This window comes from Zalophus californianus, chromosome 1, assembly GCF_009762305.2.
Source record: "Zalophus californianus isolate mZalCal1 chromosome 1, mZalCal1.pri.v2, whole genome shotgun sequence".
Classification (NCBI taxonomy): Eukaryota; Metazoa; Chordata; class Mammalia; order Carnivora; family Otariidae; genus Zalophus; species Zalophus californianus.
Window position 1 is genome coordinate 196,306,672 of NC_045595.1, and position 144,179 is coordinate 196,450,850.

The window sequence follows — 144,179 nt, forward strand, 5'->3', positions numbered from 1 at the left end:
TTAATCCACACAACATGATGTTGCACGTACTATCAGTATTCTTATTTTAAAGGTGAGAGAATGAAGATATACAGAGAAGTCTAACATCTTCCTCACGCTCATAACCCCTCAGCAGTGAAACTGCAATAAAACTTTGGCAGTGTTTCTCCAGTACCCATGTTCTAAATCACTGTGCTGTAACATACCAGCAGGAACGGGGAGAGTGTTGAAGCCCAAGTCCGTGCTGAAAACATCCTCCGAGATAACAGAGTATTCCCACTTTTAACTACCAGTGAGAGTTGACAAGATGAAAGCCCAGGTCTGTCTAATCACAAAGTCTAAGCTCTTTACTAACATCCTCAAATGAAAGTCAACAAAGCGATCTAAAGATGTATGTGATTTGAACCAGTTTGACTTCCATCCAAGCACATCTCTCTCAGGCTCCATTCAATTTGCTTATCGTTGTCGAAACTTCTGTTTCAATCCAATTGTTGCTTTCTTCCTGTCTATGTGGATATTGTGTTTGAAACTCTTTGCTTCTCATGTCCATGCTCGTTGGGACTTACACTTTATTTGCCCTTTCTCCAGTCCTCAGTCACTAGGCAGTCCACTCGCATACAGAAGCTTGTCTCTGAAGGGGCAACTCCAGGCAGAAACTGTTTCTTCTGAAGGAAGATGTAGTAAGAAAAAATAGTAATATATTTGCTTCTCTTTTCTTTCTTCAGTCTCTGTATTTGTGCAACTTCTCTTCATTTAAAACAAAAACAAAACTTTTTGGGCTTTCTGGAAGTTCTTCTTGTATGTAGCTTTCCCCATCATGTACACCCATACCACACATACACCATACTTTAACTCCACTTTTCCACATTTTTGCAAGTATTATCCTTTTAATGAAAACATGGTCATCTTATATCTCTGCTCTAAAACACTTCATGGTGCCCTGTTTTCTACAGGAGTAATTTAAAATCTTCATCGTGGGAAACTAGGACATCTCGAAATTCCTTGCATATATACGTTGAGGAATAATATTGTTTTAAGATTGTTGCTGACATTATTATTTACCTACCCAATAAGCATCCGTGTCCTTCGTCAATAGAATTCCTAGTCGACCCCAAATTACTGCAGGTAAATTGCTGTTCCTTTTCCCTTATGCCTCAGGGAAAGCTGAATCCAGTGGCTTCCTTGATGGTGGGGTAATCTCCAATATTTTGCCAGAGACGGTTGCAGGAGTGGACTACCGTCCTACTACCATAACTAGTGTCAGTGGGCTCAGAAACTTCAGGAAAAGTTTTCTCACTTTGAAGAAAGACTATAAGAGAGGTAGGATTTTCATTTTCTTCAGGCTAGGTTTGTGCCTGCAGATGTGACAACTGGAGTGAATGTAGCCATCTTGCTACCAGCCTCAGAATGAACTAACAGAAGGGAGGCAGGTAGAAGGATCTGGGTCCTTAGTGATGCTGATGAACTTCCAGCAGAACCACCACTGAAGTCTGTGCTGGCTTAGATCCCTTGTTTTATTATTGAGGACAACAGTTTGAGGCAAAATTCCTATTATTTGCGGGCAAAAATACACTAAACTGTATATAATATCTGAAAATGGTATATCCTGAATCTCTCATATTTCTGGTGTCCCTCAAATGAATCAATCAGTGGCATTCATTGCTTCTGGGAGAGCAGCAGATTTTTAAATAGATTTTTTTTCATGTTTAGCAGAAACATTAGTCTTAAAGCAGATATAGTTTTATTATGAAAGCTAGGCTGTTTTGGAGATTAATTTTAGCACAACAGTGCTATGATCCTGAATGATTTACAGCCTGAAGTGTATACCATAAACCCCATAGAGTGGGAAGCAATGGGGGAATATGTGAAAACTAGGTTTTCCTCCCACTAGGAAAAAAGATCCATGTTTGAACAACTCCAGAGGGGAAGAAATTTTACAGAAAATAAAAGAAGTAATTTATAAAACCCGAGTCCCTGAGAAGGGTGATAGAGACCAAACTCTAGACTACACTAAAGTCCAGGAATAAAATGGGGATGTTAGCGAGTAGAAAACATTACATTTACATCCAGAAGACTTATTTGGGGGTGACAGAACACCTAACAAAATGCCCAACCTCAATGTGAAGTAATAATATTTAATGAGTGATAGCCAGATCAGAAGTGAATACAAGAAGGCTTTCTGGTAGCCTCACACAGACCTGTGAACCTTGGCTGGACAGTCCAAAGGTCAGCAATGAAAAGACACCTGAGGAGTGCCTGGGTGGCTCAGTCGGTTAAGCATCTGCCTTTGGCTCAGTTCATGGTCCCAAGGTCCTGGGATTGAGCCTCTCATCGGGCTCTCTGCTCGGCAGGAAGCCTGCTTCTCCCTCTCCCACTCTCCCTGCTTGTGTTCCCTCTCTCGCTGTGTCTCTCTCTGTCAAATAAATAAATAAAATCTTAGAAAAAAAGAAAAGAAAAGAAACCTGATAATCCCACCGTCAGGTGGAAAAGGCTACGTGCACATGGTCACAGGGAGTGGAGGTCATGGCATGAGCACAGGTTTCAAAATCTGATTCCAGTATATGATGGTTCATAATGAAGAGGACAAAACTTGAAATTCAATTCAGCAGATGCCAGCAGAGGGTCAGAGATGGCTGAAGACAACTCTTCACTGGATGGACAGTCATACACTCTCCTCATCATCCCCAGTAACATGTGGAATTGTCCCTATTAATCGAGAACTTAGTATGTTCTGTACGAAGACCATCTGCAAAAGAAAAACAAATGAATGAACAAAAGAAAAACAAAGTGAATCCACTGAATCACTGAGGAGTGTTTTTGAAACTGTAGCATCTGCAATGGGCCCCTGCAATGCCATTAGATGTGGGTGTTTTGGAATCTGATCTCTGATTAGATTCTCCTCAACTACAGTTGATTACTCACTACTGGAAGATGGTCTTGGATCCTTCGCTGTGATGATAGCCAAGAATGCTCAGAAATTCACTGAGTCACTAATCATCCTTCAACCACCCTAGGTTAAGTGAGTCTGAACTGATTCGGGCTGAAAGCTTTGGTCCCTTCACCTTGAGCTGACTGGGAGAATAAGCAGCTTTTTAAAAAATACTTAAGCACAATTGAGAAATAGCACAAGTTCGTCAGGATGGCCATGATGGTCCTTCATAGAATAGGCTCATAATTTCATTAATAAAATGTGCCCTTAAAAACGTAGATACTGAATTGTTTTTCCAGACTAATAGTGTGTGCACAGGATGGGTAGGGTTGGGTCTCCCTAAACTGGAATTTCTAGAGCTAAAATTGTGTTGGAGTTGTGAATGAGGTTGGCTCATGTTTAGAGATACTGAGGAAAGAGCCCCCAACATCTTCGTTCTGGTGAGGGCCACTTCTCAACACAGGAACAGTTGAAACAAGAAAGCAATGTATCAAAAGTAGATGATAAGAAATAGAAAGTTGGGGATTCCAAGATTCCGAAGCTATTTCTGAAAAACATACTCTGCCACTGAGAGTGAGTAAATAAAACAAGGTAGAACATGTTGCTAAGATTCTAGCTTACTAAACTAAATGATAGGTGATTAGAAGAAATGTTTTTTAAGGGATGTTGATGATGATGAGTTTAGTTTTGAGCCTATAAAATTGAACATTTCCTCCTACATCACTCAGCATCCCATAGTTAAACAAATGTTACACTCATATTGAGAAAGTTGAAAAATTCAACGAACAGACCAATTACAATGCTGTGTTCAGAGAAGCTACAGAACATAAAGTACCCAGGGGAGTGGAGGACAGGAGTTGGGGAGCAAGCTTTAGTAAACAGTGATTCTCTTTCTTTTTACCTGGCCATGAAGTTGGTTATCACTAAGTGCTCAGATGGAGAAGAAGCAGCACAAGAAAACTCAAAACAGATATGTGTGTGTGTTTAGATGCACATGTATGTGTGTACAAATATTTGTACGTGTTCCCTATGGCCTGGAGCAGAATGAAAAATATTACACCTTATTACTGAAAGCAAAGAATCTAAGAAATCACTTGTTCCAGAACACTTTTATAAAGATTGTTATATACATCTTGCACAAAGCTCTAATCCTTAATGTTTCCTATGTCTATCCTCAAGAACTGATTTTTTTCACTCATATGTAAATTTCAATTTGTACAAGAAGGTGGAAAATTATACATGCGTGTGTGTGTGAGAGAGAGAGAGTTTGGGGGAGCATGAAGGTTTAAGGTTTTGGCTTCCTGATGTACAGTATAAAGTACACGCCTTATTCCTCTGAATAAGTGGTAAACCTTTCAATTACTCGACTTACTTTTTTGGCACCTAAGTCACCGATGTAGCTAAAGTTTAATTTTACCCAATTTGGTCAAACTAACTCAGAGTTCATAAACATCATTTGTTTATTTTGGCATAAATTCATCTGAATTATCTAAAGATTCATTTTAACTTCTAAACATCGGTATGATGACCAGTACTGACAATGTGAATGTTTTGAAGATGTTGTTTCTTTAAACACCTTGGAATAAAGTCCAAATTTATCTGTTAAAAATTACTGACTTGGCTCTACTCCCACTCCAAGGTGCACACTTCCATTTCACCCAGTGAACTATCTTTGTCACATTTTTAAGTAAATATCCTTGGTATGTGTCTTCTAATGACAGCCAAGAAGCAATGATATGCGAATGGCAATGAGTGCAGTCACAGATGAAACAAATGTGTGAAAGCATTCATGCAGAGGAAACATACAGGCACCTTATAAACTGCTTCAAGCAATTCTTTCCAAAGGACGAACAGAGAGATAAGGCAGCAAAATATCAGCAAAGAAATGTAAGAACATGTTAGGGTGGCTCTTACAGACCAGTTGTTTCACATTCTATGATTGAACTCGCTTAAAGACAGTTATTATGGACTGCGATTGGAATTTTCTTTTGGAATATAAATAAATGGATTGCTAACCTCCTGGAATTGATGTATTTTTCTTCTTATCATAGAATGAATGTGTGTATACAGCAGCCAAACTAGTCTGAAGGAAGTATTTTAAGATTTCAGTCCAGGTGACATTTGTAGATGGCCTGCCAGACCTTTGTCATATGCTATGGTGGAGCCTGTGCAGATGTGGATCATGGATGAGAAGAGTTTTAATCAGAAAGAACTCAGACCGCAGGAAGCTACAGTGTCCAGGATTGCCAAGGGTGAAGGCCAGCAGGAATGTAACTGATGGGCAGGAGAGACAGGAAAGTCCACAGCCTTATTAGCATTACACTGGGCAAACTCTGAAAGGAAGGGTAGGAAGGGGGTTATACCTGAGGTCATGATGAAGTAGCAGGTCAACTTTCTAGAAAATATGTATGAGAAAAACTATTTTCTTCCCAAAACCTGAAAAACTTAAGTCATGTTGACATTTAAAAAATTACATACACATATACACATCTATATGTGTACCTTTATGATGATTGGTATGATAACATTATTGATTTCACTTTAAGACCATAATAATACAAAAAAAAACCTTTAATTAATTGAGTATAAATTGTAAGGCAGACATTTTACATATATTTTCCCTAGGTTTAAAAAAACCCTTTATAGGTAACTCTTATTGTTTCTATATTACCGATGAGACTCTAGATCCAAACTCTAGACCCACAAATTTGCTCAACAACAAAAAAGTAGTAATTGGCACCACACCAATTCAAACTTGGAAAAAGAACAGACGTTTCCAAAAGTTTACGTTCTACCACAATACATCCCACCACCTTCATTTTCCCAATAACAGATATAGATGTAATCATGTATGATTTTGTCCAAATTATGTTGTATTATTTATCTCACAAGATCTTGTTGCCATCTGGATCATTTACATAACAGAAAAAAAATGAGACAATTGCACAAGGAAATGACAATAGCTCTGAATCAATGTGTCGATTCAGTGCTATGCTTTGGATGACCATGTAAAAGAAGGTCTGATGTCACTAACCAGTGAGAGGGAAATGGAGCACTAAGATGGAATTGTCACGGGAAGTTATAATCTTCAAATAATCAGTCCGAGCTTTTCCCTGTCTCATGTAAATATATTTAACTCTAAAACCAGCAAACCAAATAAAGAATGCTGCAATGTCTTTTAAGATAGGAGTAAAAATTGTGCTACAGATACGCTATTGAATTCCCCTGAAACCAAGCAGATATAGAGATGTGGATACAGATGATGCAGAGAGAAGGCTGTATATGAAGGACAACACGAAAACTCTAACACTCGGACCCACTGCAATCAGGTTGTTTTGGTGCCACTTTATTACCACCACTGGCATCCATGCAGTTTATGACATTAAGATCGGATCAGTAACAAGACTTGGAACAGAATCAACCCGCCAATGTCACATACTAATCATATATATGCTAATACTGACCATGTAACTCAGTAAACTCATTTGATAAGAAATACAAACAGCTTATTAGAAAGTGGAACTAACTAGGGTGCCTGAGTGGCTCAGCCAGTTAAGCGACTGCCTTCGGCTCAGGTCACGATCCCAGAGTCCTGGGATCGAGCCCCACGTCGGGCTGAGTACGCTTCTCCCTCTCCCTGTGCCACACACCCTGCTTGTGCTCTTTTGTGCTCTCTCCCTGTCAAATAAATAAATAAAATCTTAAAAAAATAAAAAGAAAGAAAGAAAGTTAACTAGGAAGACTAGAGCCAGAGTATTTCGCAGAAACATTCCAGATAGTCTGAAATACAATGTAAAACAATGCAGTGCATCTTTAGGCTGCCAAGACACTGTACGTAAAATGCATATGAGCTATTGTTAGATTAAAGTGACTTCTTTAACAAAATCTCTAAAAGCAATTCTATGTTTTGCAGTCTCCAGCTACATAACAGAGTGCGGGGAATGGGAACACAGTAGTCCTTCCTGCTCCAGAGGCTAGTGAAGCAGGTAGCCTACTTATTGTATACATTATATCCAAAGCAACACCCGGAACATATATACTTAAAATAAAATAATCTATACATTTTGTTATTTAATCAATTAATTGGAACTCTTAGAAATATAATTGTTATTATATATATTTATTTTATCAAATATAATATACATTTTATTGTATATTAAATAATACATATCAGCAGCATTAGCTTTACCTGGAAGCCTGCTTAAAGTGCAGAATTTCATTCCCCATCCAGACCTATTGAGTCAGAATCTATATCTTAAACAAGAGCTTCAGGTGAACCACATACATACTAAAGTTTGAGAGGCACTGGTCCATACTACATAATAGTGTGCATGTTTACCTTTCATGAAACTGTTTTTCTAACCTGTACTTCCTAAGTGAACTTGTGAGTAGAAAAATGTTTGTAGGATTTTAAAAAAATAAAAAAGAAGAAAAGTAAGGAGGTTCCTGCTTACTCATCTCCAAATTTTATAAAGAATGACAAGTTTTTGATCCACTTCTAAAAATATCCTTTATGGAAATATAATATTATGAATTAAATTTTATATATTACTTATTACTAATTTCTAAATAGTGGGGTTTTTTTTAAAGATTTATTTATTCATTCTAGAGAGAGAGAGAGCACAAGCAGGAGAGGCAGAGGGAGGAGAGAGAATCTCCAGCAGACTCCACACTGAGTGCGGGGCCCCACCCGGGCTCAATCCCACAACCCTGATATCACCACCTGAGCTGAAACCAAGAGTCAGAGGCTTAATGTGTCACCCAGGCACCCCCAAATATGATTTTAAATGGGACTATAACTTTGAGAATGCATGTGTTACTCAGATTAAGCATAAAAGAAAAAAAAAAACACGCAAGAGAAAGACAATATTTTTCTCCCTTACAAAGAAGATACCATTACTATTGAAGGGATGTAACTGGGCTAATATGTGCGATATTATGGAAAGATGTGCACAACCAATACTCAACTATTGGTTACCTATCAATCAAATAAATCAGAGTTTTCTTTATGGTGCAAGGGATGATTTGTATGGGGATATTTTCTCTAATAAAGCTGGAAATGATTATGCAAGACAACAAGGACTTGTCGATATCTAATTTTGCTCATCTAAATAAGACGTTGCATTTGTTGTTTAAGCTTTGAAACAACAAAATATCAGTTTGCAGAACTGAAAAAAGGCTCAGAGAGCAATAGAAGACATGAAATCATCATTCCATGTGTATTAAACAAATTTGCGCTGATACGGCCCTAAATTCTTGATACTCGTTCATATCCTAAAAGTAGTCTAAAAATTGGTTCATGATGAACATAAACATTATTGGTAAAACTTATGAAAATGGAAAATGTTCTTTTAAAATTGCATATCAGCATGTGAATTTTATTCCATTATTAGAAATACATTCCTTTTAAAATTACTTAGTTTAAAAACATCAAAAATATAATTGCAACCATTGCATTCTCTCCTATAATGTAAATTTGTGACATAATTTACTATATTTTCCCACTGTGTAAACTATACCAGAGAGGCTAAGAAGCATTTTTGTGCTCTTTTAGGCGATTTGGATAGTATATAGGAAATTAGCACTCATTAAACTGAATAATACACTTGGGACTTAGAAAGGTCAATATAGCTTTTAAAAATTCTAACTTGTGAGATTATGGCTTTAAAGGGGTCATGTTGCTTTAGCTACATATTATTATTTGCAAATAAAATCCTTATTGAGTGATAATAAAATGAAAATATGCTTGGATATAACTACCTCAAATTCTGGAAATAAGATGAGATATATGTTTAGGTAAATAAATGAAATAAAATAAATATAACGTTACTTTTTACAAAAACATATCTTTAAGTATGATGGAAGTAAATTGATTAACTCATTGCAGTGAGATGTTTATATACATTTAATGGAGAGAAATAATCCAGAGTCATTATCACGAGTCCTATTAGGAGCCTAATACTTCATACATTTCATGGGCTCAGAAACTTACTGAATATTCAAATTCCTAGAAATTTATATATACTCTCTACCACTCTGTGCTAAATGCTAATACATGTCTAGTTTATTTGTGATTTTAATCCTTACAAAAACTTTAATGCCAATTTTATCATCTCTATTTGATAACACAAGAAAATTTGCTTAGGAATGAAAAATTCCTTCTTTACGTCTCTACTTAATGTGATTTCACTGCTTTGCCCATTCTGGTGATTGATTTTGTATGGCAACTTGTCAGTTCTCAGACTTTTGGTCAAACATTATTCTGGGTGTGTCTGTCAGCGTATTTCTGGATGAGATCAACGTTTAAATCACTCAGTACACAAAGTAAAGCATATCACCCTCCTTAATGTGAGTGGGCCTCACCCAATCAAATGAAGACCTGAATGAAACAAAAAGACTAAGAGAACTTTACCTCTTGCCTGACAGGAACTGGCACATTGTTCTTTTCCCGCCTTCAGACTTGAACTGAAGCATCAATTCAATTCTTGGGTCCTGAACTTGTGGCTTTCAGAATGTAACTTCCAGCTCTCCTGGTTCTCAGGCCTTCAGACTCAGACTGACACAGCATTCACTGTGGCTCCTTTGGGTCTCCGGCTTGGTCAGTGGCAGATCTTGGGGCTTCTCAACCCCATAAATTATGTGAATGATATCTATATTACATGCAGCAGAGAGGGGTGACCTGATCTAGCCCTCACCCTCACAGCAATGCACCTGGCAGAAAGGAGTTGTAGGAGCATAAAAGTGCTGAATAGGCTATGAATGGATGCTCTTCCTCAGGCTTGTGATAAAATATGTGCTCATCATAAACACATAGAAAATATTCTGAGAACATTGTTCTATAGTTGGTTTTTTGTTTGTTTGTCTATGCCTAAGATTTTCATATCCACTTCACTTTAAATAGCACTTAAAGGATTACTGAAGGGTTAACACAGTGGATTTCAGCAAAGGAACAAATCAAATTCATTAACAATAGGATTCTGAGGATTAGGTTAATATTTATAAGTAACTACAAAAATATTTTTATCCTTTCCACTTGTTTTATTATTACAAATTTTCTGATTCCCTATTTTAAGGCAATTAATAGCTTTAGACTACATAACATAAGTTCAATAGCTAGAGGGAACTTATTTATGACATTTATTCACTATAGAAAGCATATACTGTTCAACAATGTAAGTTTTTGATGATTACATAAAATTCAAAAGGCAAACTATGGTCTTTTCAACAAATGGTACTGGAACACCTGGACATACATATGCAAAAACACATAAACGGTTTAAATAAAAAATGAACCTAGACAAAAACTTCATACATTTCACAAAAATATTTACACAAAATGGATAATACATGTAAAATTCCTAGAAGAAACAGAAGGAAATCTAGGTGTCCTTGAATTTGGTAATGACTTTTCAGATTCAGTGCCCAATCGTGATCCATGAAAGAAATAATGGATATATTGGATTTCATTAAAATTAAGATTATCTGGGGTGCCTGGGTGGCTCAGTCAGTTAAGCATCTGAGTCTTGGTTTCAGCTCAGGTCATGATCTCAGGGTTGTGAATTGGGCGCTGTGCTGGGTGTGGAGCTTGCTTAAGATTCTCTTTCTCCCTCTGCTCCTCCCCCAACTCATGCTCTCTTTCCCTCTTTCAAGTAAATAAATAGATTTTTTTAAATATTAAATTAAAATAAATTAAAAATATCTGATTTGCAAAAGATACTGTCAAGAGAATGAGAAGGCACAGACTAGAAGCAAATATTTTAAAAATGGCTTATCTGACAAACAACTATTATCCAAAATATCCAAGGAATCCTTAACACTCAACAATAAGAAAATGAAAAAATTAAAAAATAGGCAAAATATCTCAATGACATCTCACCAAAAAAAAAAAAAAAACCTACAGATGGAAAATAACATCACATGTCATTAGGGATTAAATTAAATTAGGGATTAAATTGAAACAACCATCACTACACACCTATAAGAATGACAAAAATGCAAAACACTGACAAATGATGGAAGGGACCTGGAACGATAGGAGCTCTGCTTTATCACTGGTGAGAATGCAAATTAGTATAGCCACTTTGGAAGAAAGTTTGACAATTTCTTAGAAAACTAAACATACTCTTTCATATGATCCAGCTATGCTTTTTGTACTTAGGCCAATCAGTTGAAACATGCCCAAACAAAAACCTGCACATGGATCTTTATAGCAGGTATACTCATCATCACCACATCTCAGGAACAACCAAGATGGCCTTCCATAAGTGAATGGATAAACACACTGTGGTACATTCATAGAAAGGAATATTGATCACACACAAAAAGAAATGAATGGTAAAGCCACATAAAGCAAGGGGAAACCTTGAAAACATGTGGTCAGGTGAAAGAAGCGTATCTGAAAAGGCTACCTGTGTTCTGATTTCAACTGTATGACATATTGGAAAAGTCAAAACTATGGAGAAAGTAAAAATATCAGTGTTTTCCAGGGGTTTGTGGGGAGGGAGGAAGAGATAAGTAGGGAGATCACCAGAGATTTTTAGGGTATCGAAACTACTCTGCATGATACTATCATGGTGGAGACATGTCATTTTTAAAACCCAGAAAATGTACAACACAAAGAGTGAATCCTAATGCAAACTATGGACTTTAATGACAATTTATTAGTATCAGCTCCTCAGCTGTAAGAAATGCAGCACACTAGTATGAGATACAAATTATAAGGGGAATAGGGGAAGGGTGAGGAGGTATACAGGAACTCCCTATACTCGCCAATCAAATTTTATTTAACCTAAAACTCTAAAAATCAGTATATAAATAAATAAAATAAAAACTCTATAATTTACATGTTTATGAATTTTTCTCAATAGACATTTTGTTTTCAAAATTAATCTGCCACAAGGGGTGTCTGGATGGCTCAGTCAGTTAAGCATCCTAATTTTGGCTCAGAGCTGTGAGATCTAGCTCCATGTGGGGCTCTGTGCTGGGCGTGGAGCCTGCTTGGGATTCTCCCCCCAACCCCCTGGCTTTCCTCTCTCTCTAAAAAAAAAAAAAAAAGAAAAGAAAAAAAATTTAAAAACTATACTGCCATAAGAGAGTAACCAGAATTAACCCTACATAAAAAATTATGTTTTTAATAGAGATAACATCACTTATTGAGCTATAAGATTGTCCTTATAACCCACTTAGAAGAACTAGTAGTTTTTTGTTATTTTCATGTTTTTTAATTGGAAGCTTCACGTACATTGCCTTATACTTTTGTCTCTGAAGTCTAGGGATAGAAAAGAGAAGTATAATACTAATCACTTAATTCTGAATTTCTATGTGATCACTATTTAATTAAAAATGCATTTATCCTTTCTGTATGAAAATTCCTGATCATGACTGACTTCTTATTATATAAAAAAAAAAATGCATGATGATTAAACTAATGCCCCCAAGTTTTTTTGCTAAAGTTTTTTTTTTTTTTTTAAGATTTTATTTATTTATTTGACAGAGAGAGACACAGCAAGAGAGGAAACACAAGCAGGGGGAGTGGGAGAAGGAGAAGCTGGCTTCCTGCCAAGCAGGGAGCCTGATGCGGGGCTCAATTCCAGGACCCTGGGACCATGACTTGAGCTGAAGGCAGATGCTTAACGACTGAGCCACCCAGGCGCCCCAAGTTATTTTTAAACATTTAGCTTGATTATGCATCTTGGCTAGGAAAATGAGAATCAATGTCACTTCCTGCAAGCCATGAAATTTAGAGTAAATAAACTTATTTCTGTGGATAGCTTACTTAACCTTTTCATCTCAACCAGACTTTATATTTAAAAATTTTAATATACATTATTTTTTAAAGTTGCCTTTTATTTTTTCCATTTTATAATTAAAGTAGCTCAATTACATTGCTATCTAAAACTGAACAGGAATTAATAGTTTAAACAAACATTTGTATGTATTTTTATATTATATATTATATTTTATTATATATTATATTATTATATATATTATTTTATGTATTTCATATGAATTTATTTATTTTAAGAAAATATGTAGTAATATATGTATAATGTTCTCCTGGAGACATGGATTTGATTTTAAATATATATTTTAAATATTTATTAATATGATGTATTGTATATTTATTTATTTAAAATTTAGATATAAAGTAATAGATTGAATTCCACACCTGATTTTTAATATATTAGCATCATTACTTTTAAGAAGTTTGCTATTACTTATAATTTTAAAATAATCCAGCTATGATGTATGTACATACATACACATGCATAAAAAATACATATCCATACAGAAACCATGGGAACCAATTGCAAGAAACAAGACACTACCGAGATCAGTTTGAAGTGTGTACTCAAAGCAGAGCAGAAACAAAACAGAGGGGGCACCTGGGTGGCTCAATCCCTTAAACCTCTGCCTTTGGCTCAGATCATGATCTCAGGGTCCTGGGTTCATTAAGCCCTATGTTGGGTTTCCTGCTTAGCAGGGAGTCTGCTTCTCCTTCTCCCTTTGCCGCAACACCCCCCATCCCGTGCCCCAGCCATGCTCTCTTGTGCTCTCTGTCTCTCAAATACATAAATAAAATCTTTTAAAAAAAAAAGAAACAAAACAGAGAAAATATAATTTAACACTTTCATAAGATAGGAAATGCAATTTAGCACTTTTAAAAGGTAATCTGTTAAACTTTGCTAAGGCAGTAACAAAGTCAAGATAAGATCATAATTGGGATAATTGGAATGGCAAAAATAGCCAACACGCATCATTTGAAATGTGACTTTGAAGATAATCCCATTAAGAATTAGTCTATTTCCTCACCAAGAGAAACTTGGCTGGCTTTGATACTTGCTTCACCAATATACGCCTGACATAAAGTGATAGTATACCAGTTTTGATCATAGTGATCAACCATTCTTACTGGCTTCTGCTTTCTCTTTTGAATTCTGTTGTTGCCATGTGAACAAGCTTGGTCTTGGTTATATGAACAAGTGAGATTGTCCAGCAGACAGCCAGAATATGCTCAGAAGCAGAGCCAACTAGAAGGCTTTCAGCTTAATGCAAACACATGAAAGAGCTGCTGTGATCAGAAGTACTAGCCATCGGAGACCAGTCTAAAGTTCAAACCTGAAGAATTGTGAAGTAAAAAAATATTTTCTATATTATGAATTAATTATTAGTTTGTTATACATCAATAACAGATATGAACAAAAATATAACAAAAATAGAGATATGAACAAAAGATACTGCAAGTGTAATGTATTGACATATTATTATATTTCTGAAATAATAAATTTTATTTTTTTAATTTTTTATTGTTATGTTAATCACCATACATTACATCATTAGTTTTTGATGTAGTGTTCCATGATTCATTGTTTGTGCATAACACCCAGTGCTCCACGCAGAACGTGCCCTCTTTAATACCCATCACCAGGCTAATCCATCCCCCTACACCCTCCCCTCTAGAACCCTCAGTTTGTTTTTCAGAGTCCATCATCTCTCATGGTTCGTCTCCCCCTCCAACTTACTCCCCTTCATTCTTCCCCTCCTGCTATCTTCTTCTTCTTTTTTTTTTCTTACCATATATTGCATTATTTGTTTCAGAAGTACAGATCTGTGATTCAACAGTCTTGCACAATTCACAGCGCTCACCATAGCACATACCCTCCCCAATGTCTATCACCCAGCCACCCCATCCCTCCCACCCCCCACCACTCCAGCAACACTCAGTTTTTTTCATGAGATTAAGAATTCCTCATATCAGTGAGGCCATATGATACATGTCTTTCTCTGATTGACTTATTTCACTCAGCATAACACCCTCCAGTTCCATCCACGTCATTGCAAATGGCAAGATCTCATTCCTTTTGATGGCTGCATAATATTCCATTGTGTATATATACCACTTCTTCTTTATCCATTCATCTGTCGATGGACATCTTGCCTCTTTCCACAGTTTGGCTATTGTGGACATTGTTGCTATAAACATTGGGGTACATGTACCCCTTCAGATCCTACATTTGTATCTTTGTGGTAAATACCCAGTAGTGCAATTGCTGGGTGGTATGGTAGCTCTATTTTCAACTGTTTGAGGAACCTCCATACTGTTTTCCAGAGTGGTTGCACCAACTTGCATTCCCACCAACAGTGTAGGAGGGTTCCCCTTTCTCCACATCCCCGCCAACATCTGTTGTTTCCTGACATTAATTTTAGCCATTCTGACTGGTGGAAGGTGGTATCTCATTGAGGTTTTGATTTGGATTTCCCTGATGCCAAGCGATGTTGAGCACTTTTTCATGTGTCTGTTGGCCATTTGGATGTCTTCTTTGGAAAAATGTCTGTTCGTATCTTCTGCCCATTTCTTGATTGGATTATTTGTTCTTTGGTTGTTGAGTCTGATAAGTTCTTTATAGATTTTGGATACTAGCCCTTTATCTGATATGTCATTTGCAAATATTTTCTCCCATTCTGTCAGTTGTCTTTTGGTTTTGTGGACTGTTTCTTTTGCTGTGCAAAAGCTTTTTGTCTTGATGAAATCCCAATAATTCATTTTTGCCCTTGCTTCCCTTGCCTTTGGCGATGTTTCTAGGAAGAAGTTGCTGCGGCTGAGGTCGAAGAGGTTGCTACCTGTGTTCTCCTTTAGGATTTTGATGGACTCCTGTCTCACATTTAGGTCTTTCAACCATTTGGAGTCTATTTTTGTGTGTGGTGTAAGGAAATGGTCTGGTTTCATTCTTCTGAATGTGGCTGTCCAATTTTCCCAACACCATTTGTTGAAGAGACTGTCTTTTTTCCATTGGACATTCTTTCCTGCTTTGTCAAAGATTAGTTGACCATAGAGTTAAGGGTCCATTTCTGGGCTCTCTATTCTGTTCCATTGATCTATTTGTCTGTTTTTGTGCCAGTACCATACTGTCTTGATGATGACAGCTTTGTAATAGAGCTGGAAGTCCAGAATTGTGATGCCGCCAGCTTTGCTTTTCTTTTTCAATATTCCTCTGGCTATTCGGGGTCTCTTCTGGTTCCATACAAATTTTAGGATTATTTGTTCCATTTCTTTGAAAAAAGTGGATGGTATTTTGATGGGGACGGCATTGAATGTGTAGACTGCTCTAGGTAGTATTGACATCTTCACAATGTTTGTTCTTCCAATCCATGAGCATGGAACATTTTTCCATTTCTTTGTGTCTTCTTCAATTTCTTTCATGAGTATTTTATAGTTTTCTGAGTACAGATCATTTGCCTCTTTGGTTAGATTTATTCCTAGGTATCTTATGGTTTTGGGTGCAATTGTAAATGGGATCGACTCCTTGATTTTTCTCTCTTCTGTCTTGTTGTTGTTGTATAGGAATGCCACTGATTTCTGTCCATTGATTTTATATCCTGCCACTTTACTGAATTCCTGTATGAGTTCTAGCAGTTTTGGGGTGGGGTCTTTTGGGTTTTCCACGTACAGTATCATATCATCAGCAAAGAGTGAGAGTTTGACTTCCTCTTTGCCGATTTGGATGCCTTTGATTTCTTTTTGTTGTCTAATTGCTGTGGCTAGGACTTCTAATAATATGGTGATAGTGGACATCCCTGCCACGTTCCTGACCTTAGGGGAAAAGCTCTCAGCTTTTCCCCATTGAGAAGGATATTCGCTGTAGGTTTTTCATAGATGGCTTTTATGATATTGATGTATGTACCCTCTATCCGTATACTCTGAAGAGTTTTGATGAAGAAAGGATGCTGTACTTTGTCAAATGCTTTTTCTGCATCTATTGAGAGGATCATATGATTCTTGTTCTTTCTTTTGTTAATGTATTGTATCACATTGATTGATTTGTGGATGTTGAACCAACCTTGCAGCCCAGGGATAAATCCCACTTGGTCATGGTGAATAATCCTTTTAATGTACTGTTGGATACTATTGGCTAGTATTTTGGTGAGAATTTTTGCATCCATGTTCATCAAGGATATTGGTCTGTAATTCTCCTTTTCGATGGGGCTTTGTCTGGTTTGGGGATCAAGGGAATGGTGGCCTCATAAAATGAGTTTGGAAGTTTTCCTTCCATTTCTATTTTTTAGAACAGTTTCAGGAGAATAGGTATTAATTCTTCTTTAAATGTTTGGTAGAATTCCCCTGGGAAGCCATCTGGCCCTGGGCTTTTGTTTGTTGGGAGATTTTTGATGACTGCTTCAATTTCCTTAGTGGTTATAGGTCTGTTCAGGTTTTCTATTTCTTCCTGGTTCAGTTTTGGTAGTTGATACATCTCTAAGAATGCATCCATTTCTTCCAGGTTATCTAATTTGCTGGCATATAGTTGCTCATAATATGTTCTTATAATTGCTTGTATGTCTTTGGTGTTGGTTGTGATCTCTCCTCTTTCATTCATGATTTTGTTGATTCGGGTCATTTCTCTTTTCTTTTTGATAAGTCTGGCCAAGGGTTTATCAATCTTGTTAATTCTTTCAAAGAGCCAGCTCCTAGTTTTGTTGATCTGTTCTACTGTTCTTTTGGTTTCTATTTCATTGATTTCTGCTCTGATCTTTATTATTTCTCTTCTCCTGCTGGGTTTAGGCTTTATTTGCTGTTTTTTCTCTAGCTCCTTTAGGTGTAGGGTTAGGTTGTGTATTTGAGATCTTTCTTGTTTCTTGAGAAAGGCTTGTATTGCTATATACTTTCCTCTTAGAACTGCCTTTGCTGTATCCCAAAGATTTTGAACAGTTGTGTTTTCATTTTCATTGGTTTCCATGAATTTTTTAATTCTTCTTTAATTTCCTGGTTGACCCATTCATTCTTTAGTAGGATGCTCTTTAGCCTCCATGTATTTGAGTTCTTTCCGACTTTCCTCTTGTGATTGAGTTCTAGTTTCAAAGCATTGTGGTCTGAAGATCAGGGTATAATCCCAGTCTTTTGGTACCGGTTGAGCCCTGATTTGTGACTAGGATGTGATCAATTCTGGAGAATGTTCCATGGGCACTAGAGAAGAATGTGTATTCCGTTGCTTTGGGTTGGAATGTTCTGAATATGTCTATGAAGTCCATTTGGTCCGGTGTTTCATTTAAAGTCTTTATTTCCTTGTTGATCTTTTGCTTAGATGATCTGTCCATTTCAGTCAGGGGGGTGTTAAAGTCCCCCACCATTATTGTATTGTTGTCAATGTGTTTCTTTGCTTTTGTTATTAATTGCCTTATATAATTGGCTGCTCCCATGTTAGGGGCATAGATATTTACAATTGTTAGATCTTCTTGTTGGATAGACCCTTTAAGTAGGATATAGTGTCCTTCTTCATCTCTTATTACAGTCTTTGTTTTAAAGTCTAATTTGTCTGATATAAGGATTGCCACCCCTGCTTTCTTTTGGTGTCCATTGGCATGGTAAATGGTTTTCCACCCCCTCACTTTCAATGTGGGGGTGTCTTGGGGTCTAAAATGAGTCTCTTGCAGACAGCATATTGATGGGTCTTGTTTTTGAATCCAATCTGATAGCCTCTGTCTTTTGATTGGGGCATTTAGCCCATTTACATTGAGGGTAACTATTGAAAGATATGAATTTAGTGCCATTGTATTGCCTGTAAGGTGACTGTTACCGTATATTGTCTGTGTTCCTTTCTGATCTATGCTGCTTTTAGGCTCTCTCTTTGCTTAGAGGACCCCTTTCAATACTTCTTGTAGGACTGGTTTTGTATTTGAAAATTCCTTTAGTTTTTGTTTGTCCTGGAAGCTTTTTATCTCTCCTTCTATTTTCAATGACAGCCTAGCTGGATATAGTATTCTTGGCTGCATATTTTTCTCGTTTAGTGCTCTGAAGATATCATGCCAGTCCTTTCTGGCCTGCCAGGTCTCTGTGGATAGGTCTGTTGCCAATCTAATGTTTCTACCATTGTAGGTTACAGATCTCTTCTCCAGAGCTGCTTTCAGGATTTTCTCTTCGTCTCTGAGACTTGTAAGTTTTACTATTAGATGTCAGGGTGTTGACCTATTTTTATTGATTTTGAGAGGGGTTCTCTGTGCCTCCTGGATTTTGATGCCTGTTTCCTTCCCCACATTAGGGCAGTTCTCTGCTATAATTTGCTCCAATATACCTTCTGCCCCTCTCTCTCTTTCTTCTTCTTCTGGGATCCCAATTATTCCAATGTTGTTTTGTCTTATCATATCACTTCTCTCTCGAATTCTGCCCTCGTGATCCATTAGTTATTTATCTCTCTTTTTCTCAGCCTCTTTATTTTCCATCATTTGGTCTTCTATATCGCTGATTCTCTTCTCTGCCTCATTTATCCTAGCAGTTAGTGCCCCCACCTTTGATTGCACCTAATTAATAGCCTTTTTGATTTCGACTTGGTTAGATTTTAGTTCTTTTATTTCTCCAGAAAGGGTGTCTCTAATAACTTCCATGCTTTTATCAAGCCCAGCTAGTATCTTTAAAGTCATGATTCTGAACTCTAGGCCCAACATCGTAGTAATGTCCGTATTGAATAGGTCCCTGGCAGACGGTACTACCTCTTGTTCTTTTTGCTGAGGTGATTTTTTTTTGTCTTGTTATTTTGTCCAGAGGAGAATAGATGAATGAGAGAACAAAATGCTAACAGGTTAACAACGTCCCCAGCAAATATACTCTATACAAATCAGAAAAGGCCTGAAACCAGGGGAAAAGAAAGGGAAAGAAAGAAAAAAGAAAGAGAAAAAAAAAAAGATAAAAACAAACAAAAACAGAACAAAACAAAAAAAACAGAATATGATCAAATATGATCAGGCTAGTGCATAGATCAGTGCCACACACTAGATTTTGTGCGTATTTTGGTCTGCTAGAAGAAAGTGCCTCCTAAAATTTTAAAGGAAGAAAGACTTATATATGTACAAAATAAGGGTTGATACAATGAAGGGATGGAAGATGACTGTAAAGATGAAAATTATAAAAGATTTTATAAAAGGAATTGATAAGAATTTGCTTGAAGAAGGAAAGAAGAAGATCTAAAAAAAAAAAGAAAAAAAAAAGGGAGAGAATATGATCAGGCAGGAGACTAGAACAAAGCCATATACTAGTGATTTAGGGTATATTTTGATCTGTTAGAAGAAACTGTATTACAAAATTTTAAAGAAAGAACAACTTATATATATATGCCAAAAATAAGGATAACTACTTTGAAGGGATAAAATATTACTCTAAAAATGAAAAATAAAAAAATGCTTTTTTTAAAAAAAGGGATTGATAAGATGTTGGTTGAAAAAGGGAAAAAAGAAAAATTCGAAAAAAAAGTTAAAAAAAATTAACTTTGAAAAACTAATGAATCATAGTAAAAAAGCCATGAATTCTAAGTGGAGTATTCCCCTAGCGCTGGAGTTCTCCCGTTCTCCTTGATCGATAAACTTGGTCTTGGCTTGCTGGCTGTTCGTGCTGATCTTCTGGGGGAGGGGCCTGTTGCCGTGGTTCCCAAATGTTTTGCCAGAGGCGGAATTGCCCTGCCCTTGTCGGTCTGGTCCGGGCTAAGCAAGCTGCTCAGGTTTGCTCTCAGGAGCTTTTGTTCCCTGCAAGCTCTCGGTGCAGCTTTGGAGGACCAGAGTGAAAATGGCGGCCTCCCAATCTCCTCCCGGAGGAGCCGAGAACTTGGGGTCCGGCTCCTCAGTGCGCCCCCCAGAGAAAAGCAGTCACTCCCGTGTCCCCGGTCTCCAGCCGCACTCCGTGCTCACCCGGCCTGTGACCGAGTGTTTCTATCTCTGGCACCCGACCCCGTGTGGAGTCTCCAAACCCAGCACACCCCTGCGGTGCACTCCCGCGCCGCTCCTCCCAGGGGAGGAAGGGAAGTCTCCCCGGATCTGCCGCTTGTTGGGTCCCTGCTGGAGGAGCAGTGGCCCAACTGGGCCGTGGATCACAGTTTATGGCAACCCCGAGCTGAGAGCCCGCGCCTCGGCTCCGTCTCTGCAGCTGGCTTCCCTGCTCTGATACCTGGGAGCTCTGCTGCACTCAGGTGCCCCCGGTCTTTCTGTGACCCTGAGGGTCCTGAGACCCCACTGTCCCGCGATGGTTCCACCCCCCGCTTAGCCACTGCAGCGACGTCCCTCAGCGGAGTCGACTTGTAAATGTTCCGATTTTGTGCTCCGCGGCTCTATCACTTGCCAGAAGTGGCCGACGGAGGCCCCCTCCCCCGCCGGCTATCCTCTCGAATATTGCCTCGGATTCACTTCTCCGCACGTCCTACCTTCCAGTAAGTGGTTGCTTCTCTGTTCAGAGAGTTGTTGCTACTCTCCTCTTCGATCTCCTGTTGAGTTCGTAGGTGTTCAGAATGGTTTGATCCCTATTCAGCTGAATTCCTGAGACCAGACGAAATCCAGGTCTCCTACTCCTCTGCCATCTTGCTCCGCCCTATAATAAACATTTTCTAAAATTCACCTAAACAGAAGATCCATGGGTAGACAGATGGAGAGATGCATCCCTGAAAGCATGGACAGACAGACAGATGGGTGGATGGTAGATTAGTGGATGAGGTAAATAGACAAGCAGGCAGAGATAGATAGATGATAGATTTGCAGTTGTTTTACATTAAAAAATACATACATATATACTTGAAAAATGAATCTAAAATATGTTTATTTGCTAAGGCATATATAGTTTATTTTAGAAAATGTAATTGTTTTCTAATGGAAGTATTAAAATAAAATTAATTGCATTTTTCAGTTCTGGGAGCTCCCTGGATAGGAATTTGCTGTCTCCTTTATCGTGTATCTTCTTTATATTTTTATATTTTGTTCAAGATTCGAGATGAATTTCTCAAACTTATCTTTACCTTTTCTTTTGTTTTGATATTATACTTTCATTTTCACAAGATTCTTCTTGTTTTCTGTTGCCTTTTCAGAGAAGCAATATCTTTTTGAAAATCTTTTAAGATATCTATATGTCCTTTTTCCTCCCACCCATCTGATCTGTTTCCTCTGAGGCTGTCTTTTCTTTTTGTCTGTTTTGCTCCTTTGCATCCCTTATAGGTCAGGTGACAGATAATTATACATAATTAGGATTTACTGAATAATATGATACTTCATATATATATACATATAAAACAATATAGGCACACATACATATACACATAAAAATACATGTAGTAAGTATGCTCACTAAAACAGTGTAATATATAAATGTGTGAGTTCAGTTAATCTGTATGTAAGGGCAGATTTCAAAATTTGACCTACTAAAATCAGAAATTCACACATACACAATTTTAATTGTGTTCATTTTGTTTAAAAGTTCTCACACTGGGAGGGGCAGCTGGGTGGCTCAGTCGGTTAAGTGTCTGACTCTTGATTTTGGCTCAGGTCATGATCTAAGGGTCATGAGATAGTGCCTGTGCATGGAGCCTGCTTAAGATTCTCTCTCTGCCCCTTCCCCTACACTCACCTCTCTCCCTCTCAAAAAAAAAAAAAAAAAGATAGTTCTCACATTTGGAATCTGCATTCAGAGGTGGCTACCATAGACCTTAGTAAGCCATATCCTAAATATGCACTAGAAATTTCATTAATTAGATTAATAGGTTTTAAAAATAATTATTCATTGTTAAAGTTAGCAATGTTTAATAAATACTTACTAGAAAGAACTGTCATGTTGCACAGTCATTGCATGAACAGGGAGCACCTTATATGAACACCTTGCATGAACTGGAATAAGGATCTAACAATCTTTGCATATTCAAAATTTACAAAATAATATTCCAGGTTGAAAGTCCCACTTAACCCCATTAATGGAGTATCTCAGCTGCACACTCAATAAAATGTTAACTTACCCTGCCAATAAAACTGTGTGGCATCCACCTCAGGAGAATTAAAGCAAATCATCACCTAATTATATGCCTTACCTCAGTGTAAAAGCTTAAGAATTATGTTTCTAAAAATGGGATAATTTTTAATATTATTTTGCCAGGGGAAAAAAAATCTGAATTAAATTTTATTAAGCCTTCGCTGAGAACCAAGAATTGTTGATCACTGGGTACCAACTAACACCGTGCTATAGAAAACAAAGTGATTAACTCCACAGTCGTGCCTGCCTTCTAGGAGATAAAAGATAAGTCAATGAAATGGAAAAAAAAAAAGCCTAAAAATCACAAGTCACATAATATTACAGATAAACATAAAAGACACATCAAACATGAAAGAACAAATAGAAACCAACACAGATTGTTCAGGTCTTTGAAGATAGGTCTTTGCAAGAACTAGGAAAGTGCCTGATGTAATTGAGTACTCCTTGAGCTTCCATTAGAGCCTGAGACAAATCACTTCTCCAGGCAGATGTGATGACCCCCATCAAATCAAGCACATGTAACTTCTGCGAGGAGCTTGGCAGGGGTAAGACTGACAGCAGGGTACCCATTTGTTATAGAATATTCTTTTTTTTTTTCTTATTTTACAAAACAAAACACCCTGAGAGATTATATCTTAAGCCCTTATTACATATTATTTTTATTATATGTTTATATCCAATTTGTGTTTGTCAGGCAGGGATAATGTTCAGATAGATCCCGGTTTGCATCAGAATGAAGAAGACTGCACACAAAGCAAGGGTGTGGGAGATAGGAGTAAATGTCAGCAAAAAGGACCAAGATCCTGAAAGATGAGGCTGGGATCATTAGAATCCAAGAATATTAGAGATAAATCATAATCATAATACCAAACTAATGAGGAATATTTACCATGTGCCCAAGGTTGCTATATATACTTCACGTATATTACCCATTTTATTTTCAAAATAATCCTTTAAGGTAAGTATTAGTTCCATTGTTTTTATTTTATAGATGAAGGAACCAAATCTTGAGGAAGTTAACATGTTCAAATTTACATAACAAGTAAATGGTGAGTCTGAGACTCAGTCTCAGGTATCCTAAATCTACTCTGCGCTGATGATCTATGAGTTCACATGTAGTATATTAGCTGGACTCTGTTGGCCTCTGTATTTTGACATCAACAGAAGAGAGTTTAGGATTCTACATAGAGCTCTGACCTGACCTCATAGAGTTGTTGTGTGTAGATCAAAGCAAATACAGGAGAAGAGCAGAGATACTCACTTTATTGTTTTTGTAAAAATATTTTTTTGAGTTGTTTGTAAATCCCATCCCATGTTTACCTTAAGAAATAAAACAAAACTGCAGTGATTTGGTGACCCATTGTTAAGTTTTTAATAAAATATGTAGTGCATTTAATTTAAAATATTTGAAATTCCAATTTACTTTTGTTTTCTGTCAATGTAAATTTTATTTGTACATTAAACATAAGCTAGAGAAATTCATTTTTAAGAACACTGATTATTGAAATTCTAATTCTATAAATCTTATAACTATGGAGTCCTTCTTAATATGATTTATTAGTAATTTTATTCGACAGAATTAAATTCTGAGGCATATTGAAAGCTGATTTTTCTCTTGTTTTTAATGTTTTAGAAAGCTGATTTTTTTAAATAGAAATTTTTGTTAGTGCAAAATAATCTGTTTTGACACCTATTTCTATTAAAATCTTTTGTTGTATTCAACCAATGAGATAATAAGGGATAATTTTATTGTATACATCCTAGTCATTTATTCACTCATTCATTTGAGAAAGGTTCATTAAATACCTATGATGAAAAAGATTTACTTAATTCTATTCCTTATTTAAGATTTGCAACATTGTTATATTACAGAATAGACTCTGAACCTGGTATTCATACCAGGCCTGTGTTTACCATCGTAAATCACATTCCTTAGCCTTATATAGATTTCCTTCCATCTGTTTTACTTGTGTAGATAATTTGTGAAATGGTATTAAAACTAACAATAATGATGATAACGTTTTTATTTTACCATCTCAAAAGCTTATTTTGATTTATGAATCATAAGAATAAAATAATTAGTATAATTCATGGGATAGGGAGCAGGTAATGTTAGAAAATTAAACTGCTTATAGCATTCTTTTGGATAACATTCTTTTCCAGCCCAGATCTGATGAACTCAGATCCACATCTTGCAGAACTCATCCAAATACACATTTCCCATCCTTAGGCCAAGTTAAAAAAAATTGGCAATTTATTTTATGCATTGCAAGATGTTGCCCACAAAAGAGATATTTAAGCCAGAATTTGATGTCTCCATGTATACTACACCTGTGGATTGAAGATTTATCTGATTTTTCATTCCATCAGGCCGCTACTGATAATGACTATTCATTCTGATTAAACACTCCCTCTAGTGTACTAAATATACTAAATCTATGGCTTTTTTATATTTTTTTAAGATTATTTATTTATTTGAGAGAGAGAGTACAAGCAGGGGGAGGGGTAAAGGGAGAGGGAGAACTAGACTCCCTGCTGAGCAGGGATCCTGATGTGGGGCTTGATGAGGGGCTTGATCCCAGGACCCTGAGATCATGACCTGAGCTGAAGGCAGACACTTAACCACCTGAGCCACCCAGGTGTCCCTAAATCTATTGCTTTTTAAAGTAAGTTATCACCATCCTAGGTTTAATAATATTTGTTTTCAAAGTTATCAAAGTAAGTTTAGCCTATCTAATAATTCAAAACAATTTTCCATAAAACATAACCATCTTCTATATATTGTCAAATGTACAAATCCAGAGAAGAAAAATTTTCAGTATGATAGAATTGGTAAATATTTAACTAAATTTCACTTTCTGTTGCTGTAAATGTATAGCATCAAATAATCATCAAAAACTTGTCAAAACCATATCAAAATATTAGAGTCATAAATAAAGGAAGAGCATATTTTTAAAGCTCAGAGCACCGGCCACAGCTTTCAGAGATATGAAGATTGCTTGGAACAAACTTTAGGTTTCTGAGGTCTCCTCCGGACCTTCTCCTCCAAGATATTTCTTGATCATTGTAGCTCAACAAACATCCAGTCCCCAACAGGAAATACTTTAACCTTCTCACTTTTTTCCATCATCATTTTATCTTACCCTTTCTTTCAAGGTTGCATTAGATATTTTACTGGATTGAGTTTGAGTTTTAGACAGTATATCAGTAGAACAGGATGGTTATTTCAAAGAGAAAGCAGCCACCTGGTGTGTGTTGAGTGGAGTGAAGGGGATTTAGTAGACTGATCCTAGCTAAACCCTTCAGTGGATTTTCATTGCTCTTGGCTAAAGATCAAAAGCTTTAATATTCTCTACCAGGTGCCATTTGGTCTGGCAAATGAAGACTTTTCTAGCTTCATCTGATAACTCTTTTCTTCTCAGTCCAGCTCTGTATTTTTGTAATATGCATGCTTTGAGAGGTTTCCATTGGGCTGGAATATTATTCAGTGCATGTTCTCTTTCTCCTCCATCATAGGCTCACAACATAGGCTCCACAACTTTTCTACACAGTAATCTAGGCAGCCTCTACCTATCATTCAGAAATGATTCAGATTAAACTTCCTGATCATCCAAAATCTGAAACTACATAAAGTGGTTAAAATATATTGGAATAACTAATAGTTGTTAAGAACTGTATAGGGATTTAAAATCTCAAACTTTCTTGGAACATCTGGAAAGAATGGCATGTTAATAGCTCTCTTCCCAATGCTCATTATAAAAACTAAATGAAATGATTGAAAGTAAACACACATAGGAAAATATTCATTAATATGGAGAGAATGATATCAGCAGCCAGAAACTATTTAAATATATGAAATTATAAAGATTAGATCTTTGCACACAGGGGAGAAGTGAGATAATGCACTAAGAAGCAAGTCAATAACACCTGGAAAAAAAAAGTGCAGTTTTTAAACACAAACCTAAAAAAAAATCCACTAGTATTCCCAAATTTGAAAGCTAGAAATAAGCACAAGCCATAAAAAGGGAGCGCCCTTCATATGAATTCTTTCATCAATGGCAGATTATCAATATCTGACATCTATAAGGGGGGAGGGAGTCAACCCACAGGCCACATAATAAAGAAAGTCTGTGGAGTTATGTGTTACTAGCAGTCACCAATGTACAGTACTCTTTTTTTCCTGGAGAACTGAATCCAGGAAGAGTACATTGACCTTCCCACTTGTTACAGTCAGGTGACACATTCCAGTCAATGGCCCTTCAATGAGTCACTTTGGCTAGAAGATTATAAGTCAGGTGTGACTTCTCTATTTTACTAGAATTTCCTAGACAGCTGTTATAGAGGCCCATGTTCCAAATAATACAGAAGTTGGGAGCATCAAAAACTAATTTTACCCTATTTGCAGAATAACAAATTAACTTGCTACAATGTCATCGATGCTAGCTGAACACCTGACACTTCTGGCCAGGGTCAGATGGCTTTATTTCTCACAGTGAACAGCAGGAGCTTCACGTTTATATTGGTTCTCGTTGCCTCAACTCCCATGGAGAATGACCCAGGAGACTGCGGCACTCAGTGAGTTCTGCCACAATTGAGGAACCCAGAGTTGAGGAAATCTCCACAGGGGCTGCTAGCAGATCTGCCCAACCTTTGTTCCAGAGACAGATGATAGTTCTATTATCATGGTCAGGAAATAAATCTGCCCTCTCTTCAGAAGGATGACATTATCTCTGTTCCAAGACTGTTTACTATTCAAATGTCCTTGAACATAGAATTCAGAATTAAAGTTGCTAATGCCCCTTCAGAAGACATGCAGAAACAAGTAATCCGTGGAGAATTGTGTCCCAACAGAGAATGTCTCTAACAGCCTGAGTATCAGAGCAAAAATGGAACTCCTGCCTGATACGTAACTTGATAAAGAAGTGAAACTTGGTTGTTTCAAGCTACTTGAAATGTGGGGGATGACTGACATTAGGGAGGGTATGTGCTACGGTGAGCACTGTGAATTGTGCAAGGCTGTTGAATCACAGACCTGTCTCTGAAACAAATAATGCAATATATGTTAACAAAAAAAAAAAGAAGAAGATAGCAGGAGGGGAAGAATGAAGGGTGGTAAATCGGAGGCGGAGACGAACCATGAGAGACGATGGACTCTGAAAAACAAACTGAGGGTTCTAGAGGGGAGGGGGGTGGGGGATGGGTTAGCCTGGTGATGGGTATTAAAGAGGGCACATTCTGCATGGAGCACTGGGTGTTATGCACAAACAATGAGTCATGGAACACTACATCAAAAACTAATGATGTAATGTATGGTGATTAACATAACAATCAAAAAATTTAAAGAAAAAAATGAATACTATACTATTAACTTGTCTAAACTAAAACAGACTGTAAGGGATGAGACTTTGTACCAATGTGGGATGTTGCTGATAATTTTGTTTCTCAAGGTCATCCACTCTGGATTTGTCTTCAGTCACTGCCCTCACTGTTGAACTTGCAAGCACACTGAATTCTAAGAACAGATAAAATCTTACTACTGTTCATGATCTAATTGTATATACTAATTACAGAATGATAGAATTTTAAAATCCTATTTATTTTGATTCTGTGTGGTCACCCACATTTAATAGAGGGATTCTGTTTCTACTACTTGTGCAATTATATAGGACTCCAGTTCTAGTACAAATGACTAAAAATAACAATCAGTCTAATACATAGGTTACTCTTTCAGAGCAATCCTAAAATTAAGATTGAGGCAAAGGTGCTGCTTGAACAAGGCTGACCGCTGAAGTATGCACATACCTCAAGAGATAATATGGCACACAGAGAGGTTCATCCACAGTTTCCTGTTCTGAAACTTCAAAAAATTTCAGCCAAGTGGTAATCTCTGTGTCACCTGGTGGAACTCCTTCTTACTTTCCACTAATTCAAAGAAATCTCTACAGTCAGTGTCTTGAAATTGGAAGGGAGCCTACTGTGAGGAAATTGGAAACTCATCTACTGGGTAGATAAATTGAAAACAAAATAATCCTAAACCCATGTTTCTTTTGATCTCATATTATGCCTGATGTTTACACCACAACTGGAAACTGGATATATGGCAAAAAGTCAGGAGATTGCCATGAAATCAAAGAATTCTTCTGGCAAGGAGATAGTGTTAGGTTGTAAAAGGTCACATATCCCGAGAGCTTAGTGGTTCCAAAATATTTATAGAGCCTGAAATTGCAATTTGGCTTATAATTTAAATATGGTGAAAAAATCACATCTCTGTAAGGATTCTAGGGTTCAATAGGAAATAGGAATAATGTGGCTTTGGAATATAGGGGAGGTTCAGTGAGGTGAGCCCCGGAGCCCATGACCAAGAAAGAATTCTTGAGACGTCTTTGGTGCAAAATGGTGGTTTATTAAAGCATGGAGACAGGACCCGTGGGCAGAAAGAGCTGCTGCACCAGGCATGTGAGCAGTGGCTGATTATATACTATGGGGTTGGGAGAAGTAAGAAAAAGGGAGGTTTCAAAAGGATTTTCATATGTTAAAGAAGGCTCGCTGGATACTGGAGGCCTTGCCATTGTCAAGTTAAGGTTGCTTTTCCCTCTAGCAAGGTATTAACATGAAGATAGTTGGGATCTTCCTGGAGGCACATTACACTCTGCCCACCTCAAGTATCTATCAATGAGCTGCAGGTTATAAAGACATTTCATTGTATCTTCATTTCCTTCTGGAAGCTAGGTTATTGATAGAAATGCTTTGTTTTTGTAGATTGCTAAGGCATTTGTAAACTGAGGGAGACTCATGTCTAACAGGATTGTGATCTCTATAAGTTAACTATTTGTTTTTCCTTTAGGGCAGCCAGGAGTGCCTGAGGAATGTCACATATATCCCATGTTGCGGGGGGTGGGGGGTGGGGTGGTTGTCAGCTTCTGCTTTGTCCTCAGCTTGCCTTCTGTTTCCTCATCAGGAATGTGTTCCAGGAAAAACAGGAGTCTTGAGTTTTGTTTTATTTAAATAGTTCTAAAGATATATCTTTACCTTAAAAAAAAAGATAGTTAGCCAAAAATAACTAGAAAGACTTGATATAAATGAAAAATTCCTGTCTATTTCATATGTTTCTCAGGAAGCATCATCCTTAACATGCCTTTTGGCAAATGTGAGTAAATCAGTAGACACTTATTTTAAATCTTAAATGATGCTATTCAAATGTATACTTATATTTTTAGAAAACAAAAGGAATAACCTCTTTAGATAGATTATAAAAACTTCTCTTGTAAATTGCATGTTCACATGGAAGGTGATGGGAATGAATATGCAGAAATGCAACCCCCAGGCTGAAGGTCAAGGAGAGTTACCCACTCTAAATGCCACAGAAGGATTTCTATGTAGATTGTAGAAATTGTAGAATGATTTCTATGTAGAAACAGTTTGGAAGACTGAAGCAACATATAAAAGTCATGTAAAAAGATAGCTGAAGTATCCCATGGCCCAGAGAAATGGAACACACTGCAATCAACTGATGTAATAAAGATTCATGTTTTCCTTGTCAGATCAAAGAACAATATCCACCTGCTAGTATAAAATAAGGAACCTATACCAAGATAAAAGCTCCAGGAGGGCAGAAGGGTTTGTAAATTTTGGTCACTGCTCTAACTTAGCACCTAGCCTAGCACCTGGCCAGTAATGATGCATGGGGACCATCTGCTCAAGATAGTAATCCTCAAATGAAATCAGAACAGATGAAAGATTATGGAAGAAAAGACAAAAAATTCCTTCTAAAGAGTAGCAGTGTTGGGGTAAAGGCCTTGTATGTTTCTAGAAAGTTGAGGTTCAAAAATTGGACATTGAGTCTGAGAAAACCGTAGAGGCAGTGGTTACTTAGATACTATTAGCAAGAGTAAGATGAGCCGAATTGTATACTACTGATGTAGAAAGATGTTAGGGTTCGAAGCCGACAGCCAAGAAAGAATTCTTAAGTGCAAGAATCGTCTTTGGTGCAAAAAGGTGGTTTTATTAAAGCCCGGGGACAGGACCCGTGGGCAGAAAGAGCTGCACTGGGGTCATGAGGAGGGGCCCATTGTATAATTTCAAGTTGGGAGTGGGAGTGGGGAGAGCTTAAGTCCCTAAGGAATTTTGGAAGCAAGGTTTCCAGGCCCTTGAGGGGGCTAGCTATTGTTGGGAAAAGTCATTTATTACCATCTAATAAAACTTTGGTCATGAGACCCTTCAGATGTATATCAGTGGGCCATATGCTTGGGGGATGACTGCCAACACGTATCTTGGTGGGGGGGGGGCAGTTAGAGATAAAGGAAGTTTTCAAAGGAATTTTTATATGTTAAAGTAGACTTACAGGTTGGAGGGGCAGTCAAGCTAGGATTGCCTTTTGCCCTTAGCAAAGTATTAACATCCAGGCAGTTAAGTCCCTAAAGGAATGTCACTCTGCCTGTTTCAAGGACTTGTCAGTGGACTGTAGGTAGTAAGGAAATTTAATAATTTTTCTTCTGCCTTTGTTTCCCACATCACTATTGTTTCCTCATTATCCAACAGAGTGCCTTGTACATGAATATTCATGTAGTATTTGCTTAAATATGAATAAAAATTTTAAAGGACCAACCTAAGATGTTATTTTGTATTGCTGGTTGTTAAAAGATATAGCACGTATTAATCACTGAGCCACAAGAAGCAGATGGTCCATGCATATACCATAATTTCTGGAGGCTTCCATATGGATGTTATTTACAAAACTGTAAGCAGGGTGTAGAAAACCCACATGGAACAATGGAGCAACAGAGAAGCAGAATGATCAGAGTGTTGCCACTCATATTCCCTAAGAAAGACAAGAGGGACAAGTGATTATCCAGACCCAAAGGAGAGAGTCTTGCAGAGAAGGACACCTGAAGGGAAGCAGTAATCCTTGATTGAAGGACACTGTGGGCCCCAGGTGAGGAAACCAGGCAAATGTGTACACTGACCTCCTTCTCCTTCTTCATCATGGGCCAAATTCAACTGGAATTCAGAGGGCCAGAAACTATTTTAATATTTTCTTGTGAGTCAGTCTCTTTACATTAGGAAGAGCGCAAGGTAGCTTTTGGGATCAAGTGGATGATAAGGGAACAACAGTACTAAACACCTAACTATGGAGGATTGGTAATTATATGCAAAATAATTGTATTTTTGACTGGTATTTCATTACATATTTATCCAAATTAATTATTTATTGGAATACTGTAGAATGGACTCATTAATATTCCAAGTGTTTCAAAATATTTTGTTTTTCATAGATCTGGATCTACTAGATTTAGGTGTCTCTAGAGTAGACTAATGATTAAATCCACATCTTGATAATGAACAGAACTTCACATCATATATTCTACAAGTTAAAAACCAAGCTGACATACAACAACAAAATCTGAAAAATACTCCATTTTATTCTTAGAAATCCCTTGTTCTTTTGTTTTTTTAATCCCCTGCACAATGAATCTAGGAAAAAAGAGAACACTAGGTGTTTACAATGGACTGGCGAGTTTTAGATCTTATAAAGATTGAAATTTCTTTTCCTGTAATAGGCCATTATGAATTCATATTTGTGAAGTACTTATGAAATAATTCAATTAATATGTATTATAGCCACTGGCCATACATCTGTTTCATTCTAGTCATTGATTTTTATGATCACAGAAAGTCATAGGGGTTCTATATGCAATTTGAAATTGTTCTAAAACACAAAGGAAAAGATTGCTTGCTATTTCAAACTGTCTGAACAATGATTTATGGCTCTAACAGCTGCATCATATGACATCTCTTGTTTACCTTTGAGTTTGGAAGAAATCACTGGAAACTATTCACAGGAAAGTGTATAGGAAGGGAGTGATGGATCGTTAAAGACCAACCAAAATGTATTTCCCACATTCAGAGATGAAAGCAGACTCTTTCAAGCTTGCAAGCAGAGTCAAGGCATACAGAGTTGAGAGAGAACTTTATTGAATAGTCTTAGGACTTCACTGATGTGAAGGTTGAGTTGGCAAAAACTATAGTGGGAAGAATTGGCAAGAAATAAATTGTGGAGTCCATGAGGATACATTGAATTTAAATGATTTAGGATTGTACATTATGAAAGCGAATGGATTCAAATTACTGAAATTTGGGATCTTTCAGAGTGAGAAAAGCCACTCTTTCTAGACCTAAAGTAGAAAATATCAAATTAAGGAAGACTTTGGTTTTCAAAGACCCCAAATGACTCAAGACAATATTAGACTATTTAATGTGCAGTATAACCATTAGTTGGTCAACATGCTTTAATACAATGAGTAGATATGGTCATACACTGTACTTTCCAATATTACTTCAAGGTCACTATGTGATCTTTACTTTTGATTTTCACTTGCTTTTGTTACTCCCTATAACCAAAAAACCCATAAGATGGTTACCCTCACTAATACAGAGAAAGAATCAATCCACTACTCAAACCGCTCTTGGGAAAAGGTGTTCATTAGTGTAATCCTCACACTCCAAAAATCATCATGAAGTAAAAAACTAAATAAACAAAAGTGCAAAAATTATTCTTAAAAAATGAGAATTGTTAGAGTTTAAGATAAATATATCAATTTAAAGCAAGACACCAAAGAAATATAGACTCATAGGTAGAAGAATAAACATCTTTGATAATTAAAAATTATAAGCTTGTAGACCACAAAGAACATTAGTTTTAAAAAACTGAATTATGTGGTTTATGCAGGACATATCCATAAAATGGTCATCGTTCCGCATATGGCATTGTCCTTTCTTATTCCATTGCTTATATCTCCCCTACAATTCACTAGGATTATTCCATCGAACCCTATGGAATTATTTTCTTCAAAATTCTCATACTCTTGACTTCTCTCTCTGTTTCCTTTACCTTCAATCTTGTCTGCACAATTGAGTAATATAGGAAGGTGCCTTTTTTTCTTTCTTTCTTTCTTTCTTTACCTTCCTTCCTTCCTTCCTTCCTTTCTTCCTTCCTTCCTTCCTTCCTCCCTTCTTTCCTTCCTTCCTTCCTTCCTTTCTTCCTTCCTTCCTTCCTTCCTTCCTTTCATGTCCTTATGTCCATTCTTCAGATAAATTATCAGAATCCCTGAGGTTGGGGCATAGTTTTGCTGGTTGGGCCCTGTGGCTGGGTGATCCTGCTAGCTGGGCTGACGTTCAAGAATGCTCACTGGGTGGACTCCCTGGTTGGGCAGTGTGGCTGGCTATGTTCCATGGGCAGATGAGGCCTGGTTTTGTGATTGAGTAGGCTCTTGGCTGTGCTCCAGTGTTGGACGAGGTCACTGGCCAGGCTGTCTAATCAGACCTGGCCCCAAGTAGTACAGTGAAGTTGGGTGGGGCAACAGTGACAGTAAAGTTACTGTCCTGGCTTCCTAGGTCAGTGGGGCTGCAGTCCAGGTACACTGATTGCTGCCTATGGAGACAAAAAAAAAAAAAAAGGTTAAAAGAAATAGTGTATAAATAATTAGAATGCCAGGATTAAGAACTAAATCTGAAGAAAGGTACTGTAGAAAAAAATATTGACAATGTATTTCAGAAGTTTGACCATTATGGAGAGAACTAGGTACCTAACAAAAACTGCTTTTTTTTTTAAAGAGAATAAAAGAAAAAAGTTTAGTTAAAAAATGGAAATTGGACTCTTTGGAGAGAGGTATTGATGTAGAATGGAGATTCTAAATGGTCATAGTGGAAATCTGCATGTAAATTGAATTTTGGTGACAAGAACAAAGAAGAATAAAGTGAAAAAATTTGAGATTAAATAAGAGTACCAGGAAAAAGCGTTCAAAAGAAAGAAGAAGAAATGACGTATTTGCCTCTACAGATGTAATTTAAGGTTATAGTGTAAAAACACATAGAAAGATTTAGCTCTATAATCATAAATTTAAGTTTTTGCAAAGATTTTTGGTGCAAAGTCTAAATGAATGTCCAAGAAGAATCTGGCTCCTCTAAAAGATGCCCGACATCTATGTGTGGTTCCATGGGGACTATTAGTGTTCCATTTCTTCTATATGCTGTAAGTCCCTTAAAAGTAGGGATGAAGAGTTATATTTCTTGGATATTTATAATATATTCCCTATTCCATGTTATAGTATTCGATCACTGTATCTACCTCTAGATTACCAATGAGCAAAAATTCATCCTCTTTCTTTTTAACAAGTATTTGCTACTCCTCCTGATACTTCTTCTGCCTAATTATAGTAACTTTGTGTACAAGGTATGAAAGTTAGCAACAATATGAACATCGTCAAATAACTTGATATATCACAGACTGATGGTTCTTACCTATTACTTGGGGATAATATTATTTTGTAGAATAATTCTCTTGTTACATTTCATTGTTGTACAATAGGGCCAAAAAAAAAAAATCCAGAAGGATATAAAAACTGCAAACTCAATCTCTCAAAAAGGGTCAATCACCTCAATCTGAATGGTAACGTGTGATGAGAACGTTTCAAAGTGAATACTGAGGTCAACTCATTCCACTTAGTTCATAAAGTAACAGTAACCCATATTTCAAAAGATAGATTTTTGAAGTGTTTCAGTAATAAAACAGAAATATGTCTGTGTAAAACCACTGATGTTTCCTGTAAAGGTCGAATAATATGTAAAATAAATAAACCCTGTTAACATATATGTATGTTAGCTCCGTCAATTAAATTTAGACTTATATCTAAAGCTAAGTCAAACTATTCTGATACTTTAAGAAAATATTTTTTAAAATGTCTTATGCTTGGGGCACCTGGGTGGCACAGTGGGGTAGACATCTGTTTCTTGGTTTCGGCTAGGGTCATGATCTCAAGGTCTGGAATCAAACCCCACATCCAGCTCCATACTCAGTGCAGAGTCTGCTTGAGACTCTCTCTGCCCCTCCACCACTGCACTCTCCCTCTCTCTTTCACTCAGATAAATAAATAAATCTTTAAAAAAAAAAGTCCTATGCTTAACCCTACTTTTAGTCATTAAATTTCAATACAAAGTTATTGTAAGTGGTTTAGAGGATGATTATATTTTATATAAAGTTTTAAACAACTGTACATGATACTGAGAAAAATAAGTTAGGATCAAATTCAAGGAAAAAAATCTATCTTTTTGAGAAAGAAATCATACTATGTTATACAAACTATTCTATGAAAGTTTAATCTTTCTAAAAATGAAATTTTCTCTCTGTTGTTTAATTTTATTCAAAAGTGTCTAAAATTGACCCAAACTTAATACTACACTATACTGTGTTTAAATTGGCCAGTTTAAAATCTATTTCTCCACCTTCTCCTGCTTTGTTTCTCATGCATCCATAGCAGTAATCTGTTTTTAGTTCTTCAAACATGCCAAACCATCCCCCCACTACAATGCTTTGTACATGCCACTCTGCCTGCTTCCAGGAGTGCCCCAGTTTCCAAACCTTCCACTCTTGTCCAGATTCTTCTGAAAGTCTTCATGCCTCACATTATGCTACACTTCCTCAAAAAGCTTTCCTTCCCCCTCCTAAATCTCTATGCCAATCTTTTTCTTTGTTTTCTTATAGGAACTTCTTTAATTTTATTTTATTTATTTTTTTTTTTTTTAAAGATTTTATTTATCCGACAGTGAGAGACACAGTGAGAGAGGGAACACAAGCAGGGGGAGTGGGAGAGGGAGAAGCAGGCTTCCCACGGAGCGGGGAGCCCGATGCGGGGCTCGATTCCAGGACCCTGGGATCATGACCTGAGCCGAAGGCAGACGCTTAATGACTGAGCCACCCAGGCGCCCCAGGACCTTCTTTAATTTTAAATTAGTTTATTTGTTTGCTACATTGATTTTTTTTTTTTTCAAAACTGTCTCTTCACAAAAGTATAAGCTGAGTAGGGGCAAGGACTGAGTTTATTGTCAATTCCCTATAGCCTATTCATTTTGGTGTGTTGTAGGAGTTCAATAAAAAGCTACTGAATAAGTGAATCAATCAAGAATAGCTCTACAATGTAAAAACAATAATAATAAACAATGAAATTACCCAAATCAGCTAACAGTTACTGAGTGTGTTATACCTAAGGCACAGAGCATAACTTTATATTGATCATCCCATTCACACAGTAAAACAACCTATGAAATGGGTACTATTTTGCCCATCTTATAGGCAAGGAAATAAACTAATTAACTTGCCCTATATGGCATGGATAATAAGTGAATTTAAATCCATTTTATTTCAGAGCCTATTAAATCAGTGTAACACATTCTCTTGATTTTTCTGATTTTACTTGTGTTTTTGTAAGTTATACTTTGTATGTTCTTTGGTAGCTACCTTAAAAACATTTTAGAAATGATTAAGATGTTTACATTGGACAGATATAAAAGTAGTTTTAAATTTAGACTTGATCTAAAGCTATCAGAAGATCAAGAAAACCAGAAGACCAATAAAATATGTGAGACATTCTACATGCTATTGAGTTTACATGGAGATATGAGATATGCTGGATGCCAGAAAGAAGCTAAAACATTAAACCAGTAAATTTTACATTTAAAAAATAAATTAATTTGCATAGTAGAAATGGAGCATACATCAGGATTTGTGGAGCAGACACTTTATTCCAAAACCCAAGGAAAGGGAAATCTTATTATCATCTATATCTGATGGCCAGAGAAAGACATACCATCCAAGGTAAGCCAGGTTGACTCTCCCAGGAAGTATGCACTGGGGTGCTGGCACTAACTCAGATGATATGACCACTGGAACCAAAATATTGTCTAGAGATGGTGCTAGCGGTGTTGTCCTGAAAGTCAGATCCACGTGTAAGTAAAAGTTTGGGGAAAGAGAATCAACAAAAGAGCCAAGGGAGTGATTCTGCAGAGAGAAGCGTGAGTACGGAGCAGGCACACAGAATAAAAACAAAGATGAGAGAGAATAATGGTCCCATGAGACAGAGAAAGGGATTTCTGCTTCTGCTTTTCCATTCAGCTGTATTTCCTGGACTTGCAAAATCCATTAGATTATATATTCATCTAATGTGCAAATATCTGCTTTCTTGCTCTAAAATCTATGCAAAGCTATAAAAAACAATGATCTTTAATCAAGATAGATGTTTCAAAAATTGAGTATGTAGTAAATCTCAACGGGATTCTTAAATAAAGAAGATAAAATATGTAAATACTTGCAAAAGATGTATCTTTGGAAACCAGGTTTAGGATTAGGGATTAAGATATATATATTATATATGTACCTATATAATATATACATATAATTTTGAGAATATTGATCAAAAGAACTTCAGAGCAATGAAGAAATAATGCTGATTGAGGCAGTAAGAAAGTCAGGCTAATTATTTACTTAATGCATTAAATAAAACCAAAGTGAGCATATTTCAGAGCACCTGGGTGGCTCAGTAAGTTAAGCATCTGCCTTCAGCAGATCCCTGCGTTGGGCTCCCAGCTCAGTGGAGAGACTGATTCTCCTTCTCCCTCTCCTTCTGTTTTTCTCCCTGCTTGTATTCTTTCTCTCTCTCTTTGTAAAATAACTCACTAACTAACTAACTAAATAAATAAAATCTTAAAAAATTAAAAAAACCCAAAATGAACATATTTGGTTAAGAATTATTTTTCAGTCTAAATCTCTATGTAAATCTGATTAGTTGCATACTAATTAGTACTCTTGACTTCAAGAACAGATATCCAATTTGACTTAGTTTAAAAAAAAGTAGGTGAATAGCTTTGGTTCTTGGAATTCAAGGTGGAATGGAACTACTCAGATGTAGAAAGAGTAGAGATGGAGCCGGACCTCAGGGGCCTCATGAAGATTTAAATAATATCAGGCTCTCCTTAGCTCTGGCTCTTGTCTCTTAATTTCTATGTGCTTAATTCTGTCTATTGGCATATTTTCTCCACAAGGCGAGAAACTTGTCCACTAACAGTTCCATAATTTTAAAATTCATAGATTTAAGCACCATAAGAGAGAATGACTAAGACCCAGTCCCAAAGATTAAGTCAGGTACTCATATTTGGATCAATCATTATCACCTGTCACATTCAGAATGATGTTTAACTAGCAGGACACTCATGATAATATGTGAATGGCACAAAGGATAAGGGCCTCAAAGATGTCTCTACTCTAATCCTCAGACCTGTAAATATATTACTTTACATGGCAAAGGAAACATTCCGGTATGATTAAATTAAGATCAGAAGATCATCCTGGATTATCCAAGGAAGACCCAATCTAATCATAGAAGTCCTTACAAGTGGAGAAGGACCTTTCTCAGTTATGGTCAGAAGGCAGCATGAGACGAATGGTGTGCCCTATTGCTGGTTCTGGAATGCAGGGGGTTATGTGCAAGCATCAGAGGGAAGTCTTGAGAATCAGGAAAAGGCAAAGAAAGTGATTCTTCTCTAGAGTGTCCAGAAAGGAATGAAGTTCTCCTGACACCATGATTTTAGACCAGTGAGACCATGCACAGTTATAAAGTCTGATAGACAGATGATAGATAGACAAATATGACTCAAAAGAGCCTTAAAAAATTCAGATTATCAATTCATCTGTCTTCATGGTCATGATAATTATTGCTCTTGTGATTATTTGCTTTAAGTGTGTTAAAGTTTTAGGTGTTCTGCATCGTATTTATATGTAAATAAAATTAGAAAAATTTAATTATGTATATTTGAAATAATAATAAAAATATATAAAATGTCTCTACCTCCCCACCCCATCCTGACACAGAGATCCTAACACCCTTGTAAATAGGTGCTAAGAAATCTTCTAATATTTAGTCATTGACTCCAGTTCCTGACGCCAAGCTTCTAAAACTTTTGTAATTTCCTGAGCGATGGGAGTGCTTCACACAGAGCTTCTCAGTCCCTTGGAATTTCCTGGGATGGAAATTCCAGGAAATCCAGAAATGTCTTCTGTTCTAATGAGGCAACTTGTTACGCTTCCGGATGGGGGATGGTCACCAAAAAGACCAAGCCAAGTTGGAAACTTGGAAATTTCGGCCCCACTCCTTATTCTTCAAAGAAGGGAGAGGAGCTGAAAATAAAATTAATCATCAATAATGCCTATGTAGGGCGCCTGGGTGGCTCAGATGGTTAAGTGTCTGCCTTCGGCTCAGGTCATGATCCCAGAGTCCTGGGATCGAGTCCCGCATCAGGCTCCATGCTCCTTGGGAGCCTGCTTCTCCCTCTGCCTCTCTCTCTCTCTCTCTCTCTATCTCTCATGAATAAATAAAAATAAAATCTTTAAAAAAAATAATGCCTAGGTAATGAAGCCTCCATAAAAATTCTAATAGAGCAGAGTTTGGAGAGCATCCAGGTTGTGGAACATACCTACATGCTGGGAGGGGGACACACACCAACTCCAGCCTCCAAAAGCTCCTGCATTCAGTACCCCTCCAGATCTCTCCTATAAGCCTCTTCAACTGCGTCACTTATCATATCTCTATTTTATAGTAAACTGGCAAACATAAGTAAGTGTTTACCAAGTTTCTGTCAGCTGTTCTAGCAAATGATCGCATCCAAAGAGGGTGTTGTGGGAACCTCCAATTTGTAGCCAAGTCAGGCAGAATTTGTGGGTAACCTGGAGAACCCACTTGTAATTGGCATCTTAAGTCGGGGGGCAATCTTGTGAGACTGAGTCCTTAACCTGTGGAGTCTGCGCTAATTCCAGTTAGTGTCAGAACTGAATTGAATTACAGGACACCCAGCTGGTGTTGGAGAATTGCTTGATGTGTGGAAAACTCATACATTTGGTGACCAGAAACAAAGTAGTATTTAGAGTACAGAGATATTCTGTGAGTAGTGAGTAAGGGAGAAACAGAAGCAGTTTTCCTTACATTGTACTAAATACATTTTTTAAATTATTTTTTAAAGCAGGCAAAATTATTTTCTAACATGAAGGAATGTTAATATCTAAATGGTTCCTTTTTATGTTCACATTTTATTATAATATAAATTAAGGGTGAAGACTTGATTTTGGAATCATTATTCAAACAAAATCAATACACAGGACTTGCTTATCTCTAGAATGATTACATGGATTTTTTTAAAAAAAAACCACACCAAATAAAATGTTACTTTTAATTTTCCTTTGGTGTGTATTGGAACTCAATCTCTGTTTTAGAAGGAATGAGTCAAATTATCAAAAACACTTTATGATAGGCATTGCAAAGAGACTGGGAAGAAGAAAATTCTCTTCTTTCTATAATTAATGGATTATTAGTTGTTAAACTGAGATAACAAAAAGTCATCAAATATAAACCTGCATTCTTTCAAAAAATATAGCAGGTGTGTAATTAACATTTAAAATAAAGAGAGTTGTCATTATAAGTATTAATGAAAATTCTAAATTTTGTAAATTTAGATTTGGCCATGGTCTTCATCTCATGAAAAGTGGTTAAAGTACTTAAATATAATAAAATAAGAATAATTTTGAGGTTTCTACTTTTAATTACACTGGACCATAATCACCAAATGATCCCTCAATCTTCTTAATCACCTAATAGTAGACAAAGAAGTACACATTCAGCAGTAGAGATTCATATTATGAATAAAAATCATTCCTTAAAAAAAAATCCTGGTGATTATCACTTATGCAATATGGTTTCTTGAATTGAATTCTATTGCCCCCAAACTCATATATTGAAACTCTAAACCCCAATATGACTGTATTTGGAGGGAAAGCTCTAAGGAGGTAATTAATGTCAAATGGAATAGGACCCTATTCCAATAGGACTGGTGTCCTCATAAAAAGAGCCCCAGACATGAAGAACATGCACAGAGAGAAGGTCACATGAGAACACAGAGAGAAGGTGGCCAAGGAGAGAACCCTCATGAGAAACTAAACCTACCTGCACCTTGGTCTTGGACTTCCAGGCTACAGAGCTGTGAGAAAATAAATTTCTATTGTTGAAGCCACCAAGTCTCTGATATTTTGTTACGGCAGCTGTCACATACTAATAAATTGTGTTGATCACTCATGTACTAAGACTAGAGGAACGTTTGAAGCAAAAGATGTCTCTTATTGCATCATATGCTATGTTCCACTGTTCAGTATATTCAATATTATTATTATGGATTATTCTAAAACAATAGAGTAGCAGCATCATTAAATATGGTATGTATTTGCAAGAATCTCATCACACCAAAGACATTGCTAGCGCTCAAAATATTCACTCATTGTTCAAAACAACAACAACAAACAAACAAAAAAGAAGACTTTTTATATACATTGTGTGTGTTAGGAATTAAACATTTGAGGATGACTCTGACCCAGTATGGATGGGATTTATGTCTGTTTCTAAAATTTCTTCAATGTTTCACAAATTTGCAAGCTATAGTTGTGGTGATGGACATCAGTGGAGAAAATAATCATTAAATTCTATTATTCAAGGACAGTGAACAGGATTCTGTTCCTCCTATTATCCTTTATCCCAAGAAGCCTTACTTGATGTGTTCTACAGTTTTTACTTTTTACACTTTTTTACTGAGCATTCTTTTGGAGAAATGAGTTAAAGATGAGAATAAAGATTTAATACTAGTACCGAAGTAATACACTCATTAGCCCAGGACTTATAAATTAATGGTACTGAAAACATCTGAATGTATAAACAAAGATAAAATATTGACTAAGCTACCACAAATAACCTTCCAAAAGTATCAAACACAAATAAAAATACTAATGATTATTTTGAAAACTGTAAGGAATTACTATATATGTGTACCATAAGTGTTTGACTGCAAAAAGACTCAATTCGCAAACCGCATATATTTGTGGAGCAATGATGTAGGAAGAAGACGTGTACACCAACAGCAAAAAAAAGGATCTGAGTCTTTGTCTTTCCACTACTGAGTCCCCTAAGATGTGTTCTGTCTAGATCTCAAACTACCAGTGGCATGTGTCTAATGAACCTGGGTACCAGGTGTCAGGCAGGAAGCCCAAAGTCTGCTCCAGGTGGGAGTCTATCATAGTGAACTGGTCACATAGGCATTCCAGCTACTGAACAGGCTTAAGTATCAAAACCAGGGGCCTCTGGGTGGCTCAGTCAGTTAAGCGTCTACCTTTGGCTCAGGTCATGATCTCCGGGTCCTGGGATCCAGGCCTGCATCATGCTTCCTGCTCAGCAGGGAGTCTGCTTCTCTCTCTCTCTCTCTCTCTCCCTCTCTCTCTCTCCCTCTGCCTCTCCCCCCTGCTCGTTTTCTCTCTCTCTCAAATAAATAAGTAAAATCTTTAAAAAAAAAAACACACAACCCTCAAATCTCCAGTGAAACCAAGTGCAAATAATGAATTCCATTACTATTATTAAATAATGTTGGGAGGATAGTATATTATGCCCTAAAATAACTCATGAAACTGTGGTTACAGAATATCATTTATATAATTATTATATTCCATCCTGTTCCTTGGAGACACTATAATGTTCTACAAAGTTCTGTTTAAAGCATTCCATGATATAGGGGCGCCTGGGTGGCTCAGTCATTAAGCGTCTGCCTTCGGCTCAGGTCATGATCTCTGGGTCCTGCGATCGAGCCCCATATCGGGCTCCCCGCTCAGCGGGAAGCCTGCTTCTCCCTCTCCCACTCCCCCTGCTTGTGTTCCCTCTCTCGCTGTTTCTCTCTCTGTCAAATAAATAAAATCTTTAAAAAAAAAAAGCATTCCATGATATAGAAATCCATAGCTGGCACAGTCTTTTATCATCTGACCCGTAGCTACCTCTCTAGTTTTATTTGTTTGTTTTCCCCACCATTGACCCCTTATGCCCTCTGCTTCATAAAGCAGACCACCCTTCTAGTTTTTCCTCCAATACATATTCTTCCATCCTTCTGTAGTCAGGGCCTTGAAAACACTCCTTGCAATGCCTTCACACAATCCTTTGTGAGAACACTCCTTCTCATCACTGATCCACACTTACTTTTTCAGAGAGCTCTTCCTGAAACATGCTACCTAAGAATCTGTCTTATGGCACTGAGCATAGTCTGATATCATTTACCCTCTGCCTCTCCCACTTAAATGTAAGGTACATGAGGTTCGGAATATTATATTCCCAGGGCCTAGAATTGTGTCCCTCACATGTTATTATACTGGCATACATTTGCTACTTAATGATGAATTCGCTTTATTCAGCTTATCTCTCAGATAAACAAAATGATTTCATTTGAAAATAGTTTAAATGCTGAAGCTCTTCTACATATATCATAAAATATATATATATGTAATATACATATTCAGATTGATCCACATATAGTCAATGTTAATGTTATAGATGTTGGCTCAGGTAAAATCACCTAGTTATTTTTTATTTAGTGTAGATATTTAAGAATTGACAACATCAAATACACTCTGTCTGCAGGCTCCCATGCTGTCAATGAATAATAATACATATGGTACATATCTTGAATTTTGTATCAATGTCACAGACACTGTGCTTTTCACATTTTTCTTTTCTCATACGGGAAGTCTGTAGTTCCAGGCATCCTACCTTTGTTTTTGTTTTCTTTCTATTCTTCTTTAAGTTTCAGAAATACATTCTGAAAATCTCTCTGCTCAGAAACTAAATGGTATCAGGGCGCCTGGATGGCTCAGTCTGTTAAGCATCTGCCTTCGGCTCAGATCACGATCCCAGTTTCTCTCTCTCTCCTTCACTCTCTCTCTCAAATAAATAAATAAAATCTTAAAAAAAAAGTGTGGGGAGAAAAACAAACTGAATATTATCAAAGGCAAAGATTTGCCTCACCTTTAAATAAAAGGAAAGTTCAGAGGGATTAATATCATTTCTGCAAGAATATAGCTTATTATCTGCTTTGGGGAAAATTATTTTTAGAATTGTATTTTTCCCCATTTCCTCAGGTTGGCCAAGCTTAATTCCCCCTTACAAACTACACTGCAACTTAAAAAATGATAATGGAGGTAGATGCTACTGCTGAGTGTTTTAGAGATGTGAATCACCTTTAAACCTAAAGTATCGCTCTGAACATGGGGACACCGATCTTGGGTCTGAACTATAACTCAAATCCTGCTAACATCAATCACCAGTTCCAGTGACAAATGGAACAGATTCTACAAATACCTGGCACAAATAACGCTTTTGGTTTGCTTATTGTGCTTGCTTGCAGAGCTGAAAGATCTATTTGTCTTCTAACCTTTAAGGACACAAATTCATGAGTCTTTCTACTTCTAATCCAATCAGTGCCATTTTTCCTCTTGTGAGTGACTGGTTGTGGGGAACATCTGTCTGCCATTTTAACCACTGGTTTATGAAAGCTTGGTGTGATTCTGAACTCTAAATTCTGTGACTTCTCACACAGGAATCCCTGGCTGGAAATAAAAGGGTAAAATACCGCAGAATAAAGTTGTTTTTGATCTTAGTTATTCTTTAACTTCAGATAGCTCTTTAAATAATAAAATCACTGTGATAGTTGCTCTGTATGGAAAAGTAACAAGTGACAACGACTTTTAAAAAGTATTTTAATTATGTTTTTTAAATGCAAAATGTTGCAATGATATGGAGAAGCAGCATAATGTATTGGTTGGGAACATGGACTTAGAAGGCAGATTACTTGAGTTCAAATCTCAACTAGAGCCAATAGCCCATTGTCTGACCTTGGGCGACTTAATTATATTGTGTTATATTCTTAATTATATTCTGTTTCTTCACCTACAAAATATTTTTAAAAAGACTAAGTATATCATTAAATAATACAGGCCCTGTGTAAGTGTTTATATATACTCCAAATGTGTATCTATATTTTACCTCATGTTGATTTTATTTGATGAAAAAATAGCAAATCTGAATATAGCCAATATTTCCTTGCACATAGTTTATATCCAATAAATAAGAGCTGAGTGCTTGATTGTTTGAAACAAAAAGCATGCAACATTTCTATTACTTATGTCATACTAATTTTGTACTAATCCTAAACAGCACAGTTTTGCTAGATAGGCAAATATTCATATATATTTGCAAAGGAGATGTTTTTGGTGGCCTGCTGCTATGAACATGCTCTTCATAAACATTCAGGCATGTGGTCTCTGAAGCAATTTTATTATGACTGGTGCTTTTATTTAAGTGTGTGTACGGGGGAAAGTGGGGGGATGTGGGTATGGTAATAATATAAAGCTACACTGGCAAACATCTAGTATGTCTTCCTCTTGGTCCCAACTTTGAGGGTATCTCATAACTAAGAATTCTCACTTCGCACCTTCACTTAGTACCAGTCCCCTCCTTCTGAAGCACGAAGATCAATACTCCAAAGGAACAAGCTAAACTAATAAGCTATAATGCAGTGTGGAAAGATAATAGTTATTGATATGTCAAGTCAACAGACTATATAGAGAAAGATATATTATATTGCATAAGACGGGAAGCAGAATGCACCACCAAATGAATTTAACAGAAGAGAAAACATTAAAGAAAACTTTTACAGGGGTATAACTGGGGTTAAGGGAATCCACAAGGAAATGAGGAGGGATGCAGATATTAGTAACAATGGAAATCTATAACTACTCTTAGGCTTTAACTAGGCTATAACTACTCTTAGGCTTTACTCAAAGCAAAAGATGAAATTATTTGGAATCAGAGCAACTGAAGCATGGTCCGCCTATAAGAATTACAATCTTAGAGGATGAGAGCTACTGCAAGAACCAAAAAGAGGGGATACCAATAGCATCTCCCATGGGGAAAACCCCACAAGGCTCAACAAGGGAACCTGATAATCCAAAGCACAGATGTTGACCTCTAGAGGCACAGAGCAATGTAAAGAAAGGAGAAAATAGATATGGTAGGGAAGTGGCTCAGGCTAATATTAATATTTTTAATCAAAAGAGAAGAGGCTTAACATATAGCAAATTATTACATATTATCAAAGATATAATAGAGTTATTAAGGGGCACCTGGGCAGCTCAGTAGGTTGTGTCTGACTTTTGTTTTCAGTTGAGATGGTGACCTTGGGGTTGAGGGAGGAGTCCCACATGGGGCTCCATGCTCAGTGGGGAGTCTGCTTCTCTCTGCCCCCTACTCGTGCTGTATCAAGAAAGAAAGAAAGAAAGAAAGAAAGAAAGAAAGAAAGAAAGAAAGAAAGAAAGAAAGAAAGAAAGAAAGGGAAAGAAAGAAAGAAAATTTTCCAAAAAATAAATAATTACCACATTTCAATAATTCAATAAAGCAAAAACTTTCTGGGTACCCTTTATCAAGGCCCATGAATTATCAGGTTTTCTACTCTAGCATATGAAAACAGGTACTAATCTCTGACCTCATGGAAGCTCAAGTATTACCTCCTGCAATCTTTTGAAGGGTTTTTTCCTTGACTTGGGTAGTTTCTTTATATACATATGTTGATCAGTAGTCAGCAGAAGTCTTGAAGAAGACCCTGTACAGATTTCCTAGAATTTTCTCTCTGTAAAGCTTTCTACTCCCTGATAGTCTACACTGGGAACTCCAGCCACTTTGGCCTTTCCAGAGGCCAGCTCAATTACTCACTGTTCCTCAGTGAGATCATTGTGCTCCATGTGTGTGCCCTCTCCTTATATTGCAACCTGGAAAATATCCCCAACTGGTAACTAAACTGAGCTCTTCGATGGAAAATCTGAAATACTCATTCTCAGAACTCATCCATTTATAAGAGTTTTTATTAACTAAGGATCAATTCAAACCAGACCTTACTTAAAATGGACAGATTGATCATTGCATCACTTTTTTATAGGAAGCAATAAAGAAATTCAGAATAAAGCACCTTTTCTAAAGGAATTATTGAAAATGAATTGGGCCTATACATTCCAGAAAAGAAGAAAAACATATTATTCTAAAACTAAATGCAGTTTTTAATGGAAATGATCCAAAGAAAAATTAAAATTATTCATTTAGGTCAGAGAATTGCTAGGGCAATTTTAATGGCTGATTAATCTATTCATGGCACTAAAAGAGATGGCTGATAATCATTAAATCAAGGAACTCTCAAACTATAAGGCCATAAAACTTAAAAAAAAAGGTGATATAATTTGCTGCAAGGTGATTTGATTTACTATAAGGGTACTTAATTCTCTTTACCTATCCTGGCATCTGGCCTCTACAGCCATAGTAAATATATTACATGAATAAATACTATTAGTGAAAGTCTACTTAACACTTAGAAAATAATCAATTGTCAGAAAATATAATGTACGTGTTCACTCAATTTACTCATATGTCACTCATGTTTTAAATTACTCCAGACTTCTGAACTGCTATCAGTTTGGTTGCCTCTGAAGTCACATATTTGAAGACTGATCTAACAACAGAATTATCTAGAAACTGGAAGTAAACGCTGTGTACCAATTTCTGCCAACCGCAATTCCCAAATTATGCTCTTTTCTTATTTTTTAGTATAAGCAGGCCATGCATACCCTAAGAAATTTTTTTAATTTTATTGATTTCAAGATAGAAGCCAATATAAATCATCATGTGAAAAAAAATCATGCAAAATAATACCTGGTATGGTATCATGGTGTTACATGGGTGTGATATAGTTTACACTAAAATCGTAGAAGAAATTAATTCAGAAATATATTATTTGACAGCTATTTTTTTATCTATCAGCACTTGAATTTTTTTTCTTCCACATGCATTTATTTAGTTATAAATGTAGGCTTGAAAATTACTATTATAAATTTTACTTCAAATTACACATTGGGAAATTGAAATTAGCAGAAGAGAAAACAACATTTTGTATTACTCTTTCTTAATACAATATATTCACAAGAAAATAATTAAATATTGATAAAGAAAAATTAAAAGAAAGATGTAATATTCCTGCCACAACCTGATCTAGGCAGTTGACTTATGTTTGGATTTATTTATGAACAAATAAAGCAAATCTTGTTGTAGTGTTTTGTATAGATTACCAGGCCAGAGAAAACTCAGGAAAGATATAGTAAATCTGATTGATTTAACAAAACCAATTTAAATAAATTTTATGGAAAACTGCACCTAAGAGAAACTGTGCATCATTTTGTGTTACAGGAAGCATGTACCAAAATTAATTGGTAAATTATAATTAATTGATCATAAAATGGGACAAGGATCAATTATTTTTGAAGGGCTGTGATTATTTGTTTATGTTCTTTTACAAGAGCAGAATTAAGTTATATGTATTTAGAAATTAAGTAGTAAAACTCTAAATAATCTGCTGGTGGAGAAAGAAGTTACAAAGAAACTTACAAAATTTATCTTTATCTGAATTTAATTATAATTAAATACAGTAAATCAAAACTTGTGGAATATATGTTAGCAGTGCTTTAGAAATATTGTAGCCTCATCTGCTGCGTTAGAAAGGAAAGGAAAGAATTCTAAAAATGAATGGGTGTTATATGTAAACAATGAATCATGGAACAGTACATCAAAAACTAATGATGTAACATATGGTAATTAACATAACAAAATAAAATTAAAAAATTTAAAAAATGAAAGGTTCAAGAATTAAAACGAAGTTTGACAAAATTAGATGCAATTTGAGAATAAAAAGTAGAAGGTGAATAATAGAGATAAGAACAGATATTAATGAAACAAGATGAAATAAGACACAAGGTGAACAAATTTGTAACTAGAAAGTCTAATCCAGGAAAAAAAAATACACACAAGATTAAGTTCTAAAGATATTAAAAACATATGATACAATTATGAACATTTTTATACCAATTAATGTGAAAACATAGATGGAATGGAAAAATCTGTGGACACAAACTGCCTATAACTGTAAAAATATACTGTGGAAGCCTGCATATTCTCATCTATTAAAGAAATTAAATCTGTATTTCAAAAGCTTCTCCCCTTAAAGAAACCTAGATAAAATGTACAAATACCAAGGGGAGGGGGAACTACTAAAGCTCACTCAAGTAGTAGATAACTTAAATCATCTTGTTTCTGTTTTTTTAAAAATTGAATCCTTAATTCCCTGAAAGCAAATTCAGTCTTGAATAGCTTCATTGTTTTGTTTTGGTTTTTTCTCCATATATTTGAAGAGTAAATCATACCAGCTGTATACAAACTTTGCTAGAAAATAAGAGGCAGAAACATTTCCCAACTCACGTGAAGCTAAAATCATCCACAAACCAGACAAATATGTTGTAAGTAAAAAATAAACAAACAAAAACTAAGGGTTGATATCCTTTATGAATATAAATGCAAGAATTCTGAATAAAATATTAACAAATCAAATTCAGGAATCTGTAGACAGGACAATTGTGATTTATCCCAGGAATGAATGCAAGATTACTGCAAATTTTGACAACCAATCAATGTAATGTCCCATATCAACAGGCTGAAACAAAAGAAAAAAAAAAAACTGTAATCAACCAATCATCTCAATAGATGCACACAGCACTTGACAAAATTTAATATCCATCTATGATAAGAACTCTCAATAAACCAGGTATAGAAGGAAACTCCCTCAATCTGATAACACTAAAAAGAGGTGAATTTTATTATATGCAAATTATACCTCAAATTTAAAATGAAAAACAGACGGTGACAACAAAGAAACTTTAGATCCAGTTGATATTACTAGTAAATGCTTTCTTTACTTTTTTAAGATTTTATTTATTTGAGAGAGAGAGAGCGAAAGAGAGGGAGTACGAGAGGGGTGAGGGGCAGAGAGAGAAGCAGACTCCCTGTTGAGCAGGAAGCCTGATGCCAATGCTGGGCTAGATCCCAGGACTCCAGGATCATTACCTGAGATGCTTAACCGACCGAGCCACCCAGGTGCCCCAATATTTTCAAGAATTTAAGGAACAAATGGCAAGAAATTTGCACAATTTTTTTCAGGTATTAGACAGAGAGGAGTAGGGAGAAACACTGTGATTTATAGGGGAAAATATCCTTACTATGAAAATTTTAAAGAGTATTACAAGAAGAAAAATGTATTGAGATTGTTGAAAATAATCTAGTGGTATACCATAGAAAGCTGAAGGCAGATCTTCTGTACGTGGAAACTTCCGGTATGAGTGGAGCCTTTCATCAGTATGGAAAAGACAGACAATTTTCAACAGTTTCTCATTTTTTGAAAGAAAAGGAATGCCTACCTTTCACCATCAAAAAAAAAAAAAATCAAGTCCAGTTGGATTAAAGTTAGACACGAAAGTATCTTTTAGAATAGAACACAGTATCCTTATGATCTTTAGAAGTATTGTCAGTAATGTCATAAATAAGACAGAAAATATGAAGGAATTTATGAACTGACAGTAAATGTAAATCTATATAAAATATGTATGTATGTATATATGTATTTATTTATTTATTCATTTATTTTTAAGTAGGCTCTATGCCCAGCATGGAGCCCAGTGAGGGGGTTGAACGTGTGACCCTGAGATCAAGAATCTGACACTTGACCAACTGAGCCACCCAGGTGGCCTTTAAGATATTCATCAAAAATAAGATAAATACAAAAAATGCAAAAGAGAAATGGATGCAAAATATAAAAAAGCATTTCACAGAGTAAACAAAACAAATAGGCAATAAATCTAGTACTAGATGCTCAGCCTCATCAGGCAAAGCAATACAAATTAAAACACTAAAAATTAAGATTTTATTTTTCACTTGTAGGTTTAGCAAAAATTAAAATCTGACAATAATGATTTTGGAGAATATTTAAAGCAACCAGAACTCATGTACTGCTCAAGGTAAAAATTTTATATATATGTTGAAGAACAATTTGGAATAACCTACTACAGTTAAATATGCATTTATCCCATGACCTAGCAATTATACTCCTAAGTAGAGTCCTAAATTCTGCATTTTTTGTGTCAAGAATCCCATAGATAATCTTTATGACAGCATCATTTGCAATACCGAAAACTTAGAAATGACTCACATGTTCATTGACAGGAAAATGGGTCTCCTGTGTGTGTCTATACATAGTACAATCTATATATTATATTATCATACATTTATTATACATATACATATGTACAAATACACATATATTATTATGCATATGTACCAAAATACCACATAATATTAAAAATCTTTACGTGTGAAACATGCAAACATAATGCTGAGTAAGAAAGATAATTTACAGAAGAAGAATTACTGTGTAGTGTAGATATTGTTCAAAGACCAGGAAAACAAATCACTAAATATATTTTAAGTGCACATGTATTCATCATAAAATAACATATGGAAAAGAAAAATATTGGACATAAAATTAAAGTATTGAGTTTTGGTTAATTCTGAAAGGAAAGCTTGAGAATGCATCAGTGAGAGCCATAATGTGGTTTTCAAATTTAGTTGAAAAAAAAGTACTTTTTCCTCTAGTACTCTTTAAGATACTCTTTAAATGTATATTTTTTGCATATTTAAGATATTTTAATAAGCCCCCTGATAAATATTTGCATCGCAAACAGCAGCACACTTGAGTAAGCATTATTTTTTATCGAGCTAAAATTTACATAAAACACTGTGTAAGTTTAAAGTGTACAATGTGTTGATTTGATATTTTATGTATTATAATAAATTATTACCATAGCTTTAGCTGAAACTTCTATCATGTCACATAATTATCTACCAATCTTTCTATCATCTATCATCTATCAATCATTTATCTATCATCTGTCTATCTATCTATCTATCATCATCTATCTATCTATCTTTGTGAGAATATTTACGTTCTAGTCTGTTTTCAATTTTGAGGTATATAATACAGTATTATTGACTATAATCATGATAGAGTGCATTAGATCTCTAGAACGTAGTCATGTTGTAGTTTTGAGTTTGTACCTTATAACATGGTTGAGTTTATCTAGATATAATTTAGCTATAACGCTCAAAAGCTAAAAATGCTGTTGGTCTGATGATCCGCTAAATATAGATGCAGACTTGGGTATTTAGAAGGTAGCAAGAATCCTTATATGTCTACATAGTAAGTGGACTCTTGAACAGATATATGACTCTTGCGGTCTCATGCTAACTCATGAAGCCAGGCTGGGGCAGATGCTCATCCTGCGCTGGCCAAACTCATGGCCCTCAAAGTGGGTCTGCCTCACCAGAAACAAGGTAAAAAAACAATGACACAAAAACTCACTTAATCTGCTGTGTATCCTCTGTTATACCGCTCTTTTTGCTGGCACAGCTATTTACCACAGGGAAACCAACCTTAAAATATCTGCACCAATCTTCATCCTCCTTCATTTTTTTTAACTTGGAACGGACTTGTGATCTTGCCTCGCTAATGAGTCTAGGAGGATTTTGCTAAAGTCACCATACACACACACACACACACATATATATATATATATATATATATATATATATATATATATATATACACATATATATATACACACACATATATATATATATCTCTCATGTTTCTACAATTTTGAAAGAAACTTGACTGAGGAATGCCTTCTTTCCCTCATGACCTTATTTAATGACAGATTCAGCAATTTCACTATTTAAAAAATGAGCTATTTTATATAGTTTAATACTTTTATAAATTAGCTTTCATAAGTTTAAAAATTACTTTTATAAATTTTAAAAATTGTTTATAATTTTTATAGATTATTTCCATATCATGGTCGATTTTCAAACAATAAGCATGGGATGCTTCATAATACAAATAAATTACCAAACAAATTCTTCTATTTACTATTTCTATTTTATATGACAACATTTTGAAAAACAGTGAAAGGATCTCTTTACATGTTTATCTGTGCTTTCAAACATTAATTAAATGCTTTTGAAAACCATTGAGTCTTTAAAATTAATAATTTCAACCTACTAATTTTCCTAATTATAAGCTACCCAAGGTAGCAGAAAGTTCTTGTGTCAGATGCTCAGAACTTTTCCTGTGTAGTCTCTTTTTCTCCTTATTTTACTGAGGCTCTTAACTTGTTAAAACTGCATCTAGTTGTTCACAAATGGCAATTGGAATTGCAATAACTAGGCCAGCTCTCTTAAAAGGCAGTTTCTAGGATAGAATTCTGTAGTACGTATAAAGGTTTATTGAAAATCACAAACAGTTTTAACATTAACACTAAGAAAATGAACTGTCATTATTTGTGCAGGTTGGGTAATCAAATTGGAGACAAAAACTAAAAGCAGCATCAAACCGCAAAAAGAACTTAGATCCTGACCATTTTATGTTATCTGGTCAAATACAGATATGTCAAAAGAAAGACTCTTGGGTGGGGGGATGGGTTAGCCTGGTGATGGGTATTAAAGAGGGCACATTCTGCATGGAGCCCTGGGTGTTATGCACAAACAATGAATCATGGAACACTACATCAAGAACTAATGATGTAATGTATGGTGATTAACATAACAATAAAAAATTTAAAAAAAAGAAAGACTCTTTACAGTGTCATGATTATGTTACAAAGTGTACAGAGACGCTTAGCTTGCTCCCACATTAGTTGTTATTTGTGGTTCATGACAGATTCTGCCATATTATGTTGAAGATACAAAAATGAGCATGGATAACACATCACTTAAGTATGACACATTCATATTGCATTCTTAGAGCTGAAAGCCCTCACAAAAATTTGATGAGATTAAATTGGTACCTTCTTACTCCAGCTATTAACTCCAATTGATAGCTGATCTTTTTATGAAAAAAAAAAGGGAACAGTACAATTTTTAAGAGCTTTTTATTTCTATTTTGAAAACCAGCACTCCAGCAAGAAAAGTCCTGCACAACTAAACTCAATAGATGCGGCAAAAAATATTCTTTGCCTGCTTAGGTGTCAAACACGACTCCTGCGGCAGTAAAAGCTTTAAATTCAGTATGTCTGGGTCTGTAGTTCCATTTACACGCTGAAATTCTAGAAAACAATTTTAACTGGACGACCCAGGACTCATTTTCTCTTTTGTTCTCTCTTTGTCTAGCTGACTTTATGGTAGCCTCATTATGACACCTTTTCCTTATGCATCTCCGATAGTCGTCTTGTTAGTGCTGTTTTAAAAGATAAACCATTTATTTTCCTCTCCCTTATAAGATCTAGCCAATCATAAAAAAATGTTCTTTAAAAATACCTACTGGACGGCAGATAAGTTGTATGAAATAGATAAATCTCATTTAACTTCAGCGTCAAAGAATATGTGGAAATCAAAGGGTTTTAAAAGGCTAAATCAGGGACGCCTGGGTGGCTCAGTCGGTTGAGCGTCTGCCTTCGGCTCAGGTCATGATCCCAGGGTCCTGGGATCGAATCCCGCATCGGGCTCCTTGATCAGCAGGGAGCCTGCTTCTCCCTCTGCCTGCAGCGCCCCCTGCTTGTACCCTTGCTCACTCTCTCTCGCCCATGCACTCTCTCTCTCTAACAAATAAACAAAATCTTTAAAGAAAGCCTAAATCGGTAATATAAACAATATGTTTTGAAAATCCTCAGCAAACTCAATGAATTCAAAGGAAGATGAGACAGGCGAGTCCACAGAAGCTCACTGCCAGTTTCACGACCCCCCCCCCCCCCCCGACCTTGTGGGTTAGCTCTGCAGACCTGATGTAAAAGAATGGAAACTTTTTCTCCCACACTCCTGTAGTTCCCTGGGTAATGTCCTTTATACAGAGAAGAAATACAAATCAAAGTTGTCTAGTAAAAAAAAAAAGAGAGAGAAAGAGTCTTCAAATTAACATTTCTAATATCTTTGTACACTGACCTATAAAACTTTAGAAAGAAATGCAGTTTGTTGCATGCGCAGTGAGCAAAATCTTAATAACATTAAAAAATGCAACAATACTGCCCTCTATCGCTTCAAATATTTGTCCTTTAATATTACAATGTGTAGTTCATGTCTTTTAAAATAAAAATATGTGACTTATGTCTGCTTTTGTCTTAAGTAATTTTATACAGATGATATAATATATAGCATTTGAATATAAATGAGAATTTCTTTTATGACCCTATATATGTCACCCAACTTTTATGATTATCATTCAACAGATAAAATAATTTTACCAAACTGCATTTTGCTTTCTAAGGTTTTCTTCTTTTAAATTTCTTCAGGGTGTGGCCAGAGGGTCATGGTTAGTGAACCACCTATGAATAAAAGGATAAGTGGAGTTTAGGGTAGAAATGAAATTTTTAAAAATAAAGCCATTTATAATTAAATACATGATCGTGACTGTCATTGAGGTTGCTCTGAACGTTTATAATCTGCACTCCATTTATACCATCATATTACATATTGCAGCCTTACTGAAGGTCTGCTTGAAGAAAAGGAAAAATACAGAAAATATTTCAAAATCCTTTTCCTGTCAGAGGGAGACACCAAGAAGGTAGTCACCACTCCAATTCCTTCTGAGTTTTTTGCCCTGAGCTTAATTCAGCCTCATGTTAAAATCTATAGTGATGAGTTGGCTGCATTATAAACTAATCTGCCCTCCAGACTCTAGCATCCACTTAGGCTTTGTTTTGAAGAGCTGGGATCAAATCTCACAGCCCCTTATCAGATCCTGGAAAGCAGGATCCTAGACCTTATAAAGAAATAATGCAACCAGTCTTTCACTTTCAAATTTAGCAATCTCTTTTGTTTGCTTTAATTTAGGACTTAGAATAAGTTACAAAAGTACTGGGCATATATCTATGTTCATAATTTTCAAGCTTAATTGTATTATTTATATTTCTATCCAAGGGTTAATGTTATTTTGCTGTTTTACTTTCATTTTGTATTTGCTGAGACTGCATGCTGTACCATGCCTGATTTGGGTTTTTGTTTCTGTTTTTGTTTTTGTTTTTGTTTTAAGATTTACTTATTTATTTTAGAGGGAGAGAGAGAGAGTGGGATCCAGTGAGAGTGGGGCAGAAGGGGGCAGAGGGAGAGGAAGAAAGAAACCCAAGCCAAATTTGCACTGAGAGCTCATGACCCTGACATTATGACCCCAAGATCATGACCTGAGCTGAAACCAAGAGTTGGAGGCTTAACCAACCGTGTCACCCAGGCGCCCCTTTAGTGGATTTATTTTAAGAGCCTGAATCTATGGGGTAGGTCGGTGTGCACTGCCCACTGGCTGTGCCGCTGCTGCCTGGTAGACTAGACTCACACAGATTTCTCACTATGCAGTGACCTCACTAAAGAGAACTTCTGCACTTGGATGATTCTTCTTGGAATATGGTAACTTGCGTTAAAATCTCTGGTTTCCATCAAAGTTTCTAATGCTCTGGTGTTATTAAATTTGGTTATGGTTTGTTTAAATTCATACAAGATATTAGTCTGACAATTTTCATCTCAAGAACCATAAAGGATATTGATGCTTGTTTGTCCCTATACAGCTTTTCTAATTAAACAGCCAAGAACACCCAAAGGAGAAGTACGGTTTCAGTACAAAACACCTGGAAAACTGATGAATGATCAGAACAATATGGGAAGGAGATAAGCATCAGGACATACCACCACATGCTTCTCCCTCTCAGAAGGTAGTGATTCAGTAACCACAGGGCTGCCATCACCCTCCCGTGAAGAAGCCAGCCAGACTACTTCATCTCTTTTCCCTACTCTACCTTCCTTCCGCCAGAGGTTACTCTATCTCTGAAATGGTGGGGCAATATGACTTTAGGAATGAATAAGCTACAGCAATGCTGTATTAATTCCCCACTGCTACTGAAACAACTTACTTTGTAGCTTAAAACAACAACAATAACAAAAGTGTATTATATTATAGTTCTGGAGGTCAGAAAACTAAAATAGGTGTCATGGGGTCAACATCAAGGTTTTGACAGGCATGAGTCCCTTCCAGTGCCTCTAGGAGAGAATCTGTTTCCTTGACTCTTCCAGTTTCTAGAAACCACCTCCATCTCTTAGCTCATGGCCCCTTCCTCCATACAAAGTACATCACTCCACTCTGCTTCCTTCGTCACAAATCTTCTCTCTCTGACTCTCTTAGCTCCCTCTTAACAAGACCCTGATAATTACATTGGACCCATACAGAAAATCTAGGATAATGCCCCCATCCCAAGAGCCTTAATTTAGTCAACTGTTAAATCCCTTTTGTCATGTAAGGTAACGTGGTGACAGGTTCTGGGGGATTAGGGAATGACATCTTTGTGGAGAGTGGGGGTTGACAGTAGTCTTTTTTTCTTCTTTTTTTTTTTAAGATTATTTATTTATTTATTTGACAGAGAGAGACACAGCGAGTGAGGGGACACAAGCAGGGGGCAGTGGGAGAGGGAGAAGCAGGCTTCCCGCCGAGCCGGGAGCCTGATGCGGGGCTTGATCCCAGGACCCTGGGATCATGATCCAAGCCGAAGGCAGATGCCCAACGACTGAGACACCCAGACGCCCTCATCTTTTTTTTAAATAATTCATTGGAATTCATTTTATTTGGTAATTTAGCCTATAAATGATTTATTTCGAACAAACATATATTTTGTTCCTGCTATATTACTCACTGAGATTTTTGCTGGAAAGTATTACTTTTATTTTTATTTTAACATTTTCTTTTAATTATTAATTAGACAAAAATGAAATTTTCTTCAAATACTTTTAACAGTTAGATGTATTTTCCTTTAAAGTAAACTAGTTAATGAACTGGTTAGTGAGCAGTATGTAAATAATAAAGTATATTACATTTCCAAATTTAACACTTAGTAAAATTTTGCTTCACAAATTCACTTTTTAGATTGATAGTAAATATATACAACTTAGAATCCATATTCAGACAAATGCATTTTCTTTCCTCAAAATAAAGGCTTAAAAAGTGCTATATAAAAGTTTTAGATATAAAGGCACTGTCTACGTCTGCATCATCTGGCTAATGTATGGTAGGGGTCTAACTGCCAATGAACATTTCACACGTAATAGCTTCGGACACAGGGAACCCTGAAAGTTCTGGTTTTTCCTTCACTACCACAAGTCTCTGATAACTGAGGAAAAATATCAAAATAATTATTATGTGATGAAATGACTTCCATGAACTAACTACGGCCCACCTTTTTAATCTTATCTTTTGCTTTCTTTGTTTCATTTGCAACAGAATTTTTTCAGGACTTGAAAATCACTAAACGGTTTCCCCTCTCAGTGCCTTCACATAGGACTTTCTGTGTGCCTAAAATGATGACCCAAACTCACTTTTTTTAATAGAATGTTTAATGTTTTATGAGTCTCAAATTATTTGCATGTGTCTGACCTTGTGTCATCTGTAAAAGGTGGAGTGGGGAGATTTTTGGGACACCTAGCAAGTTGCCATTTCTATGCACACATACGTACATGCATATATGCATAACTCATGACAGGAATGAGTTCCTTCTGGGGGCTCTTGGGGATAATCCGTTTCCTTGACTTTTCCAGTTTCTAAGGTCCACCTTCTTTATTAAATAAATAAATTAATAAATGCAGCAAAATGTTCTTGTGGAAAACTTTGGGCTTCTTTTAAACTTACAAAAAATAAAAAATAAAATAAAACGCATGAATGTGTGATATATATAAAACTTCCAAACAATGTAAACATGTTTTAATAAAATGTGTAACATCCCCATCAGTTCCTCCAATTTTAGCTCTACCTTAATAATTTGGTTTGTTTTTTTTCCAGAATCTAATCATTATATAAATGGATATGCCAGGAGCAATTTCTGTTTCCATGAAGAATGTAGAAGGTAACTGCAAGCCATTGCAACAATTAGGGGGAAAAATCAAAATATAAAAAAATATAGTTTAGAAATATCAGATAGTTGTGGAAGCAAGGAGGACTGTATGAATTAAAATTCCAGAAAGATGGGGCACCTGGGTGGCTTAGTTGGTTAAATGTCTGCCTTCGGCTCAGGTCATGATCCCAGAGTTCTGGGATCGAGCCCCGCATCGGGCTCCCTGCTCCGCAGAGAGCCTGCTTCTCCCTCTCCCTGTGCTGTTCCCCCTGCTTGTGCTTTCTCTCTCTCTGTCAAATAAATAAATAAAATCTCTAAAAAAATAAAAATAAAAATAAAAATAATTCCAGAAAGGAAATATTTTTCAGGATATCACATATGTATTAAATCAAAGACTTTGCACTGTGTCTCTCCTCAGGAGAATATATGCATTTGGGACCCAAGGGGCGAAATCAGGAGTCACCTAGTTATCCCACTTATCGTTGGTGATTCTGTGCTTCCTGTCCCTGCAATTTTGGGTTGTGCAGGATTGGAGCTTTTGGTTACCAAAGGGAGACATATTCTTATCAGGAAACATGGGGAAGTTCTCTATGAACTACAAAGTATGACCGTTCCCAAGATACTTTGGACTCCTTGCGGCCAGGGAGTAGCCAGCTTGAATAGAAACTACCATGTGGTCAGGTGTAATTGACCCTAATGAACAGATAGTGGTTAGGTTGTTTTTAATGCAATGGGGCGAGGAAGAATATGTTTGGAAACCAGTGGGTCCCTCTTAGTTCTTCACTGATTCATTGTAACTGTGACTGGACATGAAAAGCAACCTTATCCTAAAAGGAATATAACTGCCAAAGACTTAAATCCCTCTGTAGTAGGGCTTTGTTCATTTTAATGAGTAAGTCATCAAAACCTACCAGTAGTATTTATTAATTATTTTTATTTCTACCAAAGTTTATATCTTTCGGTAGAGCTTAAAATATAATTCTGAGTTTCTAGTGTAAGATCAATAGTGTAAGATGATAAGAGTCAAATAATCAATGTTTGATGTATGAAACCTGTTCCTACCTTGATAACTACTCATCACTTAGCTCGTCTCTTTGTGAGGCCAACACCCCCTTGCTCCTGCATACCTTCATTTCGGCTTCTAAGAGGCACTGTGTGCAGAAAGTTACAAAATGAGTGTAGTTAATGAGATGTTATGAAAACTGAGCCCCAAACCTGGTTCTGAGCAGAGTGAGAGGTAAATCTAAAGAAAGGGCTGATCACATCAACTTCATTATCAAGCACAGAAGCATATTTGCTTAACGGCCGAGTTTTGCACTTACAAAGGATAAAAGAGCCTGTTTGGGGTAATTTATTTTGGAATTGCTCTGTCAAAAGCTAATTTCATTTTGGCTTTCTGAGGCCAATTTGGCTCCTACGTTTGTGTTTTGATAAAGGCACTAGAATAGTATTAAAATTCTAGCAACTCTATGGGGATTAGAAAACTTTCTTTAGGCGCAATTCTTGTCTTTGGAAAGTATGAATGATGAATAATAAATGATGGAAAATTTTTAAATGAATTCACTCAACAAACACTTACTGAGTGAATGCTGTGTGCCAGACACATGCTAGGTATAAATCATCTTCTGCTGCAGTAAGTGAGCCAGAGTGCAAAACTAATTAGCAGGAAACCATTGTTATTCAAAATGGCTATTTCATCTTTATGCAAGGGTTTCAAATTTTGTAAAATTTCAAACCACTTTATTACTGACTCATCTAGTAGTATGAATTCTAAGACCTCAAAATATAGTGGCTTGAAAAGATTTATTTATCTCTCACCCAATATACCAGGCAGGTATTCAGGACCTTCAGAGCAGCTTGATCCTATTAGGGAGCCAGGCTTCCTTTCATCTTTATTCTCCCATCAGTATAGGCTCTTGTCCAAAGTGGGAAAAAGAAAAGAGAGAAAGTAACTCATATCATTTGAAGAAGATTATTTAGAATTTGACCACATAATTTTTACTTATATCTCATTAATCACAATAGGACATTAGGTCACACATAATGAAGGGGAGCACATAGTGTTTAGTTGGATGGTCATGTAAATCCCTCTTCCCACACATACAATAACCTGATCTCTAATCCAATAATGGCAACACAGAACCTATCCACATCGTGTAATTTTATCCAAGGTAAAATTACATGATGTCTTCATGATAAGCAATCATCTCTGGAAGGTTTTTTACCCAAATACTAAACTAAATTCTCCCCCACATAAAATATAAATCAGAATAGGGTCATGATCACTACCTTGATAACTCCATTTGGAAAATGAAAGCATAGGAAACAAGCATCCTTTGTTCCAAACAATTGCCAATACATATTAGGAACGAACGTGAAAAGTCTCTGTGCTGGTTTTCAAGGAATTCCCCTGGGTCAGTTTATGTGGCAGTTCTGGGTGGAAGTTTCGCAGATTCTTCTTTGCTCGTTTTACTCTGAGGCTGCATCTGGGATAGTGATGAGAAAGGGCAAATTATATCCTTGAGAGCTACCCAACATTTTCGCCTGATTCCTGTGGGATATGCTTCACAGGCTTTGCAGGCCAGGTAATTATGGTTTGTTGGTTCATTTATTTCTGCAACGCTGTTCCTGCAACATAGATAGGAAAATTCCAGTTTACTTGTTTCTGATAAGTTCCACATGCAAGTGGCAACATCAAAGACTCTATCTTTAAATAGCTAGTTCGTTTCTTTTGATCTCTGAAACTTTTTTATTTTTTCATTTAAAAACTTTGACTAGCCTCAGAACTCTGCCAACCCTCTTTGTCAACATAACAACATAATGACAGCAGGGATTTAAAGTGAGAGTTAAAGATGAGACACTACTCTGGATGAATAGCATAGAAAGAGGGTCTCCCTAGGTGCTGCAGCACTCCCACAGGCATTGACACAGTGCCTTTGTAAAAAGTAAAAGCTACTCCCTCTATGTGCTGCCAACTTTGTTGCATGTTGAATGGAGCCAAAGCTAGATTTCAACCCCAACCCACCCTCTTCACTGGTAGCATTTTGCAGTGAATCATTCAGCTGCACAGACCAATCTTGCATTAAGGTCGTTTGGAACCATAGGTTAGAGTTGCTGGAAAAAAAAAAAAAGTCTTTAATTCAATACCAGCAGCTGGACTGACTGAGGAGATAGAGAAAATCCTAGGGACACAGTGTTATCTCCTGCCTCTTTAGGGTAGAGCCACCTTTTGGAAAAATAATCTAAGTTCTTTTCTAGTAGAACATTACTAAAAGTAACAAGAACAAAATATTTTGCATGTTTTCAACCATTTTTGCTGAAAGAGGAAGCTCTGTTGGTATATGGTTGACCTTCTAAAAGATCCCCTGGTGACATTTTTACTGTGACTTTTCAGAGGTTACCAACTCCAACAGCAATAGCTGTGTCCTCGCTCAGCCCTCTCCCTGTTACAGTAGGACAAGACCACATGGTTTTTATTTTTTTGTCTAGAATTTTCCTACATCTTTCTACTAAATTCATTATTAGTTGAAATATGAGCTAGGCTATTTGCATAAAGGACAACAAAACACAGTGACTGGAACAGTCTATATATTTGTTTCATTCCTACATGGTAGTCATACTAAATGGAAAAACGCCGGCATGAAAGTTTGATGATGTTGGGAAGGCAGACCATCTGTAGAATGGGTTACAGTTCCACTTGGTGAAGGTTAACTGAGCACAACACCTGTATTGCAATCCACACACAGAGGAAAGAGAAGGTGCTTTCTTTCTAACGGCACTTTCCAGAACTTATAGACATCTCTTCTGCTCTAACACAAGAAGGCTAGAAATTATACTCTGTGATGGGCATTTGTGTACCCTGTTAAAAATAATCTTGCTAAGAATAAAGAAGAACAGATATTGGCGGAAATTACTAGCAGCCTCTTTCAAGGTATGGATACAGTTTTGAATGTTTATTCTGGACATTTACGAAAACACAATTAAGAAGCTAAATACGAGCTCATTTTTAAGCTAAATAGGTTCTATCAGCAGAATATATTAAGATCACAAAACCTATAACAAAGCGCTAATAACGTTCCTTTCTTCAAACATTTCCAATCCAAATTCAGAGAGTAAAAGGTCATATACCACCTGAGGTGACAGGTTAGGATACCTGTGTGTAAAAAATACATGCTAAGTTTTTTTTTGCTAAGATTTATTGAAGTAAATGAGATGGTATGCCTGTAATTGATGGTATGTCTCTAAGCAAACTTCCCTTTACACTCCTTCATCATGTCCCCTTTTGTAACACTCTCTCAAACAACTGATTTTCTGATTAATGCCCCATAAATTCAAAGTTGTTGTTATGTCTAATTTGGGTTCTGGCAAGAAAGTGTATAGGACACAATTACATTGAACATACCAGTGATATATTATCTTCTGCTATCATTGAACACAAATTTGAGAAAATATTAAAACATTCATAATAAAAACTAAATCTTCTGTTTCCACTTTTTTCACAAAAACAAATTTCTAAGTGCTTAAGCTTATAATAGATCATGTACTGTATCTTCAAAGAAATATTGCTACTGCTTGATTAAACCAAAACAAATTATAGATGTCTGCACTTACCAAATCTTGAAACTGATTATTTTTATTTGCTACAATCAGCAAATCAGCTCAAAATATTTCACAAGAGACTGCAGGTTAGTTTCTTCTCTATCTGAATAAGAAATATGGGGAAATCAAAGGCAACTTAAATTTTTTGGAGGTTAGCACTATCCTGAAACAGGTATGGATTGAAGAGTGAAGTGGAGTGGACAGTATATTGATCTGTGTTATGAATATGTAACAACACCTTTTTTATTATATTATTGACTGGTAATTACAATTTTGGATCAAAAAATTCAGCTTTCATTCTTTAGTATAATATAAGGGAATTAAATGAGCTAACATGGAAAATTTAGAACAGTGCTAGGCACTTAGAAAACAGTTTAAAATGTCAGTCTTTCTGTGTATCTTATTCATAAAAGTTGTACTATGAATGTTTGTGGAATATAAATAGAATACTTCATATACCTCATACCTCATATAAAGATAGTATCAGTCTGCATTTTGTCCTTTTTTGCCATAAATTACTCCTAATGTCAATTTCAATTAATAGCTTATAATTTGTCTTACAAAAATGTTTTTATTTACTCAATTCGAAGAATAAAATCTACTTTACTATTTTTGTCCTATTTCAACTTCTTTTACTTTATCTTATATACTTATTGAACCACAAGAGTAATTTTTTATTTGGATATGTTCTTATTCAAAATGTATTATGTACTTTTTAAAAGTCATCTTTATTTGTGAGGATCCATGTAACACAGAATAATTAATAGCACACACTCTGGGACACCTGGGTGACTCAGTCATTAAGCATCTGCCTTCGGCTCAGATCATGATCCCAGGGTTCTGGGATGGAGCCCAGCATTGGGCTCCCTGCTCCTCGGGAAGCCTGCTTCTCCCTCTCCCACTCCACTTCCTGCTTGTGTTCCCTCTCTCGCTGTGTCTCTCTCTGTCAAATAAATAAATAAATAAATAAATAAATAAATAAATAAAATCTTAAAAAAAAAAAGATAGCACATACTCTGAAGCCTAGCTGTCTCAGTCGGCCACTCACACACGGGGTGACAACATTTCTGTTCACAAGTTTCAAAAGAAGAGCTGATTTACTCAGTTTTCCATTTAAATCTCATATATATCAAACATAGGTTAATGTATCCATGATTTTACTTATCAATGGCTACTTTGGGAAAAACGTAAAATTTGGAATATAAAATGTTTGACTCACCAAGACTCAGGACCAGGATCACTTCAGATAAGTGATCGGTTTTTGATGTACAGTAAGCCCTCATCGAATCCCAACCAAGTTTTAATGACAATTCTAGGTACTAATATCGTCTCAAATAAAGCATGCCTTCTTTAATTTTTAAAATTTGTATACTCTTTATATTTAGTTACTGAAGAAAATAAAATGTTCAGAGGTTTCACATAAAAAGCCTCCTTAAATGAGCTTGGGAAAAGATGCTGTGAAAGAGACCATCTGACTCAAACTGTTGCTTCAATCAACGATTAAATTGTATAATTACTTTGAATAAGTAGAACCAGAGGAAAAGACACAAGCAAGAGAGTATATTATTCATTTCAAAGGAAGATATTTAGTAACAGAAAATTATCTTGTAGTACAAGCTCCAGATTAATAACTTTTGAAATAAATTTATGAATCAAAGTTATAGAAGTTAAAACCTCCCTAAGAAAAATCATGTAATTTTCACTAATGTATTTTACATTAGGATTACAGTTATGGTATGATATAGAGCATTCGATACTATTTTCATGAGGGAGGCAGAATCATAGCCCTCCAAAGTCCCCCACTTCCTAATGCCTGAAGCTAGAAATATGTTACCTTACCTGACAAGAGGGACTCTGTAGACATGATTAAGGATCTTGAATTGGGGAGATTATACTGGATTATCTATGGGGGCCCAGTATAATCACAAGTGTCTTTATAAGTGTAAGAGAGAGACAGCAAGTCAGAGACAGAGACATGACCATGGAGGCAGGGGGTGGAGTGACGTATCTGTGAAGGCCATGAGCCAAGGAGTGTAAGTGACCTGTAGACGCTGGAAATCACAAGGACACAGATTCTTCCCTGAAGCCTTGAGAAAAAAAACACAGTCCTGCGGATATCTGATTTTAACGCAGTGAAACCCACTTTAGATTCCAAACCCCTAGAAGTATACATTTGTATTGTTTTAAGCCACTAAGTGTGTGGTAGTTTTTTCCAACAGCGCTAAGAATCTAACATATCTGACAAGTTTAAGGAATTTGAGAAGCCTAGGTTAAAATTTAGGGAATACTATCAATCTTTATACTTATTTTCCTCAACTGTGCAATGGGCATGGCAGTGCCATCTCTTATCTACCTCACAATATCATGTAAATATAACATCAATAATTGAAATAATGCATTATTTATTCTATAGTTTAAATCACTTGCTTCCATAATGCATTCAGCCAACAAGTGCTTATCAAGTGTGATTTATATGTCCTTCGCACTGGAGATAAAGCGACAAACAATGAAAAAACCCTGTGCCTATGAAATATACATTCCGCTGGTGGGAAGGTAGATAAAATACAAGTAAATAGAATACATAATATATCAGATAATGATCAGCAGATGGGAGAAAAAAAGAAGCATGGAAAGGATATCTAAAAGGAGGATTGCAGTTTAGAGTAGCCTGGAAAGTCTCAGTGATGGGATATTTGGGTAAAGACCTGAATGACATAACAGGGAATGAATCTCATACAGATCTGAGGGAAAGTGCTCCAGTCTGTTCATCCCGACACTGAGCCTGGATGTTGGGAGGCTAATGTGTGTGAATGGAACATAGGAAGACAGGCATTGGGTAGCAGGCACTGAGTGTGAAGTCAAATAGGAAGGAATTAGAGGTGGGGCAGATTATTGAGAGCCCTCTTTAATTAGGTCTTTGGTTTTAGCCAAGAAAGAAGAGATGTCTTCGGGGGTTTTGAACAGAAGAGTAACATGATTGAAATTAAGTTTTTTTAAAGATTCCCTCCAGCTGTTGTGTTAAGAAAAGATACAGAGTTGGGTGGAGAGAAGGTAAAAGAATATTGCAAAAAATCCAGATCATTGATATTGGTGGTTTGGATCAAGGTGGTACGACCAGAGGCAGTGAGATGTAGTTCAAGTTTAAATACATTTTGAAGGTTGAGCTGATGCAATTTGCTGATGTAATGGATGTGATGTATCAAGGGAGAAAGGAGTTAAGAATAGTTTCAAAGCTTCTAGATTGAGTAGCTGGATTGACGGTGTTGCCCCCAACTCAAACAGGCAAGACTGAAGGAAGGGTAGTTGAGGAAAAGCAAGTGTTTTGTTTTAGATGAGTTAAGTTAAAAATGCCTGGTGGCTCTCCTGGTATGGATGTTTTGACGGCATTTGCATGTGGCAGTCTGGGCTTTATTGATGTAGTTCAGATTGGAAACAAAAATCCTCATGCATAAATAATTTATTTCTTACAACTTTATCAGGTTTTCTAGAAAGTTTTTAATGCAGCAATACCTTTAATTTGCACACTAATTTGGTGACTCACTATTTAGAAAAACTAAATGGAGCCAGTATTTCTCTTTCTACATAAATTATGTGAAAGCGCGAAAGTAAATGAACTCTGTACAAATAAGAAAATCATATTAACTTATATTAATCATTCATGAAAATCTTTCATATTGAACTTTGGAAAATACATATGGATTTCAACATTTCAGGCAAAATGAAACAGAAAGTAAAAGACACTCAAGATGTAGATTATTCACTGAGGGTTGCAGAAGTGAAGGGGGGGTGGGAAGGATGGGGGGCTGGGTGATGGACATTGGGGAGGGTATGTGTTATGGTGAGAGCTGTGATTTGTGTAAGACTGATGAATCACAGACCTGTACCTCTGAAACAAATAATACATTATATGTTAATAAAAAAAATAAAGGTGTATTTAGCACAACTAAAAAAATGTAGATTATTCATCTGAGGATGATTTTTTTAGTATTTTCTTAATTAAACTATATAAATTATCTCCTTATTTAACTCCATTTTCCTTTTTTAAATATAAAATCCTCTTTATTGTATTTATGTAATTTGAGGTTCAGAAACACTCTGAAAACCTGCTTCTTCACATTAAAGACTGAATTTTGATATATATGAAGATTATATCTCCACAACCATTCTGGACAGTTTCTTTAGGTCTACAAAAAAAGGGAGGGGAGAGAAGAGGACTTCACTGAATTATTATTTTTTTATTTACTTTAATATATTATATTGCTTGACAAGGATAAAAAGGAAATTCATATGCTTCCTTTGTTTTCATAGCTGTAAAAATTCACAGAACAAAATTTAATCCTTAACTAAGAAGAATGTTTCAAAGAAAAAGAGATCTGTGCTGTGGTCCAAAAGACAAACTTGAGACAGAAGTCTACTTGAAAATATTATACTGATGAATCATTGAACATTATATCCAAAACCAGTGATGTACTATACCTTGGCTAATTGAATTTAAATAAATAAAATAATAATAATAATTTAAAAAATGCTTGGAGACTAGGTATAGATACTATTACCTCTTTATTCTTCTTTCTAAGATCTTCAGTCAAATTTAGAGTTCTTTCTAATAGTTTGTGGATTTTTTCCCCCTTTTGGTGGGTGTTGGGGATGTAATATTGGTTGGGGGAGATAGGGATGCAAAGAGTTAAGACTGCCCTCAAGTATAACATGGAGCAGAAGTAGAGGTTGTTCTCAAAAGACTGGTGACATATGTCTGTAAGTAAAAGGTTAATAATAATAATATGAATAGGAGCACTGCTGTGATGGAAAAGGTGGGTTGAGAGTGAATAGAAAGGGAAATTAAACCTGATTTCACATGTCCGGATGATCTAGGGAAGTGATAGAATTAGAATTAGTTGAGATGTAGGTCAGAAAGAGCTGGAGACGTGGGGTGGTCTAGGAGACAGTGATTATGTGTGAGCAGCAAGAGTTAGAGCAGCGGGTTCAGGATCCTCAAGTGGGATGGGGGAGTAGTGGACAGGCAGCAAAGGCACTTAAGGATTGTCTGAATCCATAGGGTTTGCAGTTCAGCCTGAGGGCAATGAAGAGCCCTAGAAAGTCTACCCTGTAGTAGAAATTTGGTAGAAACCTAAGTGGTGGCAATAAAATGGTAAGCAAAGCAGATACAGTCTATGCTTTCATAAGGTTTAAATCCCCCTGGATGCAAAAGACATCAACCTATTAATAAAAATAAAAATAAAAATAAAATGGCATCCCCTCCCTCTTTTTTTTTGTTCGTTTGTTTCTGTGTTTTTTGGTAGCTCTAAAGAAAATGTCTAGAATGACTATAAGGATACAATCCCCACTTACCTTACAACTTGGTCTTAACAAACAGGTTTTCAGAGTGATTAGATGATCGCCCTGGAAAGCAAATCAATGTTTTAAGAAAGAGCAACTCGGAAGAGCCAAGCCTGGTAGCAGGAAGACAGAAGGCTACTGCCGTCCACTAAGTAACCACTGGGTGAATTTCTACTTTCTCTTACTTCACCCACACTGTTTATTCATTGTAAATGCACATTTCTCATCCTGGTATTAATCCATCCTACTAATTCATCTTAAGCATCTACCCTCTAATAGAAGCTGAGCTAAGTGTCAAAGATATAACAGTATGTAAAGAAAATACATCCATTCTTTGGTGAAGCGTAAACTCCCTTGGGTGCAAAAACCATTGCACTATGAATGACGTGGATCAGTGTATTACTTGGCTATGTGATTACTGAAGAAATGAAAGTAGAGCAACCAAGATATCATAATAAAGTATAATCCTGCCTAGTCTGGATTTGCTCACAATTCTGAACTGTTTTTAAATTTATGAAATTTTAGAAGTATCAAGAGATCCATTTTCCTATGACCAGTTAACATTTGAGTACATATCTCCCTCAAGAAAGTAATTGACAGAGAGAGAAAGGGATGGGGTGGGGTTGCGGGGAGAGATCCACTACATCTTATAAATGCGGGGCTCTGAGTAATACAAATATTGCTATCTTTTACACTAACTTTAAAATATAGGCCTGTTAACTCCAGATAACTAAGTCAGTCATATTTGCTAAGGAAGTCGTCTCTTTTTGTACCTTTAAGTTAACAGATGGTTTTTACACATTTTAGTTACTTTTCAGTCTTGACCTCTTAGAGAAATGATTTAAATATTGTTAACTTAAGGAGAGGTGGGGGGGTGAGGGGAGGTGAGCTAAATGAGTGGCGGGGATGGAGGAGGGCACTTGTGATGAGCCCTGGGTGTTGTATGTAAGTGACGAATCACTAAATTCTACTCCTGAAACCAATATTACACTATATGTTAACTAACTAGAATTTAAATAAAAACTTGAAACAAACACAAAAATAGATACTGTAACTGAAGCTCCAGCAATCAATTATTCATATATAACAGAAAATAGCCACTATTCTAAAGTATTGTAGTTTGAGTCACTTTTGAGTTGAAAAAAATTTTTTAAATATCTGTTATTCTAGGTTTTTTTCTTTTTTTAAATCGAGTTTTAAGCTTAAATTATCAGATGTGCTACTAAAATATTCACGTAACTATAATGATTGCAAACTTCTACAGGCCTAGGGACATATGAATGTTCACCAAGTGTTCTTGGCCTTTGTGTTAGTATCTTCATTTGCAAGAGAATCAAAAAGAATTACTGACCTCTGCACATGAATGTAGAAAAACACTGATAAACCGTTCTTATTTACATATTGTATTAAATCAGGAAGAGATTGATTTCTTCCCTTTTTTCATCATTTCTTCCCTTTTTTCAAAAAGGATAAATTCAGAGAGAATATTCTTGGGATTCTAAAAATACATTGCTCTTAATCTCCTGATAAGGATGTGAATTTTGAATCCTCCAAATGACTCCAATTAATTTTCCCCACACAATTAAAGAGTTAACTAAAACTAATGCATCATCTTGAGATAGTGATCCCTTCTTAAATCTATATGTGTACCTATTATTCATTATCCAATGTTTTAGGTACTTTTGATTTGAAAAGAATAAATTAATATAACAAATAATTAAAAGCTTATTGGATTACACAAAGGTGACTTGTTATTTCTGATGAATATGGTTTATTATTTGACAAATTTTGTTTTGCAAATATACAAATGATTTCTCTACTTATGTACAAATGATGAAAATTCTGTGTCCTAGAAATTAGTTTACATTCAATGATCATATTCCTCAAAATTAAACCAACTAACCATAGCAATATTCTGACCCAATTCAACAGACCATGGAAATATTCTGACCCAATTACAAACTGCTAAATTGGATTTTTCTTTTTTTATAAGCCTCCGCCAAATATCAACTTCAGGTGACTTACTTCTCCCATTAACCTAGCCAAACCTAAATAATTTAGCAATTCCTCATGCCTGTTTTACGTTTTTACATCCCTTACAAGTGCTCAGAGAATTAGAATTCTCTAAATGACTCAGAAGCAAATAAAATGAACATGTCAAGATTATGAGCCAAGAATGATGCCTAAAACATAGTTTTAAAAAATATGGGTTGGTCGCATAGGTGAACAAACATCCTTATGAAAGAATGCACAGTGATCATTGTGTTTAGATATGACATTTCACACTTCATTTGTATAATATATAGCATGTTAACAGTGACAACAAATCTCTATTTGCAAAATAGTGAAGATAACTATCTAAAGTGGCAAAGAAGAGTGATACTCAGCATCATGAAATGTACAACTTCCATGGGTGCTCAGAGATACACTTACTCTGGCATAACAAATATCATACTGCTTTTCTGATAGCAATAATGATACCATAGTATTTTTTAATTGAAGCATACTACATAATTTAAAAATCACCAGGGCATGGCAGTGTAAACAATTGAACTACACAGAGTTTCAATGAATTTATTTTTACATTGTTTTATACCATGCAACATTCTGAATCAGGACATTATGTATTCTAGGGCTCAAGCGATTTTTGAAATAGATAGTATCATGAATAGAAAGCTTGTCATTAGTTATACTGGATTTCAAAAAAAATTAAGTCTGGTGGCTAAGGGTAATTAGACTAATAAAAATTTTTGAAGATGGGTCTCCTAGAGTTAATTTTCATAGTGAATCCACAAAGGTCAGGATCCAGAGACCCAAATTCTTGCTGCTCCTAAGATATTTAGATATTCTATGATAAGTCAGCAGAATTAATGTTATGATCCAATGTTTGATTCACCTTAGCTTTTATTGTTCTTAGCCACGTCTTCCTATTTTTTTCCTTTGTGCCAATGTTCTTCCCATTAAATTTATTTTCCATTATGAGGCTGTTAGACAACTTTGGCAGTGTGATTAGGAAATTCAGTTATGTTGCTTCAGTTCTGTTTATGTTCACAACCACAAAGTTGCCCTGAAGAGCATCTCATCAATTCATATAATAAATCGTTATAAGATAAATCTGAATAAAGACTATGGAATCAAGTGAAGTACAGACTAAAGATGATTTACCTTATATTGCTACTTTCTTATCTGTTGTTCAAGTGTCCTGTGTGTGCCAGATGAAAAATGCAACAGAAACAAGTAATTATTTGGCAGGAAGGAAGTTGAAAAAAAGAAGTTGAATGCAGGTGTTCTCTCTATACATACTCTTTATCAACAAGCTGAATTTTCTCTTTTATAGCCTCTTATCCACTCCTTTAGAACGATCTAGATTTATTATAACTGATTTTCTTTGATGCTTTTAAAGAAATCTCAAGTGTGAGCACTTTACCCAGAGGGCACCAATTAAGCCTTTGTGAAATGGCAAGCAAGAAGAAAGTGTAGGAAAAATTCACCTTAAGTAAAAAAACACATTTTATTCACAGAAATTTTAAAATGTAGGTAAAGCCCTCAGAATAGATGATAAAATTGAATCATAGTTTGAATATGAATCACATATTTTATAATATAATTCTGAAACTTCATCATATTAAAGCAAAAAACAGCTGTGATAAATTATATTCAAGACATATAACTCAAGAAAAAGGTTTGGCCAAGAAATATACTAGATTTGGTAATAATAATAATAATGTCAATATTAACTAAAAAGTTTAAGGAACTCCGAAATGTATAGATTTCATACAATTGCAGCATAGTCTGCAGACGTCTTATGACACTATAGTCATTATATTGGTTATATAAGTATTGTTTAAGTAGAGTTGAAATTCATTGCCAGTGGAAAATTTCAACAAATAGTGACAAATTATCATGATTACTAATTTGAGAAAGATAAAATACTTGGAATCAGTTGGACCTTTCCTTCCACACCTCTCAGAGAATAATTATGAAAATAAAACAATTTATACATGGCAAGTTATCGTGCATCATGAACGGTCCTTTCTCCTTGTTTCTTCTCTCATCATCCCATGCTTAGTATAATTAGGCATGACTCTCACATCACAGTCTCATATTACTCTCTAGGTACAGAATCTGAGGCAGGAATAGTTCAAATGTATTTAAAAATGTGGTAGGAAGACAAAGTTTCTCAAGCTATGAAATCTCCAAACATAAATTTTAAAAGCTGAGCAATATATTAAAACTCTTCAGGGCCACCTGGGTGGTGCAGTTAGTTAAATACTGGCCTCTTGTATTCAGCTCAGGTCATGGTCTCAGGGTCCTGGGATTAAGCCCCATACTGGGCTCTACCCTCAGCACAGAGTCTGCTTGAGATTCTTTCTCCCTCTCCTCTGCCCCTTCTGCTCATGTTCTCTCTCTCTCTCTAAAATAAATCAATAAATCTTAAAAAAAAAAAAAACGCCAAAACTCTCTTGACAATTACATTAGGGCATTTAGAAGAAAGAGCTGAGCAGTTCTGTGGAGGCTGCTGATAGAAGGTGGTCCTGTGCAGTCAGAGTCACCTCCGAGGTCCTTGGAGGAGAATGCAGCAGTGATCCAGGGAGAAACATCAGGGATTAACCTCAGCAACAGTGTGCACATGGAGAAGAGGAGAAATGGAGAGAGAATTCAAATATTAAAATTACAGTTTCTCCTCCCCTACCAAAAAAAAGTTTTAATTTTTTTCTAACATAGGGGCAAAGGAGAATAAAATGTCAAAGATAATCTCAGGTTTATGGTATTGACATCTATGTAAAATATATATATTTAAAGATACAAGGGATTTTATGTAACTAGGGATTACCAAAGGGAAGCTAGGTACTGTGAAATCTAAACTCAGCAGGCGTATTTGATTTTGATTGATGATTTCATGCCATCATATTCATGAAGGCATTTACAATTTTGTCTAAGGGGAATGTACAAAACTTAAGAACGAAAAAATCATAAGAGGCAATAGATCTTCAATATCCAAAAAGGTGAACAAAGAAGAATAAAACCATTAAGAAGATTAAGGAAAAAATTTTTTCCAAGGGACATGATCGAAGGCCAAGTAAATATTTGTTGATATATATCTCAGTGTTGCAGAAGAGAAAACGCTATCAACAGATGGCAACTCTCAATTATTTTACCACTGTCTAAAAATGTCCCTTTATACACATCCTTCTGGTCTTACATCACATCTCAGTGTAATCTGTAATCTTCTTCCTGCCTCAGACTAATGATTGACCTTGTATTTCTTTAGGAACATCATAAATGGGCAAACAGAGAATAGTGATTTTAAGGCAAGGGAGAAAAACACCTTCTATTCATGATGATATTGATATTCTAAAACATACAAAGGAAGCAAATATTTAAAAAGAGAGCCACCAAATTAAAATACTATGGACAAAATCCATTCAATAAAATTAAGTAATAGAAAATAGAAAATATTTTGTCCGTTTTTGAAAGTCGTAAAACAATAACAAGTAAATTGAACTAATGAGTGAAGATGAAACATGACCAAATATATATCCTAAAAACCAAATCTGCAGCCATAAACACAAACAACTCTTTCCATGGGTAAATCCTAGAACAGAGACCCAGAAAGAATTAGCGCATTATAACTGACCACTGTTAAATCCACTTAGAATACAACACAGAGAAACACAGAGTTGAAAAATGCAAGAAAGATATTGAGAGACCTGGTGGATATATTAAGTACGAAGTTACAAGGGGTAAGAGTTTCATGACTGTAGAATGGAAGAAACAGAAGGAAGGAAAATTCAAAACAGACAGATGCTAGAAGTTTTCCATCACAAAGGCAGCAAGTGCAGATCATGGGTGTCTGAATTCCTTTGCCAACCTAGTTATGGTCTGAGGGATGGAAGTCTGTTATAAATGGTATCCTTCCCTTCTTACCAGATATTAAACATTTAAGAAATAATACAAATATGAAGAACTTTGAAGCCAAACTAACAATTTTATTGCTGATAGAGCCTTGGTTTCAAGGTGGGGTTTTGGCCATGTGTGCCGATTAACTAAATCTCAGAATTAGGCACAACTTCTCATCCAGTGGCAAGTGAGGCTGGATGCCAGCAGGACAGACACTCTAAGGCTCAGGAAAAGATTACTTCTGGAGAAGAAGTGGATATTACAACTAATTTCCAAGAAGGAAAGCAGAAAAGGGCAAGCCTGGAGTGAGACAAGATAGACTCCCTGAAGCCTATCCTGTCTCCAAGACGGAAAGGCAGAGCCCAGCCAAGGATATCCAGTCAGTTACAATTTTTACAGAAATCCACTATGTAAGTGCTTGGCCCCTCATCCATGGCTCCCCATCTTACCCCCACACCACATGCACACTAGCATGATAATGAAAATGTTGTGTGGGACCCAGGTTATTCTGAGGGAAATTTATTTTCCTGAAGCCAGGTGTCATTCCTTTTAACACCATGTAGATGCAGTAGACCCGTGCAGTTGGTGAACTTTCCATGAATATCTTCTTGTGTGAGTGTTTGTGAGAATCTCACCACAGTGCTCAGTTTCAAAAATAAGTCAGCCTCAGGGTTCTATTATGCTTGTTGTCTTCTTGTCCAGTCACTTGCAGGAGTCAAATTCTTAGTCATCTCTGCTTGATTCTAGACCCAACTTCCAGGAAACCCATACCTCCAGCAAATTCTATGTGTTACATCATCCACGAATATTAGTATCATGGTTGTGAATATGTACATATATATTCGGAAGATATTTATCTGCGGAGTCAGGGGGGATTAGAAAATGGGTAGATTTTACAAAATAAAGTTTCAGTGTCATCTTGACCTGATGTCTTCCAGAAAATAAAACACTTTTTTTTTGCATTATGAATATTAACACACACGCACACGTGAATTTAATGTCATCATCACATGTCTTTAAGATTATATTTGGCAGTATCTATCATGACTCTAAATACTTTAGCTTAACCAAATAAGGGTTGATTTTATCTTTTCACAGGAAGAAGATGTAGACATTAGAAAGCTGGTGAAGAATTTTCACATCAGCAATAGGTCTGGATCCTTCCATCATTCTGCTCTGCTATCCTGAGCACTCAGATACTGTTCTTACACTTCTGAACGCATAATGGCTTCTTTCCCTAGTGGTTATATAATGTTTTCTCGCTCTCCCCATTTCACAGTACAGATGGGAGGTAGAAGGGAAGAATACTTGATTCACTGAATGTAGGGAAGAAACAATTCCTTATTTTGTCATAACTTTGTCATCATCCAGAAACATTGTGGTGATATTGAAGCAAATAGTGTAATTTCTGGCAAACTCAGTCTGACATTTAAGTAATTTACTTTCAATGATCCTGAAAAGATGAAATATGCTAGACATAATTTTAAACTTTTTTTTGATGGTTCATCAAGAACTTACATTGATTAAATGTGGGCAGCCCGTTGGTATTATTTATAGTGAGATGGTTCTTGCAATCATTAACAAAATTATTCCAATGTTCTTATGCAAAGTTAATTGCTCAGAAGAGTAAATGAAGGAAGCCATCATAGCACATATAAAAATAAAAAAATATATTGATTTATTAAGACTAATAAATTAAATTTTAGTGAATATTACTTTAGTAAATATTACACATACCATGTGATAAACAATTTCTTCAATACTGACGTATGATTAAAAGTCATATATCCCCACATTAACTGGTGAATAATTGTTCATTATGAATAAAACTGATACTATTGAAAGTGTCATTTTTTTTTCCAAAATAAAGTCAGGTATAATTATACTTAAGAAGATATAAATAATGTGATGTAAAAAGCAAGTGATGCCTTTGCATAATCAATCTTACTTTGGTCTTGGACAGAGCTTAATGTTATTACGATTTCTTAAGTGCTGATACCAGATCTCTAAAATTAAAAAAAAAGAAAACTAAAATATTTCAGATTAAATATGTACAACCAAATTTCAAAAGTCTTAAATTACTATATTGTACACCTGAAACTAATATAACACTGTCTCTTAACTAACTGGAATAAAAAAAAACTTAAAAAAACAAAATAAATAAATAAAAATGGCTAAGTCTTACCTAATATTTGTAAAATATGAAAACAAATCATTTTTTCTAATAATAGAGCTAACTTTTGATTAGATTCCAAATGTATACAACAGAACAGGGATAACAATCCGATATCATGGTAGATCTCGTATAATATATTAATTTACTGGCAAGGAGTTTTAGTGAAGTATACATTTTAACATTTTTTTGCAATCTATGTAAATTATTTTCGTCTATCAATTATGTAGATACATAATGACTTTTGCCCTGGCAATACTATCAGCTTCACAGTGGAAATTTTTGTGCAATTTTTGCTTAGTTGCTCCGACAAACAATCTTTTAACAGAAATTCCAAATGGACCATGTCTATCTGCCACATGCTATATGAATTAACTAAATATAATTCTCTACAGAGCCTTGTGGCACTGATTGCTTTGACAAATCTGCTTTTGGTCAATCTCCATTTGTTTAATTTTTCAATAGGAAGAGAAGAAAGAAATGCTCTGCCCTTGAGCAGAACTAGTTATAGAGGATAGAAGGAGAATATAGTTCAGAGACGACACAAGCTAAACAAGTGCTATGTCACAGCCAAAAAAATCCTTGAAATAATTAGAGAGTAAAATCCAATGTGCCTGGATCTTAGAAGGTCTTTGCAAAATTTTACATAACAGAAATATTGAATACTTTCATCCCACCAAAAATTTTATATTTATGTGTTCGTTTGAAAAATATTCAGTAAGGTATTATTCTAAGAGCTGCAGGTCAAGAAAGACAGATAAGTTGGTGCTGAGGTGGCTCATTTGGTTAAGCATCTGCTTTTGGCTCAGGTCATGGTCTGAGAGACCTGGGATCTTCCTGATCAGGCTCCCTGCTCAGCAAGGAGTCTGCTTCTCCCTCTGCCTCTCCCCCCGACTCGTGTTCACACACTCTCTCTCTCTCTCAAATAAATAAATAAAATCTTAAAAAAAAAAAAAAAAGACAGACAAGGGTTGTCCTTTCCTAGAGCTGATTTCTCAGGGAGATGTAAGCCAGTAAGCAAATAGGTAAGTATTTGTAATTACCAAGTGGTTTGGTAATTACAATTGTTGATGAACAACTTGTATATAAATATTTCAGTTGTTGACAGAATAATGAATGCCGATGAATGTTGTGGATAAAATATAGTAGTGTGATGGTTTAGAGTTGGACTAGAGTAAGTTTGGAGGATGCAAGAAATATCGGCCAGAGCTGCCTGAATGGTCTTCAGAGGAAGCAACGTTTTAAAAAGAAATTGAAGTGTTCAGATGATTGTGACAGGAACAAGAACAAATAACCTGGGTCTCTACGGTGTTTACATTCACATTACTGGTCAAAGTTATTTTCTATTTTTTGACAAAATCATTTATCAATATTTTAGAAAAATAGCTTATAAGTATATGGGCAACTGTATGTACAAAGTCACATACTGAAGATAATAATTAAGAAATCAACAATGACTAAGAAGAGGTGACTTATCCTCAAGAAAAGTCCTGCCCAGTGGGACTGCCTGGTTCAGCCAAGAGAGTGCGTGACTCTTGATTTCAAGGTTGTGAGTTCAAGCCCCACACTGGGTGTAGAGATTACTCAAAGCCAAACCAAACAAAAAGTGCTGCCCAAACAACATATAATGTGAACCACACATATAACTTTCACTTTTCTAATATTTTTTAAAAAGTAAAAATAAATTTAATAATATGTTTTTATTTAACCTAACATATCTGAAGTATTATCAATATAAAATCAATATAATATTTTAAGGAGATACTTTACATTCTTTTTTGGTAATAAATCTTCAAAATCCAGTGTATATTTTATGTATAAGCCCATCTCCATCCAGGCTTGCCACATTTCAAGTGTTCAACAACCACATGTGCCTAGTGGCTTTTATATTAAACAGCACAATTCTAGAATATATTTAATTGTGGAAGTCTAAAATCCGGGGAAGAAGAAACATAACTAGGTAAGTAAGCAAGCAGTATTCCAGGAGTTCAGAGTAGGATCTGAAGGAAAAATGGAGAGGTTTTTATTAAATAAGTATGTCTTTGGGAATAGAAATTAGATTAAATTAATTATATTTATCATATCAAAGTCTGCAAAAGAACAAATCATGTGTTTACAATCTTCTTGACCAAAAGCAGTTTAACTTTATTTATTTTTTTAAAGATTTTATTTATTTGACAGAGAGAGACACAGCGAGAGAGGGAACACAAGCAGGGGGAGTGGGAGAGGGAGAAGCAGGCTCCCCACTGAGCAGGGAGCCTGATGCGGGGCTTGATCCCAGGACTCTGGGATCATGACCTGAGCCGAAGGTAGACGCTTAACGACTGAGCCACCCAGGCGCCCCAGCAGTTTAACTTTAGAAAATAAATTTGTGTTTGTTGATCGCTATCAGAATGATGTGCTATATGTAAATAAGTCCTTGAAAAAAATGGCTATTTTTATTATGTACTTACTATGTAAATTATATAATATAAAAAATTGTCAAATGAAAAACTGCCTGTCCATAACTGAAAAAAATGATATGCTTATGAGTTTCAGAAATTTTTTTATTAACCCTAGTGACTGAAAAAACAACTTAAAAAAAAGAATCTTATGATGAAGGAGAACAAGAGCAATATCTCACAGGGAGAAAGACATTCGTGGTTTCCAACTATGCTTTATCTAAACTTAAAAAAAAGTATTTGTATAACAATTTTACTGTATTTCTACAGCCATTCATAAATGTGTGTGTGTGTGTGTGTGTGTGTGTGTGTGTGTGTGTGTAATCACCAACCACTTTTTACCTCTAAAATTAGAAGACAGAAATTAAGAGAAATAAAAATTATTTTCTTGGGGAAAGTAGTTGATTGCATTGTATTGTTTATAGAAAACAATTATAGAAGTAATAAAGGAAACACTAATGGCTAATGAAAAATAGACAATATTTACTTTAGAAATAGCAATGAAATATTTAGGGGTTATGATATCATATTGCTGATTATGTAAGTCTGAAAGTCAATGAATAGCAGCAAAGAAGAGTCAATAAAAGGAGGAAAAGGGGATACTTAGCTTGTGGGATTATTGGTTCATAAGGAAATGAACATTTCTGAAGAATAGACTTTTAGTAATGAGGGAGAAAATGTATATTCAGTACTATTAGATGATTTTTCTTTTTCTCAAAAATTGCTCACATAACACTGTTTCATCAAGCTATTCACAAAGGCTTTATTTATCAAATGAATGAATGGGTTGATAAATGACCCCAAATAATGATTTCTCACAAATTATTTTTAAATAGTGTTATTCTGAGTAATTACAGAAAAAAGTATTACTGATTTTGATTTTATTAGTCAAGTCATATTCCCCTTTTTTGCCAAATATTTACATGAAAGTTACATGTTTGTAAGAATTCAAGACTATCATCAAATTATTATTTGATAGAGGATGTCCTCTTTAAAATAATTACCACCGAAAATATAGTTACTGACAGGTTAGAAATTTTAATCAATTCATTGCATGATATTTAAAATGTAAAACTAAGCTTGTCTAATTGAATACATACTGCAGCATATATATGTATATATAGTTATATATATACACAGGCATATACACACATTCACACATATATACTGTATTTATTATGTGAACAGTATTTTAATGTTTACTTTTCATGTAGAATGTATTATGTTTTCTTAGAGATTTAAAAAAGACAGTGCTAAGTTACAGGACTGTGTTTCAAGAAAAAGAAAGACAAAAAAATAGGCAGTAGGGGGCACCTGGGTGGCTCAGTTGGTTAAGCATCTGCCTTTGGCTCAGGTCCTGATCCCAGGGTCCTGGGATGGAGCCCCGCATCGGGCTCCCTGCTCAGCGGGGACTCTGCTTCTCCCTCTGCCCCTCACCCCGCTCTCATGCTCTCCCTCACTTTTTGTCTCTCAAATAAATAAATGAAATAAAATCTTTTAAAGAAAAGAGAAAAAGAAACAATTCTAAGCTCTTAAACCATGGGGAGTGCATCGCAGAAAATATGTCATTTTGGGTGAGAACCCCTCCCCCCAGGTGGCAGGGAAGCAGAGATTGGCAAGAGCAAGAAGTGGCTCCTCCCCTCAGGCATGAGTGACAAGGGCAGGAAGGGTGCTTCAAGGGCTGAGGTTCTAGGTTCTCTTGCAGAGGCAGAAACAATGGTGAGAGAGGGAAAGGTACCTTGGCTCTTGCCCTCTCCTCCCCATCAAATTCCCATTGGCAGAGCTCAGCAGGAAGGCAGCTGACACCGGGGCACAGGATACTCAGCTCACAGATGTCAAACTCCTAGAACAGAGCAGGAAGACGGTGAGGAATGAATCAGATGGAACCAGGCCTAGCTGCCAGCCCATGTCTGAGTGCTGTCATGATGTCCAACGCTTTCCCAAAATGGTGGTAATAACTTAAATTAATGCAGTCTGTGTAAAAGTGTCTCTTTGGGGGGCCCTGGGTGGCTCAACTGGTTAAGCATGTGATTCTTGGTTTCAGCTGGGGTCATGATCTCAGGGTCCTCAGATCCAGGCGCATGTCCGGCTCCGGGCTGAGTGGGGGGTCTGCTTGTCCCTCTCTCTCTGCCTTTCCCCCTCCCCCAGCTCATGCTCTCACTCTCTCTCTCAAATAAAAAAAGTCTTTCAAAGAAAAAAGTATTTCTTTTGAATCCATGTGCACACCAACATTTGAAGATGTCATTTTATTCTTTTTAATCTTACGAATGTAAAATATCTGATTGAATTTCCAAAGGAGGGCTTCAGGCAGGAAAAAGAAAATGATACCAGTGATAACCACAAAATTTTTGGAAGTGATAAAAAGCGAGAGAGATGGCAAGTATCTAGTTATGAATAAATGAATATTAGTTGTTAATAATATTTTATTTTAAATATATGTATTATAGAGCTGCTTGATAATAATGATGCAAAAGATGGAAGGAGGTAAATGGGATTAAATAATTCTAGGTACTAGTATTTTAGGGGAAATAATAAATGTAAAAGTTTTTATATGGGATTGTATTATATACATAGTTTAATCTCTAGGATGCCACTAAATGTATAATAAAGTAATGACTCCTTAATAACCTACAGAGGAGAAAATAATTTACTTACAGACATACCTCAGAGATATTGCCAGACTACTGCAACGAAAAGAATATCTCACTAAAGTGAGTCAAATAAATTTGTGGTTTCCTGGCAGGTATAAAATTATGTTTACACTATGCTATAGTCCATTAAGCATGCAATAGCATTATATCTTAAAAAAAAAAAAAGGATGTACAGGGGCACCTGGGTGGTTCAATCAGTTAAGCATCCGACTCTTGATTTCAGCTTAGGTCACGATCTCAGGGTTGTGAGATTGAGCCCCAGGTCGGGCTCTGCACTGGGTGTGGAGCCGGCTTAAGATTTTAAGTTTTCTCTCTCTCTCTTTAAAAAAAAAATAATAATTTAATTTAATTTAATTTAAAAATGCTTTATTTCTAATAATACTAACCATCATTGGAATTTTCAACAAATTGTTGTCTTTTTGCTGGTGGAGAGTCTTGCTTTAATATTGTTGGTTGCTGACTGAGAAGGTTGATGGGTGCTGAAGGCTGGGGTGGCTTCTTAAAATAAGACAACAATGAAGCCTGCCACATTGATTGACTCGTTCCTTCATGAACAATTTTTCTGTAGCATCCATTGCTGCTTGATAACATTTCACACCCATAAGAACGTCTTTCAAAATTAGAGTCAATACTCTCAAACTCTGCGTCTGTTTTATTAACTAAGTTTGTGTAATATTCTAAACCTTTGGTTGTCATTTCAACAATCTTCACAACATCTTCACTAGGAGTTGATTCCATCACTAGAAGTTGATTCCATCTCAAAAAACCACTTGGCAAGTGGAAAACAACTCCTTATCCATTCAAATAGAGCAGTGGGTGTTTTACTCAAACAATGAATCCTGGAACATTACATCAAAAAAAATCAATCTATTAAAAAAATTTTTGATCATGAGATGACAGCAATCCATCCCATCTTCAGGCTCCACTTCTAATTCTCTTGCTATTTCCATCACATTTGCAGCCAGAACACACCCAACACTTATCAATTAAGTTCTTATAAAGGAAATTTTCAATTTTTAACATTTGTGGGCCCTGCTCTTGGGCTCCCAAGGAAGCTATATTTTAGTATATACCAAGGTCAGAATGACTCCTCAAAACCTCAAAACATGGGCTCCACTTCTACTCCAAGCACACATTGTACATCTGCTTCATTAAAAATAATAACAATAATAATAATAACCAAAAAGGAGCATTCCAAACATAAAGATAAGGAAAACAAAAATCCTTCCTGGTTCCCATAAGATTAAATCATACAGCCTTGCACATACTAAAAACATAAGATAAAGTCTGTAACTTTCTAGAATGTCCTTCATCATGATGATTTGTAACTTTTTCTTTTTTAAGATTTTATTTATTTATTTGACAGAGAGAGACACAGCGAGAGCAGGAACACAAGCAGGGGGACTGGGAGAGGGAGAAACAGGCTTCCCGCTGAGCAGGGAGCCCGATGTGGGATTTGATCCCAGGACTCTGGGATCATGACCTGAGCCGAAGGCAGCTGCTTAATGACTGAGCCACCCAGTTGTCCGATTTGTAACTCTTTATGTAAAAAACATATATAACCATGCACCGAATATTTCTTCCCCAGAGCACCCTCCTCTTTGTAAAGATTGTGTACCCTGGGCAGTTGTCCTAACTTGGGCTTGAATAAAACTCTTTTCTTTTCTCTTTAAAATTTTTTAAAAGTTTTGTTCATTTTGAGTTGACAATTTGCTATCTTATGTGGGCATGATTTGTGGTGCCCTAAAACACTTATAATGGTAACATCAAAAATCGCTGATCACAGACCACCATAACAAATATAATAATAATGAAAAGGCTTGAAACCTTGAAAGAATTACCAAAATGTGACACAGAGACATGAAGTAAGCAAAAACTGTTGGAAAAATGGTGCCGATTAACTTGCTCAACTCAGGGTTACCACAAACATTCAATCTGAAAGAAAATGCAATATCTGGGAAGTGCAATAAAATGGCATATACCTGTATATTACATTAATACAAAAAGAGTAAAAAAAATAGAATATTGGGCTGGATAAAAAATATACAGTAAGAAAACTCTAAGGTGTGATATATTGCTGTAAATTTTAAAAAGGAGATATGTAATGAGAAAAGATATGTAATGATAAAAATATTAACATTGTATGTACCTGCAATTGCAACTTCAGCACCTGTAAAGAAAAATTGACAGAACTAAAAGGAGTAGATCGATAAAAACATAGTTATAGATTTTAAAACGCTATCCACAGTTTTGATAGAGCAGACTAATGTAATTCAGTGAAGTATGGGAATAATCTGAAAATGGGAGAGAGGGAGGAGGGGGTAGGTAAGGGAGAAGAAGAGATCATTCACTGAGTAATGATGCAAACATATTGTTTTCAAAGAAATATCCATTTGTCAAATTTAGTTCTTTGCAAAGATGAAGAAAATGGCTCTGCTGTTCATTTACTTTCTATTTTTTGTTTCTTCCAAACATAGGAATACAGAATTTTGATATCACTAAAGAGGATACCAAAATGGACTGAACACATAGGAGAAGATGCTCAATTTTATTAGGCCATCCTGCAAACAAAAATTAAAATCAAAGAGCAATATTGACACATAAGGAAATAACATGTAAGAAAACAACAATAGGCAAACAAAACTAAAAGATCCTGGCATTAACAATGTTAGTGAGCTCATGCAATCCCCTTACATATTGCAGACAGACCCATAAATTATTTTACCACTTCAAACATTTCCTACGTCAGTCTCTCTCCTGAGCTTCCTTGGATTTCACTTATTTATGGGCTGCATAATTTGGAGATTCTGTTCCTTTTCTTCCACTTTTTAGTCTTACCATGCTTACATTAATATATGTATTCTCTTTATCTGCTTTGCCATTTCTCTAATTGTATTTTTATTCAAGAATTTCCATTTTTGCCAAACATTTCTTAAATTTAGAAATGTTTTTTTCTTTCTTTACTTTTTCACTCTTTTCTTTGATATATTATTATTGTTACTTTAAAATCCTGTGTTTGATAACTCCAATATCCAGCTCTATTTCTGTCAGATATTTTTCTGAAGGTTGAAGTTTATATAACTCTACCTCTTGGCATGCCTAATATATATGATTGATTAATAACCTATTAAAATTAGGAACTTGCATTTATCAAAATAGACATAATGAAAGGGGTAACCCAAGCCAATTTAAAAAGATGCAACACATGTAATTAAAAAATAAATGATATCCAGAATATTTAAACAAATTATAAAATCATTTAAAAATTGAAAACAAAAGACTTAAGGCATAAAACATAAAAGACATAGAGAAAATCTGATAAAAGGGGAAGATTAAAGGTTAAAAACTGAAGAAAATCTAAATCTTCATTATTAGTCATATAAATGCAAATGGAAAATTTACATGCAATGATGCAAAGTTCTAATTATTAATTAGTCCAAAAAATGTATATACTTGGGCATCCTAAATACCTGTGATGTACAGAATGTTACCATCATTCCAGAATGTTTCCTCATTTTACTTCCCAAGAAATGCCACCCACTCCTACCACCAAGCAACCACTTTTTTAATTGCTTCCACCAAAAACTGGCTTTTCTTTTTTAGTAGTTTAGATGAATGGAATTATAGAGTATATACTGTTTCAGTCAGCTTTATGTTTTTCAGATCCATTAATTCAGTTGCATACAGTAGTACTCTATTGCGTTTTATTCCTGAATAGTTTTCCCTTGTGTAAATATACCAGATATTGTATATCCATTTCTTATTGATGAAAAACAGGATGGTTATAAATTTTTGGCAATTATAAAGAAAGCTGCTATGAATATACTTGTACAAAACTATTTATAAACTAAAGGTCTTAGGCATGGGATTGTTGGAGCATAGAAATGCATGTTGGTTTATAAAACACTACCAGTCAAAAGAAAAACCAAAACCAATCCAAAACCAACCAACCAACCGACAAACAAAACACTACCAGCCAATTTTTGAAAGTGGTTGTATAATTTTATCTCCACCAAGAGAGTATGAGGCTTCGTTTCTCCAAATCCTTAACAACATTTGCTATGGTCTCTTTAATTTCTGATGTTTTGGTGATTGTATAGTGATGTTGCATTGTAGTTCCACCTGCGTTCTCTGATGACTAATGGTATGAAGTTTTTTAAAAATGTTTTTATTGGCTGTAATGTGTAGCTTTCATTGTGAAGTTTCTGCTCAAAAACTTTGTCCATTTATGTTGTGTATTTTGTCTTTTCATTATGAAGTTTGTAGGAATTCTTGTTTTATTTGGCTGTTGGTCTTATTTCACAGATTTTTTAAAAGACATATTTATTTTAATAACCGTGATTTAAGAACATGTGTGTATGTTCTACATATCCCACCAGAGTTTAACGGAGCTTCTTGAATTTGTATGTTTATCTTTAATAAATTAAGAACATTTCAGCCATTATTTTCCCAAACTATTTTCTGCTCTATTTTTTCCCTCTTCCTCTGAAAAAATATTGCACATGTGACCCATTTTAATGCTATGTCACAAGTCCCTGAGTGTCTGCTCATTTAAAAATATATTTGATCTACTTTATTCAGATTGTACAATTTCTATTAATCTACCTTAAAACTGACTAACACTTTTTCATATTCATTCTTCTGTTAAGCATATCCAATGATCCTTTTAAATTTTAAATATTGTGTTTTTGTAGAATATTTACTTGCTTCTTGTTACAGTTTTATTTTCTTTTTGCTCAGATATCCTCTCTTTTTACTAATTATAGGAATATCTTCTCTTAATTTCTAAGCATGATTATAATAGTTACTGTAAAACCCTTGTCTGCTAATTCCAACTTCAGGGTCAGCCTGTAGCTGGTTTCCATTGATAATCTTCCCTTTTGAGTATAGATCATGTTTTCTTGTTTCTTCTTATGGGATAAGTTATTTTCAACTGCCCCTTGTTCATTGTGAAAGATTTAAACAAACATACATGATGGTTACCCAGTCTTTCTAGGAAAATAACCATATTAATGCAAATGCCAGATTTGTTGTCACTTTTAAAAGAAAGAACATCTTATACTTTGGTAAGGTAGAGACTTTATTATTGGAAGTCTCTAAGAGCACATGTAATAAGAAGCATTAAAATCCTTTAAAATTATAATTAGTACAGCTCCTTACTATTAAATTCCACTCATCTTTGCAGGTTATCTTCTTGGACAGGATCCCATCAAAACCCCTTGAGGACGGCTGACATTCTGTCATCCATTTGGCCCAGACTACAATTCTGTCTCACCAAAGGACAAACATCTCACATAACCGCATATTCTAGCCTGGGACTATCCTATGAGACACTTACGAGGTCTTTTAAAATTGTGGTAAAGCACACATAGCATATCACTTACCATCTTAGTCATTTTAAAACCATATTATTTATTTTAAGTGTATAATTCAGTGGTGTTAAGCATATCCGCATTGTTGTAAAGCAACACAGTTCTCCAGAACTGTTTCATCTTGAAAATCTGAAACTCTCTACCAATTAAATACAACTCTCTTTTTCCCCTTTCTTCAGCCTCCAGTAACCAGCACTCTACTTTCTGTCGCTATGAATTTGACCATGTTCCATACCTCATATAAGTGGAATCATGCAGTGTGTGTCTTTTTTTCACTTACTATTTTTTCCACAAGGCCCATGTATGTTGTAACATGTGACAAGATTTCCTTTCTTTTCAAGCCTGAATAAAATTTCATTGTAGGTACATACCACATTTTACTTATTCATAAAAAAATTAAAAATTGAACTACCATACGATCCAAAGATGTCATCTCTGTCTCCAACTGAAGGCAGGATCTCAAAAACATATTTGCATGCCCATGTTCATAGCAGCACTATTCGTGAATAACCAAGAGTGGAAACAACCCAAATACTAATTGATGGATGAAAGGATAAAAATTCAAGGGATTTTTTTTCAAATATGTTTACAAGAGCTTCTTTCTTTGTCTACATGGCAGCAGAAGAAAGTAATATTTTCAGCCTATCAAATATATAAATTTCCCTACTAGATGGAACATTGTTTTTTTCTTTCACTTAGGTTTGCAACTGGAATATTGGAATATAATTTCTGTATCTGACATTCCTGAGACACTTTAAGGCACAAAATGGGAAAAGAACAGTATGAGTTTTGTATCAACATATATTCACTTAAACAGTAAACAAGTAGATTGCTTAAATATCCTGGATTGCTTAAATCATAAGAACATTTAAGTCAGAGTCTGGATCTCAAATCAAACAATACTTGCAGAATTCAAATATTATATTTTGCTGCATCTCTGATATGGAGACACTTAAGCCTTCTTAAGTTTTACTTTTACTTCACTGCCAGTTAAAATTAAAAAGAAAATTAAATAACAAAACAGACAAACAAAAACTCCAGGGCATTCTTCATTTCTGTTTTTTTCTGTTTTCCTCCTTAGGCAGAATCAGAGACATTGCCATTAACTTCCTCTCTACGCACTAAATAGATTTTACAACTTTTGAAAAATGTTAGATTTACTTGACAGGTTCTTAAAGCTCTGCTCAGCAGGAACTTCAACAATTCTCTCATCACTTACAATTGCTCCCCACAGCCTTGAAGCTAAAATTTACTACTGTATGCTCATTTCTCCAAAATGGAAGCAACTACTTTTCTGTTACAATCAAACTTACGTTATTATCCAAATGTTTTTCACTAGAAACAGATCTGCTTTTGTTCAATCTGCTTATTTTCATTCCAGTATTTGGGAGCATAAATTTACTGCCTCGATTCTGAAAGAAAAATAGATCATATAGAGAAAAGAAAGGAACTATAAGATTTTTTCAGTGAATATCTCAGATAAAGATTGAGATGGAATTATGGAAAAGAGATTAATTAAAATAAACGTTAGCAAATAGAAATTAAGTTTTGGCACAAATAAATTTCAATAATATGACCAGGACATGATTCCACTTTTTAAGAAAAATAAAATTTAGCTGTGGTTATATTGAGTGGTGAAATAATTGACTGGATCTAACAGCCAACCATTAAACTCAACTTGTTCTTAAAAATAAAGAAATTTTAAGTATTCTTTGTTTGATTTATTGGGAGATATTCATTCACTACACATCCTTTCTGGTATCACCCACGTTCACCCATTCACAAAAACAAACATGCTCAACACAAAAAGTGACTATTATAACATAAAACCGAGCAGCCAAGAGAATAAATCAGGGAATTTAACAGGAGTTATCTTTGTAAATTTGGTAAATGTGTACATTTGTAAAATGAGTAAACACGTTTGAATTTTTTTTTATTTGTGCACTGTCAGAGAGTCTTGATGAAGTCTGTTTCATGATGGTCATTTTTGCATGGGGTTTTCATATATTTTTTCCCTGACCTTTATAATCTAAGGTTATTTTGGATTTTAATTCTATATACTTTTTTTTTCTCATCAGAGATAGTTGTGTTTTTTTTTTTCTTTTTGACCAGCATAGATTGTCACCATAATATGAGATACTTTCACTTACCCTCTCTTATTGAAAAGTTCACCTTTCAAAGACCTCTTAATTCCTCTCTTTTTTTTGTTTAAAAGGCACTTGCCCTGAAGTTTTTGTTTGAAAATGTGTTTGATTTTTTTTTCCTCAAGGATCTGGGGACTCTAACCACTTCCATTAAGTAAATTTTTCTCTACCCTGATAATAATTTGTCATATAATAACAAAACAAACTCAAATGTGTGTTGGGCTTGAGAATATCATTTTAATTCAGATTTGCCAGATTTGGGTTTCTGTGGCCATTATTATAATTATATCAAAAAGGCATTAATCAAACAAAAATAATATTTGAAGTTCTTGAGACAGAATAATAAGTTGCAGCTTTCTAGCTCTCGCTGTCTCCCTGTGACATTCAGAATAATTCTGATAAATTTATCCATATGTGTATTGGATAGGAGTTCTCCCTTTCATGTATACAGAGTTAAATAATTTGAATTTTAAGATTCAAACTTAATGAAGACATTGACTTACAAGACTCTTATTTTCAGATATATACTAACTATAAAATATATACATCTGAAGACCTTTTTTGTTGCCTATGTGTTTTGAATATTTCCTTTGTTATTAACATCGTTATATTAGTCAGTTCATTGATTCTGTATAATTCAAATTTCAAGAAGAATGCAGTACAAAGTAAATGGCCTTCTCTTTTGCAAAATATTAATCATAAAATAAGTTGTATTCTTACCTAATGGATTCAAGTAACTTGAAAGACATTGTAATCAGTGAGTAGCAAATGGAATATGAACACATTCCAACTGTATAATCAGGAAATCTGGGGTGACCAGGAGCAGCTAACTGAGCACAGGTGGTTGTTTTCTCAGGAGAACACTTTGTCATCAACTTTAAATGAGGAAAGTGAAAGTGTCAGTTTTAGATATTTTTGGAATCTCACAAGTATGAAAGCCATCATATATCATAAATGAAATAATGGGAAGTAATTAATAAACTTCACTGGCTTAAATGAGTTGCCAGATGTATCTGATTCCCAAGCAAGCACAAGAAAGGTAACAGAAGCCTATAAAACGTGTCACAAGTTTAAGACAACTTACATTAACAGTTGTTCAATGCCCCAAATAATGTAATTTCAGAAACACAAGTTATTTAATTTGAGTATTGAATCATATTTTTTGAGTTTAATTTGAGTATTGAATTCATATTTTACCATTTTAAACATTTCATTTATTTCTTTCTGAAAAATAATAATAATAATTAAAAGCCTAAATAACCGATAGCAAATATGGACCAAATATACCAAATGCCTCCACTGTATAAACAAAAATTAGAATCAAAAGAAGGTGAACGTAAAAATAAAATCCTAAATAGAAGTTTATCTGTTTTCAAAGAATAACATAAAAAAATAAATAAGTAAAAGTAATGCAATTAGCAAATATTTTTAGGCTTCAATTCTGAAAACTAATTGCTAATGTAGTTAGCAAGTTATGCCTTGATATAGATCCTTGGTGGTCGTTTTAAATATAAGTGTTAGGAAAGTATGTTCAAATAAATAATCCTCTTTTCTTATGAGAAAGCCAAACTTGGCCAAAATGAAATACATTAATATGTTTTCTAAGTCACAAGCCTTTGTCAGTAAAAATACTAAATAGTGTCAATATAAACAACATGAAAAGCATGTTTTGTAAATATAAGATTTTTTCCTAATCGTTTTCCGATCATTTTCATTCTTCCAAATGGGAGCAACAAAAATACAAGTCTCAGCACCCCTCACTATCAATTATGTTCTAATGCTGAAAATATTCCTAAATTGTTACATTGTTTTTAAGATGGCCTCATCTTAAATGGAAATTTTCAAATTAGATTTTCAAGTTCCACATGATACATCCCACCCCCACAATTCATAGATCACAAGTTACTGGGATAGGATTGGTGCACTGGAGTTTTTTAATATATTCCCCAGGGTCTAATGTGCAGCTGGATTATGAAGCCCTGTGTGAGATAATATCTAGTAAAGTTTCTTTGCTTAAAGCAGGTACTTTTATTCACTCACATAATAAATATTTTTTGTTCTGTAACTCTAAGTAGCACAAAGATGAACAAAACACTGTCCTCTTATAAAATAAACTAGTTTTAGTAGAAAAAATGTATATAAAGATATTTATCTTTCTACTTATCTATCGATCTATCATCAGCCAACTTTAGTAATTTCCTCTCCTTTAAAGGTGCAATTAAATGACCCTCAAGTGTATATCCCAGACTAAAAAATAACTCTCAAATTCTTGAATGTTCTTCTAGTCCCTTGAATTCAGCATGACATAAACTAAACACGTTATCATCTGTACTAAATTGGTTTCTGTTCCTGACTTCCCTATTCTTTGTTTCTTTAAGTTCTTAAGTTTCTTAAAGAAACTCTTCCCATTGGCCCAGTTTTATTATTTAATTGAACTTTGAGACTTTTCCATCTCCAACTATTCTGAGTCAATAAAAAAATACTTTAAGTCCCATTTCAAAAGTATCTTTTAGATAAATCTCTTTGCTATTTCTACTGCCCACATGAAGATTCTTGTTCTCAGTACTTCTCAGTTTATTTTGCCTACTGACCATAAGTGTTATGCTTGACATTGCCAATTATCACACTCTCAGAAAAAGTTTTAGTACTCAGTGGATCAGATTAAATTCATACCATTCTGTCTGTGTTTTAAAATCTACACTGATTATTAGAGGAGTATTCATAGCCCATTGACAGATTTTGAAGCCCTCCTGTTTGCCTGTATATTAATTAAAAATGCAAGTCCTCTCCCAGACTTTTGTGCACGAACTCTGTGCAAATCCACAATCTTTTTGTTTTTTTAAGGAAAAGTATAGGCTGCTCAGAGTTCGTTTTCCAGATGAGTTATTAATGGTTTCTACAATTTATTTATAAAGTGCATAATTATAACTCATTAAAAAGTCAAACCACATGTTGAAGAAATCCTGCAAACAGTGGTTGAAATCCTTTTAAACTCCATCATCTTGTATGCATATCAATGTTAGAATTTCTGTAGCATTAAGGAATGTAAATGTTTATCATTCCATCAGAATTCTTTTCTTCAATGGGTCACATTTTTCTGTTTCTATTGTTACTTTAAATTTGATTTTCTTCAATTTGGCTTCATCATATTAGCATGCATTTACCCAATACTTTTGTTGAGTTAGTATCAAGAGTTTTTTGTTATGTACTAGTTTGATGAGAAAATTTGAAGATAATTATGCTTTGGAGTTTATATTAAATTATCTTTCCCAATCTTTTTAAAAATTTGCATAGTGACACTTTTTTTGTTATCAGAAAAGATTTTTTACTTGAAAAATGGAAAGGGCTGAAATCTGAATCATATTTTTTGAGTTTAATTTGAGTATTGAATTCATATTTTACCATTTTAAACATTTCATTTATTTCTTTCTGAAAAATAATAATAATTAAAAGCCTAAATAATCAATAGCAAATATGGACCAAATATACCAAATAGCCTTGGGAGATCTGTCTCACTCTGTGACTATAGTTATTTCTGTATTAGAAAGAGCATGGTGTTCAGTGTTAAACAGATGTGGGATCACATCTGTGAATTTTATAAATACTTGATGAGCACTAATTATATAATAAGTAAAGACCATTTATCTGTGCTTTATAGAGCCTGACAATATTAAATAATATAACATTTACAAAATTCTTTGCACAATGCCTAGACCATGGTTGATGCTCAATAAATGTTAATTCTTCCTCTCTTATTGTATGGCAGAGACTATTTCTCAAGATTCGTCCTTCCCTCTTCCATAACAATACAAATATTGATTTTTAACAGAAATAAAGACAGTTTCCAGGACTCTACTGCAAGTATGTGAAAGGGAACAAATCCTACTCAGGGGAGTAATAACAGAAGTGTATGTATAAGGAATTTCCAGGAAGGTTCCTTAAGCAGAGAGATTACAAATTTCTTGCCTTTCCTTTTTTTCTGTTGGCTGAAATGTTTATGTTATTCCTAGAACTTGAGGAATCACATTTGGTGACTTAAGAATGGAAACCTATTGGAGAAAAATAAAACAGAACACTCTTGGGATTGTGAAATTGTCAAGATACAGGGCATGGAGCATGATTTTTACATGAAAGAAGATATATGTCCTTTATCACAAAATGGGTTTCTGGTTACTCTTAGTTAAAAACAACCCATTTTGGGGGCACTGGGTGGCTCAATCGGTTAAGTGTCTATCTTCTGTTCAGGTCATGATCCCCAGGGTCTTGGGATCAAGTCTTGCATTGGGCTCCCTGCTCAGTGGGGAGCCTGATTCTCCCTCTCCCTCTGCCTGCCAGTCCCCTAGCTTATGCTCTCTCTCTCTGTCAAATAAATAAATAAAATCTTAAAAAAAAATCCCACTTTGAATTTCCTTTTTTCTATATCTGATGTAATATTATATTTCTCTTACAAGTAACACCCATATTATATATATATATATATTTGCATAAAGTATATGTATACACAACTAAGTGTGTGTGTGTATGTATATATTTATATTGGTTACATAATATAATACTATTATATATTATATTATATATAAAACAATTCTACTCATTTTTTTAGATTATATTTTATCCTTTGGTAATTCAGTTAGTGTTTAATGAAGACTTACTATGTGGCAAATATATCTAAATTGTGTAAACACAAGAATCAACTAGCCAGTCAAGATTCCCTTCCTCACGAATCTTAAATCTAAGTTGAAGAAAATAGAACAATAGTAAACAAATGACTAAGGAAATTTATTTTATATTATCTGGTGATAAGGGTATTGCAAAAAGAGTAATTAGAAAAGAGAGATAGTTAATGTCGGGGTTGGGGGAGGGTTGGGGAGGAATTGTACTTTGAAATAAAGAATTCAGGGAAGGCCTCAATGAGAAAATAGTAGCTGTACCATGACTTGAAAAGAGAAGAAATGAAAATATGTGGACACGTGGGGGAAGAGACTGACAAATGTCAGTTTCCTTTTTTTTTTAATATTTTATTTATTTACTTGAGAGAGAGAGAGTACATGAGGGGGGGAGGGTCAGAGGGAGAAACAGACTCCCTGCTGAGCAGGGAGCCCCATGCGGGACTCGATCCCAGGACTCCAGGATCATGACCTGAGCTGAAGGCAGTCGCTTAACCAACTGAGCCACCCAGGCACCCAAGTGTCAGTTTCCTGAGGTGGGAACATGGCTGAGAATGGAGGAAAATCAAAGTGCTCTACTAAAGCTGAAAAAAATGAATAAAGTAAATGAAAGAAAGATTAATTCAGAAACATGAAAGAGGAGCCCAGATTCCCTACTAACTCTGTGATTTTGTTCTTGTTATTTTCCCTACCCGGGGGACATTTCAACACTGTTACTTTTGAAATTCTACATGTCCTCCAAGTTCTCAAATGTACTTTCTTCTAGAAGCCTTTTCTCATACCCATTGACATCATCCTAATGATTTGATTGTACTTTAATACCTCTTGCTAAAGTCTGGCTATAACTAAGTAACTCTTCACCACCTCGCCTGATAGACTGTTTCTTGAAGGTGCACATCAAATATACCATCTTTCATTCAATAGTAATTAGCACATCAAAAAATCTCTTCATATATGGAGATACAAATGTATATATGAATGCTTCTACTAGCCAACATATTATTTTATTATTTTACATTTTAACCTAATCCTTTTTTGGTAATTAGAATAATTGTTCCCTTATATTAGGCATGTTAAAATTCTAGCTAACTATGCACAAAGTTGCTCAGTGGGGATGACCAAAGAGAAAAGTGTAATCATAGAAGTGTCTCTTCAAGCTATAAATAAGAACTAATGAAACAATTCTACCTCAAAAGCACACTAATTACTGTTGTCTTTCCTTTGCCTGGCCTAGAAAAATATTGTCAGATCCCTGTTCTCTAAAAGTTTCCTCTTTTAGGAAATTGTGTTTTAATGATGACCATGCTTTGTCTCCCATTTTACACACACTTCTGTAATGTAACCTTGCCATGCCCACATCCGAAGGTAGAGTCTATTTCTCTAATTTTCAGGGGGTCCTGTGTGTTCTTTGCTAAATAGGGCATGTAATAACACCATGAGAGTTCTAGGCATAGCTCCTACTTGGCCTTGTAGCTTCATTTTGTGCCTTTTGGAAGCCAGCCATCATATTAAAAGTTTACTTTTCCTTCAACAACTATAAATGGAAGAAGACTTTGGACATAGGGGGACTGAGAAAGATAATCCATCATGAAGAGAGAGAAAGACAAATGGGTACCAAGACACACAACATGTGAAGAAGTTACTTCATTAAGAGATTCTCCAGCCCCAACCGTCCTGCTGCCATGTAGCCCAGAGACAAATCATCCAGCTTTGCTGTTCCGTGAATCCTCACTTTCCTTTGCACTTGCCCATAAACAAAACTTCTTTCTTAAAGGTAATATTTTAATGTATTTTAAAGTAAACACTAACATGTCTATTGTAGAGACATTTTAAAATTAAGAAATTAGGGGTGCCTGGGTGGCTCAGATGGTTAAGCATATGCCTTCGGCTCAGGTCATGATCCCAGGGTCCTGGGACCAAGCCCCGCATCGGGCTCCCTGCTCCACGGGGAGCCTGCTTCTCCCTCTGCCTCTCTCTCTCTCTCTCTCTGTCTTTCATGAATAAATAAATAAAATCTTTAAAAAAAATTAAGAAATCAGACTGGAAAGAAAAAATTCAAAAACTGGCTCCTTAGTGGCTCAGTCGGTTAAGCGTCTGCCTTCGGCTCAGATCATGATCCGAGGGTCCTGGGATCAAGTCCCCCATTGGGCTCTCTGCTCAGCGGGGAGTCTGCTCCCTCTGCCCCTCCCTCCTGCCCCTCGTGTGTGCACACGCGCTCACACGCTCTCTCTCTCACACAAAAATAAATAAATAAAATCTTTTTAAAAATAATTTTATTGTTATGTTAATCACCATACATTACATCATTAGTTTTTGATGTAGTGTTCCATGATTCATTGTTCGTGCATGACACCCAGTGCTCCACGCAGAATGTGCCCTCTTTAATACTATTCACCAGGCTAACCCATCCCCCCACCCCCCTCCCCTCTAGAACCCTCAGTTTGTTTTTCAGAGTCCATCGTCTCTCATGGTTCGTCTCCCCCTCTGACTTACTCCCCTTCATTCTTCCCCTCCTGCTATCTTCTTTTTCTTTTTTTTTTCCCTTAACATATATTGCCTTATTTCAGAAGTACAGATCTGTGATTCAACAGTCTTGCACAATTCACAGCGCTCACCATAGCACATACCCTCCCCAATGTCTATCACCCAGCCACCCCACCCCTCCCACCCCCCACCACTCCAGCAACCCTCAGTTTGTTTCCTGAGATTAAGAATTCCTCATATCAGTGAGGTCATATGATACATGTCTTTCTCTGACTGACTTATTTCACTCAGCATAACACCCTCCAGTTCCATCCACGTCATTGCAAATGGCAAGATCTCATTCCTTTTGATGGCTGCATAGTATTCCATTGTGTATATATACCACATCTTCTTTATCCATTCATCTGTCGATGGACAGATTTGAGTGTTCTGTACACTTAGATGGGACAGAGCTGGCTGGATGCCAACAATGTTATCCTCTTTTCTCTGTTAACAAATCTAATGGCTGAAAACAAGGCAGTTTTATTCTCTTGCAGTTCTGGAAGCCAAAAGTTTGTAATAGGATTCACTAGACCAGAGTCAATAGGTCTACAGGGCTATGCTTTCTGAAGATTCTGGGGGACAATCCCTTTTTTAAAATTTTCCCATTTCTAGAGTGGTATTAGTTGCCTTCTTAAGTTGTGGCCTTTCACACCTTCAAAGACCACATGCAGCACCTTGCTTCAGTCATCAGATTGCCTTCTTTTTCTGTGTGAGATCTTCCTTAGCTTCCTTCTTATAAATACACTCGTGATTATATTTCAGGCCCATCTGATAATCTAAAATAATCCCCAAACTTTAAGATCTGGTAATTTAACCACACTTGAAAAACACTCTTTGCCAAATGGGGGGACATTCAGGGGTACCAGGCATTAGGACATAGATGTCGTTGGGGGTTGTCACAATACCAAATAATAAAACAATATGGCTCGTGAGGATAAACAATGCTTCATTTTGGGGAAAAGCTTTCCACGGCAATCAGTGCACAATGACAATTCTAAAATTCAACATCTGTTGAAAGTTCAATATTTTTCCTTTCTGTATTTGGAATACTTAAAATCCCAATTCTAATTCTCACATGCCATGCCAGTATTTCCTATAGTCATGACAGAAACACGATATCTAATGAAATTTCAGAAGTAATTTCTTCATGCCTTCCTCAGAACTGCCAGTGAGGGGGACCCTACCCAGTGTACTCTATCTTTCCGCCTTCTCTTCCTCCCCACATTGGAAAGATTCCTTTATTTCTTATTGGACAGGAAACTGTGAGGAGAGTCAAAGCAAACAGCTAAAATGATCTTGCTTTCTCAATTTAAATATATATATATTTATAAATATATATATTTATACATAATTTTTCCCTCACACACTGAACTGGGACATTTGGGTTTAAAAGCCAAGAGTTTATTTACCACCTCTCTTCTTTTGTGCCATTCTGGTAAATTCATTCAGGCAGACTGCAATGATGTTTCAGTGCCTAAATAGATGACCATTATGTGGCAGAAAAAAATCAGTTAATATCTAACAGTAAACACACACACACACATACATGTTCTATAGATATTTTAAGGTTCATTCATGTCTCTTCCTGTTGAGCAGTGGTTCAGAAAAATGGGCCCTGCCCCCTGAGGTTCTGATTCAGGAGGTCTGGATTGGGACCATGAATTTACATTTACAACAACTTCCTGGGTAATGTTGGTTCTGCACATCCAGGAATAACTGTCTTACAATCCAACTGACACTACATCTTCCAGTTGTCAGTCTAGAGTTGGTGACTAAATAGCTATTTTTATTATTGTTTGCAATGAGATGGATTTCATATATCATATACCACCTGCCAAAAATGCCTTACAGTAGTTTTAATGTCTTTGTGTTCAGAACCTGTTCTACAGAAAAAAAAGCTTTTCATGGTGTCATAATGAACCCTAAGATTAAGCAAATCTTAATCCATTTCCACGCATTATTTTTACTTCTTATTGTAAAACCCCACCAGGAATTAGAGCCCCCTCCAAGCGAGACTAAAGTTCCATTGGCTTCCTTTTCCCCACAAAAATCTTTCAATGAAGAAAATCTTTTATCAACCTGCAAGGATATCATTATTTCTCTGAGGAATGGAAGGGATAGAAACTAAATCCATCACAGAAAAATAACCAGCGGAGAACTGTCCCCCTCCACCCTTGTCACATACACAAACAAACACACAAAATTGGTTTCAAGGTTATTATGGCCCATTAGAAGTTAAGCTTAAAATTTTCTCTAGCCAACAAAACATAGAGAAGTAATTTTTTATGAATACTGATTAAAGCTTACATGTTCATATTTTTTAATAAAAGTGAGAATGTCATCTATTATCAATTCATGTGAGCAGGAAAATATGACCCTATGAATTGAAATCCTTGTGGTGATGTGGCAGAAAACATCTAATGAATTATCAACATAACACAGATTAAGATTAAGATTCTTAAGATATTTAAGAAATAATAAACCATGTAGGAGAGAAGTCTTCCTTCTTTCAACCATTCTTAATTTTTTAAATATTATTTATCATAGGGAAAAGGAAGGAAAACTGAAGGGTGGGAAATCAGAGAGGGAGACAAACCATGAGACACTATGGACCCTCGGGGAAACAAACTGAAGATTTCAGAGGGGAGGGGGTAAGGGATGCGGTAGCCGGTGATGGGTATTAAGGAAGACATGGGTTGTGATGAGCACTGGGTGTTATACGCAACTAATGAATCACTGAACACTACATCAAAAACTAATGATGGACTATATGATGGCTAACTGAACATAATAAAAAATTTTATCTATCATAATTGTCTAGAAATGTATTCAAGCACACATATATGAGTCGTATTGCCTTTGTCCTACAAACCAATTATGTATAGCTTTACAAACACACTTTTCCTGAAGTGAGCAGTTCCCTCCATTAGCCTTGCTGGGAGCATCCAATATCATAGCAATTACAGAGAGACTGTTCAATGCATACTAATTAGTAACAAAAATCAATGAGACTTGGCACTGCCTCTTTGTATAAAGACCATGATTTCCATTATCATGTCATTATGGTCATTATTTGGTAATTCTTGCTGTGAATTCTGATTGATTTTTAAAATCTAGAACATAGGATAATTTACTGCTTGGCATTAAAGGAATAAATCTTCTGGTGTGTTCCGTAGAGTTTCCTTCAGATTTTATGTTACAAAAGCAGGCTCTTTGCCTTCTCTGTGGTAAGCAGAAGAAGAGATTTTTTTATTAAGTTATGGGATGCCAGTTTCCAGCTTTGTTTCCTGAAATTTTATAAACCAGGGAAGCAGAACTACTGTGAATATTACTAATTGTAATTAGTATATAGGGATTCCCTTAGTATATAGGGATTGCAGGAGGTAGATCATGCACACTTCAAATAAGGGATTGTAGGAAGTAGTTCATTCACATCTCTGAGCGGAGATGGGGAAAAGAGGTCTAGAAGAAAGAGCAAAAGGGGAAGTCACTCATCAGAGCTCTTGAAGCACTGGGATCTGCAAATTGGAGCCTTCTGATGGTCTCAATGCCCCAAAGGTACCATCAAGAGACTTTAGTGGGCGCTGTTGCCTTGTGCCCACTGGTTGATCTGGGGCCACTGTGGTCCCCTGCTTCACCTGCAACTTCCAAACATTACGGCAACGTCCTTAGATCAACCCTAACTCAGAACTATACAGAGAAGGGGACTGTGGGAAACCTGGTTCCAGGTTAGACACTGTGTGAAATCACCCCATGAAGCATTCTGCTTTCTACTCTCTTACTAAAATCATGTACATGTCTGTTCCCGTGTGTAAATGTGGTTATCAGTGGCTAAATTTTTTGGTTTAATTACATGTAATAAATATAAAATCAAATATAAAATTTGATTACATGTAATAAATATAAATATAAAATGTAATAAATACAATATATATACTATATTGTGTATATAGTATAATTATATATAATAAATATAAAATATGCATGCAATATATAAAACATATTCATATACTGATGTGTTTATTCATATACTAATATATTTATTATTACTAATATAATACAAATATATGAAAATACTAATATACTAATACATTAATATAATAATATAATACTAATATATTTATTATATTTATTCATATACTATACTAATATAGTATATGATAATTAGTATATGAATATGTATATATTAGTAAATGAATATATATCGTATATATATACATCAATAAACATGTAAATAAGATATTTTATGTTTCATACACAGACACATACACACACATGGTAAAGATCAAGGCTGGTTCCATAGGGGTTTTCTGTTACTCCATCATTTCTTTCCTTTTCTGTTTATGAGAAAAATTCATTAACATTATCACTGATCTCTTGGGTGATGAGGTTTTATTTTTTGCGTGCTAGAACACAAACAATGGTACAAATGGTAAAATGCATTTCCAGTGTCTTTTAGAAGTATTGGTATATAATAACTATCTATTTTTTTGAAATATTATTGAGGACCTTCACTTTTTACAATTTTCTAACAGCCCAGTAAAGTATAAATGGCCTTGGTGGAATTCTGACTAAAGACATTTATAAATGAGCTTGTATTCAGCTTTGCAGATTCTAAGACAAAGTGATCTTAGTTGGACCAAAACAACATTTGAGCTAATTAAAGAAAATTAGGTAAGCAAACTAATTGGGTGAGATTTGTTATTTAATCAGTTGTGGGGTACACAGCAGGTGATGTGCACTGGCTGGGAGGATGAGCAAGATGGATTATGCTAATGAGTTAAGATGTTAATTTACAATTCTAGTGAAAAAATATAAATGTTATTCCCCCATTCAGAATGCTAAAGCAAAATAAACATGCTTGAAAAAGAGCATGCACAAATATAAGGAAAGCATAAGGGTGCTAATGTCAACAAATGGTTTTCAATACTTAACTCCTTGTCACAGAGGAACTGTGCGATCGAGGCATATTCACATACATCTTTGAAAAATGGTATCTGGTGAAAAACATTGACCATAAAGACACTTTTATGAATTCTCTTTCATCTAGTTCAGCAAAAAAAAAAAAAACAAAACAAAAAAAACAGTGATGATTTTTCATTACTGTAGTCTGATCTTACAGATACAGTTGTTACGTGTAACGTGATTCAATGAGTTGAATTCTTGAATAGATTCTATAGTTCCTTAATTTTAAAAATGAGATTCTGAAAATATGTATTGGGCACTGGGATTCAGAAGGGTGAAAACACTTCATGAACACAAATTATGATAAACTATATTATTTACAGCAAATTTTTTCTCTTTAAAACACTAGCTGAAACTCCTTACTAAATAAACCATACACTGGAGAAAAGCCCTATTTCATCTAATAAAAAAAAGATTAGTTTTGAACTTTACTGATATTACAAAAATTAAGCTATAAAAAATCAATTACCATTGAATAGCATTTCCATTCATGGAAGTTACTTCAGTTCCTTGTATGACTATAAAAAATGTATATTCCTTCTTCCATTTCCATAACATATGGATTTTATAGCAATGACTTGAAGAGACGTTGAATTTAGCGTTTTAAGAAAATATTTGGGAAAGAGAGAGAATGCGTGTGCGCACGCACGCACGTGTGTGTGTATGAGTGAGAGAGAGATAGAGGAAGAAAGTCTGAGGGAAACAATAAATGAAAGGCAGAGGGAGAAAGAGTGAACATAAAGGGATTTCTGTCTCTTGCTGCTTATTCTAAAGACAAGGATTGTTTTTAGCTATTGGGATCTAAGATCTTGACTAGACCATCAACTTCATGTTCCATATCTGATTTCCCACAATCTCAGTACCAAAAGAAATATTTTTCCTGATTAATCTTTAAGGCATTCTTACTTAGGGCTTTAAACTAAAGTAGCTAGGTAGAAATGATCTCTATGGAAACCATAGAGTAATGCTAAATACCTTAGAGATATCTAATATGATTTTTTATTTCCCTTTAGAGTCTACATTAAACCTGTTGCTTTCTGAAGCACAGTTAAGAAAAAGGTAGTTTTTGTAAATAAAATAATTTAGAAAATTCATAATTCACAGAAATGTAAGAAATATCTGAAAGGTTCTAATTATTTTTCCCACCTCTACATTCTCTGTTAAAACAACATGCTATACTGAAGGTATCAATAAATAAAGCTCTGTTTGTTATATAAAGTAAAATATGCAGTTAATTCTAACTGTTGTGATATTATAAATGGTATTTTCTTGGGGCATCTGGGTGGCTCAGGCAGTTGAGACTCTGACTCTTGATTTTGGTTCAGGTCATGATCTCAGGGTCTGAGTTCAAGCCCCACTCTGTACTCAGTTGGGAAGCTGCTTGTTCCTCTCCCTCCCCTTCTCCCCGTCCCCCTGCACGTGCTCTCTCTCTCTCAAATAAATAAATAAATAAATAAATTAATTAATTAATAAAAATCTTTATAAACACATACACAAATGGAATTTTCTCATAATTCAAGCCTATTCTGTCAGGATGACCAAGTTCTGTAGCAAATGCTGATGAGAACCCAGGTTTAAAACTCACCAATTAATCTTTCTTATCCTTCATTACCTGCCTTTATACTTACACCATTTGAAAACCTACTTCACTACTTTATTCCACGGTGTTCACAGGTATAAGAGAAAAATAGTAGCTTGAGTACCCAGTCATCTAAAATCCTATTTTGATAATTCTGGAAATGTTGGTTCTTTATAAAATAACTTGCTAATGACTCAGAATTGTTTTAGCCTTACCAGAATAAGTGAAGTTTTCTACAAAGCTTCTCAGTGAACTATAGCTTACTTTTGAAGCTGTGAGAGGACAAATCAATCATTATTTATGCTGTTCCATTCACATGAGAGAATCTTTATCATCTTGGTTTTCAACACATAGTGAAACATTTACTTTCGGTTGAAAGTAGAATATTTCAAATCAACTATAAAAAAATAATTTTATGTTGGGTCATCTACATTTTTTAAGAAAATAGGTGGACTTTTTGTCTATAGGGATCTTTGGAAATAAGCCCCAAGTTACAGAAATTACTGTACACCTCCCATAGACACACACATACACAGAGCTTCAGAATTTCATTTGTTAATTATGACAACATATGTTGATGACATAAAGTATATTACACCATTCTTTAGTTACTTTTTAACCTGAATTAATTTGCTCTTTGCAATAAGCATATGAGTCAGCTATCATTATGCTTACCTTCAGACAAGGCACCATGATTAATTAAATTACCCAATGTCATTCAACAGTCAAATGGGTTTCCAAGTATCATAACTCAAGCAGTCTGTCTCCCAAACCAGATTACATAAATGCTTATCAAATTCTGCAGATTCATTTTTAATTTAGGCATATATGGTAGTGTTGAAATTTTATACTATAATCAGTTAGTTACTTGAATAAATTCGTATTCACAACAAGGATAAAGATGTAGATGTAGGTGCATATACACACATGCTTGGAGATATAGAGCTAGAGATAGATATAGGCATTGTTAGGTGTGGTACTTCATTGTGAATTTTTGAAATAACTAATATAATTCATCAATTATCTTTTGCATACACACATGAAAGGAATAACACCAATTATAAAGACATCAAAGTGCTTTCACTGAAAATAAAATCATAAAGGTAACATTCAGAATTTAATTCCCCAACCGCATCCCACATGACCACATATGTATTTGCTTTATTACAGAATTATATTGTGCTAATAATAGCTGTTTATCTTTGCATTTTTTATGTTTCGAGTCATATTTTAATACAAATTTTTATCATGAATACAATTTCCGCTGGAAATGTAAAATTCACTAATCATTTATTTTAAAAAAAGGCACAGGAGAACTTCTATGGCAAAACTGAACATCTCTTCTAACATCGTGTGTGTATTTTTTTGCAACAACACAATTAGTTAAAACTTGACAATAGACAGGAATAAACAAGAGCAAAATACAAGCAACTTTCAAACAACCATATGCCAGTGTTTTCTCATAAAGCTTTAATAAAGCAAAGTATTTGTAATTGTTTGAACTCCTAGACGCTGAAGTGTTATAGAAGCCATCACTGAAAGCAAAACTCTCCCACTCAACTTATGTGGGACTATATTTTTTACAGTGAAAAAAATAGGGGCACCTGAGTGGCTCACTTGGTTGATCATCTGCCTTCAGCTCAGGTCATGATCCCGGGGTCCTGGGATCAAGTCCTGCATTGGGCTCTCTGCTCTGCAGGGAGCCAGCTTCTCCCTTTGTCTGCCACTCCCCCTGCTTGTGTGCGCGCACTCTTTATCTGTCAAATAAATAAATAAATAAATCTTAAAAAAGAATAAATAAAATAAAATAAAATGAAACAAATACCAGTGCTTGATTTTTCTTATGCAATAAGAGTTTGACAATATAAGTAATAAAGTACAGATGGCCCTCAACTTAGTGATGGCTTGACTTATGATTTTTCAACTTTATGGTGGTATAAAAGCCATATGTGTCCAGTAGAAACTGTACTTTGAATTTTGAATATGGATCTTTTCTCAGGCTGGTGCTCTGCTGTATGATCCTTTCTTGTACCACTGGGCAGGGGCAGCAAGCTTCAGTTCCCAGGCAGCCGTGGGATCACCAGAGTCAACAGTCAACCATTCTGCACTCATACAACCATTCTGTCTTTCACTTTCAGTATAGTATTCAGTAAAATACATAAACTATCCAACATTTTATTATAAAATTACCTTTTTTAGATGATTTTGCCCACCTGTAGGCTAACATAAATTTTCTGAGCACATTTAAGATAGGCTAGGCTAAGCTATGATGTTCGGTTAGATTAGGTGTATCAAATGCATTTTCTACTTACAATATTTTGAACTTATGATGGGTTTATCAGGAGGCAAATCCATGGTAAGAGAAGTTAACTAACTAAAGACCACTAGATAAAAGAGATCTACTGCTGCAATGTACCAAGAGCGAATATCTCAGAGGAACGGTGAAAAGCGGCTACTCAAAATGGAGGTGGGAAGGGTCTTGTATAAGCTTTGGGCTCCCACTAAAAGATCTAAGGAAAGTGAAGGTAAGTTCCAGATTGGTTTCTGTTCCTGAGATAGTATGAGAAGTGAGAGTTTAATCAATGATTGAGTACTGTTACAAATTGAAGACAGCTTAGCTTTGGTTGAGTTGGGTAACCCCACTAAAGGATGGGACAGCAATGTCAACACTTCCATACATCACCCGTAATCCCCATCACCTATTTAACCCATCCCTCCACCCACCTCCCATCTGGTAACCCTCGGTTTGTTCTCTAACCATCAGTTAAGAGTCTCTTTCTTTCTTTTTCCCCCTATGCTCTTTTGTTTTGTTTCGTAAATTCCACATATAAGTGAAATTGTATGGTATTCATCTTTCTCTGACTTATTTCACTTAGCATAATACTCTCTAGTTCCACCAAAAAATTGCTAGAACTGATGCACATATTCAGTAAAGTTGCAGGATACAAAATCAATGTACAGAAATCTGTTGCATTTCTATACAGCCATAATGAAGCAGCAGAAAGAGAAATTAATCAACAAAACTAAAAGACAACCTATGGAACAGGAGAAGATATTTACAAATGACATATCTGATAAAGGGTTAGTATACAAAATCTATAAAGAACTCATAAAACTCAACACCCAAAAACCAAATAATTCAATTAAAAATGTTCAAAAGACATGAATAGGCAGTTTTCTCGGGCCCCAGAGTGGCTCAGTCAGTTAAGCATCTGACTGTTGATTCCAGCTTAGGTCATGATCTCAGGGTGCTGGAATGGAATTCTGCTTGGGGCTCTCCACTCAGCGGGGAGTCTGCTTAAGGGTTTATCTCCCTCTGCTCCTCCCCCTTCTCACTCTCTTTCTCTCTCTCAAATAGATAAATAAATCTTAAAAAAAGAGACATGGATAGACATTTTTTCCAAAGAGGATATACAGATGGCCAACAGACATATGAAAAGATGCTCAACATCACTCACCATCAGGGAAATAAAAAACAAAATTTTTAATTGCAGTTTGTTTCATGTTCACATGATGAAAAAAATGAATCACCAATTAATCTTCTTGTATGTGATTATCTAGAAGAAACAAAGGAATCCAGGCAGAGTAAAAGGTCCATTTTGCCTCAGCTAAAACCAGTCAAAACTAGCCCATCACCTAAAAGGCAAAAAGAAATCAAAAGCTAAGACAATATGTTCCTTTGGCCTAAGTCTGTGTGATTACAGAAGTACCCAGGTGGGACTAGATTGGTTAATTCTGAGGGCAGAGGAATGACTTCATTCTACCCTGATTTATTTTTTCCTTCCATGAAGCAGAAACTCCACTAACACTAGTTACCTCTCTCCTCCTCTTCACTCACTCCTGCCCATAAAGGGGAAGGGTGACTTCTCACTGGTAAATTTAGAAAGAATAAACTGGGCATGCCCAATTTGGTCCCCCTCTCTTCCTCATGGGGTAAAACCTGCTCTCAATTGGCCTGAAAGAGTTCCTAACCTTGGGAGGGGCAGAGGCAAAGGGGCAAGCTGAGGATGGAGTGGGCAGATTGACTATGGTGGCTGAGGTATGCCTGAGATGAAGTTAATACTTTATATAATACTGGCTTGGAATTTAGGAATCTTTCTTGCACTCAGATATAACCTGTGTTCTTATTATATCATCTGTATCAATAATGACAATGTATTTTAGCTTCCATCTACTGATCGTTATCATCTTATTTTAATCATTGGCTCATGACTTAGGTAGGGAAAATGTCTGATTGGTTTACCTTAAATTCAGGAGTCATAGAAATATCTTTACATGCTAAGATTTTAAATCAGACTATTGTGAGAATGTTTTGGTAGGATTTCTGCAGACTGTGTTATTTTTGTGTGATCTTAAGAAGAATTGATAGGGAGGTAGGGGAGTGAAGTAGAAAAGGAAGGAAGACAAGACAGAACATGTGAAAAAGCACATCACCAGAGTGGACACCTGGGACACAATCTGACATGACTGCTGAGACACTGGCTGGAGCCTGCTCCTGAGCTGTTCTCCTGAGGGAAGAGGAAGCCGGTGTATTTATTAACCAACTCCTTTTCTTGTTGTTAAGGATTCATTCCAGTGGAGTTCAACTCCACAGAAACTCTGTCCTTTCTGCACATCACATTTGCTCTGATGGCCAGAAAAACCACAGGCTTCTCTTTTAGTAGGAAATCACTAGTATATTCAATCAGTGAAACTCAAAAGTCACAGGCAGATCACCAACAGCATCTCTATGAGGAATTTTCTCCACTTCTCTCCCCAAAAGTTCTTTGACATAGAGCTGTTTCCAAGTGGGATTGTGTCTTATGAAGGAGTGGAAAAATATCATTTGATTTTATTAAAAACATTTTAATTTTTAGGGTTTCAAGAAGGACATACACAATTCATGGACAGTTCATTTTCTATGCCATCATAAAATCTCATAGGTGACTTTTACTTGAAGTAAAACTTAATTTATGAACACTTGCCAAAACCATTTTCTGGGACCACATTTTTTTGCTATAAAATAAGTAGCAACAAGAAAGAATACTTAAATATATAGAAGCAAAAAGAAAAACTAAAAATTGGTAGTGAAGGAAATCACCGGCAATATACATAAATGTATTCTGATGTACATACACTTTGTCAAAACAACTTAAAGAATATCACTTACTAATATAGAACCAATGTGGCACAAACATGGATTTCGAAAGAACTAAGAACAAGAATTCAGCTTAGCATTAGCAGGCAAAAACTTGAATCTGAACTCCCACCTTCATTAATGATGTTTTGGAAAAGCTCTGCATCATGAAGTTTATAATCTGAAAAATAGGAAGTTTGGTTAATGAATTTCTATTTTCCTGCCCTGAAATACTTGCTATGATTCTAAGGGAGCTCAAGCCCTTTCCAAGTTTCCTAATGATATTCAATTAAACTATTTCTCCAGTTTTCCTTGATCTGTCAGAAGGTTTAAACAAATTTAGTCTATATTCCATTAAGGAAATTATTTGGAAAAAGATGCTTGGCTGAGAGTTTTGCTTTACAAATGGAAACCAGAATATTGCATCTTATTTATGAAATAATTTGTTGATGTTGAGAATTAGTTTAAAAATCAAAGAGGGGTGCCTGGGTGGCTGTCCTTCAGCTTCGGACTCTTGATTTTGGCTCAGGTCATGATCTCAGGGTCATGGGATCGAGCGCCCTGTTGGGCTCCACACTCAGCAGGGAATCTGCTTAAGGATTTCTCTTCCTCTGCTCCTCCCCCTGCACTCTCTTTCTCTTTAAAATAAATAAATAAATCTTTTAAAAAATAAAAACAAAAATCAGAGAAAATAAATGACCATTCTCTTCTTTGCCTTCCTTTAAAAATGTGCCCAATAAGACAAAAATAGTAGCTTTGCCTATAAACATTAGTTTTTACTAAGTCAACATTGAGTAAACCTAGCATGAGCGAGTGTTTCAAGATAGCACTCACATTGTTCTACTGGCAATGACTTTTCTCTGACATTATGAAATAGAGTGCATCCCTGATCGCAGGTGACCACAGCAGTTAACTTGCTCAGTCATGCCTGCAACAATTCATTCAGAGCTTTAGGAAAATTACTCAGGGATAATGTTCCCCAAACTAACTGTTCAGGTGACCGTCATTGCCCTTGCCCAGGGAAAGACTCAAGTTGATTAACAAGCCCATATGTCCATGTCACGATTGTGATGTTATGTGCATGGTGTTGACTAGGGAAGAGGAGAGAACCCGGATCTGTGAGAGGATTTTGGTAGAATGCCTACTCCTTTTATTTACCTCATTTTAGAAATAATCTGTCAGGCACTCTAGGCAAATGCCAGTTTAGCCATAACTTTGAGCTGAAATTTCAGAAGTCAAGGTTGATGGGAGGGTTAATAAAAACCCACAACGGGGCAGGATCGAGGGTCAGGAAGTCACTGATTTTGAGCACATGGAAACTGTGATATACACAGTTGGAGGATTGGTTACAAAAAAGTATAATCCCCAAATAAAAAGTCATTAGCATATGTAGACGAGCATATTATTTCTCAGCAGCTCTTTCTGCCAGGGGATAAAAGCTTAAGGCTTGAAAGAAAGAAGATCAAAATGCTAATAATGCTAATACATCATTTTCTATGTATTAACAAGAATATTTAACAAGTTCAGAAGTGTCAAATAGCATACCAGATTGCGCATTTTTATGCACTCGCACTGAATTTCTATTATAAAAACAAAATAAATGAAAATGCATTTAATATAAATACCTTGTGGGGAAAAGAAAAATGAAACAATTCCAAATGAAATCAATTCATTTCACATCCAGCTTTTCTGAAAAAAAACAAAAAACAAAAAACTGGTGTCTGAGTTCTTGCGGGAAACTCACGATCCTAAAGCATTTCTGATGTGTATGCACAAATATATTGTGTATGTCTGATTTTGTCTTTGTAGTACATCCTCAGGCACAAATAATATTGAAGAGTAGGGGAATTTATTCTTGGTAAATAATGGATATTCAATGGGGGAAAAAGTAAAAATTATTTCTGGATTGTCATTAATAATCTAAATTGCTTATTTTTAATTATAATACCTCCCCTTTAAAAAAAAAAGAAAAAATAGTATCTTACGAAGGATTTTATACCATGTATTATTGTCTTCTAAGATTTCTCAACACTCTTGGTCTCATAAATTTACATCAAAACTGACCCCTAACATTTCAAAGTTCAGAGAACTGAAGCAAGACTCATGCTTCTGGGGCAACTGGGTGGCTCAGTTGGTTAAGCATCTGCCTTAGGTTCAGGTCATGATCCCTGAGTCCCAAGATTCAGCCCTGCCTTGGGCTCCCTGCTCAGGGGCATGTCTGCTTCTCCCTCTGACTCTCCCCAGTCTTGTGTTCTCTCTCTCACTCTCTCAAATAAATAAATAAAATCTTAAAAAAAAAAAACACAAAAAACTCATGCTTCCATCTATCTCGGTTAAGAAAGGATTAAGAGAAGAACATATCTGAAATGGTTAAATAAACTCCAAAAAATCCACCTTTCCACAAAACAAAGTAAACACTGACAAAAACTTCAAAATCAAAGTTTCAGAAGTCTGGAAATTACCCAAAACTTGCAACCACCCAAGGAGTGTTTATTCAAGAAAAACAATTGGATAATGGGGCAAGAACAGTGAGGTTTGTGGTATTTGCTTCCCTTATTCGCATCCATGCTCCCCAACTTCCCCTCTCCAGCAGCTTTTCAAACACAGCAGCTGGAAAAACCAGCACCTTCCACGCAACTTGAATTCAGGTCTGGAGCTTCCCCAAAGCGCTGTCCCCAGAATATTGTCACTACTGGACCTGTCTGGCAGCAACCTGGAGACCCCGCTTGCTGGACAGACACAGAGCTCATGTCATACCAAATCCAACTCTATTTTTTATGTCAGACTGCTATCAGTTTCTATGCCTCACCTCCACCCCTTCCCCTCTGCCTACATCAAGTAAAGCTGATAAGAAAGCTCAGGTGCCTCCTCTTCTGGTGCTGATGAGAGTATACAGTATGCAAGACCTTGTCGACATGTGGGCATCCTCACACTGGCCTCATCCCATTACAATAGTAAAAACCCCAAGCCAGTCTACTTTTATTTATTTTTTTTTTATCAAGCTATTTTCCAGAGCAAGTTGAGAGGACTGCTTTGTGGTCCTCATAAAGTCTCCTTATGTAAATAACGACTTTTATATTCCCTTGAGGTATGTTTATGGAATCATCGGTCTTGATATCTGAAACACATTTTGGGTGGAGGTTCTGTATTGTCTCCGCAGGATGGTCTAAAAAACTGCTACTGTGAACAGGATGTGTAGACAATGACCACCACTAGGGGTTTTTCTTGTGTTGCTTTGGCTTGCTCACCAGATCTGCCGTCTGCTGGTGAACAGACACTTTGAGCTGCTATTTTCGGGGTAATTTGCACTTTGAGCCCTGCTGATTTCTGCATATTTTGTTTCGTTCTACCAAGCCCCTCTTATAGATTTAGATAACCTAAGTCAGAAGTTTCAATAATTGGCCCTTAGAAACAGGAGTACGGAACTAGAGCCCCCTAAAAGTGGCCTGGGTCTTATATTTCAGCCCCAAAATGTAAAAGAATAATGAAATACAATAGAATGAACCAGGTGTCTCGAGTCCCGTATGGTCATAATGGACACCATGTGCAGGAGAAAGACTTATAGCCTGTGTGATCTACAGGCTATTGGCTGGTCACACTTGTGGAAGAATAGTCACTATTTGAAAAGCAGTCCTACAACATGCTCTCGCCACTGCTTCTGACTATGCCTCTGTCAGAACAAGATCATGAGCCTCAAGACTGTAGGAAAACACACCCATGGCACCACTGTGGCAAAACCCCTGCAGCTCACATCTTTACACCCTGGAAAGTAGACATTGTGATGAGTGACAATGTTGTTTTGAGGTTCTTTGAAAGGCAGAAGCTTAAAAATAGGAACAGGGTAGAGAACCCTCCACACTAAAGTTTATCAATTAACCATAAAAAAAAAGAAAAGAAAAAAACACAGAAAGAAAAAGAAGCTTGGAGACAGGAAGAGTAAACAAAATCACTGAAACAAAGGTCCCAAATTTGACCCAGTTGGATATCCATAATTTGCTATAAGACGTTATACAACAAAAAGATAAAAGGGCACTGATTGGATTTTGCACATCTATAACAAAAGATCTGACTTAACTTTAACATCTGCTGACACATCAATTGACAAAACTTCTTAGCCTTAATTGTGGGGTTCAAGTTATAGTTATACCTTGGGATCCCACTAACTTTTAAAAAAATGTTTCCCCTATAATCTTCGGGAAGTTCTTAAACATGAAATATAGGATGAACAAGTATACTTCTCTTAAACTACAGAAATTATTGCATTGCTTAAATTCCCCATGATTATAACACTCATTGCCTTAAAATACCTCATAGTGGGGATGGATGCTCTTGACGCAGTGTGTAATAAATTAAAATTACATTAAATTTTTGACACTTACAAACTGACAATTGACTTATACCCTCCTGCCCCCAGTTAAAATAGTTAACATGGCCAATGTAAGTTAAAACAGGACTTTCAAGTATTCAAACCCTTTATATAAGAACTATTTAGAGAAGTGGTGATTATCTCCCACTGCTTCTCCATTTAACATTACAATTTTGCTTGTTTTTAAACTTGGAAAAAATGAATGGCATTTCAGAGCCAATTACTGTAACTTTAATACCACAGCTCCATCCACTGGGGCCCAGTACCAAATATTATTGAAATTACTGGCTATCTAATCAGCAAAAAGTAAATATCTTTCTATTATAGATTTGACTAATATATTCTGTTCAGTGCCTATTTCAACAGCCTCTCAGCTGTAATTTGCCTTCATGTCCAAAGAGATATTTATCTGGCTCCTCCTGGGTTATCTTCACTGCCTTGAAAGTACACATAATCTTCGCAGACAAAATCTTAACAGGATTCAATTTTCTCCATGAGCTCAGATATAACATGGCATCGATGATGTCCTCATCCAAATAGATTCATTCGGTACAATTATCCAAGACATACAAATACAAATGAGCTCACAAAGAAGGGGAAGGGTCATTGCACACATAGTTCAAGGGCTTATCACCTCAGTTAAATTTCTGAAAATTATCTGATGACCAAGAGCCGCTTCATTCTGATACTGCCAAGAAAATCTATTGACCCTCTCAACACCGACTATATTAAAATAATCCCAACATTTTTTAGGCTTGGGGAGGGGGCTCTGGATGCAACATAGTTTTTAATAGTTGAAGTTTTCCAAATCACTTGGGTGATCCAACACAGGGCAATAGGCCTGCACTTCAGAGCTATTTAAACTTTCATTCATCTTTATCTCAGCGTATGGTCTTTTGGGATAAAAGATTAAGTTAGTGATGGTTTATCATAATTTCTTCCTTTGCTATGCCCTTAAGTTGGACATGAGTCTCCACAGCCTAAGGAGATAATTTCTGTGGCTCTTTCTTCTTCGGCCAGAAAATGCCTGCCATTTTAGCAGAATCAGCTTTGAGTTCTAGAATTTTTCCTAGTATTTTTTCTATCTCTTACACCACCAATAAGATGCTGTGTTTATTTTGTCAAAAATTTTAGTTATTCTCAATGAAAAGTTTGAACTGAACTACTTAATACTCTGTGAACTAATGCAGAACCTTAGCCAATTTTATATTCCATGCACAGACAGATTCTTAAGTAATCTTTTTCAAGTGTAAGACGTTGGGTTATTTTTTATTTTTTTTATGATGAAATGACAAAATTGTTGCTGTAATTGTAATAACTCAACCAGATATTTTTCACCTTTCATGTGTGAATATCACACGAAGGCACTCTCACCACATTGTTAATCCCAAAATACCTGGAAATTTAATGTCATTACACTTCTCTATCTTTGATGAAGTTCTCTATCCTTGATGACTAAACATGGTTTATATTTTAAAGATGAAAGATGTTTGAGGCAGGCTATAATGACATTTGCAGTCTTCCTGTTCTTCAGCTATGTCTTAGAAAATTCCTTCATGAAAAACTGTACAAAGGAAACACTAATGAATTTATTTAAAATTTTGAAGATTTTTATATGTATATGTAAATGTATATATTAACATTGTATATACACATTACATAATTTTATATTTATTCACATATATACACATACATGCATGATATTTTTGTTAAGTAACTACAAAATTTCAGAATCATCTAAAGTGAAAATTCTGTGGTTTATTTACATATCTATCTATTTATAGGCTTCATTCCCAAAATGAAAGCAACAGAATATACGCCCTCTATGAATACAGAGCTTTAATACTTCTCTGCACATTTTGTAGTATCTATTTACCTTTTCTAATTTAGTGAAATTCTGTAAAAGGAAACTCATTTTCCTTTGTAATACAACTGTTTAAGCTTCTTATTTAAACGTGACTAGATAAGTCTATATGATATTTTATGAAGGTCATCTAAATTCCACCAAGCAAATTAAATTAATTGATATGGGTTTGCTGGGTGTTTGTGAAGAATTATGAAGAACTCCATTGTTATTACCTATTTTAAGATAATTGTTAAGAACTAGACATTTACCCCTTGTTAATTTAACAAATTCATTTGAGAAATTATAATATAATGGTTACCCGCTCAGTTATATTCTGTAATTATTTTACATTACAAAGCTCCTAACATCAAAAACCACTGATATGGGCTAGCTAAATCAAAGCCCCCTCATTATGGAAAGAGAACATTTTTTCAAATTTTCATTTACTGCACTCAGAAATACACTTATTAAGGCTTTACCACTTGAATAATATTGCATTTTTATGATGAACCAAAGTGTGCCATTTCAATTTTCCATTTTGATAATTATTAAATATACTCTCTCGTGATAGAAAAACAAATTTTGAATATTTTCATTCTCATAACTTTAAGAATACAGCTATTAATCCTATCATTTTTATGACTCATTAATTTCTCTCAAGAAATTGAAAAAAATCAGTCTACCTTTGTATTGTTATTCAAAAAAATGATACAAATTGGATGCTGATATTGAATTGTTAGAGAAGGAATATTAGATAATCTTTGATGCTAACACCATATCCTAAGTGATCTGTGGTAAAATACACTCTTTAATCAAACACTTTTAGGAGATAATTGCTTGCCACTTGTTATGGACTAAATATTTGTGTCCCTCCAAAATCCATATGTTGAAGTCCTAATCCCCAATATGATGGCATATGGAGGTTGGCCCTTTGGGAAGTAATTAGATTTAAATGAGATCATGAGGGCAGGAGCCCATTACGGGATTAGTGCCTTTATGGCAAGAAAGCGTCATCTGTAAACTAGGAAGAGGGCCCTCACCAGGAATCCAACCATGGTGGCTCCCTGATCTTGGACTTCCAGGCTGACTGATGTTCTAATTCTTGATTATCTAAAATCTATTTTGCATGTATGAATAACTCAGGGAACCCAAAGAATGGTTGAAGAGAATGTTTACAAATATAAAATGCCATTTCCTAAGAGTTTAGTCATATACTAGTAATAAGGTAATAAAGCTGATAAAATTTTTGTTGCTGCGGTTGTCCTTACAAATGTTAAAATTAAAATTGTAAACATGAACGAACTTTAAAAATAAAACGAACAGGGGCACCTGGGTGGCAGAGTTATGCGACCAACTCTTGGTTTCTGCTCAGGTGGTGATCTCAGAGTTGTGAGATTGAGTCCCTCGTCAGGTCCGCACTCTGCTTGGAGCCTGCCTGAGATTCTCTCTCCCTCTCCCTGCCCGTCCTGATTGTGCTGTGTCTCTTTCTCTCTCTAAAATAAATAAATAAATCTTTAAAAAAATAAAATAAAAATAAAATGAACAGAAAGAAAAAAAACAGAATTAGTCACATCAATTTATATTAATTGGCTGTTTTAATAATGTGCTTAAGAGATCACAGCTGGGGACCTTGGGGGGATATTGATTTATATGGAAAAAAGGTCTTTGCAGATGAGGTTAAGAATATTGAGGTAGAAAGATTATCCTCAGATAGGTCTTAAGCATCATCACAAGTATTTTTATAAGAAGGAGGCAGAGGGAGATTTTATTCCAAATAGAAGAGAAGAATGTCATGTGACGGGAGCAGAGGGGAGCAGAGTCAAAGAAAATGCTCTGTCCCTGACTTTGACTGGAAGAAGGGGCTACAAGCCAAGGAATGAAGCTCTACTGGAAAAGGCAAGAAGTCGTTTCTCCCCCTAGAGCCTCCAGAAAGAGCACAGCCTTTCCAACAGCTAGATGTTAGTCCCACAAGTCTCATTTCAGACTCCTAGCCACTAGACCTCTGAGAGAAAAAAATTGCTTTTGTTTTAAGTCACTCACTTTGTGGTCATTTGTTACAGCAGCCCTGGGAGAGTGATGCAACCATGATGTGAAATTTTCCACTACATTTGCCACAACAGATCTTCCTTGACTTAGGATGGGGTTATATCCCAAGAAACCCAACCTAAGCGGAAAATATTTAAGTCAAATTGCATTTAATACACCTAACCGACTCAACATCATATCTTAGCCTAGTCCACCTTAAATGTGCTGAGAACGCTTACATTAGCTTGCGGTTGGGCAAAATCATCTCACACAAAGCCTATTATATAAAAAAGTGTTGGACAGCTCATGTAATTTGTTGAACACTTTACTGACAGCGAAAAACAAGATGGCTGTGTGGGTACAGAATGATTCTCGGCGTATCTATCAGTTGTCGATCCTGGTGATCCCATGGTGCTGTGGGAGCCCTGGCTCACTGCCACTGCCCAGCACCACGAGAGAGGATGGTTCTGCTAATCACTAGCCCAGGTAAAGATCCAAATTCAAAATCTGAGTCCTGTTTCTATCGACTGTGTATCACTTTCGCAGGATCATAAAGTCAAGCCATCATAAGTCAAGGACCGGCTGTAGTTGATGTATATGAACCTTTTAGAGCTACAAGTTTTCCCACCACTCTAGTAAAAAATTTGGAAGCAACACTGTATGTTCTTTCTCCTTAAAATAACGTCATCAACTTAGAACATTCTTTCAATCGAAAAATGTATTTGACAAATATTCTGAAATCTACTTCTATATGGGAGAAGTTAAATGTATGTATATATTTTTCCAACTCTATTAATCAGAGCCAAAGTTGCTTAAATCAACATCTGTCCTTCTAAGACCAATTTTGAAAGACATTTTACATTGTGTGCTGGAAATCCTCAGAACCTGAGATGCTTATTTAGGTACCATCACAGAGGTTATTCTGATATGTGACAAGAAGTACTCACAAAGTATTCAACAACCCATTTCTTTGAATTACTGCTTCACCCAAAAGCAGTAAATCTTTTTGTATTTACAAGGAAGTTTCAAGCAACTGACAGGTTACTATTGATCCATAGCTACAAAGTCGTTTATGATTGGAAAAGTGTCCACACTCCTCATTGTAAGAACATTATTACAGTGCACATTAGACCTAAGTTCTTTTTCTCTTCTTCTCTGATCAGAGATTAAATTCATCCCTAATACAATAACTAATAGTTATTGAGTGTTTACTATATGCCAAACGCTGTTCGAACATTTTTACATGTATTGATTTATTTCATTTTATCAGTCTTGTAATGTCAGTGAGGGTTATGTTACAACTACAATTTTACTAGTTGGAAAACTGAGGAACAGAGAGGTTACAAAACTTGTTTAAGGATGCACAGGTAGTAAGTTTAAGAGCAGTTAATCTGCAGAGGTAGTGTCCTTAATCATAATGTCATTAACTCTGAGTATCTGTCAGCTGCAGATGTACAAGCCACTGCTGACAAGCCATCCAGAGCCCCTGAAAATGCAAAAGGAGGATAAGTACCTTTTAGCTTATGCCAAACAGGTGCACAGTGCATTTGTGCATACACATACAAAACTTTGAAGCATCCAATATTCATCCAATGATGATCTAGACTGACAGACCACATGTTAGCATAACCTTCCCCAAAACTGCATATTCTCTACTTATAAAAAATTCAGAACATTGGTCTTCTGTATAGAGAATACAAATTTAATAGGATATAGTCTATAGGTTCCATCTCTAAAGAATTTTAAACTTATTATGTAATCTAGATATGCACACCTATCTCTAGCAAATGTATAAATGGTATTATCTAACCCATAAGTTCAGGGTGAAATTTTCTCACTTTTAAAAAATATATAAAATTTTAAAATTTTATTTAAAATTAAATTTTAAAAGGCTTCTAGTTTAATTTATTGCTGCAACAGTAATTTTGCAAAAAAAAAAAATTCCTCTCTTGAGTTTTCTAAATACCCTGGGTTTATGTGGTTCAAAAATCAAGGTAACTGGGGCACCTGTGTGGCTCAGTCGGTTAAGCTTCTGCCTTCAGCTCGGGTCATGATCCCGGGGTTCTGGGATCGAGCCCCATGTCGGACTCCCTGCTCAGCAGAGAGCCTGCTTCTCCCTCTGCCCCTCACCCGCTCATGCTCTCTCTCGCTCTCAAATTAAAAAAAAAAAAAAATCAGGATAACAAGAATCAGTTTAGTAAAAAATACACATCTCAGCTCAGTAAGACTGAATTAGTTTAGGCAAATGAGTGCTGCTGCATCTCACTTTTTCATATCACTGTTGAAATTGCTTCTATCCAGTCTGATACATGATACATATCTTCTATATTTCAGGATCCCTGCTTAGACCTCTCATAGGTGTCAAGGCAAATGACTTCCCCTTTCCAAGTAGCTTGGCCAAGAGTGCTTTTCTCCCAGGCTTCCAGGATGGCTGGGTTGGTAGTGGCGGGTGGGGAATGGTGGGAGAATTGAGAAATGGTTACATATTCACTGACTTCTAATGTTTCCTTCTAGGTTAAAGAGTGTCCATTAGCTTGGTTCTCTTGGTATCTTTTGTCTCCTTTGTTTACTCTCCCCACCAATACTTCTATTTATGTATATATCTATGCATGTATGCTTTCTATCTATCTGTCTATCTACTTATTGATCATCAGATGGATGATATATACATATAACTAGAATATGTAGTCCACTTCTTTCCTCTTCTCTTTCCTTTGATATTTGTCAATGTCAGGATGCAATGTGCTTTCAATTGCTCTTGGATATGCAATAAACTTACAAAGTACATTGGGGAAATACCTAAACCAAGTCCGCTACTCTAGCCTTTCATTTTATATAAAAGTATTATTTGATTTCCATCTGCCTTTCTTTGAATATTTTCCAGCCTACTAATTGCTATGCTCCTGACTTTTTAAAATAGATCTTTGTAGATCTTTGTTTTAAATTTTTCCCCATAATATGTCTCTCATATTTCTTTTCATCCTATTCATGTGTAATTAGGTATATCTATCATCTATCTATCAATCTATCTATCTATCATCTATCCATCTCATTTTATTCCTAATGAATTGATGTGAGACCCTTCCCACCTCTGAGCTACAGTTGAAGAGTTGGGCATTGTTCCATTTCTTCTGTATCTCAAGAAGAAAGTAGATAAGGGGAGTCAGAGAATGACTTATTTGGGCTGAGTAGGATCTTATATGGAAGAACTGAGCTCAGCTCTCCTTGTGGAATTTTGTGATCTGACCCTTTTCAGGACCCCACTATATATCCTCTGTTGCAGCAGTTAGAAAATGATTTTAAATGCATTTAGATCTAAATTGTCCTTAAATCATTAAATTTTATATCTTCATCAGATTTCTTTGATGATGTTGTAATTTGGTTAAATTTAACAGTTTCTTCTATAAGCTATTGAGGTCAGAATATTCTAGAATTTAGCTTGGTAGTCAATGTAATCTTTTGTGAATATCATCCACCAAGGTTATAGTCACAGACAAAATAACTTTTAGAAAATGGCTAAAAAATGTTGCATAACATTCTTTGTTCTTAAGGTAGAGATCTCAAAATACAACTGGAATAAATTAGATGCATAAACTCAAAAAGTCAAATCAACTTTTTTTTGAATTGCAAATACTCCCTCTGTGTCATTTTGCATGATCTCTGAAAGGGAACCCCCACAGGGTGAAGAGTAGGCTCCCCTAAGTTCTTGTTGAGTAAACTTTGGAGTCCTGTCAGTCAGTGCTACTATTTTTTCTGTTTGCCACATAATGCAGATTCTGACAACTGGTCTACTACTGGTACAGATACCTGAGCTGGTTGATAAGAATGTTTGAAGGAGACTGATGCCACTCTCCCAGCACTTACGTTATTAGAGTGTTTCCTGGGGTATAGATTCAATGATTTGATTGTTCTGTTCTATATATTCATCCCCCAAATCATGGGTCACTACCAAGTCTCTTGTACCAAGCTTGGTTTAAACTAATGGTACTCAATCAGGCATGCTTTTTCTCCCTCAGGAGATATTTGGTAATGTCTGGAAACGTTTCGGTTGTCACAGTGGGGCAAGGGGTTGCCACTGGCATCTAGTGTGTAGACTCCAGGGATGCCATTAAACATGAAATACACAGTACAGCTTCACAAAACAGAGTTACCTGGCCCAAAATGTCAAGTCAAAAGGCTGAAAAACCAATATTTAAAAAACACTGTGGACCTGATGCCAAACCTCTAGGTTCCAGATAATATTCCTTTTCAGTCTTGACAACACCAAGTGTCTGATTAAATAAACTCCATTTCCCAGTCATCTGAAATACCTAAACTCTTTCATTAGTGTAGTTAATTTTACATCCACACACATCTCCAATTATTCATGGAGAGAAACAATTGTTATTACTAAGAGGTTAGTTTCCTCCTGAGCTAACAATAATTTAAGAAGCCATCTGGAATTTTTCTCACTAGAACAGAAAAAAAATGGAAAAAAAAAAAAACAACTTACGCTGAGAGTCCCACTACACAGAAATGGAAGGATGAAATAAACATTAAAACAAGAATGCAAATCAAATACTTGAAGAGTACATCAGGAGAAGCTCATGTTTACTTAACCTGGATTTAAAATTGATTAGAATGAGACTGATCTAGTAGCATTATGATTTTGTCACCCTCTAAGTTTGACTCAGCAGCTTCAATCCATTGCAGAAGCTGTTTTAGCTTTGGTTTTTAATAAAACCTTTGTAGAATGGGCAGTCTCAGCTCTGTTATAATGAACATCATCAACAATGGTTAACTATCTCTACTACTGTAACAAGTCATACATCCATTTTCATAAGTCTCTGTTCAACTGGTAAATCTCTGTAGCCTACTCTTCTTCAACCTAAAATTCTCACTCCTTTCCCACCATAAACAGAGAGATGTACATCTGCGGAGCTGAAATCCTGTGGGTGAGAGTTCTCACAGCAACTGCCTATAAATAACAGCTCTTGAAACTGGGACTGTGGAGGTTAAGTCACAACAAAGGAAAGAAAATATGTTCCTGCCTTCCAAATGTGCATTTAAGACTGTGGGCTGGTACAAGGTTTGAAAAGTTCACTGATTTAGGAGACCTATTTTCTAAGTTCTGTAGTTTAAATTCTGGTTATACTATATATATACTGTATATATATATATATACTAATATATATAATATTATATATATTATATATAATATTAAAAAACAGACTTAAAATAATAAACATTTTAAAATTATCTTTGAATAATTTATGTAAACATAAGTACTGATGATCATTTTATAACAATTAATGGATTTAAAATGTTATTTCCTAAGCCTTTACCTTGAATATTTAATTTAATTTATATTAAATATTAAGTGTTTCATGCTGAAGAAAGCACACATTAAGTAGTTGATGAATTAGTAACTAAATGAATGAAGATGGGACAATATGCCAAAGTTTAAGAGTATTCTGTCTCTCTCTTAATGAGAAAATACTCCTGCCCTATTCTAAGGAATAGAGAGAATGTGGGAATGCCCTATGATGAAGGAATGAATCCTATGATGAAGGAATGAATCCTAAGTCTGCTGTCCAGATTTAGAAAATGAAGGCAGCCGCTTAACCTACTGAGCCACCCTGGTGGCCCTTGAAAATATTCTTAAAAGATGTTCATTAAAGCTGGATTATAGGAGTTATGCTATGATCACATATTATTGTACAGGGGACCATGCATAAGCAGGTAATCCTCACATTTCAGCTGTGTTTCTGCTTTGGTTCTCCCACTTTTAACAGCAACATGGAAGCCTGAGGCTAAATGGGCCCTTCTAGTATGAATCACTTAAATGGATGGGATTCCCTGGCCATTCTCACACTATAATTAGATATGAGAAAAATTTAGACCTTCTCGCTGGGATTTAGTTTATCTAGGAAACTTTGGAAACTATTATAGTCAATGATTATTGATGGTTCCAAAACAGGGAGAAACATTTATCATCCAATGCCTAGTTTTTATCTTGGCCACTTCAACAGATCCATAGGAACCATGAGGTGGGCTTGTAGAATCCATGTTGCTTGTGTTCCTGCTCTCACTCTATCTCTCTCTGTCAAACAAATAAATAAAATCTTAAAAAAAAAAAAAAGACTATTTTCCAGGGGCACCAGAGTGGTTCAGTCGGTTAAGTGGCTGCCTTCAGCTCAGGTCGTGATCCCGGGGTCCTGGGATCGAGCCCCACATCAGGCTCCTTGCTCAGCGGGAAACCTGCTTCTCCCTCTGCCTGCCACTCCCCCTGCTTGTGCGCTCTCTCTCTCTCTCTCTCTCTCTCTCTGTCAAATAAATAAATAAAATATTTTTTTAAAAAAAGAATATTTTCCAGGGGTGCCTGGCTGGCTCAGTCAGTTAATCATCAGACTCTTTGTTTTAACTCAGGTCATGATCTCACTGTTGTGGGACAAAACCCCACATCTGACTCTGCATTCAGCATGGAATCTGCTTCAGATTCTCTCACCCTCTCCCTCCCACTTACCCTCTCTCTCTCTCAAATAAATAAATAAACAAAATCTTAAAAAAAAGAGTATCTTTCAGAACTCACACCCCCTTAATGTAAGAAGTGCCCCCCTGTTTTTACTCCACCTGCCGCCCCATAATCACACAGGAACTGACAGGTTCTTTTGTGACTGGACTCAATTAGCTGTGCTTATAATGACACCTGACACAAATTAAACTCCATTAACACCGTGAATTTAGATAGAGACAAATATCCAATTCATATAGAACTAATCTGTCCCTTTCCTTGAATTTTTGAATTTGGCAACAGAGAAAGCATTATGGTAGTTTTTCTTTAATGATATAAACTGAGAATCATAAAACATGAGCTCTATGGATGGTTAGCTATGTTACCGTATTGCCCATCTTGCACAGGAAGCCAATGGGTATTAGGATAAAAGAAAACAAATGTTCTGAGAGAAATAATGGCCAGATATTGAGATTTCTACCTCATGCTTTGGAAAATTATCACATCTTCATTTATTTAGTTATTCCCCACCAACTACTTAATGTGAGCTTTCTTTATCATCATCAACATGCCAGTACCCAATAGCCATTTTCCTTACTGTTCAGCTGCATTGCTCCCCTTCCTGCTGTTTTGTTGATAAATCCTTCCTTGAATTCTATACTCTAATAAATTTCCCTTTTTGCCTAAGTCAATTTTAGTAAATATTTGTTAATTTGCAACAAAAAAAGCCTAAGTAATATAACCTCTTCTTAGAGCATTTATTTTAAGAAAATTTAGAAATTAAGAAAATGCTTAATTTTAAGAAAATTTAATAATCATCTTTTAAAAAATAACAAAATATATGAATTTCCTATTTCAATGCTATATAATCAAATCTTCCATGTTTTCCCATCAAATCTACTTCCATTCTCCAGTTCACTTAAATTAACTGAACGCATATCTTTTCTTTGACACTTTTATTTTGTATCAGCAGGGGGCTCAAGTCTTTCAACTTTCCTGAAGCAACCGGAAGTCAGGGCTAAAGTGTGAGAGTGAGTAGGAATGTCCTATTGCTTGAACTATGGATAAAGGGGGAACTTAAGTATGTACTCTGTTTAGGATTATCTCAAGAAGTGAGTGGGAATATAAAATATCAAGAATACAGACAAGAAAAGATCTGATAGACAACAAGCTTAAGAACATTAACTTGGGGCTCTAAGTGGCACAGTTGGTTAAATGTCTGACTCTTGGTTTTGGCTCAGGTCGTGATCTCAGGATTGTGAGATTGAATCCTGTGTCAGGCCCCACACTCAGTGCAGAGTCTGCTTAAGTTTCTCTCTCCCTCCCCCTGTGCCTTGCCCCTCCCCTCCATGCTCATGCTCTCTCTCTCTCTAAAATAAATAAATAAATCTTAAAAAAAAAAAGAACATTAAATTAGCCTAAAGTGAAGATTCCATTACAGTCTGTAGGGAAGTTTGATTTAATAACAGAGACAGAGCTTCAAAAGATTCTCAAAGACCCTCAAGTATAGGCAGCCTTTCTTAGAGTACTGTAGTTGGGCCTATTGAGATAGAGGAAATTTTAAAGAGCACCTCCTTACTTGGGTTTCCCCAAAGGAAGAGAGGAGGCTAACATGACCAGATGGATATTGGAATGTTTATTGGATTCATTCAGCACTAGGCAACCTTACAAAGGCCTAAATGCAGACTGATAATTTTCATTCATCCTCTCTCACTTCCTAATCCTGAAAGCATTAAGGCCTCTTGAACTGACGCTTTCCACGGAATAAGCAACTTCGAAAAGGCCTACTGTGTTTCCCTGTGCCTTCCCCTTGGCTCTCTCTGTCCTATTTTACATATTCTGAATGTATATCATAGGGGAAAGTCTCCCCAACCTAAACTTTCAACAGAGTATAAGTCATTTGGCCATACTGGTAAGGTGTGACTGTCCCCATGGGGCGAATTTGAGCTGACAGTAGAATAACCCTCCTAATCAGCCTGGGAATAAAAGCACTGAACAGAAAAAGATAGAGAAGGCATATCATCAGCTGAATAATTCTTACAAAGATCATTGTAGACATCCCAGAGAGTTCAGAAATTTTGACCCAATAAATCTTTTGAAAAAAATTACTCTGAGACTTGCAAAATCTGTGAACTCAAAACCAAGTCGTGTACTTATAATTTCAGGGTAGAATTGTGCAACCCAGCAAATTACCAAGCTGACTCCCTGCCAGAGTCTATGGATCACAGCTATAGTTATTTTATGCCAGACAAGAAATGGACCATTTGCCTTAATGAGAGAGAGAGAAGCCATTGCCCTATTTTCACATACAGGAGCAAAACAGAAAGCAGGCATGCCTAGCTTCTGACCAGCACAGAAAGTTAAATGTGCTATGTGCTTATTTTGACTGTAAAATTAAATCCTGAGGTTGCACACTAATTCAGCTAAGGACAACATTAGTGAAAGTATGTGGTTCAAGCACAGCTCATCTTTCACTCACTGGTGCAAGATCCAACTTTTAAATACTCTTGAAAACAGTATCACTTTATGTTCTAATTTTACACCCACACAAAAAAATAATTACATGTAAATTAAAGAATTAATCTTAAAAGAAAAAAATCAAAGCATTAAAACTACATGAAAATATAAACTATTTCTCTTATTCTGAAATATGAAAAGATATTTGAAGTTTAAATACTCTAGTAAAAATAATTACAAAGAGGAAACTGGTAGACTCAATGGTAAACTGGTATTTTTTTTTTTCCAAATCCTCATTTTAGCCATGGAGAATTGATAGAGGCATAGACAAAATCATATGGTTACTTGAGACAGAATTAAGATGAACACATCGAGCAGTTCATTAAAACTGTTCCTAGAGCAATTACTCAGCTTTCAGCAGGAATGAGCTCCCACCCTCCAGTGAAGGTCCTCATCACAGCTGATCACATGACACAAGCAGAGACCTGAGCAGTGACCTAGCACTGAATGCAGCATACTGGCTGACTCGGCAACCTAGAATCTTCATGACAGCTATGCTAGCCAATATCAGCTTCCTCATCAGAGCAATTCATTTTCACAGAGAGCAGGCAGACATTGTGACAAAATCAATGCTATTAATTATTCAGTGCAGAGGTGAATTACAGGAGACCAGCCAGTTGGATATGTTTATCATCAGGAATTGCTGGTAATTAAATTTATTTTTATAATTAAATTTAATTGTATATATAGCAAAATATTAAGTAGACTAAAACATAAAATGTTTCAACCTGACAGTAAAAAGAGCAGATTTAGGATTCCATTAAACAGCTTTCGGAGGATTATGGAAAATGACTCATCTTTATGATTCCCTAATTTCAGAGGTCCCAAAGTTAAACCCTCTGTAAAGCAACAATTTTTATGTCACAGTTATGAAGTTCTATCTCTTTGATGATAAACTTATTGCTTGCAATCTCTAGCAGTATAATGATGCCCAGAATACTGAAATAATTTATGAAATTCCTCTTCCTTTTATCTCAAAGTCTTATATCCTGTAATTGTATGTATGTATGCACACACGCACATACACACACATGTGCACATGTATATACACACATATACACATACATATGCACATATATATACATGCATATAGATATACACACATATATACACATACACATGCACACATGTACACACATATGCACATATATACACATACACATACACACATGTACACACATACATGCATATATATATATACACCTACACACGTATATGTATTTTTGCACATACATTTACCCTGATATTATCCCTTTCTGTGTAGTCTTCACAGATTGATATTACCTAATGATCTTTACACATAGACCATTGTGAGATGTAACGAGGAACTTCTTACCTCCTACCTAGCACCTGAGGTAAGGTGTAGCCACGTCTCAGTGACATCATGATGCTGACTTTTATAGACATCTCTTAAATACCACTAAAGGCTTATATTCTCTATTTCAGTGTAAACATCCCTAACATGTTATTCTCAAGTAGAAAGCATGTTTCTACTAGTTTTCTTTAAAAGCTGATTGTTTTTAAATTTTAGTCTTTATGAATATGATAATTATATTTCTTAGAATAATTACAAGCAGTGTTTGTTCTTCATAATTACAACCCCACTGAATTAAAATGGGTGCTTGCAAGACATGTGCTTTTACGTGTCTTCCTGACTGAGCAGTTATGAGGATTCTCACAGCAGAAGTACTGAGGCTGAGAGCGAGCAGGCCTGCTGGATACCTAGTAATGAAACAGGATAGAGCTCTCCCCACAAATGCCCGTAGTCACAGTCACAGACCATTAAAAATTGAATCATTTGTTTTTAAATTTTAAAATTAGATATTAATTATGTTCTATGTGTATGCCTATGTGCCCAAAGGCAAGCTTGAGATCAACTTATTCTGAGATGCAGGCATGCTGTGTAGGTATTTTGCATTTGCTCAGAAAGACTATGCTTATAATGTATATGTGTTTACATATATATGTATGTGTTTGCACAGAGACAGAGACAGACAAGAGAGAGACAGAGACAGAGATCATTCTAAAAAAACATTTCATCTCGGGGGAAAAGCAGTTAAGTTCTAAGTATGCTTTAGAGGTAAAGAAACAGCTTGGGTTGGGGAGTAATACTTAGTAGAATGCTCGTGATTCAAATTTGCTTTAGGCATACCAAGAGTACTAATGCCTCACCTTAGAGAAATAAGTTTGCATTTAATGAATGAAAAACTTTAGAAAACAGATTTTATTAGCATCCCTATGGGACTTTGAAGGTAGGCAATGAAATGACCCTTTCAAACCTGCCCCCCACCGTTGATCCTGGTAGGACTGGGAACCATGGTAACAATTTTAGGGTTTCCACAGAGAGTGCCCTCAGCACAGACATCGGTAGCAGTTTCAGGCACTCATTACATTGGCACAAATGGCAGGCTGGGCAGTGTTACCATGGAGCCAACCCCTCTACCAGGTATAGTACCTTAGCAAACAAAACCACAGGTGCAATAGATGAGGAAGTTGACACTTGCCACAAAATGCCCACAAAGACGGATGTGTGGGGGAGATTTGAAACAGTTCCTGGAGTTTCCTGGATTTATTTGAGATGCTTCTGGTGGAGCTGTAATCTCCATAAAGCAAGTGGGAACAGAGCCAGAGAAATATATTTTTGTAAATATAATTATCTATGCAGTTTTGTATATAGTTTGATGTTTTCCTGGTCATACCTTATTTTTTCCTTAGTCTAGGGGTTTAAGGGGCCACAACTGATATCCAAATCATTCTGTGTACGTGTATGTGTGTGTGTACACGTGTGTGTATGCGTGCGTACCCCTATGGTATATACAACTTTTATCACACGGTATTTGTAGAAATCTCACTGCGGTTTTGTATATACATGCTGTCAATTTATTTTAAAAGGGCTATCCATTAGATCTAAACATAGAATAGTGGCCATTAAGTTTAACATTAAGGAAATGTTTTGTTTTTATTTTGGATTGATTGGAAAATAAGCATCTATTGGAAATACCTTTATGAAGAACATACTGTATTTTTAAGTTCCCCGACTTTCTCTGCTTATGGCATCTTTTAGTATCTCAATATTTTTTTCAATACCCTGGGCCAAATGAAATACTTACAGCAGTTAAGTCCAACAACTTAATACATATTTATTTCTTAATGTTCTAACACTTACTGGCGTAGAACAACTTCTCAAACTTCCAAATTAGATTGGATCACCTTTATTTTTTTTCTAAATTATTTTTTGCACAGTACTTGCCTTTTACTTTAGGCATCACTGAAAACCCATTTTCACAATGATAAAACACCATAGAAAGGAATGTAGTGATCTGTTTAAATTATGAACTACTTTGGGCGAGTAGTTTGAGTAGTTACCAATTGATGCCACTGTGTTTCCCACAAAAATTTAAAATCGCTTGTCATTTAATATAATCTTTTGAAATTTTAAAACAATCCTGTGACTTCATTGTGCTATCCTAAGCGAGCTTCAGGGGCTGGTTCAAGGAACACAGATATATTTAAAAGAAAATGACAAATATCAGAGTAAAAATAGAGGAATTCTAGATATATGTGCTAAAATGTTTACCAAGGGGCGCTTGGATGGTTCAGTCGGTTAAGCGGCTGCCTTCAGCTCAGGTCATGATCCTGGGGTCCTGGGATCGAGCCCCACATCTGGCTCCCTGCTCAGTGGAGAGCCTGCTTCTCCCTCTCCCTCTACCTGCCACTCTGCCTACTTGTGCTCTCTCTCTATCAAATAAATAAATAAAATCTTAAAAAAATAAAATAAAATGTTTACCAAAAAGCGAATACTATTGACAATAATACTTGTCATTATAGACAAAAGCAAATAAAAGTTGATGCTATCAAAGTAAATTAAATATGCAGTGAATAAAAACCTTATTATCATATGTATCATTCTAGGCCAACATTTGCAAGCCAATCTTTTTTCAAATTTTTTTTTCTATTCTCAGGCGAGACTAATATATTATCTACAACTGTTTGTACAGTGAAAGTGAATAAAAACCAGATAAAAGTATTTTCATGTTGGTATAAGAGAAACTGTTTGCCTAAGAATTATTTTTCTATAGATTAAGATTTCATCAGCATAAAACTGAGGCATATTAATGATTTTCTGTTTACATGTGGCATTAATAAGAAATTTAATTAAAAATCCTAGCAAATAAAAGTTCAGTACCAGCAAAACGCTGTTGTTTTATCCACTTATAAGCAGGTGAGATATCAAAAACTAAAAGAAAAACAATATTTAAATATTTCCTGAATAAGAGTTATTTTGTATATGCATTATTTTCTCTAATGCCCTATTTTTCCATTCCTAAGGTAGTTCCAAATATCATTAGAAAGTTTCATCTTTTTATTATAATGCTTCTTTTTATACAATGTGATGCCAAAACCAAACTAATAAAATCATAAATATGTAGAATGCATTATTGTAGTAGTGAAAATGAATAAAAGTTGCATGTGTGTGTTTTCCTTCTTCTGCAATCATCTTTGTCTGACTTACCAAGCCCCTCACTGCAGCACCGTATCTTAACCCTGCGTCTTGGGGCTCTTATCACTGGGAATTCTGCAGATCTAGTTCCCATGTTGGCAGGTGCCTTGGCCAAGGCCCAGCTGTCCCAGGTCCTGCTCCCTCTAGCATCTCAGGAAGAGCTCAATAGATACACCAGTTTCTCAGTGATCATGGGCCCTACCTTAACTTTTTCAAGGTCCAGGATTTACACTGCACTTCAATGTCCAGTGGGAGAAATTCATGGAGCTTCAAACCAAGCGATTTGAAGTCTTGGTTGGGTCTCCTACTTTCTGGCCTGGAGCCGAGCAGTCTTGCTGTTCCAGACCCAAGCACAACTGTGAGTTTCTATTCCAATCCAGATCCATGGTGATGCATGTCTTATTTTTTAATATGGTTGGTTCCTTTTTGCTATGTAATCTAAATTGGGCGATTGAAGGATTGAAAGGTGGTGATCCTACCACGTGAAATAACAGCACTGACCTGGTCAGACATGTGCAGAGCAAGATAAATTTTTTTTTTATTTTCAAGCATAAATATATTATGAAATATATTAAAGGCAGTAAGTTTGAAGCCATGTCTTATAGTTTTTGAAGCAGGATAAATAAGAGCAATAAACTGGGTGTGAATTGGGGAAAGGGGATGAGAAGTAGAGGAAAGTGATGAACATAGCTTAAATATCAAGGTGTAAGAGAAGAAAATTTCATATTAATAAGGGACCCTCACTCAGGATAATGGATTTCAACAGGAAGCAAGTGCATAGAAATTGGAAGCAGCTCAGTAAAAACTCAGGAAAATGTCCTTAATCCAACTAGGAATTGCTTCTCATTAAAGCTTTATGTCAGGCCTGGACAGAGACATGTGGGCACCCCAGCAGGCTAGTAATGTGCTCTTTATTTAAAACAAAGATAAAGGGACTCCTGGGTGGCTCAGTTGGTTAAGCATCTGCCTTCAGCTCAGGTCATGATCCCAGGGTCCTGGGATCGAGTCCCGCATCAGGCTCCTTGCTCAGAGGGGAGCCTGCTTCTCCCTCTGCCTGCCGCTCCCCCTGTTTGTGCTTTCTCTTGCTCTCTCCCTCTGACAAATAAATAAAATCTTTAAAAAAAATTAAAACAAAGATAAAAAATAGATATTTCATAGAAGAGGGTACTTCTTTCTATAAACATTCATGTACACTAAGTTTGAAATAAAAGATTAATGGCCAGTAGAGAATGTAAAATTATAGTTTACTTTACAGATACTATCTTGGTTTTGAACTTTCTCACAACCACACAATTAAAGTGAAAGCATATTAAATTTTGGATAGCAAAAAAACAAATGTTCTTTTCCAGTTAGATAGCATTCACTCTGTCACTTACTAACTTAACAACCTTTGAAAAGTTACTTAACAATGTACCCTAATTGCATCATTTTATAAAATGGGAGTGATAATAATAATAGTCATCTGACAACATTGCTGTAGAAATTAAGAAAGTTAATATGTGTAAATGTTTAGAGCAATACGTGATGTATTTCAGTGATTAATAAGATTTTTTATTAATATTTGATTGCAAAATTCCTCCGCATTTGATGGTCTAGACCACAGAAGCCCCTCATTACTTGCATGAAACCATTGTAAAAATACTCCAGGGAATTGGTCAATTGAGATGACTAGTGGTGTTTTGTTTGTTTGGTTTTTGGTTTTGTCTATTTGTTTTTAAATTCTAAAGTTTTGAAGCATGTTGAAAGAATGCGGTCAGTTATAATTTCTTGGTTTTATAAGGAGTCCCATGTGGAATCCTGAGATTCCAAATACTGTGATTCAGTGTTTTAAAAGGCTTTACTTTTTTAGAGCAACTCGATGTAGATGATAAAATTGAAAGGAAGGTGAAGCGATTTCCTATATTGTCCCTTCCCCACACATGCCTAGCCTCTCCACTATCAACATCAGAATTGTACATTTTTTTTGTCAAAAATTAACCTAAATTGAAACACATCATAATCACCCAAAGTCCAGAGTTTATGTTAGAATTCACGCAGCGTTGTATAGTCTATGACCTTACACAAATGTATAATGACATATATCCAACATTATAATATCATACAGAGTATTCTAAATCCCCAGAAACCACTGATCTTATTATTGTCTCTATAGTTTTGCCTTTTTCAGAATGTCATAGAGTCAGAATCACACAGTATGCAGACTTGTCAGATTGGCATTTGCACTTAGCAATAGGCATTTAGAATTCTTCCACATCTTTTCATGGCTAGTAGCTCATTTCTTTTTAGCCCTGAATACTATTCTATTTTCTGGATGTACAAGAACTTATTTGTCCCTTCATTTACTGAAGGACATATTGGTTGCTTCTGAGTTTGGTCAATTATGCTTCAACTCCTTTGGATAAAAGCTTGGTTGGTGGATCTTATGATAAGATCTTATGATAAGAGTATGTTTAGTATTGTAAGAAACTGCCAAGCTGTCTTCCAAAGTGGCTGTACCACTTTGCATTTCACCAGCAATGGAGGAGAGTTTCAGTGCTGTACATCCTCACTGGCATTTGGTGTTGTCAGTGTCCTGGACATAGTCATTCTGATAGGTGTGTGGTAATATCTCATAGTTGTTTGAATTTGCACTTCCTTGATGACATATGATAGGGAAGATCTTTGCATATGCTTATTTACAATCTATCTTCTCTGGAGAGGTGTCTGTGAAAGTCTTTCACCCACTTTTTAATACGGTTGTTATTTTATTGTTGAATTTTTAGAGTGCTTTGTATATTTTCTGTAACAGTCTTTTATCACGTATGTCTTCTGCAAATATTTCCTCCCAGTCTGTGGCTTGTCTTCTAATTCTTTTGATACTGCCTTTTGTAGAACAAAAGTTGTTTTCTTTTTAATTTTAATGAAGTCCAGCTTATCACTTATTTCTTTTATGAATTGTGTTTTTGGTGTTGTATCACCATACTCAACATCATCTAGGATTTCTCTTCTGCTACCTTCTGTGAGTTTTATAGTTTCCATTTTATATTTAGATCTATTGTCCATCTTAAATTACTTTTAATGAAGGGTATAAGGTCTGCATCTAGTCTCATTGTTTTTTGCATGTGGATGTCCAGGGTTTCCAGCACTGTTTATCAAAGAGATTATCTTTGTTCCATTGTATTGTCTTTGCTCCTTTGTTAATGATCAGTTGGCTCTATTTATGTGGGTCTGTTTCCCTATTCTGTTCTATCTATTTTTCTATTCTTTCAACAACACCACGCCTTGTTCTTCAATATTGTGTTGGCTCTATTGGATCTTTTGCCTTACTATATAGGCACTAGAATCAGTGTGTCAATATCCATAAAACTACTTGCTGGAATTCTGATTGGGATTGCAATGTATCTACAGATCAAGCTGGGAAGAACTGGCATCTTGACAATATTGAGTTTCCCCCATAATTCAAATTTAAGCCCCTGTTATTATAGCACTGCTTCTATTTTGGTTTCCCAAATAAGTTTCCCAGCCGGCCCATTCACTAACCTGACTCTGATTTTTTTAATACAGTTACTGTGGCACCATGGAACGCAAATTAGATTTGGACTTAGCCAAGCCAAGCTTTGGCTGTTTGAGTCTGGGATAAGTCTTTTAACTTGGCTTAGTTTCCCACCAGGATAAAATAAAGGACTTGTAATGTTACTGAACCTTAAATGAGAAAACATACTATAGCATGGTTAATAAAAACTTACATTAGAAAAGATGGATTCATAATCTGCAGACAAAAGGCACATGCTGCCTGTTGTGGGGGTGATTTGCATTTCCCAAAATGAGAAGATAAAGCCTTCATCCCTAGTACCTTAGAACATGACCTTATTTAGAAATAGGGTCATAACAGATATAATTATATATATAATTAGATAAGTTAATATGAATTCATATTGGAGTAAAGTGGGCTCTTAATCCAATATGACTAGTGTCCTTATAAGAAGAGAAACAAACGTGGACACACAAGGAGCATTGCCATGTGACCATAGAAAGAGAGACAGAAGTGCTACAATTGCAAGCCAAGAAAGGCAAATTATTGCCTGCAAACTGTCAGAGGTTAGGAGGAGGCAAAGAAAGATTATAAGTTTCAAGGAAGCATGACCCTGTTGACACCTTGATTTTGGACTTCCAGACTTCCAGTGTTTTAAATCCCCTACTTTGTAGTACTTTGTTACGACAGTCCTGGGAAACTAACCACTGTCCAAATGAAAAATTATTGTTTAATATTTATCCATTTAATACTTTTCAAATTTATATCCAAAGTTTTTTTCATTGTTATATGTCCAGTAGGCAGACACCACTTTGTTCTCTGCTCAGAGAACAAGGACTCGCTGCCTTTGTGCCTCAGGATGCAGGCAGCCTGCAGCAAGGAGTAACAGTTTATTTTTTTAAAATAGATTTTAATCTTTATTAATATGGGGCAAAGGATAATTTTATCTAAAACCAAAGTCAAAGGTAATTAACATAAAAATAATGATAGAGGTCTGGACTATCATGCTAGTTTGTACATTCATAACTCCCACAAAAAAATTCAGGCATGCCATTTTGAAAATAAAGATGGAAACATAATTACCTGCTGATCGTCTTTTAAAACACAATTATCCTCTGTGACAAAGGGCAAAACCAGCTCAATTCATTTTTATCTTGAGAATTTTATACAAAGTATCCTGAAATATCTAACAGAAAAAAAAGCAATGAGAAATACCTTATTTTATTAAATGCAGAGTCTTACATGGATGGAGAGATGATTCTGTCAGCAGATAAATTGAATATGTATGAAAAGAAAATCAGTATTGAAAACTGCTTATGATTTAAACGCATGTCCTTGAATACCTTATTTGCAGAGAGGATATTTAGGAGGGGAAAGTAAATCCATTTGTATTTATCACCAATATATTTTTATTTATTTATTTATTTTGAGTTTTTATTTAAATTCCAGTTAGTTAGCATACAGTGTAATACTAGTTTCAGGTATAGAATTTAGTGATTCATCACTTACATACAACACCCAGTGCTCATCACTACAAGTGCCCTCCTTAGTCCACATAACTCATTTAGCCTCCCTCACCACCCACCTCCCCTCCAGGAACCCTGAGTTTGTTCGCTGTAGTTAAGAATCTGTTTTTGGGTGGTATCTCTTCTTTTTCCCCCTATCCTCATCTGTTTTGTGTAACCAATATATTTTTAAACATTAAAAAAAAATTGAAAACATTCTGTGGAAAAGAAATTCTGTTCCAAAAATCCAGCAGTCATCCTTGTGTTCTCTTTTTCTTTCAATTCCCATATACAATTGAATGGTGTATCTTATTGATTTCAAAATATATCCAGAATGGAGCCACCCCTCTGCACTATACTTCTGTCCCAAACCACTGTCATCTTTTACCTAGATTGCTACTGTAGCCTCTTAACTCGTCTTTTGGTTACTTATCTTGCCTCCTTGAATGGTGTTGACAAAGCTGTCAGCATGATATTGCTAAACCTGCGTCAGATCCTGTGACTCTTCAGTTGAAAACCTACAGTAGTTCCCATTTCACTCAGAGGAAACACAACCACACCTCCATGGGTTGCCAAGTCTTCCACACTCGACTGTAGCTCTCTTCTGCAACTTCATCTTCTTCCAAGTTCCCATTCCCTTACTCTGGGTGCTGGTCTCCATGGTGTTTCTAGAAGATACCCAAGTCCAGTCCTACCTACAATACTTTCCTCTGTATAGAAAGCTCTTTTCCTGTTTATCACATGGTTAACACCCTCACTACACTTGAGTCATTTGTTCAAAAGTCAATTTCTGGGGCATCTGGGTGGCTCAGTCTGTTAAGTGTCTGCCTTCAGTTCAGGGCATAATCTCAGGGTCTTGGGATCGGGCTCCCTGCTCAGCGGGGAGTCTGCTTCTCCCTCTCCCTCCATCCCTTCCACCTGCTTATGCTTTCTCTCTCTCTCTCTCAAATAAATCAATAAAATCTTAAAAAAGAAAACCATAAAAGTCAGTTTCTTTTATGGTTTACATTATGTCTCACCTAAAATTCATGTTAAGTCCTAACCTCCAATACCTCAGAATTGCAATCTTATTTAGAAATAGGGTCATCACAGATATAATTAGTTAAAATGAGGTCAGACTGGAGTATAGTTAGCCCCTAAACCAATAGGACTGGTGTCCTTACAAAGGGAAAATTTAGAGACAGACATGGACAGAGGGAAGACTACATGAAGAGACACAGGGAGAACACCACATCAGGATTGAGATCAGAATGATGCATCTATAAGCCAAAAAATGTCAAAGATTATTGTCAGCCATCATGAACCAAGGGAAAGGCATTGAACAGAATCTCCCTTACAGCCCCTGAAGGAACGCCACCTTGTCTACTCTTAGATCTCAGACTTCTGGCCTCCACAAGCGTGAGACAATAAATTTTTGCTCTTTAAGCCACCAGTACGAAGCACTTGGTTATAGCAGCCCTTGGAAACTAATAAAGCTTCTCCATGTGCTTTACCTTGACCTCCCTATTTAAAAATTTTTATACTGTACATCTCCACCCCACACTGACCCCACTTACTGTGTTATATTTTTCTATAGCATTCCAAATCATTTACTCTTTTCATGTTAATTGGTTAATGTCTTCTTTCCTCACGTAGAACATGAGCTCCACAAAAGCAGGCTTTTTTGTTCACAATGGTAGAGCAGATGTTTTGAATATAGCACTTGGCAAAAGATAAGTTCTCAGTATGTTGGTTAAATGAATACAATGGAATAGATTATTCTAGGTTTCTGTATAAATAGAGAACATTGTGAGATATTTAACCTTAGCAGTACAGTATACCACATTGACTTGTGAATTTGGTGTCATAAACGGTTTGAAAGTTAGCATGAGGTACTTTTGTGTAGACATATACAAGAGGTTACAGATCAAAGAAGACTTTTTTTTTAAATAAAGGCTGAGTATAAAACTATCATATATAGAGAGCAAAAGGCTATCATATATAGAGAGCAAAAGAAGGCAAAATTCCTGACAGGTTATTATGAAGCTGTGCTATAATATTATCCACAAACAACCAACAAGTAATCACTAAAGTCCTCCTAGTATTAGCCAGTGCTGTTCTTGAATCTGAAGGGATAATTATAACATTAAGCCATGGTCCATGGGCCCCAGTGTTTCTTGGTGTATCAGAGAGAAAACAACTGATAATAAAGCCAATTACAGAGAAAATTATTATGTGATAATAAACACCAAAATAGTTGAAACACATGCAGAATATTGTTCAAAAGCTAGAAAAAGTCTTAATTGAGGAAGTAAAACTCAAAACAGATTTTGAAAAAAATGTCTAAACTCTATGTCCAAGACATGCTAGAAGATTTGTTTGAAATAGTGTCATCTATTATATGGGCTCAGAATCAGAGCGGGAAATGTATGCCGTATATCAGTAAATGACACTATAAATGTCATATTTAAGAAAAAGGACTAAAATTGGGAAGAATTTTAGAAGCATAACGTGCAGCTGTGTGGCTCACAAAATAGCATATAGATCATATGAAAATAAGATAATGTAAAAATATATACATTATATTATATATATTATAGTAATATATATTATATGATTGTGTATTTTGATACTTACTATACACTGTTACATACTGTATAATGTATATACATGTGCATGCGTGTTCGTGTGCATGTTTATTCTGATTTGATCACCCCAATGGCAGAGAAGATATCTTATACCTCTTTTGACCCATGGAGCCCAGTACATGTTCAAAAATGTATTGTGTGTGTGTGTGTGTGTGTGTGTGTGTGTGTGTGTGTGTGTGTGTGTAACAGAGCAACCATAAAATCATTTTCATTTATTTATCTTCATTTTGATGTTTTAAAATAAATGCATTTAAAGACTGAGGTATGAAATCACTGCCTAGGCCAAGAGAATTTCCGAAGCCGAGATGTAGAAGAAGAGATAACTCCACAGAAGTGAAGGGTCACTTCCTTTAAGAAAACTGCAGTTTCAGTGATGAACAAGAAGCTGAGAAGCTGAGCAGAGCTTTGGATGCAACAAGAATACGTTTTTCTAGTAAACACTACAGAGTATCCCTTGAGGCCCTGACCCCATACACTATAAAAAAAGGTGAACATGATATAGATCAATTTTCTCATAGACTAAAAGCCACCTTGGAAAGATCTCACGCCTCACTGGATTAAGTCAAATATGAGATTACTAGTGCATTTAAAGTTGTCTTCTTGTATCAAAAGTATACCCTTCTTAATAGAAATGAACATTATTTTGAGTCTCAGTTTACCTATAATATTTTCACATAAAACTAAGTTCTGATCCGGAAGTTATCAGACATACCAGAAGATCAGAAAAAATGGAAAACTATTAGCAAATACAGACTTAAAGGTAATACATATTAAATATGGATTTTGACAAATGTGTTTATAAAAAAATAAACCAGTATGTATTCAAGAACCAAAGAACTAAAATGAACATGAAAACTGAGTATGCATTTAACAGCAGATTAGACACAAGGGAAGAGAATGACCAGGCAGATAGGTCCCAAGTAAATATCCAGACCAAAGCACAAGAGATAAAAGGAAGGAAAATGTAGAATAGACAGTACATGTGTAATATGGTGAAAAGTTCTACCACATATTTAATTATAGAAGGGGAGGTGAGAAGGAATTATTAGGAAGCAATAATTGAAGAGGTTATGTCTGAGAATTGTCGAAAACTAGACATGATATAAAGCCACAGATAGAAGAAATACAAAGATTCCTAAACAGGAAATTGAAAGAACACCAGACTTCAAAGCAAACAGGCAAACATAATAAAATTGTTAAAAAAAAAAAAGACAGAGAGAGAGAGATAGAGAAAAACAAAAACAGCCATAGGTTGGGATGGGGAGCAGAGGGTGGGGGAGTAAAGGAGATTTTAACTGCAAAGTAATTATATTAAGATTTACAGCTAACATTTTATCAGCATCAATGGAAGCAAGATGATAAGGAAAAATATTTTCAAGTAATTCAAGTAATTGATTACCAATCTAGAATTCTCTATACTTCAAAAAGTATCCCTGTAGCTAACTTCCCTTGCCTTTGAAGTTACTTCTTTGTGCCCCTTCTACACTTAATTGACATACATTTGTTGAGCTGGGTTTGTTATATTCTGGACACAGCATGAAAAATAGGTTCTGTGTCTGTAACTACATGGAGTGTGGTCATCTACCACAAGGTCCAGCTTGTCATAAATCCTAATAAATATTGTTAATCATATATGTAAGTGCCCAACTATCTCTTGACAATGTTCCTTACTAGAAGCTGGTCTTCTTAGTCCTCTTTAAATAAAATTAAAAGGGAAATGCTGATTACTTTTAGGTGAGTATTTGTTTTTATATTAATAAAAATGTACAGTAATTTAAATAAATACACAAATTGAAGGCATGTCTTTCACTGATTCACATTGTTCGTGATCTAATTTCAAGAATCCATGAACATGAACCTGATATGTAGTAGCCACTCGCCACTTTTCTATGCAGGGAGTGGTCATGTGTGTGTATGACCACATATTCTGCTTATTCAATTAGCCCCTTTTTCTATATCCATTCACCCTACAATCTCTGCTTTCCCAATTCAATCAGTGAAAGCAAACTCTGCTGATACATACTTATCTCTTTCCAAAGTTTAACTTCTATTTCTTTCTTTTGAAATGAAATTTATTTTACTTTTCATATTTTTTAACTTTTTAACTTTAAATAATTTCTTACCGACAAATTGTTGTAAGAATTATAGAGTCTGGGAACCAAACTGAGGGTTACAGAAGGGAGGGGGTGGGGGGATGGGATAACAGGGTGATGGGTATTAAGGAGGGCAAGTGTGGTGATGAGCACTGGGTGTTATACGCAACTAATGAATCGTTGAACACTACATCAAAAACTAATGATGTACTATATGTTAACTAATTGAACATAATAATAATAAAGTTGTAGAATCCATTGACATGTCTAGCTTCCCCGTATGGCAATGCCTTACATAACCAAAGTGCAATTGCCAACAAGAACAAATTACCATTGGTGTAATACAGCTAATCATCCAGAGATTTAATTCAAATTTTACCAATTGTGTCATTAAGATTTCTCTCAGTCCTAGAACCCAATTCAAAATCATTCATTGCATTTAATTGTCATGTCTCCATATTTTCCTCAATCTGTCTTTTTTGGCTTTGAAATCTGTGATTTTTTTTGTTGAGTTATTGCATAGAATTCCCATCAGTTTGGCTTTATCTAATATACACCACAGAAATTACGCTGTATTCTTCCCAGGACATCATATCAGAAGATATCTGATGTGATTGGTTACTGGTGATATTTACACAGTAGGATGGTATTTCAAGGTTATGTGGTATATGATACAAACACTTGAGCTTAAACTCTGCAAGCTTTGGTAGCCCATCAAATTTAAGATAGATTGATTATAACATGCATTATTGATTTATATGCAATATAAATACTTTTTTATATAATTAACATGCAGTGTTATATTAGTTTCAGATGTAAAATATAGTGATTCAACACTTCTGTACATTACTCAGTGCTCATCACGGTAAGTGTACTCTTGATCCCCTTCAGCTATTTCACCCATTCCCCACCCACCTCCTCTCTTAAGATATATTGATTGTAAGATGCATCATTGATTCATACATAATTTTTAAACAAAAAATCTTCCAAATAAAGTATGACACAATAACTTTCTATCCCTTAGAAACGTGATATTAATTGAAAATCTATTTTGTTTCTATTTAGCTAATAGAAATGTTGACAATAGGAGCAGTTGTAAGCAACGTTAGCAGGGGCAGGCAAGAAATAGCACATCACCACAATTGTTGTCAGACCAGCTGATTGTCTCTTCCCAAGTTCACAGATCCTGAAAGGGGAGGGGAAATTTCTATCTTAGAATCAATGAAAATGAGAAGATTAATACCCTCAAATCGGGAGGAAAAACTCACACTGGATTGCAGGTGGTAAGATATCCATTAAAAGAAGGGAATAATATGATCGGAGTTAGGTACATATGCTGGAACATTCTAGTCTTCAGGAATGACACTGAATGGAAAAGTGTTGGAGTTTAGGGATCATATTGCTAAGAAAAAAAAGAGCACAACTATTTACATAACTATAATATTTTATCCACGGCCACAGCCATGGTACTATGCTAATAGTACCCTACTTTAATTTAAACATGGGGAAAAACTGAGACAATTTTAGAAAACAAGCATAAAGGAGATTTTGAAGCCATGATTTTCAAAGCTGGGCTTCATTTTCCCATCTCACAGTGATGTTCCCCATGGAACTTCACTTATATTCTTGACCCAATGATTGAATAATGAATATACCACAGTAAGAAATCTGACAAGACAATCAAAAACAAATTGATAATTATGGATTAGTTTACCAGAGTAACAACTCTTTATCACTGTAAAGTGAAAAGGTTCATTTCCCAAAATGTACTGTAAAGTATTAGAAAACCTACATAAATTATTTTAATTAGAGAATCTATCAGTTTATGTGAAAGAAATAAGGCCATTCTATTGTCTATAGGTATAGATATATGAAGACAGAGATAGATACATAGAGACATCATAGATATAGATATATAGGTCCATAACTAAGGTAAGTGGATAGCCCAATTTGGCCAGGATAATGTTCAGTGGGTCCATCATCCTGGCATAATTATCAATACCCTCTCCTTTCACTCTCAAAATTCCCAGTTTGTCAATAAGTTATATGATCAGGGAACTGATAATGGAATTTATCTATCCCACAGGGGGTTTACAATTGTTGGTCTAGGATATACAATGTCCAAAAGCATATTCATTTTCACACTAATTCCAATCAAGTTATGAGGGACAAGAACTTGAAATTATAGGTGTTACACCGTACACTTCCAAAATGTCTTTTTAACTTCAAAAATGTATCTATATGCTAAGTTTCTTAGGTTAGCTTTATTTGTCATGGTTTTTTTTTTTTTTTTTTTGAAGTGTATGGGATGCCCAGGGACTTTCCTAAATAATTTGAATAGTACAAAAGAACATAGGTTTTTATGGAGTTAAGTTAATAGCATGGACTTCCCCAAAAGCCTTTGAGTTCTGGCTGAATGACCTGAATGAGTCATTCAAAATCTTCTGTGCCTGTTTTATAATCCGTAAATTAAAAATCATTACAGTGCTTACCTTCAAGCGTTGCTGTAAGAATATAAATGAGTGATAAAGTTTATACGTAAGTCAGAGATAGTACCTGGCATCTTGTAAGCATGATGTTAAGTGTTTAAAGAAGGATAAGGAGGAAAAGATAGATAACGGTAGATAAAGAGGAATTTGTGTTCATTACTAAGTCGGCTATGCAAGTTAAAATTTTCGTGGGAGGAAGGAGAACACGGATGGATTATCAACCACAGCACTCTGAGAGGACATGCTTAAAGAATATAAACAAAAACTTGACCATGGAAAAGATAATAGACTTTTAAACCCTTTGAGGACTCAGCACTGTGCAGGTCTAAGATAAGTTGTAAGAATTGACATGGGTGTGACTTCCAAGAGTTCTGAATACATTTCTTCAAAGAGCTGAAAATTCAAGTGGAAACAAAAAATGTTAACTTCCTTGTCTCTTCACTTCATCTCTTATTCCATATCTCATATTTTAATGAATACCATTGCCACTACCTTTAACATATTTTGAACGGGTGCCCATAGGGGATCACTTCCTGCTCTACCACCCTGCTCCCGGCCACCACTATCCAGATTTGAATTAATGTCCTAAGCGGTCTCTCTGCTCCGCCCTTGTCCTCCATTCAGGGTATTCTCTCCCTACAGCAAGAATTACTTAGTTGAGGTGTCTCTCAAAACCATTCAATGGGTTCCCAACCAATTGGAATAACAAAGTCCTGATGGTTGAACACAAGGCCCTGTATGATCTGATCCCTGTTACCCTGTTTTAAATTATACTCCCTAATACTGTTCTTCTTCACCTTGGTAGAAGCCACAAGGACTCCATGCTTGTATATTTCTGCCTTATGGCTTTGGACTTGCTTTTCCCTGTACAGGAAAACTCTCTTCCCACAGAGCCATGTGGCTCAAAGGCTCACCTCCTTTGGGTCTTGGCTAAATTTTCTTCATTCAGTAACCTTTTGTCAACTCTTGTGAGAGAAAGAATTTCTGCCTGTTTTGTTCCCTGCTACATGGCCAATGTCTGGGATGGTTTCAGACATGTAATAAGCCCTCAGTAAATATGTGGTGAATAAATAAGCATTGTGTTAGCTATTTCATTAGTTATCTTTTGATAACTAGATGATAGCCATGTTAATTCAGTACATCAATCATGATTTAGGTTAAGGGTCAAGTCTTCATTTCAAACAAAATTCCAATGTCAATATTTCTGCTAAAATATCATTGCAAAACCTGGAATGAATTGGATTGGAATACAAATATTATCTGGGCATTTACTATGTATTAGCAGCTCTCGATGCTGATGAACAAAAGAATAATACAAACTGTCTATGTAATCCACTAGTAAAATATAATACACTAACAAAATGTATTGTAAACTGCTAATGAAAAGCAAGTGGCTAATTATAAAGTGATGGCTATTGACCTGCACATTTGATTGCTTTCCTTTCAGCAAGTGATTATTAGTACCCCACAACCTGTGATGACACTGCACATCCTCAATCGGCAAAGAAAGTGCAAAACACATCCCTGCTATTTTATTGAGTATCAAATTGTTTATCT

General features: G+C 35.7%; 1 long non-coding RNA gene across 1 annotated transcript; it reads left to right on the forward strand.

The window, feature by feature from the left end:
* The first annotated feature begins 13,927 nt into the window (after nucleotides 1–13,927).
* LOC113916337 lies at nucleotides 13,928–69,277 on the forward strand. Its single transcript, XR_003517911.1, has 3 exons — nucleotides 13,928–14,041; nucleotides 59,127–59,190; nucleotides 69,152–69,277. It is a non-coding gene; the product is annotated as an uncharacterized LOC113916337 (long non-coding RNA).
* The last annotated feature ends 74,902 nt before the right edge of the window (nucleotides 69,278–144,179 follow it).